We start from the raw sequence: 118350 nt of genomic DNA on the forward strand, positions 1-118350 counted from the left end.
AACAGCGACGCATGAACCAGAGGGCACAAGTGAAAACTACATGGGAGGTATTTTCAAACTGAGGAGAGTGGGTCAAACTACATTTGGTAGCCATGTCATTAAATCTACAATACCCTGGCTTTTTTCAATAATAGATACAGTACTTGTATTCAAAAGAGCGATATGGGGCAAATGACTTGTTTATAGCCTTATGTTCTTTCTCTTAGCAGGCAAACCTTTTTTTAAAAAAAATCCAATCAAATTCCTCATGTACTTGCAACAATAACACAGGATCGATCTATATTTACAATGCTTTTCCCCCTTTTTTAGGTCATTCCAATTAAATACATTTGTACTGTAAGAATGTATGGAATTTTCTCTATTGAGTTATAAAATGCACTTAGTTTAATTGACAGTAATTATTGCTAATAAGGTTCTTTAAGAACCCAGTTTTAAAAATTAATGATGATTTATGATGTCTTTTTCAATTATTGCAAGATTATTTTAGTGCCAGTAATAACTGCTTCCATTCTCTTCCTGGTGTGCAACACCTCAGCAGCCCCTGCTTCCAGTTTCTGATTGAGGGACTTAAGTGCACAATTCGCCCTCGGTCTGGCTGTGCCAGCCCCCCAATCTTAGTCCAAGGTGCAGTTAGCCGGCCTCTCTCCTGGCCTTCGCTCTTGGGTCTGTAACACCTTCAGTGTTGACCCCATTTCCTCGGGGGGTTCTGCGCTGTTCATGACTCCTATCAGTAGTTCTAATTATTAATCTCTTCATTTAACCAATAAGTCTCTTAACTTACATGTACATTCATCTGGCAGACTTTTATCCACAGCAACTTAGAATCAAGTTGGGTACAGATTTAAAGGGTGCACATAACAGTAGTTTTTTTTACCCTTTTATCATTACATTATTTTCAGTTCCTAAAATGCTGTGAATATTAAGTAGAAAAATGGGACCATGACTGAAAAATGCTACAATTTACCCTTCCATCCATTTTCTAACTGCTTCATCTAATTCAGGGTTGCAAGGCAGAAGGAGCCCATCTCAGCAAGCAACAGGCACAAAGCAGGGTACACCCTGGATGGGATGCCAGTCCATTGCAGGACACAGACATACACAAATTAACACACCAGGGTTAATGTTCCCAGAAACCAGTTAACCTAAAAGGTTCTTTTTGGACTGTGGGAGGAAACTGGAGCACCTGGAGGAAACCCATGAGGACATATGAACTCCACACAGGTAGCACTCAAGTGCTGGCCTTGATGTCCAACACCAGGGCTGACCACAGTAATTGGCAGAAAGAAGCTGAAACTAAAACATTAAAGAACAAATGGGAAAAACTCCAAGACATATCAAATATCCCAAATGATATCCTTAGAAAATGCTCCCAATGTAAGTTCGAAACATTCATGTCTGTGAAGTAATGTTTTAAACCATCGAAAGGATATGTTTTCAGTACCTTGCATTCAAGATATCAAAAAGTAATCTCCACAAGATTCCATGTAAGTGCCCATAAAAACAAAGGTCATCAAACTTAACAACTCGAAGAAAACTGGAAAAACATAAAAAGTGTTTTTTCAGCAGCATAACTAAACATAAAACTAATATTATTTTAAGCTGAAACTGTCAATAGCATAAATAGAATGAATTAAAATCAATGCATTGTTTTGCTTCTTTTGCAAAAGGGCAGTCTTAAATACACCATTAATTTATTAATTCCATGTAAAGTTTGAAAAAAAATAATTTAATTGTATTAATTTAATATTACATTTAATTTCATAAAATGTATTAATGAAAAAAACAACAAAATCATTACATTTTGCACCACATTTTTAAACTCCAGGTTAAAGGATGATGAATTACATGGGTAACAGCCTCCTACCCCCAAGGAAAAAAAAACATCAAAACAAACTTGTTTCTAACAGGAAAGAGTTTATTTTAAACTTTTTAAATTTCATAATCAAAAATTGTGTTGTTGTATTGTAATATTACTGAAAGAGGACACCACAACACCCCACCAACAACAAAAGGAATTCCTATCTCAAATGAAAAACCATGAAACCATCTCCATATTGCATAGATTAAATCTAAACTTAAGCTAGCATAACTAATACCCAATAACTATAAAATAAATACAATAACACTTTGTTAATAAACTTTCAGTCACATTGTGTCTAACTTTGTGTCTGCATTTTTCACCACAATGTTCCAGCTTTAAAAGCTACAGAAAAAAGTAACACCAGTTAACAAATCTTTAACACAATACAGCAGAAAATGAACAAATATCAAACCTCTCTTGTGTGAGTGCACATTTCTGCCTCTATGGTTGTGTATGTTAGGTGTGTGCAGTATATTGGAGAAAGCACAAATCATGCCCCTTACCTGTCCAGCCTAGTGACAAAGTTCAGGAGAACCTCTAGGGGCTTTATTTCAGTTGATAAGAGAAATCTAGGAATTCTGTTAAATGAGGGATTTGATAGAAAAGAGGACGATAACCTACTGAGAATTCTTAGAGGAAAATCAACAATAAAAAGTCACACCCCTCAGTTTGATTCAGTAAATGAACACCTGTATACAGTACTGCATGTTATAGAACTCAAGTCCTTTTTTTTTCAGAGCAATCATTTTTGGTATACAGATGTGGTGGCAATGAAACCCAGATAAAATGATTCACAGAACATCTCAGACCATTCATGAGTACAGACTTGCCGCTAAAATCAGTAAGTTTACTAAATTAATTTAAACTGGAAATATTTTTTTACACAGTCTTATTGTACTGTGATTCAACAGGAAATCAAATTCATCTAGCCACATATGTATATTTGTGTACAAGTATCTCCTCTCAGTAGTTACAATTTAAATCTACCTCAATCGCGTTGAATTTGTGTAATGGCTTTTTTTAATTCAAGAAAATGTAGAAACATATGTTGTCTTGTAGTGTTTCGAAACTATTGTTGGAAAATTATAATCACAGATTACAAAGGCAGTGATTCACCAAATATCCTTAAAATTGGTTTTGAAAGTTTAGTCCTATCTGTGTTTACTTTTTCAAATGAAGTGTCTTTTACTTTGATTTCCGTCCACTGATACATGTTCATTTCTCCCCACAGTCTGTGAGGTGCTACTCTCTATGCCCTGCCTGTAAAAATTCATAACCACTGTGTTGGTTTGCAAACAAATAAGATGGCTTTAAGCAAGGCAAAGTTCTTTTTAAAATAATTGACTTAAAAGTAAAACAACTCAATAATAAAATAAAAACATAAATCATGAGCTCAGTGGTGGTACCTGTTGCTGGATGAGAAGAATCACAGTAAGTTCACTCACAAATGAATTTCTACTCTTTGTTCAGCTGTGTACTGTTCCAGTTTATACAGCTTCTGTGCCTTATTTTTGGATTCTGCATTCATCACTAACTCAGCAGGTCTTCAGAAGAGAGGACAGTCCTCTATGATGATCTTTGCTAGTCTGTGGCCTGCCAGGCATGAATAATGGTTTCCAGGCACTCTATACAAGTCGATCCGCCACCTAGTTACCAAAAATGAGTCCCTTTTCATTTTTTTAAATCTTAACGTATAAAACTCTGTTTAACAGCTGAATCCTTTGGTCCAATAAATCCAGTCTATTTCATTGGTAATCAAGTAGGGCACAAAGGTTAATACCACCATGTTTGCACTATGGCCAGTATGGCATTACCCTCTGGGTAATGAGGAAAAGACAGTTTCAGTAGCTAATAGCATCTTACTTGTCAATAAAACATTTTCCTTTTTCAAAACTTTTCAATTTTTTAATGGGATTTTTAATAAAGGGAAAACATCTGAAAATACTTAAAAGAATATTATAAATAAAAAACTTTACATTTCCCCAGCTGTACACAATGAAGCTTCATATTTAGAAAATATGCACAAGATGTGATTTGGTTTACCAAATAGGGGCTCCTGTTCTGCTCGGGTAATACTCTTGTGCAAAACCTATGCTTTAGACAAAGGCATCTTTTCCTTCTCCTGACTGAAAACAGGTCTCACCATTATTTAAAAAAAATAAAAATAAAAAAAGAAAACAACCACCTTTGTCCTTCAGGGGGGAAAAAAGGCATGTAGAGCAGTCCTTTCAGGAGCTCTGCTTCTTTTCTGAGGCCTTCAGTACCTGCTCGTAGGATGGTGGGGGCTGGTTGCAGTAGGATGGAGGAGGTGGATAGGGTGGGATAAGGTGAGGTGAGTTAGGCTGGACTTGCAGAGCTGGAGCAATGGGGTTCATCACCAGTCCTCCAGGGTCACCATAGTGCTGCGTGCCAGGCTGCTGCGATCCTGTGAGATCAGCAGAGAGTAAAATACAGCTGACAAAAATCTCAAATGCATGAAAATCTTAGCACTAACGGAGAACTTTAGAATTATAACCATGATGACTAAGCCCTCAGGCTACTGTATAGGAGCAATAACACCTGTCTGAGCTTCACACTCACCCCAAGTGGCAGAGTACAACAACCAAATACTACAAAATAAAAAGGGGATCCAACCCACAGCTGTGTAGGACATTGTGTACTGGAGATAGTATTAAATCATTGTACAGGGATAGTTTGCCTCCAGCAAACACGTCGAAAACCTGGATATATAAGGTAAAGCCTTGCTTTAAGAGTGGTCCAACAAATATGAAAAGCTCAAATAATTTGCTTTCTTTGACAGAATGTGCAATATGGTTGATGTGGGATTTAGCACAGTTAACTATTATGTCTGATCCTCCCATTCTGTGTGAACACTAGACAAAATTCTAAAACATTTTGTAAAGCCAGCGTTTATCTTAAAAGTCAAGGATGAGAGGTACAGGACTCATGCACTCAAAATATTAAGTGAAATATTATTGCAGAGCTAAGAGACAAAGCTGTTACGAATGGATTCTCCATCTAGGAATTAATACTATTTTAATTGTTAGTACTGATTTAAAGTGAAGTACAATTTTAAAGTTGAACACTGTTGCTGGAAAACTGTTTTCATTTTGATATCATGTTAATGCTTTGGTGTGTTCCATCTCAAGAAAACAAACGGCAGTGCACAGCTTGTACAAGCCGGACTTTCCAGCGAACACACCACTCTCCATTAGCCTCTGCCTGTCACCCAAGAGATGACTGGATGAGTGATCCAAGTTCATCTGGACTCAGATGCTGTGCTTATTTCTGCTTCTCTAAAGAGAAATAACCCATAACCCTGACTGCATGTATTGTTGGCTTGACACATCTTGGAATTCATTTGGCTCTAAAAAATCTCCCTTACACAAACAAAAAATAAAAGACAGAGCTATCATGCCAAGTTGATGGCTTCTCATTTCCAAAAAGGACAGGCTGAATCATGCACTAACTGAAATTTGATTAAAGCAATGCCATGTACTTAGGACAACAGTGAGGCCAGTCTCTCTGTAATTAGCTTCCTTCAACATCAGGGAATCATGGTTAACATACACTTCATAAATAATTCAGTCTCACAAAGATAAACATGAAAAGATGGCTTGACAATCTAAGTGGCTAGGTCAGTTCAGAGAATACTGAACATGCTGCATTCATAACTGGTTTAGAAGCTACTAAGACTGAGAATCTCCAAGTGACAGGACGTAAATGGGTTTGGGATGTAGGGTTGGGTGGGCTCAGTTTACCAATACAGCACTACCTTTGGTTTGCCAGGCACCTGTGTGCTTGCAGTGTATTGGCAACAGCACCTTCAGCTGTCAGTCTGATGCCCTTGATCTGCCATTAATGCAGTGAGCTTATAGTGTGAGCAGAGGTAGATGGCAAGTCTGTGATGTTGTCTTTATCACGGTTTGAGTGTGAACACCAAGATTAAACTGCCAAATCCATACTAAAGAGCATGGAAGACAAATAATTGGAGATCCTTTAAAAAATAAATCAAGCGATTCTAATGTTGTCATCAAAGCACAGAATCATATATTTACAAAGCTGGTTTTCCTTGAGAAAGAAAGGGAAATACAAAAAATAACATCATACTGTACTGTAAATAGTTTGAAGCCCTTGTTTAACAGCTCCTCTAAGCTACGGTATAAGCAGTGCAATCTTTAAGCAAAATAAAGATAATAATGAATGTTATTCATGTTAATATAATGTATTTAAACAAAGGAAAAAAAATCTAAACACCTGAGTAAATCAGAGGCACCAGTTATATTGAAAGCAAGAAAACACAGGTTTTAAGCATTAAGCAATATTGACCCAGCGTGCGTAGAATCATGTATAAAATGCTAGACAGACCTGGTTCCCAATAATTATGGCTAGCATGATGCTGAAAGAGGGATGGACATGACCATATGCTGATGTCAACATGGAACTCCAAGGGAAAAACCTCATGAGGGCGACAGTGGACAGAAGCATTTGAAGTGCAAGGCAAAACAGTTGAGCAACTGCAGATCAAGTTTCCTCCAATTTCAAACTGTGTGCTAGGAGCAAGATGACCAGAATTTGCAAATCCAGAGGTGCAAAGAGCACAGGCAATGGACTACCATTTAGTGCAGAAATGTGATAGGGTCAGTTGAATTATCCTTCCCCATTCTAAACAACAAACTGATGAGGGCTCTAACCTAAAAAACTCTACAGCCCGGAGTGCTTGGTTCCAAAAGAGAACCAAGGATTCTGGAGGCTTTGTACTGTTTCAGGGTGTGTTTTTCTGGTATGGTTTGGGTGAATTAATTCTCCTAAAAAGCAAGGTCTATGCTAACTGTTGATCTTCACCTACAGTATCTTGCTGCATATGCATCTTTCCTGCTGGGCATGATGTCTTCCAGGATGTCAATGGCATTGTTACATTGTTTTTTTTTTCATGTTTTGTCCAGTACCTGTAAATGGCTCCAGCCGAGGGAAAATTAAACAGATGGGGGAGCAGAGAAGAGCAACTAATTGTTCCCTTGGTTACATAGATACAGTCTTCTTCATAAACCTCCTGTGAAAATACCCCTAGACTGGCAAAGACTTTACTGGGGACCTCTTGGGAAGGGTGGCATACCAAGTCCCTCAAGACTGTTCCATTTGTGCTTTTTTTTTACTGGAGAGTATGGAGATTATAATAGTTTCTTACCAGAAATATATTTAAGATGAATTTTATTATTGGCACTAAAAGTAAACCACAAAAGGACAGGCGAAATTAAATGTCTTGACATTGGAACTCTAGAGGCCAACATCATCAAATTATTGTACTTCCCATAACTCAGTGTTGTCGTACAGCTATGTCTAGAGAGTATTTATCAGCTCTTCCATTGCTCATCTTTCTGACAGTCTTCAGGCTGCTTCCCAATAACACTCATTTCATGCCTGGCACCACAGAGAGATGCCTCTGCAGATTCCGTTACAGAGCCACTCCACTCTAAGTTGTTGCTTCCTGATTATGTTAAGTATAAGTTGGTTACTTATTTTCCACAATGCTTAGTGTTTGACTGCCATCTGTTTCTCATCAGCATTCTCAGACAGGTTTCTTAAACCAAGCAAGCTATAGCTCTGGTCTCCCTGTCAGGTGGAGGTTTTCTGCTGCACAACGCAGGAAAGAGAGGCACACACTGACAATTGTTGTTGGCACATATTTTGAGCGGCACTGAGTGGGCATTAAAATTAAACACTCAGGGGAGAGCCTGGAATAGGCAATAGATGAGAATCTGACTTGACAAAGGCATTTCTTCCTGTGAACACACAGACTCGAAGACCTTCAGCCATAGCCAAAAAGTGTGAAGAGACCAGAACAAGGAAAATATTAAAGTCAGGAGAGGCTCAAGTACATAATTACAATATCATCAACACACTCATTGCAAATAATTCAGTCTCACAATAAGGGTAGCCTGCCATTCTTACCCTCATCTATGAAAACACCATTCATTCTTGCTTTTTCTCACTGTTTTTTATGTAACTTCATGATCATACTCATTGCTGTAGCCTCAGACCTACATACCCCCAAATCAGAGGGACTCCTGGGTAGTAAAATAAGTCAAGGCTCCTAAACATAGTCCGTTTCAACCATGATTTTAAGGTCACTTAATTGGTCATATACAATTTCTTGCATTATGAATTTGTCATTTCGCATACCACAACTTGCTCTCAATGAGACACACAGACAGGGAGAGAAGCTTGGGGTCAGAGCACAGGGTGAGCCATTTATACAGCACCCCTGGAACAGTTGGGGTTAAGGGCCTTGCTCAGGGGCCCAGCACAGTAGGATTTCTCTGCCAGCTGCGGGATACGATCCAGCAACCTTCCAGTCACAGGTGCAGATCCTGAGCCACAGAGCTACTGAACTGCCGCACTGCATTTTGCAGCTGATGGGGTAAAAATTACTTGTGATGTTATTAGTGTTCATTACAATGTGAAATGAAACACTTGGGAGAGACTGGAATGGGCAGCAAATGAGTAATATGAGTATGAGAGTCGTGAACTGTGAGGGGTGAGCTTGTTGGTCAAGAAAGGGTCAAGAATGTGGAGCTCACCTCACATTAGTGCATGTAGTGTAAATCATGCTGGTTGTAAAAATAATATGATTGACATTAAGCACTAAGAAGAAAACCATCAGGTAAAATAAGTCACCATCTTTATTCCTTTATAATCAGTGAATTTCTGGTTATTCCTGCAGAAGGTTTTTCTGTTTTTCTCTGTATTGTACTGCACTATTCTGGTTCATCTTGGAACATTTGCAATCTGGTTTCTATGTTTAAGCAATGAGCATTATGTTGCTTAGAAGCAAATAGAAGAAGGATCTTTTATATTAAAAGAAGGCTTCGAATGGTGTTGAGCATTAATTCTACAGCTCTAGGGAGACAAAGTTTTGTTGTGCTCACTCTATGAATTTAAACTACTGATTTAGACTTACCTGTACTTTGGATGATTTTTTTGCCATTTTCAGAAAGAATCCTTGGGACTCTTCTGAGTCAGAAAATAGTTGGGTTTTTTTCTGGAAAAATCTGGTGTACTTCAGTGTCACTTACGCACCAGGCTCCACAGGCACTACCAGTAAAACGGGGTCTATGACAACTTTTTTCCACATTTCACATTGCAAAATGTTCTTGAATTTCAACCTTCTTGTTTTTCTTTCACTGCTCATATGCAGTTAGTTCGATGCATAACATATCAATGTGGTCATTTTACGGTTAATCCATTTATTGATTCCCCCAAACTTATGATCTAAAATTAATAAAATGTCATGTCCTCTTAGCAACATTTTGCTATTGCCTGTAGAGAATTTCATCACATTCACAGTTTCCACACACAAAATAAAAGCTATTATGGAATTCACCACCTACTTTGTATACAGAAAACTGCCTGGACATGCTGTTATGTCCTCATGATTTTTTTTCATTTTAACACCTGTCTTTCCCAGCAATGAATTAACAAATTTCTGATGTCTTCACTATGTTGAATAATGGATTTAGCAGATTTTATTTCAAACATAGTTTCATTTAAATTCATAATTCCTCAAAAGACAAGAAATCTTCCATTATCTCTTAAATGCCCTTAAATCAAATCAGTGGCTATACAGTACCTGCATGACTTTCCTTCTGTCATTTTTTACAGTTTTTTATGTTGGACACAAAGTAAATGAGTAAATATAAATGTCTATCACAGATACCTCACAGTTTCTGTACACTTTGAAGTGAGCGTTGGTTCTGATGGATAAGTCTGAACACTGTGCAGTGTCATCAAAGTGATATCACTCACTCACAGCAGGGACTTTTATGAACCCACTAAAGGCTTTGAATGTTATTATATTTCTAGATCAAAAAAGGGAATGTGACAAAACAAGTTGCTACATATATTAGTACTAATAAGGAAATGCAAAAGACAGTGTCAATATTAAGTTCTACAACACAGTCCTCATTAGCCTTTAAGATTATGTGAAACACAGAGAAAAAGAACTAAAAACTGGAGATAGCACAGTTTGTATCTAGGGTACGGTGAATCAATACAGGTTTTCCATGTGGCTGTGGGTGGCCTTGAGCTCATGATATTTCTGACATGCCATGTGGGAGTGAACCCTGTGACTGCAGGGTTTTTGAGGGAGCTGCAAAGCTGTAGAGGTGGCAGTCTGTCATACCACATGAGCTCAGCTCAAGTTCAAGTTTAAGTTTATTGTCAGTATACTCATACAGTATACAGGTATACGGTATAACGAAATGCTATTTAGCTAGCTCTCAGATGGTAAGAAGTCCAAAAAAAACAACAACAATACAATTGTATAAGAAGAGAAAGACAGAGACAACAGGCAGTGTGGAAAACAACAACAGGTAATGTGCAAAACAACAACAGGTAACAAGTAATGTGCAAAACAACATCAGATGTGCAAAAACATACACAGGATCAAAGGGATAGAAAATTATGGGGAGTGAGCTTCTTGACATTTGAGGTAGAGGTAGATATCAATGTGTGTTTGAGTTTTGGTAAGAGAGAAGGCACTGTGAGGTTCAGGTCATAGGTGAGAGAGGCTGGGAGTTTAATAGCTGATTAGAACCTCCTGAATTTGAAATGCAACAAGCATATCATTTGGATAATTGATTAATATAAAAGCCATGGAACTTCACCAATTCTTTTTATATGACAATATTCAGCTATCAAATGTTAAAAACAAAAGCAAAGATACATGACAGAGAACAAGCCTGCTGTCATACTCAACCTCACTGCTACTCTGTGGGGTTGAGTATGATACTCTAGCATTGGTGTGGCAGCTGGCCACTGCTCCACCCACCTGTCACTCAGCACCAGTTGTCATGGACACCGATTTGACAGGGGACCTGGATCACCTGGAAGCAAATAACTACTTTGCCTGCTTCAAGTGATTTTTCATTGATATTTAAGGGGTGCTCTGTCTCAGCTCAGGGCTCTGTTATACTATAATTATCCTGCTGCTTGGTTACACCAGCAGTGGATCGTGAGGCATAATCTGGAAACACTAGCTGGACAAAAGATGGAATCGACAATGACCTTGAACTGCAACGATTCCATGGATCCCTAGACTGCAGCAGCACCCAGACTACTTGCCTGCACCACCGCTGTGCTCTCCTGTCAATGTGCTGCCTGCAGTTCCCCTAAAGGGTTTCATCTGTCCTTGGTCCACTTGTGGGTTCAGCTTATGCCTCACGATGTGCTGCCAGTCTTACTGAGCAGCAGGATCATTACACCCACAGGTTGGTTGTCTACATGACAGAATGTTTCTGGGATAACTAAACACTTATTTTACTTGCAACAGTGTTAAGGTTTGTAAAGTTTTAAAGGTTGTAAAAAGGTTAGCAAACCAGCTTTAAAATGTCATCTTCAAATTACTGGGGCTAAACATATTGGTAAAAGTCACAGACTGCCTGAAGCACTTTTTTGTTTAACTTTTTTGTTTAATAATAAGAATGTATTCTTATTATTCTTAAAAGTAAGGTTACCTTATTTTTAATAATGATAGCATCAGTGTAAGTACTGTATTCTACATACTGTATACTGTACTGTATAAATATATATATTTTATTTCTGAAAACAATACACCTTGAATTGTAACAGTTATAACTATAGCAGGTAATTAATAATAATAATAATTGCTTACACTTATATAGTGCTTTTCTGGACACACCACTCAAAGCGCTTTAAAGGTAATGGGGACTCCCTTCCACCATCCACCTCTAATTAACCTCTAAGATGACTGCACAATTTCTCGAACATTTTGGTTTGAACAAAAATAGTAAATATGCAGAAGTAATCCCATAGTGTTGTTTCAAAAAATCACTGTGCAGCTGACTCAGGCAATTGAAAAATGTCCATAGACATTAGCAATGGCATTCATCTAGTATGTGTTTGCTTACTATTAATGTACTATAGAAGCAGTATTACCAAGATCAAGATAATGTGAAAGACTTTGAAAAGACTATTAGAATTACTATTACAAAAAGAAAATAAAAAAGAAAGAGGTGCAATTATACAAGTAATGCCAAACCCTGATATGGTTTCTGATATATATCTAAAATGTTCCCCCTTTCCAATAGGAATGAACTTTCCTACATCTGCTGCTTCAAAGTTTCAGTACAGATGAAGTCACTTCAGTGAGGCTGAAAGGCCTCCACAACCTCTGAAACTCCTGGTAATTGGCAGTGGAGGGAACGCCAGATGGACTGACAGGTTGCCTGTAGCTTTTTCAAGGAGTATCCTGCCATGTTATGTGGCTGAAAACTGGTGCCCATCTTACCCACCTGCATCTCTGAGAAAAATAACTGAGATCAAAGGCAAAAACAGCTGAAACCCAACAGCGCCCTTGTAGGTGATTTCCCAGGATATAATTTCACACTTTCTAGAAAGATCTTTATGGTTAAACCAAATTATTGACTGCATGGTTTACTCCCTATTAAAAAAGCTAGTAATATATATTGCATTACAATGTTTTTATAAAGTGACAGTATATGCCTGAAGGCACTGGCATCTACTGTGTGCAATACGATGAAGAATAATTTAATAATACAGTAGTTATCTAGTGCTCCCCAGCTGTATATAAGCACCTATTTCTTTATTAAACTTATTGAATAAGCAGTTATCCCATAAGATGTAGGGAATGAGCTAATGTTTCTGCTTATGAAAATCTGAAAACTGCAGGTCACAGTGAAATGAAGTATTGGGCCAATGTGTATGTACAATTGTTGAAGAATACTTAATTCAGATGCAGGAGGTTCAATAAACTTTAGATAGAGTCCTTCATAAAATGTTAATCTTCAAAATCAAAATTTGATAAGACGTGCTCATGGGCTGACAAACTGGTTAACAAACAGGAAACAAAAATTTATTTTTAAGGTGCTGATATACAGTAAGTTGTGGTGTACCATAAGGTTCCATTTTAGGTGTGTTACTCTTCCCATCCTCTATATTAATCTCCAGATTTAGATTCTGTTTAATTGCAAAGTGATCCCCACAGAAGGCAAAAACTATGTACCGTATATCACAGGAGTGGTACTGAACAGCAAGAATCTATGTACTGTAGGTAAGAATGAAAAAAGTAACAGAATGCTTGAGTATATACTGTAGCTAAGAAGTTTACTTTAATTTAATGCCTTACAAGAACAATTTCATTTTGAATACTGTTTTCAGTTTTGGTCACCATACCACACAAAAGGATATCCTAGTCCTTTAATGGTTAACAGCCGTGCGTACTAATCAAGGCTGGGGGTAGAAAGCAATAGAGGCTGAAGCAGTAGGTAGCAGTCCATGAAGCAGGTACGCGAAAGAAAGGAAACATCCCCCTGTTTATGTAGGGGGAGAGAAATGAAATAATGAGCAATTAAAAATACTTTAAAACCCTGTAATATATTATAGCATACACTTAAAAATATAGAGTAAATTTTTCAAAGAGAACTTTTAACCTTTTAATGAATCTATAAATACCATACATTTCATTACCTTACACTGTACACTTCCTTTATATAGAGCACTGTAAATAATGAAATCACTTACGGGGCTTCCCTGACATACAGCTTACTCACAGTAGTCAATGAAAAAGCACAATATAATAGGCACATGTTATCCCCCCTGCATTAAATCAATGAAATGTACTGTACAACGCACTATTCCTTCTCAGAAGGACATTGCAGCACTACTTGCTTTTTATGTGCATAACAAAAACCTACAAAATTTTGTTATGGGACACACAGGTGGTTTTACATTAAGGTTGAAATTGCGTACATAGAGCCTTGCACAACCCAAGGGAGAAGGTGTACAGTATATAATTCTAAATTACATTATTATAGTGCACTGTAAAGCTGTACTTTCATTTAAATAAAATATTTCAAAGAGAGATATAAAATGTTATATATGTATAATAATTTGAAATTAAATCCTGAAAGAAGAGCAACAGGAAATTATTCATGAGCTCAGGGGATTGTTGTGTCATGACAGGTCTAAGGAAACGTTCAATCTGAAACAAAGGAAGTTGGTTGGAGACTTGATCTGAAAAGAAAAAGTATAAGACATACAGTATGGAGAGGGTCTACACAGGAGTTGAGGACAGAGGACAGAAGCAATTCTTTCCACAGTTATAGGGTATCTGAGTTGTGAACGCCTGGAACAGCCAGGTAGCTCAGGCCCAGACTCTAGAGCGTGAGAAAACACAGGATGAAATTTTAGATTCAGTTAGCTAGTAAACTACAAAAGAGCAACTCTCTGAGGTTTATTTACAAAAGCTGCTAAAATACAAAAAATGAAAAAGAATGAGAAAGACAGAAAACTGAAATCAGAAGAGCAACATTTCTCATTTGTCTCCTGTGAAAAATACACCAATTGCCAGCTAGAAAACCTCACAGAATAAAAAATAGCCCCTTTGTTATGGTTGACATGCCTCCCCTTGAGGGTGCTCCATTTTACTCCTGTCAATAGTTCCCTGTGATCGTTTATATCTGTTCCAGGTGTGCCTTGTGTCTCCCCCTCTTTATTCTTATCTCCTCCAGGGCTCAGGGCTCAACATAAGGGTAAGGAAGTCACGAGGCCCACCTAGCACCGGGGTGCCCTACGTCCGTCTCCTGAGGGCATACAGTATGCCTCATCCCCGACACATCCTGTGTTCTGAGCATGGGGTCAGGAGGATCTCGCCCAGCTATCCCAGGATCTCCATGTTGGTTGTCTGTTCGTGTTTTCCCCATTCCCGGGGATTTTAACCTCATCACGTCTCAGGATGGATCTCTTGCTAATGGACTCTTGGACTGTGCCCTGACCCTCCTTCGGACCTGCTCGGATTTGGACGCCACTCTTTGTCTCCCCAGCTCAGTGTCTCACGGACTGTCACCGTTATTTTGTGCACTATTAAACCCCTGTGTGTTTTCCCATACCACACCTCCTGCTTCCTCCAGCTCTTACCCCATCGCATAGGGTCTACTACAGAACCCGACACGGATGGCAGACCCTGTCCGCAACACCCTTATCCTCACCCAAAAAATCACTAGAATGTTAGAAATTGTATTTACTTGTTTACTGAAGCAAACCAAAACACGCTCTGACAAGGAAAAAATGCCTACAGTATAAGGCATTTTTTATATAAGACAAAGAAAAAGCTCACATAAATAAATTGTTTAAATGTCATGTTTTTGTGTTGTTCCACACAACAGCTTGTACAAAAAAATAAATTAAAAACGTAACATTACTTTTGGATGTATGTCTTTACTAGCAGCAGTTAAAATGCCAACATCAAAGTCAGGACACAGTCCAGTGTTTGCTCAAAGTGGGAAACAACATGGCAGCTTCACACAAGCCCACCACTGCTACGGAACGGTATGTATTTTTCCATACTAGTGACTCTCTCCCTTGAGCCATAGAACAATCACGTGGAATGGAAGGATATTCTATCTAATTAATCTCTAACAATTATATCTGCCTGAATGGCTCAGCATACTTTTGGGATATCATGTGAACTTATTTTATAAATCTCTAAGGCTTGGAAACCTAGTGACCTGTTTTGTAGACTAAATAGAGAAGTATTATATAGACACTTTACACATGATTTAGCTTTCAGACTAAAAACAATTGTTACTTAACAGTTTAGTGAAATCACACTGCATGAAATCTCTGATGGTTTCTTTCAAAGAGGTACAACAGTACATTTCCACTATAATGGGGGGAAGGCAATGTCTACAACATCCAGCAGAAGAGAGAATATGAGAAGTGTATTTTCCTCAAGGTGATTAAACCTGTGGAAATTATACAGATACAGCTCACTTTCTGCATAAAGTCTGAGACTTGAAAGACAAAGACAAAATCAGAATTAATTGGAACACATTCAATTTTACATAACAGCTTGATTTACAGAATCATGGCAATTCAAATTGTTTTTGTTTTCTGTGAGTACACACTGACCACACATACTCAATCCTACAACTAAAAAAGCTGTACCCCTAGGATAAGACAAAAATGAGTTAGAATGGAACCCCAAGGTTAGGGTGTTGTAATTTTATTAAGGCTGTGGCTGTCATAGGGTTATAGAAATAATATAATAAGACAAAGACCTTGTGCAGAAACTCTGAAAATATGCTCTTATTGTTATTCCTTTGTGAGCTCAAGAGCGTTCCCATGTAACAAAAAATTTTGGGAAACAGTCCACCTCATCAATAGCCCTGTTGTTTCCCATGTTTTAAGTGACACATGGCTCAGGCACCAGCTTTCTCGATAAACTTGAAAGCATTAATTGAATGCCAGCAAGTTCCCAGTAGAAATCACAAAGAACCTTTTAGAAATAAACAGCAGGTGTTGATTGCAGGAACCAAACAGCTAAAAATAATTTTATTACAGTTGCTTACACTGCTGTGAAGAGCATTTACCACACATACTGTATATAGTTGCAATGTATATATATGCAATGTATTAAGGACACCTCACCAGAACACAAAATGGGAAAAGAAACCAGGCTGGAGCACTATCGTCTTCAATTTCTTCAAAATAAAATGTACTGCTTTATTTTAGTTGGCATTATACAATCATTCTACCAATTTACTCAGCTGTTTCACAATCTTTCAAAATGTACAAAAACTATTCAAACAGTTTTAACCCTTCCCTCCCTAGTTTAATCCTTAACCTGCGCCATTCTACTTTACTGTTTTAGTTCTTAGTTATTTTTTAAAACCACTAGCGGATCCATCAACCGTCAGGGTATTTTAAGTAGCCTGTTTTTGATTAACAGACTTTACCAGTCTCTATGATAATCTAACTTATTGTCTCACCAGAGATGTTACCATATCGCTCTTGGAGTAGATGCTCTCTGTCTTGTTCAGTTCTCTTTTGTACTGAGAGAAATCAGTGCACTGGGGGTGGTGCTGATTTCTCTTATTAGCACTTATAGAATCCGCACTGATCATTTCCTTTGTTTCTGGAGTGCTTATGAACTGCTGTCAATAGTATGAGCTAAGCTCATCACTCCAGATTCTTTTACTATGTCAAAATAAGCACTAAGACCCTAAGACCCATCAAAATAAGCACTTTGAAAAATTCAACATGGCGCTGGAGAGTTGCGACTTGTTGCTCGTTGTCTGTAAGTCTTTGTTTCGTATTGTCGGCTTTTTGTATCCAGACTGTCTTTCCAAAAATTATTTATGACCAATAAGTGCTTGTGGACATTGGATCGATAATCGTCGATTTAAACACAGATATATCCTACTTGAATACAAATCAACTATCTCTGGTGCCTCTGCGTTCGGACCCCCCACCTGACTCAGAGCTGAGCCGGCGGTAAACGGGGAGGACTTCAAGCAAGAGTGAAGCGCCGGGGCTACCGGACCTCACTCCCGAGTGTCCTCCTGGCCAACGTGCAGTCCGTGGAGAACAAGATGGACGAGCTAAGGGGAAGGTTAAGCCACCAGAGGGACATCAGGGATTGCTATATTCTCTGTCTCACCGGGACCTGGCTGACCCCAAATCAACCTGACTCAGCCGTTCAGCTTGATGGATTTTCCAACTATCGCATGGTTTGGCTGGTAAGAAAAAAGGCGGTGGTGTATGTCTAATGACAAACAACTCTTGGCGTTCAGACATGAAAATTCTGAAGCGATTTGGCTCTCCGGAAAATGTCGTCCTTTCTACCTACCTAAAGAATTTTCATCTGTCATTATGTGTGCGATATGTATTCCATTTGGTCGGACGTGAAAACAGAACTCAGTGAATTATATGCCACCACTAACAGCTATGAAACTGCTTACCCTGATGCTGTATGTGTTGTTGCGGGGGACATTAATCAGGCCAACCTGCGGAAAGTTCTTCCGAAATATGACCAGCATGTCTCCTGTCCAACAAGGGGTGCAAATACTCTTGATCACTGCTGCACAGCTATCAAGGACACCAAATGCTCTATCCATCACCCGCATTTCGGACAATCGGCTCATCAGCTGAAGCAGGAGAATGTGTCCACAAGAACAGTACAACACTGGACGTAGGAGACAGATGAAGTGCTGCAGGGCTGCTTTGAATCTGTGGACTGGGCAGTGTTTAAAAGTTGTACTCAAGCCATGCATGAGTACACTACAGTTGTCACCGAATTTATTTGTGTGCCCACAAAAACAGTTTACTTTTTCCCCAACCAGAAACCATGGTTTAACATTGACATCCAAAATAAGCTGTAGGCACTATCGAAGGCCTTTAATTCTGGCAATTTGGACCTTTATAAGAATGCAAGGTATGACCTATGGAGAGCTATCAGGGACCCCAAAGGGCAATACTCTAACAAGATAGAAATACAAGCTGCCTCTGCCGATGTGCGTCAAATGTTGCACAGTATTCGGACAATAACAAACCATAAAGCCAAAATAAGCAGTGTTGCAGTACATCCACTGAAACTCATTTCTCTCTCCCGGATGAGCTGAACACCTATTACGCTCGCTTTGAGAAGGGAATCACAGAACCGCTGGCGCCCGTGCTCGCAGCCGCTGATGATACAGCCATGTATTTCACGGAGGCTGAAGTCAGGGCAACCTTCAGATGGGTTCAGATGGGTTTTTCCCTAGACAAGTCCTTAAACACTGTGTGGACCTCAATCCCATAAAAAACCTGTGGAATTACCTAAAGAGGGCTGTGCACAGGAGGTGCCCTGGCAGTTTGAAGGAGCTTGAACTTTTTTGCAAGGAAGAGTGGGATAAAATTGCAAAGTCCAAGTGTGCAAAGCTGATAAGAGACTTTTCACAAAGACTTACTGCTGTAATAAATGCAAAAGGTGCAAAAACCTGCGAGCAATATTCCTTCGCCCTGGGTCTTGGATACATTTTAGCTACTGTAAACAGATGGGTTTGCCTTTTGAAATTCTGTACTCTTTAATATCTTTCCTTTCTTAAGATGAAAAGAAGACAGGGATAAATATAACATTTTTTTTTCAGAATTGCAATAAAATGGGCAATTTGGAGTCAGGTTTTTTTTCAATCAGTCTGTCTTTAACTCTATGTCTTTAGCTACACTGTTTCTTGGAGCCCAGATTAGGATTAATAAAGATGCTGCATAAAAGAAAGTGTCTACATAAACCCCACAAAAATAACATTTTATTTTGTGGGATTCCCTTGTTTATATTCCAAAGAAAAAAAATGATAATAGACTCAATAAGAAGTCTATACACTATCTCTGAGAATTCTAAATTACAGGAAACCATAATGTCTTAAAATAAACAGGAAAGCAACCTCTCTAAAATAATGTTCAGATTACTTAGCCAAAATCTGGTCTCCGAGACTAATCAGGACAAGGCTCTCTTGCATGAGATCGCAAAATCATAGAGAAAGCAAAGGGTGAAAGTTATGCTCCGTCTTATCTCGATGTTCTCTCTGTTTCTCCTCTCTCTGTCTCCCTGCTTTGCTCCCTGTTTTTGTTCTCCTGTCTCACCTTATGTGTTCTATATTTGAAGGCTCGAATGGTTTGCCATGAAGTTTACCAGAGAAAACCACAGGAAATAGCCTTTGATCATGCGTGTTTTACATGCCTCTATAACAAAATAGTTGTTTTCTACTTCTAATCTTATAGAATCATTCAAGATGGTGCTTGAAAGTTGACATTTTATTTAAACAAAAAAGGTAAGTACAGATAACAAGGTGTCATCTGCTAACTGCCAAGCCTCATGAAAAAAAACCCAAAAAACACAGAACTAACCAATTTTGTTGGAGGCTGGACAGGTAAGCTTATCAGCAGTAGAGACATGTCCTCTTTAGCAATGAATCAAGGACATGAGCAAGTGTGGCACAGATGGATGATCATAAACTAATTGTTATGTGCAATAGATCAATCAATTTGGAGATCGAGGCAGGAGCGTTTAGTTGCCCCACGTCATTTGTTGTACATACAGTAGTGCTACACTGATCATATTCTTGGACCTCAGCCACTGCCCTTCTTGTGTGCTTTTCCTGATGTGATAGCATTCTAGCAGAACAATGCTAGATGAGAGTTATGCTAAGGAATCTCTAGTCACCAAACGTAAGCTCCATCAAACATCTGTTAATGTGTGTTATTTAAAGTTCAGCGACCAGTTTATAGGCACTTGTGGAATGAGACAGAATGTCACAAAACAGTTGTAAAGTGACCTTCAGTGGTCACACATCCTACTAGTCTGATACTTTCATAGGCGAAACACCCTCTTAATTATTCCTCTTAATGACAAATGTACATGAACTTAATAAAATTCACCTATGTAGTATCTATTTAATAAAATGTCAGTACATTGGCTGCAAAATGATTATCAATTTTCATACAGATTTCTTAAGAATTTTCTTAAATTACAGTAACACCTATATGAATTTGTTGCAATTAAATTAATGAATTTTTCAATGCTTGACAGACTCAGTCTTCTGCTTCTTTATTTAGTGTATATAAAGTCAAATTTAGCACCCCTAGAAAGCCATTTCACTCTTATTGGAAATAATTAGAGACATTAACGTCATTTTAATCAGTGAAATGGGATTATATATGCAACTTACTAGGAACATGGTGATCTTTAAGGAGTCTTTTAACAGTTACAGTGCTTCTCTGATGATTATCAGTGTGGTGGACAGCTGTCTGGTGCTGCTAACTTTGACTATACAGTATATGCAAAAAGCATAAGTAGAATTCAGTTTGTTGTCAGTTCTGCCAACATAAGATCCTCTTTAATTGTGATTTCTTTTAATACAATGTCATTGTTCAGCTTTATACTTTCTTATATAAGAATGCAATCATCCCCACCAGGCGCCTTCCCCTGCAACAGAACTCGCTGTATCACCTGCAAATAAATATCTAACAACACGCTCATTCAGGGCCCCTCAGGTCAATTCTGGATCACCCAGACCACATCCTGTACCTCCAGCAACCTTATCTATTGTATCTCCTGCAAAAAATGCTCAGCTACCTACGTTGGGAAAACCGGAAGGAGACTAGGAGACTGCTTCAGAGAACATGTTAGGGCTGTGAAGATTAAAGATTTCTCCAAGCCCATCGTTTCTCATTTCACCTCAGATGGCCATGAACACACTGATCTCTCTGTCTCCATTCTCAAAGAAGGGTTTCTCAACTCCCATAGCAGAAAGACTACAGAAACAAAACTCATCCTGAAACTAGGTTCAAACCTTCCCCCTTCTCTCAATGACCGTTTTATTTTCGTGTAATCTTCTCTATTCTCATGCCAGTTTTGACTTCACACCTTTCCTCACCCCTCTCCACTTTGTACTTCCTGAGTGGCCTCTCTGCCTCTCTCCCCCTCCTGCCTCCTCCCCTCTCCCAGCTTTTGTTCTTCTGTGCTATTTAATCTTTGCTGTCTGCCCTGTCTTTCTCACACCTGAAGAAGGCTTCACAGCCAAAACGTGTTTTCTCTCTTCTCTTTTCAGCATGGAATAAACCTATTACTTGTTCCTTTGCAGATTACACATGCTGACGCAGCTACCCACCTGAACTACACAAAACATAAATATTTGTTTCTTTAAAAACATGACCATAACCTGTCCGATTTGTGGAGAAACCCATTGTTTTACTTAATCAAAAATGATATATGCCTTATACTGTAGGTTAGGATTGCAAAATATTGAAAAAACACCAAGAATCTGTTAAATCAAAAATGTTTAGTGTTCTTTACATTTAATTTATTCCACAAACCCCCACGTCAAAGAGCCATTCATACAATCTGGATAACAGTTCAGGACATAAATGTATAAAACATAAAACTTGCTACTATTCTATATATTCTATTCTATATTCTATATGAGTCTTCTGAATTTAAGAGTGAGCTGAGTATATTAGTGCAAACTTGCAATGTAATGGTTGGCAAAGGTTGTTTAGGTGTTTTGCAAATTCCACCTTACCTGGTGTGGTGCTGACAGGCTGTCTTGTGAAGGACACATTGAAAGCAGGCTCATCGTTGAGAGGGGAGGGGTACATTCGTCTGCGAATGAAGAAACCTGCTCCACAACAAAACAGCACCCCCATCATCAACAAAAGCCTAAAGAGAAAATAAGAGAGAACAAATCAAACAATATAAAAGGGTAGAGTGAAATTTTGTTTTCTTTGATAGTCAAACTTAAAGTCTTAATACTCCTGAAAAATCATATAAATACATGCTTGCTTTATCAGTTGGGGCAGAACATTTAGTTAAAAACATTTAAAACTATGCTTTTGACTGTGGTTAGTTAGTTGGTTGTACTAATATGGATTATGATATTAACCATCTGTACCATTTAACAAAGTTAGCAATCCTCATTTACCAATCTAAGCACAGGCCAGTAAATGACAGAAGTAGGTGGAAACATCAATGGAATATGCCCCAAAACTAATATAATAACAAACTAAAAAGTGAGAGGTATCAAATGTTAGTGTCAGCCACAACTTTTTCTCTAAAGCAGAAGAAGCAAGAAACTGTAAGATTTTTATTTTTTAATTAAACATTTAAAATATTTGAATTTCATAAAAGATGTACTGATTTAATACCTCTTGATAGTAATATTAATATGGAGTCGTGTAACTAAGCAGCTTTAATATCACAAGGGACATTTTGGAAACATTTTACATTAGTTTCTAAGAATGTATATATTATTGTCCTTATAGTGGTAATAGGCAATGGACTGTCACGTAGCACTCTGCACCCAGGCGGTTCAAAGCCCTATCAGAGAATTACTTTGTTTCTTAAATAGCTGAATATATAAAAATAGTCCACTATTATAGCTTGTTGTTGGCTATGGCGTGAGTGTGTGTATCTGGATGAATTATTATAAGTGATGGTTTCGTGATTTAGGATTTCTTCACAGAATTCTTTAAGTTAAAGGAGGGAAAAGGGTTATATTTACACATTGTGTATCGCCTCTTCTTATATTTGTAAAAACATTCCAATTTAAATGCAATACGGAATATATTTTTAATAAGATTATAACAAATTCAGGTTTTTGGGCTTGTCCTCTCACTGCTCCTGTCCCGGTTCATCCTGCACCACATGGGCTCGAACCCAGGTCTCCTCGGTCGCTCAACAGAGGTTATGGAGGCTGAGCTACAGAAGACTTTTCTCAGCCTATGCAGCCAACATCCCTGTTATGCGCAGAGGAGTAGAGGGCTTTAATGTCAGCGTGCTGCAATCAGTTTTTACCATCTGTATGCCTGCCGTTCGTTACAATATTAATAATGAATGACCATGGACCATAGACCATAACTGTAGAGTTAGAGAAGACATGTTAAGTCTTGTCTTTTCAGCCTGGAATTTAACCTTTACATAGATCCTTTTGGCTACATTTTTACATAGCTGGGTGAGTAAAAATAGATTGGATTAATAACTGGAGTAAGAAAAGTTATTTCACACATACTTTGAAACCATACAATTCAATTAAATTCAATTTAATTTTATATAGCACCTTTCACAACAAGGTTGCCCCAAGGCACTTAACAAAGCAAGTGACCATACATGTTGTGAATACAGAACATAAAAGACCAGAAGACAATGGAGGAGAGGAATAAAAACTTCTTAGTAAGGAGAAAAAAAACCTCTAAGGGGCCAAGGTCAACTGGCTGCCCAACCCCCTTGGGCATGCTAACATTATACAATTAAAAAAAGGAATAAATGAATAAGGGTATTAATCCATCCATCATTTCTTCTGTATGTCAATACTCCAAGCAGATCTCTGTAGACCAGCAAAATCCTCCTAAACAATAACTATATCCACGATGTCCCTCTTGGATCCATGATGCAGCATCCAACTCAGATGGTGCCCAGCCCAGGCGCCATCTGGCCATGTGGGGAGGAGAATAGGATAGTTTGGTCAGAACAGAGGTATCTTCTTGGTGGGCCAATACAGAGACACACAATGGCATGTACAGCAGCACCAGCAGCCATGGTTGTAAGGTGTGAGTAGGCTAGGCTGAAGTAAAAGGTTTTGAAACCATATGGCTTTGGAACAGCAGGAGGCAAGACCTGGCTGGGAGCGGGGGGGGTATTTTGATTTTCTTGCACGAACCATATTCGCTACAATACTATAATGAGTCCCTGAGGCATATCATTTACATTTTGGAATTAGTTGTAAAATTCCATATTAGTATTCAATATTAAGCGTATTTAAACTTGCACAGTAAAGAGATTAAATGAAGCAATTGTTTCACTAATAACCAATGCACCACGAGTGCCGCTTGTCGGACATTTTGGCCAGCCAATCACGCACTGCGGTATAACGCGCTAAAAAGCAGATAATTTAGATGTATTTAACATTTTGAATGGCTGCATTTGATCTTTTCCATTACATAAATCTTCACAACATTGATCCACTGTTCCTGTGTTGGGGGATCTTTAGTGAACCATTTTTTCGTGTTAATTTTCTTACTAGCAGGTGAAAGAATTCCTAGTGTACATACAGTATCTATCTTTTAGTTCCATGCAGTCAAAGGTAAAATTTCCCAAATACATACAGAGAATTCAAATGGTATGTCTAGGTTTACTACATTAGTAAGAGCAAAATTTATGAATTTCCAATATTGTTGTATTTTCGGGCATGATCAGAATGTGTAAATTAGTTGCTATTTGTTAGCAATTAGCAACTCCAACAATGGACAACATAACCTCCAACAATGTGAACTACTTCCTTTTGTTTTGCTTGAATTTTGGGATTAAGAAGTCACATTTTTCAGAAACAGAACATTTCTCCAAACTTGTGAATTCAAAAGTGATCATGTTGTAGTTTCCCAGTATTATTCTTTCGTCTACCTTTGTTAGTCTACGTTGGTTACTTGAACAGATACTGTAGGACCAATGCAAACACTTTCCCTTATTGATGGGTAAGAAAGAAGACATTCATCATATGAACTATTCAGTCTCAGTGAGGACGAATGTAATGCAATAATATCCAATAATTATGATTGTCTGGATTATGTTATCTGTAGCAGACTCATTTCACTATACTGTACCTCTTGTTGCTTTGTTTTTCAGTGTGATTGCTAAAGATTGAAAAGAACTAGTACTAGTAGTATTTCACCACCTCTTTCATTTTGCCTTTCTCTTCTGAATATTATATATCCAGTAATATTAAACTCATGTCTAGCCTAAAAACTCATGTCTAACTCCTAAAATTAACATAATTGCTTAGTAATATTGTTACTCTTGAGTCCAATATATTTTTTCTATTCCTCTAAAGTAGGACATTGAGAGGTTTGTTCTTGTACAATATCTTTCAAAGTATGCAATTACATTGTTATGTATCTATAATAATAATAATAATAATAATAATAATAATAATAATAATAATATGATCTTTTAGATTCAATGTTACAATTTTAAATCATGAAAAAAATTAAAAAGTATTTTGGAAGAATACAGAAGATTCCTCCACATCCTGAATTTACACTCTTTTGTTCAGAGGCAATACTCAGACTAACAAAAAGGTAGAACAATCAGCACTGATGTTCGAAAAGATTGTGGCTAAAAAAGTTTTCTTAAAGAATGGCAAACTGTTTCAAGAGCTGTCTCAATGAGATGGGCACCACAGTTCCCACGGGGAGGGTTTGTTTCTATGGGACAGACACCCAGAGTAAATAATCACGTTTCGCTAGAACATTCCATACATAAAGAAATGTTATAATCTTTTCCAGATATAAGCTTTTTTAAAACCTTTGGAATGGATTGTTTTAAAAGCTTCTTGCCTTCATGGTTGAATATTTGCTTTAAACCTTACCAAGACAGGTGTGTTTATTCCGGATCCCTAATAATAACAAATGGAATTAATTCAACTACTTTTGTGATTTGTCAGAGTGGTTTTGGCATCTGAACTCATTTAGGTTTGGGTGAATATGCAATTAACATTTTAGTTTCTCGTTTTTCTATACTGGCTTGCTGACATTTAATGTCCTTCACCCATGTGTTCAGTTTGAGATTTTATATTTTGATTCAAATATTCACTTAAAAATGGATACATCATTTGTCATAAAACAAAAGACATTACTGAGGGAGAATACTTTTTCAGTGTATTAACTCAATTCAGAAAATCAGGATTAGAAATTCTGCTCTGCAGAAAAAAAGCTTTTAAACTCATTCTGGAAGTGAGCTTCAGCCAAGATAAAACTTATATTGCTAGCTGAATGCCAATTCATGTATTGCAGAGTTAGCATTACCTTGGGCAATGCTGTATCACTCTGGGCATCCTGCCAAGACATCACTTTTAGCATACAACCCCATTAAAACCTGAATACAAAATGTTGTGTTTAGTCAGTGCCACTAAACTGATGTTTTTTTCCTTCAGATATAATCTTTTTTAAAATTTAAAACCTGAATGCTCAAACTGAAGAGTAAGAATGGTAAGATAAATTACAGTAAATGTCAGCAAAAACTAAAAGAACAATCTAAAATATGTTGATTGCATTAAGTATTCAAACACAAACTCAATATTTGGCAACAATTACAGCTACTGTACAAGTCTTTTTATAGTCGGTCTCTATAAAACCTTACACACCACTAAGTACAATTTTTGCTCATTTAGGCAGATTTGCTAAAACTTCCTCAAGTTTTTTAGGGATTGCTTATGGACAGCAGTTTTCCACTCTTCCACAGACTCTCAATAGGATTCACAAGTCAGGACTTTGACTGCACTACTCAAAGACAGTCACTTTCTTTTTCTTAAGTTATTCCAGTGTAGCTTAACGCCTTTTGCTCTGGATGAATGCCTTGCTGAATGGTACATTTTTGCCATAGTTTCAAGTCTTTAGTATTGCCTTTACTTTATTCTATTGTTTTTTCCTTCATTCTAACATGCTTTCCAGATGGTGAAGAGGAGAAGTATGTGTCCATAGATTTTTAAGATAAGATCACTTTATTGGCCATATACAATTTCTTGCATTAGGAATTTGTTTTTTCACATACCTCAACTTGCTCTCCATGAGACACACAGACAGGGAGAGAGAAGGTTGGGGTCAGAGTGCAGGGTCAGCCATTTATATAGCAACCCTGGAGCAGCTGGGGTTAAGGGCCTTACTCAGGGGTCCAACAGAGTAGAATTCCTCTGCCGACTGCAGGATTTGAACCGGCAACCTTCCAGCCACAGGTGCAGATCCTTAGCTACAGTGCCACCGCTCTGCCCATAGCTACCACCACCATGCTTGACTATAGGGATGGTGTTGACTGGAAGGGTTGTGCTCTGTTGGGTCTACATTAAATGTTATGCTTGGCATATAGACCAAGAAGTTCCAATTTGGTCTTATCTGACCATGACAGCTTTAACACCTTTTGCAACAGCGCTGTGGTGCTTTATTGCAAACTCCCTGCAGGCCATTTTTCCATGTGCCCTGTTTTTCATAATGGCTTCCTTCTTGCCACTCTCCATACAGGCAAGCTTTGTGAAGTGCTCTGGATATGGTTGTTTGTTGCACATTATCTTTCATCTCAGCCATCAAATTCTGTAGCTTTTTCCAAATTGTTAGTTTCACAGTAGCATCCTTCAGCAGTTTCCTAATTATCCAACTTCTCCGTTTGGTGGAATGGCCATGAGGCCATTAGGCAGTATCTAGGTAGTATGACGCACCTTCCATTTCATGATGATTGAGTAGACTTTACTCACAGGGATATTCAAAGACTTTAATATTTCCTTGTATCCTTTTCCTGCTATGTACTGTACATTTCAATTACTTTGCCCCTGACTTTCTTTGAAAGCTCCTTAGCTTTAAGCATTGAATATTTGCTTGAGATTTACCCAATGAATGACCAAAAAACTTCACAGAGATAGGCATTTTTATTCTGCAATTATTAGAATTACCATCATTACACAGAGAGAGAACCCTTTAAAACATTCTCACGTGATTTCCCTTGTGTTTGCCTCAGAACGTGAGACAGCGGATGTCTGTATTAATTCGCGATCAGCTCCAAAGAGTCTCTCCTTATTAGTCTCTCGCTTGAGGGTTGAAAGAAACGCATCTCAGAGACTACGCATCGGCTCTCTACTTCTATCAGAAGTATCAATCCTCCGCCGGCAAAAAGCAGCCCGAAAACCCACTCCGTCACATTTGGCGCCATATGGCGCCACCATGCACAAAATATTTTTAAAACATTTTAATGATCATAGAAAGCTGCACTATGAACACATATATTGTCCTTGTTGTTTACACTGTTTTTATTGTCTAGACTTTTTTTTAGTTGTTGTCTAGAAAATATGAGATGAGCATATGAAGAGAAAAAGTTCTTGGTGATTTTCACTAAAATATTTTTTCTAGATGTCAGACATTTTGCAAAGTAAATGTATCTGTTGTATCGGAACAACAGAATTGATCAATAGGGTGAGAACTGAATGTCAGAGTGAATTTTTCAAAGCAGGGTTTCAATTTTGGCAGGAAAAATTCAGAAACAGCTTTTGACATTTATTTAAAAGAATTCTACAGTATTACTTCTACAAAAGCAAACCAGATTGCAAGCTATTCTCAATAGTGAATAGTGGAGTAGAAATAGTAGTACGATGAATAGTAAGAGGTCTGGACTGCACTTTGAAGCAAAGAACGTCTTGTTTATACACATCAAAGAATATAAAAGAATATGTATCCAGGTCCCAGGTCCAAGACCTTCAGGTTTTAAATTACAGGATCTTCACATTTTTTATTTATATAACACTACTCTGTGTACCTCAATGTCAGAGCGCCTTTCCTTTGGTGTTTCGGGAACTAAATAAGGAAAGTAAGTGAATGGTTAATTGGATGTCTGGGTGTCTGATTTGTAGGGGGATGTACACACCAAAGACAGCCCAAGCTTGTTCTGAAAACCCTGGGACGAATGTAATCACCTGTAGGAGTGTTGCGGTTTCCCAGGGCAACCGTGGGCTGCAAGCCGCTCCAGGCCTAGGTGTGACCAACACTCCGCAAATTCTGGTACACCTACATGAATGAAGAGTTCATATGGAAAACCTGTACTGTGTGCAGTCAAAATCGTGGCTTAAAGATGTGCTCTTCAGCTAGTCCTTTTACTGTATATATGAGACAGTTATGGAGATTTACAAGTGCACTTTGTACTGATCTGTTTTTATCTGAACTGAGAATTGTAGGAGGAGGCATGCATAAATTAAGGAATTGTAAGTTACAAAATTTGAATTGATTCCAGTACCCTGGAGCTGTGAGGCAGCAGTGCTATCTACATGTTATCATGCAAGCCCATAAAAGCTGTGTAGAATACATAAAAGAGCTAGGGCCGCAGGAGGAAATTAAATGCTTCAGTGATAGCTCCTCATTTACAAAAGTTATAGTTTATTTTATTCCAATTTAACAGTTTTGTGTACAGTAGGAACAGAATCTATTTCTTTAAAAAGTAAACCTTAATTATATACCCTATCAAATATGGTACATATTTAAACTAGTTTTTTACATTGCTTTTGTTATATTCAACTGTGTAGTTCCTAAAGATATCTGTATGCTTAATGCAAGTGTAGCACCAAATTCTTTCCAGTAGCAAAACATGTCTTGTGTAACTAGGTGTTGTCATTTTATGGACTATGCTAAAGTGTTGGGAAAGATGACAAGTGATTTGTCAGCCTAAGCACGATATAGATAATACAAGTAAAGATATTCATCTGCTATTCAAAGTAGACTTCAATCTTCCTATGTATTCCATTTTTATTCTTCCTTTCTGTGAGTATTGTTTTAATCTAGCAATGTGGCTTCAAAATACGTTTCCAGGTCTCTTGAATCTTTCATTACAATTAACCTTTGCTGTAAAGGAGGCCTTACCTTCCCAGGGTTGAAGGCACATGCATTGTCCAACAGTGAACAGTAATCATTCATCTTTCCATTTTCTAACTGTTTTATCCAATTCAGGATTGTGGCGGAGAACTGTAAGCTATGGGGATGTAGGGACAAGGCCTATTATTTAACTTAAGATTAAGTGTTATTAAAAAGATTTCTCATATTCTTTGTGTGCCTGGACCAAAAAACCTGTTGCCTGTCACAGGAGTAAAGCCAAAGAGGCTTATCTTTTGGAAAAGGACGTATCCCAGGACAGTCCAGACCTAGTTTAAATGCAAGCTAAGATGGATGCCCACTGCTTGGATGTCTATCAATTAGGCTTTGACATTTTGACATAATCTTAAAAGTCACAGGCCATGGCCAATCCTCCAAAAAGATCAGGGATCTGCAGGGTGTGGGAACCCATTCCACCGGGTGACTCAATAAACCATATTTTCCCCAGTTAAAAAGCATTGTGGATCGCCTCTAACACTGCCTTTCTCCGCCAAACCAACTTAGCTGACTGACAACTGACACATGCCTACCACACTTTCAGTTACAGTGTGAGCCTGTATGTAAAGACAGAAATCTGCTGACCTGCTGCAAGACCTTGCAACCAGCTAGCTACCACTAGCTACCACTGTGCACTTGATCACGGCTGGACTTTCTCTGACAAACCTGAATATACTGTAGTATTCTTTAGCAGTAGGTACTATGCAGGTAGAAAACCGAGTTTTTCCCCTTTTCGTGTGACTTGCACCGACTAAGCAGTAACCACCCTGAGTGCAGACTTTGTCCCAGGTCAGCTCAGCACTAACCCAGACAACTCACGTGAGAGAACTGACCTCCAGCTCCAACCTCCAGCTGCCTATAGTGGCATAGAGCCAGCACAGCATGGACTGGACAGCGCTGCGATGGACACAGTCAACTGCTCCGCCATCCCTCTGTGCAGGAGTTAAGAAACCATGGCTGTGGATGAGTATAATTCAATATCCATCATTACTGCCCTTGAGAAGTCAATTTTTTTAACACGTCGATATCAATTAAATTTATCTAAGGAGCACCTGAATGTTGATTATGTTAATGAGACTGCTAAGAACGTTAGTGTAACCGATGGTATACTCAATGTATTATTCTTGTTTTTATGTATGTCTTCTGTATGCACACTGTAGCTTGATACAGTAATTCTCATGTGACAAGCTGCCATCTGTATCCAGGCAGACTCTCATGTATTTACCCTGAATGCTTTTATATACACATTGTCTTATGTATCAGTAAATGTATTCTGTGTGAATCCTCGTGAAGACTCCTTGTTGTTCTGCTGATTGACTCCTAATAGCCAAAGTAAACAAATTAAACATTGTGGCAGTAATTTCACTCAAACCCCTACAGGGTGTGTTGTAAGGCTCCCCCTGAGGTCTAGAGATCAAGTCCCAGCCAAAAACATAACTGTGAAATTAATTGTAATTATGTTTTTGGTTTTAAAAAATAAATTCTCTGGAATTATTGAATGATTGATATTGTTATGTTTATTATTTAAATGAAGAATTTATTATAAACAATGACCAAAGGCACTCTCAATGTAGGTTCTCAAACATAAATTGTATATCTTTATTTTGTAATGTAAAAATGAACACTACAGTGTACCATTGCATCTGTAAAAAAGTACAAACCAAATTTAAATCTAATTGTTTCTGTAAAATAATTAATGTAGGTTCTCAAACATAAATTGTATATCTTTATTTTGTAATGTAAAAATGAACACTACAGTGTACCATTGCATCTGTAAAAAAGTACAAACCAAATTTAAATCTAATTGTTTCTGTAAAATAATTAAAATGGTTAATTTTAATTTAATTTAACACTAGGTAGTTAATATTTCTACCTAGGTTTTGAAATCAATAAAAATACACAGATATTATAAATAGCAATAATGTCTTCAGGGGGATTTTTGACTTTAAATTTAGTAGTATTTTTTTCTTTTGTATCCAAAAGCTTTGTTTTTTTTAATTGATGTTGGTCATTGTGGCAAATCCAGCTATACACACATAAGTGCTTTCAAATACTGTCGTTTTTTAACCGCATTTAGATATGTGTGGAAAGTCACTTGTTGTGAAGAGATATTATGATGCATATAAATTATTTCCAGCTGCACAGCACTTTTGTTTCCTCTTGATAGCTGCATCTTTGTAGCTACAAAAAATAGTCCAAAAAAGAAGCAGAGGACTTAAAGGCCAAATGTCTTTAAAATGAGTGGACAAATATCAAACCCAACATCTTCTCTAATAATGTGTAAAACCATTACAAACACTACATTACATGACTTACGATAACATTACATTACGATTTGCACAGCCTTAAAAAGTGCTGGAAAAATGTGTGTAAAATTTGATTTTTGTAATTGGCTGATAGACAGGTCCAGCTTATCTTAAAACACAGCAATTTCCTTCATTAATGCGGATGGGATGCCACTCTTGCTATTTTGAATTTAACATGTTGAGATGGTGAGTGATCTTGCCAAAGCCTTCCCTCTGTTTAGCCACTGAACATCAGTATGAAGAATCACATCACCGTAATTGCTTTCATAATCTTCTGTCTTTAACTGCCTGTGGTTTGAGAAATTGAGTGCACATAAAAATCACAATTTTCACAAATCCATGACAAATTTAAGTTAATCGTCTTTTCATTTTGAGCAAAGGGCTTTCTTGTGAATAATGCAATGGTAGGCTTGGAAATCTGGGAAATATTTATCAGCTCGAAACCAATAAGATCCACTTTCCTTCCCAGTATTGCTGGTGCACCATCTGTAGTGGCTGAAGTAAGTCATTCCTCAACAAATAGTCCTTGAGTGCTCTGTATATGTCTTTGCCCCGAGATGTATTTCTGAGGGGCAACAGTGCCAAAAGTTCTTCTTTGAATTAATCTCTCACATCAAATCTAACACGGACAATAAATGGTTCTGTGTTGGCAACATCACACAATTCATCCAATGTTAGACTAAAACCAGATGCATTCTTCAAATCATTGAATGATTAAATAATCTTTGGATAGCAATTCAACATATAGTATCTTGCCACAGTCTGGTAAGAAACCTGAAATCTGTTTCTTGGTCAAACTTTTTGTTTTGAAACTCAGCAAACAAAGAAGTACCACTTTTGTAAAGACTTCTAAATGGTTTAGCCATCTGTTTTTTGGCTAAAACCCAGATCATCTTTAGGGATGCTTAGGTAACAGTCACTTATACTCATTAGTCTCTGAAAAATATGTTACTGGACATTAAGAGAACTGAATGGATAATTCTTCTTGAAATTGCTATGCACGGACATGTAGTGTCTCTGTACATTGGCCTTTTTCAAAACAGATATAGAATTGTGGCAAAGAAAAAACAGACTTATCTCTAGGTATTATAAACAAAAATGCAAGTTCCCAAGATGAATTAAACACACATAGATATGAATAATTAAAATTTCTACATGTATCTTAGTTTACTTATTAAATTCTGCAGTACAGTATTTCAGTTGGAGTTGTGGTGGCAAAGTGGTAACAGCATCCTGTCTGAACAATGTAATTATTCTATTAATTGAAATTGCTGTTAGTACAGGATGCATACAGTATGACAAGTGCTTAATAAAAATTTAACACTGTACTTTTTTTGTCTGACAACACAGCTTTAAGTATTCACAATGCCAACTGGCAATTTTACAACCCTGCATTAGATTATTCAAAAAATAAAAATGCCACAATGTGCTGCTGTCCATGATACTGCAGTGCCTACAGTGGTATACTGAGTGACGCGTGTCATATTCTTGATAGCTGCATCTGTACCTCACTTCTAACTCTGCATGAGGGTCCCATAACCTCAAATTTACTGTGGCTAAAAACTTTCACCACGCTTAATTCTTGGGTGTCAATATACCTATTGAGCATTTATTTAGTAATCATATTCTTATACCCAGGCATGTGAAAGCTTGCAGCCCCTGTCCTCCCATAATGTATAATTCCAAAATACATAAGCCCTCCCTTTTCCACAGTCAGAAGTTCTGTCATTGAGCTTCCTGCTTGCATATGGATGTTCCCCATGCATGAATCAGCCTGCCAGTGAAGCTTTCAGCACTCCACCCGAATCATTCTGACTCCATGATCCAGATCTCAAGACAAAATCTAAGAGCCAGCCCGATCCCCGTATGTCTCCTAGTTGCTACATGTCCATGGGCAGCTTCCTTGGGAAACAACCAGATCTTCTTTGTTAATCTACTTCCCTGTTCTGTTCTGCCCAGCTACACTGCACAGTCTCCATTCTGTTTGTCTTCTGTCTGCCTGACCAGCTCATTTCCTGTTCTGCTGGTCAGCCCAGAGCATTTCCAGCTCTTGTCTGTCAGCTTGCTTCTAAGGTCAGGGCCCCGTTATAACAGACATCTTCATTCTCAACCAACTTACAAAGAGCAGACCTTCTGGGCTCAAAAGATGTGTTGGTCAGTTCCCTGTCTGCCTCCATTTGTTATTAAAAATATTTTCTTCTTTCAGAATAACTCACATGCACACTCCAAGCTGTAGTCTTGCCATGCCATCCTCTACTATGCTTTGGGTTACTACAGGTCTTACCAGGAATAGTAGCTTGCTAATGAATAGACAGATGGAACTCTGTGCAATTCCAATTTCCTTTCATTAGAAATTAATTTTCACATTCGGTCATCACACATGTGCTGAGGTTAGTAAATTCTACTTTACATCTATCCTGAAGATCCTGTTTTTAATAAAATGATGCCCAAGGTCACCTTCTTACACGGCACCACATCATGTAGAATATTCTCTGTCACTTTGTATTCTGGCAATTTGTTCTCACTGACAACTTTAATCAGCTACATGGACCTGCGAATTAGCTCTTTCCAGCAGGAGGACTTTACTTTTACTACACCACAGATAGGATTTTCAAGCACAGTCTTAATTGTGTGTGAACTAAGCACTCTGCTTTCTTTCAGTAACTCTCCTATATTTTCCATTCTTTTACCCTATAGATGTGACTAACTGGTTAGAAGGATTAGTGTAAGAATAGAAGAGCAATGGAATAACAGGCAAGGAAGAGCTTTATCACCTTGTCTTGCTTATTCATTTTTTAATAGTTAAACCACCTCAAATATCAGGGGTTTCTTGAAGTAGACTTAATTTGGCTTCAGCATGGCAGGGCAGTGTGATCCAGATCCCTACTTTTTCTTTGTAAAGAAGTGACTCCTATTTCCAATCCAAAAAATGCTTTTTAGTCCCACTTTTTTCAATTAGTAAAATATAGGTTGTAGATAGTTTTGTTATATATAAAAGGTCTAATGTTTTTAGCACATGGGAGTTGGCATAATAAATTGAGGTTTATTTACAAAAATGTGAGTTATATACAGCAATTTGTTGAGGCCATGCATCAAAAACTGAATTTATGCACAAGAACATAACCTAGGGTGGTGCAGTGGCTCTGGGGCTAAGGATCTGCACCTGTGGCTAGAAGGTTGCCGGTTCATATCTTGTGGCCAGGGGAGGAATCCTACTCCGTTGGGCCCCTGAGCAAGGCCCTTAACCCCAACTGCTCCTGGGGTGCCATATAAATGGCTGACCCTGCACTCTTGCTTGAAGCTTCTATCCCTGTGAAACTAACAGCTGACATTCTGAATATCCAAGCTTATTCAGTAAAAAGCTATAGCTGGGATGAACTGAGTTTCTTCTGACTTTCTTATTTGTGTATGGACCCAAGTGTGCACAAAGTGTTTTCAAGATTGGCAAGTTCGGCAAAGATGTTGAACTGGAGAGCTGTCTTCAGAAAAAAAACTAAGGAAAAGCTCCCCCCCTCTCTGCACTGGGATACACCTGGAACAGAGCTACATGAAATTGGACAATGAAAATACAGCCTAGCTCTGTCTTCAGTGGGAAATTCAAAACTCATCAAGAAATGTTTGACTTTTAAGTGTAAAACATCTATATTCACATTATTATTCTCAAGAATTAAACTATTATTCCAAACACGTGTTTGATAAAGTTTAGTTGACAATACTTCTGTAAGTGTTGTTGTTTCTACTCTGTAATTAATGTCCCTACTTTGACTCCTCGCCTGGTTGGAACCATCAGCCTCCGTAAAACTGGACTCCAGTGGTTTATGGACTTGCCACTGGTCAGGGTGTTTGACAAGCCTTCAGGTGACTGCAGGATTGAGTAGTTTCTTATAGAGTACAAACTGATGGATATCCATCTGCCTTTGTCCAGAAACACCTATCTAAAGCAGGAGACAAAAAAAAGAGTCAGTATGATGTCAAGCAGGCTGGAAGAGCCTTTGCTGCTGAGTAGCTGGTGTGGGTCTAAAACCCTCAGCGGAATAAGGGAAGTTCCCCGCAACTCTCAAATGCCTGTGAGGCCCCTGTACGGTCCTTGGGCAGATGTGGTTTATCAGGTGAGACTCGGGTACTGTCGCAGGTTGGTGGTGCTATAGCAGGTCCGTCTGACCCCTTATCAAAGATGCAAGGACAATGAGCCAGAGAGAGACTGAGGCCCAGGCAGGCCAGAGGAAGCTGGCCCAAGTTGTCCCCCATGGGTCCTTCCAAATGATGTACACTCAGTACCTGCTAAGGCCTCACTGGAACATCCCACACATACCAGAAGGCCCCCAACTCGCTTCAGTGGATTTTGTTTACAACCTGCCTAAGGCCTTAGGTGGGGGTGTTGTTTGTTAAATCAGGGGTAATTATTCTACCTTGTGGTCCTCCTGAATGGTGTTTTTTCCCCTGAGCAAAAAATCAATTTTTGGTAAACCCACAGCACTTTTAAGTGCTACAGAATATTACAAAGACTATGCGATTGATATAAAGAAATCCTCACATAGACTCTAAAATAAACAATAACATGTTTTTAAAAGATAAAGTACTGTTTAGCATCTAAGAGATAAAATTCAGAATCATTAAGATTGTGACAGGTATCGGCAGAAAGTAGGGAAGGGAATAGGATGGGAATATGCTGATGTATTAAACAGATAATTCACTCAGGTATACATGAAGGAAAGAATAGACATGCCTCAGGCTGAGGAAAGAAAGTTCTGTATCACAAAAATATAAGCATAGAAGAGGGAGAAGTGCTACAGGTACTTAAAAGCACTTGAACAAATCTCCAGAGCCTGATGGTATTCTATCAATTGCACTTAATGAAATAAGAGATGTTATGCATAGGCCATTAACAAATTTCTTGTCTACAAACAGAATATGTATATTATTGTGACAGACCCCACCCTTGGTTAGGGACATACAAAAACCTGTGATGGATATTGAAGTAAAGTATTGCAGAGCTTTTCCAAGTTTTTTTAACAAACAAGATTGCTCAGGTTTTTCAGTTTTCTCCATACCACCCACCTATAGCATCATGCATTCTATATATATTACCAACCAAACCCATGTAAGATTATTGGTGATATCTCAAATGCACAATCCAATTAACAAAGAGACTCCCAGTGAATCTACTTACAGATCAGAGGCCCTTTGGCATTGTCTAGTGGCAGACCAGTTTATTACAGTCATTAAATAGGATGGGCGGACATATCTCTACATCAGCTGGAACCCACAGAGACAGAATGTGTAAAGCTACTACAGCAGGCTGGAGGGATACAGGTTACATAGCCACCCGGCCTAGATTAAATGCCCTACCTTGTGACCCTTTTACCTGGCAATTGCTGGAGGCTACACTGCCTGAAGGAAGTTAGCAGGTCATCTGTGCCATGACAAGATCATCCCCCAAGGACAGGGGGGACCCCTAGACAGGATTATTCTCAGCCTCATCTGAGTTTGTGGAAAAGGATTTGCTCTAACAACCCCTCTCTTTCCTTTTCTATCCATTGGGCAGACGTCATGGTTATGTCCTTTCCATCGATTTATTTTAAGCCTTTTTAGCATTGAATATGGAACACTATGATGTGACCTTACCGAAAATCCTCAAATTAAGTGACAAAGGGAACTCTTCAAATAGTGTGCGGACTTCTTCAAAATTATCAAAGAATGAAGCAAAGGAGGAAAGAGGAAAGTGCAATTAAAAGGTCAGGCAGCACTTGTTCATGCAAAGGGTTGTGGGAATATGGAACAAACCAGTTTTTGTAGCTAATACCTTGGCTTCCTTCAATTAATGGCTAGATGAGATCTTTGATTAATTAACTGCAGAAAAAAACAAATGGTACTGTACTGTATGAGCCAAGTGGCCCTGTGTCATTTCTAAGCTTTCTACTACTCTGTATATAAATCCAATAAGAATACACATTTTACTAGGATAAAAATAATTCCAGGCAATGCTAAGCATAATTTGCATCACAAATGATTTACATGCTATTAAAACTGCAAGAACTGATGATTCCACCTTTTAAGATACATTTTGAAAAATAAGAGTAAGTACGTATACAGCATATGCATAACCTGTGTGACAGATACCACCCAGATGGCAGCAAAGCAGGGCGGTTGGCACAGGAAAACCAGCCCAAATCAGGGGAAGATTAACTGCCCACAGGGAACCATTCTGATGCTACTCTTGCTTCCTTATAGTGTTAATAACGGTTTGTTCTAATACTATCTCTAACCCACAGAAGTGGAATCCGATTGGCCCAGTACGCTCATTAACCAACATCCTTATTACCGCTGTGGAATGCAGAAAGCAATCGAGGCTGCTACAAACGCTGACAAGGAGTATTTCGATTTATAATACAACTCTCCTAAACAATCTCTCCCTGAGATATTTAATGCTCACTGTCCCAGATAACCATGAGAGTCTCACTAGACAAACTCTGTCCCCTTAGTCAATGCTTATATACTGTAGGGCTCTGGCAACCCCAGGTGCAGCCAGTTCACTGATTTCTTCATGTTTGTTGCAGTGCCACCTTCTGGCAGCTCAAGCCTGTTTATACCATCCAGATCTGTCCCTTCAGCTACAACCTGTAAATAACAGTCAAGTAAATAACAAAACTTTTAAGACCAATGTAACATTTTTTCTGCATTCTTAACTCATAGTGTTTTCTAATGTTGTGTTTTTTTCTAATGTTCGTCTTGCTGCTTTAGAATATGTTTGACATTCTTGCACTGTTGTGTAAGGCAGGAAGGTGAATGTGCACAGTTACTGCCTAGCTGCTCCATCTCGGTGATGATCAAGCATAAGAAACAATAAAAATCAGTGTAGGATGAAAAGTGATTGGCTTTAGATGTTCAGGGGTATAATAAAATAGCTCTTGAGTTACAAAAGGGCAGCTGCATTTGAGAATGTTACACCGTGCACCCTGCCTATTACATTTTCACATTAGGAGAATTCATTATTTCTAATAGCCATCTCTTCAAACCAAGAGGAAATTCCAAGGGAAGCTATACATTCCTTAAAATGACAAATGGACAGTGGAATCACTGGTTGAGTGGAGCTTATGAGTAGCAGTAGGCACCCATGCAGACTGTTTTTGCCTTTCATTTTTAACACAGCCAAAGACTCCAGGAAGTGAAATGGAACTTGAAATGTGTACAGCATCCACATAATGGCCAACTGAATTTATTTTATTTTTAACCAGATATATTGTCGAGAACTGCTAGCTTGCCTCTTAAGCAGCTTAATTCCATAGGTTTTGTTTATCATTATAAGCGTTTATATTACCACTATTTTATTTTTGTCAGCTTTTAGTCTTCATTGAATAAAATTGATTCTGGTTACAGTGAGATGCACTTGTTGTTATCCCTGCCAAACTTCAGTTAATAACTTCCATTTCATCATGCCCATGTTTAGAACCATATTAGAAGTGTATATGTCAAATTTGACAAGTAGAACTCCCCATTTGCTAGTTCATAGCAAATGGCTTTTGCCAACACATTATTATGAACTGCAATTATCTTCAGGTTTTTTTTCACATGTTGTAAAAACTACAAAGAGATCTGGAAACAAAACTGTATGATTACAGTATAAACTGCAATTAAGCATGTAGACTCCACTGCAGTACAGTGGCAAATCAATTTGCTTTTGTTTAGAAAATGCTAGTTTGAAAAATAAATACTGTAAATAGCCACATCAGGAAAGTGCATTGGAAAGCATGCTGACTCAGAAGGCAAGATTGTTCTCTGTCTACTCTGTCTATTATTGATTACAGTTTTTGTCAAAGTGATGGCTAACGCAGACACATGAAATAGGTAGAATAAGGAATGCAAGACTATGGAATTAAACTTAAACATCGATTTGATTTCCCTTTTTATTTCTTCATTTTGTAAATTGCCAGCTTGCTAATGCAGCCCGTTTGTTACGGAAGAGTGATTTGTTTCTGTCTGCCAGAAGAAGGTTTCAATTTATTGCTCAGGCTGTCATGATAATTTCTGCTTGGCTACAGAGATGCAAACATATACTTACAGTATACTCATTGGACTTGTGAGTAAGAGGGGTTTAAATGAATAAAGGCCATGCAGCCCATCTTACTGGTGTAGTATTTTAAGAGCTAAGCAAATCACACATTTTGTCCAACTGTTTTTGAAGGAGTCCAGATACAGGACTTGCTGTGTCTGAAATGACTCATTTTAATTTAAAACTGTGACCCAGTTTAATAGTTTCACTTTTGATTGTGAAAGTCTCCTATAGCTCTTAAGGATTAGATATTCTAGGATCAAATCTCCTTTAAATCTCCTTTGTTCAAGACTATCAGTAGATAGTAGTGAGACACGAAGAAGTGTTGTGAGATAGATTTCTTTATATTATGAAACTATCATTTTAATTCAGGGAATTTGTATAAATTTCCTTAAAAAAATCTTTGGTCCCCAGGACCATCTGTCATCTTTGTTGAACCATTTTGATTATTTACACTTCTTGTGAGCCATTAATTATATATCTTTTAAACAAATTCATGCTTGAGTTTTTACAGTAGTATTCTTGTGTGCACTTGGGTGCTGATATGACTTACGTCTAGCTTGCTTTTTAAATTAATCGTCACTAATTTGTGTCCCTTACTTTGGAAACTAAAAAAACTAAAAAATATGCCAGTATTATACGGTAAAATGTTTTAAAACATTTTAAAAAGTCACTGATTTAAAAGTAATTTATAATCAATAACCAGGTACCTCTTTGGATATACAGTAACAGCTAAACTGAATAAGAGCAATTGGTCCTAAAATGATAAAAATCTAGTTATCAGCTATTTAAAAAAAAAGTATTCATTGTGGTGAATGCTGACCCCTGGGCTACAACTTGTAACCCATCTTTAAAGCGAAGCTACAGTATACATTCCTTGTCTTCCCCGGAAACATACTGGCGCACCTTACAGGCTTAGCCCTCGGCGCCCAGTTTCCAACTATAATCAGCCTTACTCAACAACTCTACAGAGATTATGGAGAATTCAAATTAAATCGAGTAACACGTAGAAAGACAAATCACTAAATTCACTCTGGAACTATCATTCATCAGCTAACTCCACTCCATAATAAAATAGTTACAAGTGTTCTCCATTAAATCCTAATTGCTGATCCTGTGGAATGGATTCATTCACATGAACCCCTTTTTCACCTGTGGAGGCTGTACCCAAGACTCACCTGGCATCAGCACAAACATGCTTCCACAGAACATTCTGCTCATCTTATGACAAAGACACACTACAAAGGGTTGTGGCAATGGCACATGGGATTATAGGATGTGACTTACCACGAATCAATGGGATTCGCACCATCCTCTGTCACAATAAAGTTCTGAGGCATTGCTTAAAAGCTAACAGCAATGCCTCAGAACTCAATGCACCTCTGCACTATGAACTTTTTGTGTGGACTAGCATGTTTTTTTTTCACTATGACATATTTATTGTTCTCTACAACATATTTATAGTTCTGGTTGTTACTATTTATTATGTAACATTTTGTAATCTACATTGTGTGGTGTTGTCAGTTGTACTGTGTATGCCCTGAGGGATCAGCGCGAATAAGAATTCCAATGTTACAATGTAACAATAAACTCCTCTACTCTCTCTCTACTAAACTCTTCTACTTTACACGCTCTACTTTTCTTCCATTATTTAATTTTAATGTGCACAAAACATACAGAGGGGAACATAAACTTCAGCTTGTTTTAATGGGTTAATACTATTATCATAGGCAGCAGCCATGTCACCCTGCAACTCATTACCTGGCAACCCACTAAAGCTAAGCAGGTGTGAGCCTGGCCACTACCTGGATGGGAGATTTCTTGGGAAAAACTGAGGTTGCTGCTGGAAGATGTGTTAGTGGGGCCAGCAGGGGGTGTTCACCCTGTGGTCTATGTGGGTCCTATTTCCCTAGTATAGTGACGGGGACACTATACTGTAAAAATGGTGCCATCCTTCAAATTAGTTGTAAAACCAAGGTCCCGATTCTCCGTGGTCATTAAAAATCCCAGGGGGCGTTTCTCCAAAAGAGTAGGGGTGTAACGCTGGTGTCCTGGCCAAATTTCCCATTGGCCCTTACCACATCTTACCCCCATCAATGAATTGGCTTCATCGCTCTGTTCTCCTCCCCACTGATAGCTGATGTGTGGTGAGAGTTACACTATGGTACACTATGGCTGCCGTCGTATCCTCCAGGTGGATGCTGCACATCGGTGGTGGTGGAGTCTACACATTAACTGTAAAGTGCTTTGAGTGGAGTGTCCAGAAAAGCGCTATATAAGTGTAAACAATTATTATTATTATTAATGGTGCTTCTAAAGCCTAAAGATAATGTACACCCACTGGATTCACCCCTCCAGCAACGATGAGGGATGACTCTCTATAAAAAACTATGCTGTAAAAGGCTACTTCAGTTCATAGTTTGATTGCATTCCAAGCATTTTTTTCACAGTGCAAGAACCGCAATAAATCACAGAAAAATTGTAAAAAAATGTCTTAATGAATCAAAAATGAAGTAGTTAATGCAAAGAAACAAAGAAAAGTTATGAGACGCCTCATACAGAAATTATTGTTTCTGCTGCTTTCTATCAAGTGATAAGAATGGGATGAATAGTCAAGAGGTAAATGGTATTCTAACTTCTTAATTTGTTGAAAATAAAAACAAAAGGATACATCCCCCACTGTCTGTTACATGTATAACCCACACAATTACTTAATGTATATCAAAATGGGTTAATTTGGTCTTGCAGTACCTGCTGTGTTTTTATTCAAGGCATCTTATTCAATTAGGTTATTCATGGGGAAAATGATAATGAAAGACTATAATGAAAATACATTGAAACCATACTGTATTTTATCATCTACAACATACATTCACAGTCACACAGTCTAGATATACTCTAATACAAAGAAAGATCTCTCTGTGCCAACTAATGATTTGTAATATTCTATTTTAGGGATCAGCTGTAGGGTTGCTCACTGACAACAGAAGCAATTATCACCATCGACAGCATGCTGTATTTAATTTTGGAGCACCTGAGTGACACAAGCCCTTAGAAAATATGGTCATGTTCAGCAATACATTTCTGTAATGAGGGAAGAGTGTCAACAGACTCACAAGTGTAGCAAAAATCCAGACTAAGTACACTTTGATGAAAGCATGTGTGACTGATACTCCATGAGACCAGAGGAAGCAAACACACTGTTCTTAAAAACAAGATCGAAAGTGTGAAGGATAAAATCTGTACTGTATGAAGTATGAAGAACAAAAGACACAACAGTAGTTAAAATGAAGAAGCAGTGAGATCTGGCAGACTGGATGGGAGCGGGGGGCAAAAACTTTACTGGAACACAGAACTTATACTACATGGTTTTGGAAAGGAAATATGATTTTTAGCAAATAAAACAAAAGTCCACACAACATCTCCATATCTTAAGTATCAGAATCTCCAGAACCTTTTAAAACATGAATTTGACTGGGGAATACAAAAAAAGAGATGATGTTGGACTCCTCACAGCCAACATGTACTGTCCTATGAAATTACATTTATTAAACCATATCTGACAATAAAGGTCACATAGAAATAGAAATAAGACAATAGAAAATGTAATTCACATACCAGAAATATTTCTACAAAACTCAGACCTACAATATGCTAGACTTTTAGATATTCTAGCTATATTCTAGTTAAAAGAAAACTAGAGCATAAAGAACAGGAAATAAATGACATTGACAAACGTCTCGAAAAACTTCAAGAAAAAAATATTAATTATTATTAGTCCCTTTATACGTATAAGGCCCCAGGTATTCTAAAAATAGGTGTATACATACTGTACATAATCTGAAATCCCCATCCCAACCTCTAAACAGTGCAGTTAAAAAAGACAGGCTGTCGGTACAACTAGAGTGGACATACATCATCAGACAGATACTAAATAGAGCTCTTATTTAAAGTGAGGCTGTCTGGAATAGCTCTGTCAGTTATCTACAGTAGCAAAATAATGTTTCATATTACATCACATACTCATCTTAAATTACAATTATGATAATATTATTACTTACTGTAAATAACAGGAATTTAAAGTTGCTACAACAAACTAAGTTTGTGATTTGCACTTGGTAGATAACTTAAAACTTTATTTTTAATCTGGAGGATGAACTTTTATTCATTCCATCCTCACTTTCCTGTTAGTGTTACAGAGTTTATGGATTAGATAGTAAGAGCCAGGAGTGCCATTAAAAGAACACATGACAAGTCAGCGGTGTAGTGTGTTCATCAATATCAATAAGGCAATGATACATCATTAAATAACTTTACTGCCTTCAAATATCTACTTATTGAATGCTGTACACAATGTTTTAATACAACTCAATATAACATGTGTACAACTGAACTGGACTGAAAAAGGATAGTCTGCGCAGCTATGATCGTGAAACTTCATATACAGTAAGAGACCTTTGCTTACCAGAAGTACCATAGTCTCTGGAATGACAGGGCCCTCACACAGCAGCGTGTGCCACAGCAGTCTTCATAAGAACGGCATCTGGAATGGGCACAGATACAGCAGGCTTAGGCAAAGGGATACTGGTATCCACATACTGTACATCACATTACACAGGATCTCAGAAGACACAAGCATTTTAATATACAACTTATACAGGAACTCCTTTAGCAGCTGATTAATAATATACCTTTCTTTCTTTTTGGAATGTTCATGTTTTGTATTTTTTATTACTTTATTTTTTATTTATACTGTTGAAGATGAAAGAGGTTTTACTTTCAGGCACTAAATGGGTATTTAATAGTAAGAACATTACACAGACTTTCAAAAGACAGACACACTTTTAAAATGTACTAGAACTGGTATCCTAGTCTCCCCCGTCATGCAGTACTGAAGACATAAAAGGCACAATGGTATAGTATGAGCAGAGAACAAAGACATCATTATCACACAGCACCAAATTTCAGTTCAGCTACACAAAACTGTTACAAATTCAGGCAGTCATTCTTTTTCCTACAGTACCTCTTCACACGCTATTCACAAAGGCTGTACTGTTTACCCATGTGTCTTATGAATGTTACAGGAGCCTTTTCACATGGGGATTGAGTAAATTTGCCTAATTTCCTTATGTTGCCTATTTATTCCCTAAAACAGGTTCCTGAATTTGCATATGATCACCCATAGGCTTCACGTAAGACAGCTGCAGCTGGAAATACAGATAGTGTACATAGATCTGTTTGACTGACAAAAAGGACAGTTGTTTCCTAGAAAATTGTTGTAGAAGTGTTACTCTGGGTGGTGTCAGAGTAAAAAGAAAAAGTGTTAGATTTCAGACAAAATCCTTTATGAATTATATTATAACGACGATATCTGTAAAGGAATAGGAGGTGATTAGAAAGCCTGGTCTTGGAACAGATCGCTGTGAGGAGAAGGAATGCTGGTTTAGTAAGAGAGAGGGTGCAAGTAGCCCAGGGAGGAAGAGAAGGAACGACAAAGAGATCTAGAAAAAGATTAAGAAGAAGGCATAGTGGGTCGCAGGAGAAGTAGGCTGAAGAAGTTCAGGTGGGTAGCTGCGTCAGCATGCGTAGGCTGCAAAGGAACAAGTAATAGGTTTATTCCATGCTGAAAAGGGAAGAAAGAAAACACAACGTTTCGGCTGTGGACCCTTACACCCGAAGAAGGAATTAATTTAAATAAGCAATTAAACCAAAGACAATTGAACCATTTTAGCAAGGCTTTCCTCTCTTTGGTTCTGTCACATTTTCACAATCACTTGGACAGTTGAATCTCTCATTCAGCAGTAAAGGAGAAATGATTCATGCTGTAATGCATTAGCATGTATTCAATCACATTTCTTCATTCACAAAGGATGAAGGGAGGCTTTTGGAAAAGATGGCCCACACATTTCAATAAAAGCATCCTCAATCATGTTTGTTAGAAAATTTAAAAACTCTTCTTTTGTTCTGAGCAATTTTGTTCTTTCAGATGTTTTACTTAATGCACTTCATCTTCTAATCATTTAGTCCACTGAGCATAACATGACAAATCTGTCAAAATGCTTTGCTAAATTAACTTTCATACTACATATCAGAAAGGAGGTGGTAAGTTTATAGTCTTCATTTTGTCATAATTACATTCTGGAAAGCAAGTACTGTACATGTGCTTTTGGATATTTTATAATTTGCAGATCAATCAGATCTCTGAAATATTATGGGTCTTTCAGCTTTGTTCAGATTAAACTCAAGATTAATTTAATTAAAAATAATCAAATTTAAAAAGCAATGCAAGAACACAATATCTGAGTGAAGTCTCTGGTTTTTATCTTGCTAATTATGACTATAAATCTTGATTTCTTTTGCTCACAGCCCCACAGCTGCAGAAATGAAAGAATACATAAAGCTCAACAAAGGCCTGGCTTGCAAGTGTGAAAATCCAGTAACATGTCTTCCTCCTTGTAGAAGAAAGGTACACTGTTCGTTCATTTGTAAAATAAAATTTTTCAATTAAAAAGAACATTTAGAAGCAGCTTACAGATACAGATTTAAGCCTTATTTATCTCCATTGCACTAAGCAAGAAGCTCTGTTTAGATTTGTAAAGATACAGTACCACTCCACTGACAGTGAGAAAAGTAAAACAAGTATTTCTTTTTGACTCTTTTTTACTCACACTTCTCATTTATGCCCATTTTGTTATTCCTGAATAGATAAATCAACATTTTACAGATACACTCTAAAGACGAGGTGTCCATCTTTTACAATGAAACCCAATCTTCATCTGCCTGCCTGTACTTCACATTTGTACAGGGTACATGTTTCATCTGAGCCATTGAGTACATAATCATACATTTTTGAATTCTAAGAAAAGAGAAAAGCATTTTATAGGAAAAACATATTTGCATATTTTAGTAGTTTAGCCTGATTTACTGTATGTATATTACAATGGATAATAGTTATAGTATGTCTTAAAGCTAATGCCTCTCCCAAGCAAACAGAAAAATTGGACAGGATAGCATTTCTTTTTAACACCTTCAAACTAATTTGAATGCAGGACAGCCAAGACTGGGTCAATATTCAGTGTCTTATGCCATCATAGCTAACGACTTCTCAAGAATATTCTAGCAGGACATGTTCTCTCTGGAAACGGCAGTTTATTGAAAGTATCAACCAACATGATTTATTGACAGCTGGTGTCATTAGAACTCATTGGCTGGCAGTTGTCATATAAGATATTAAAATGATTACTGTTATATTACTGTTTCTAAATATATACTGTATAGTAGGGTCTTAAGTTGTGCAAATTTGATGATTTGGTCTGGCTGACGGGGTCTTGGATGAAAAAAGAGCAGAGCGAGATGAAACCGAGCCAAAGGTTGTTAACCACAACTTTCAAATTAGTGTTGCAACAGACTAGCATTGTGAGACAAATCTAACTAGTGAGCCTCTCTCTGCCCTGTGCCCAAGTACCAGCTACCCAGCAGTCACATCTCAACCTGGTAATGAACACTCCCAGTTCTGTGTCAGCGGTGTGGAGCATGACAGGCTAGAGACGAGTTTACAGGCTCACTGACAGTTTTTTGCCTTTTTCATTACAGTAGGGTGTGCTAATCACAGAGGCAGAGAGAGAGTGCAGTAATCCACTGGATGCAGAGAAAGAATTTGTGTAATTTATTCTAGCTGATTACTATAAGTTTATGATAACTGTTGTTTGTTTTAGTTGATTGATTTTATTTAAATTTACTTAAAACCAATGTCTTTTAATCATGCACATGTATATACTGTTGCAAATAATGCAATGGTATAGAGGTGTCTTTCCATGGTATGTTATTTTACAAAGTACTACTCTTTTTGTAACCAACACAAATGTCAAACTCAGTGACAGAAGAATACGTACACAAAACAAATTACATACTGTATATATTGTGAGTATTTTCTGAAATATCTGTTCCTAAGAGATAAAGGAGCAATTTCCCTATAAAAATCTCTGTATAGAAGTGAATGCTGTCATTATCTTCCAATGTTACTTCCAAATTTAGTTCTGCTACAAATTAATATACTGTATGTTCTGTGCATGAAGGCTATTACTGGAGCAAAAATGAGTGGCTATGTCTTATGATTAAAATTGTGATTCAAAGAAATTCAAAGAAAAACTGATAAAAACGTCTGACTCTTGAGGCTAGAGAACACTGTAGGAGATTTGGGAAATCAAAGGACATTGTGTACTTTCTCTTCATCAAAAATTCTATGACAGCATGAAGTGTGTGATTTTGATTTTCTGCACCTGTGGCGTATCTCTAAGAAATGGAGTGTAGACAGGCTACAGTAAAATACCAGATGGTTCTTTCAGTTTGCTCTGCTTTTGCAGTCAGTAGCTATAAGATCTAAAATGCCTGACATTTCTTTCTATATGACGCTTAGAACACACTTGTACTTGAAAAGATTATTTTTTAATTTTTTATTCCTTCGACTGAATTACAGTACATATATTAAATCCACAATGTCCCAATTAATATTGTGGCGCCCTCGTCTGGTGTTGCAGCTGAAGAGTGCCTGGCTAATGTGTGTGGCGAAGGGCAGGCCGGGAGCAGTAGCCAGGGCGGGGATTAAGGGTCACTGGCCAGTGCAGCTGACCATGCGGTGTGATATACATAGCTGTCAGAACTGTCAATCAGGGTGTTAATAGTTATTCCTGGTTTGTACCCCTTTGTTCCTGTACCCACCTTCCATCCTATATTCATGTACCTGTACCCCGAAAGACCCAAGTGTGCAGTAGACAAGGTTGGGTTCTGTTCCTGCTGCTGCTGTTGTGCTGGAGGCAGTCTGATAGTCTGCGCTTGTACTGTTAATGAATAAAAATTCTTTTTATTCATTACCGCTGAAACTGCTGTGTTACAATATTTATCTTTCTTGAATAATACTTACAATATGATTGTTAACCACAAATCTGCCTCTTAGTGATACACATTTTGCAACCATTTTTTTTCATTTCCAGGAGATGCTGTTCTTTCCTAGCTCTTCTGTATTACGTGTTGATTGTAGGTGTTTCTGTGCTCATAATCATTCACTGACATCTGCCAGTCAATTTGCATCACGATTAGCAATGCAAAACCTAAAAACATTTGACACTGTGTTGATCATCTACATGCTTAATATTAGAATATACGTTTGTATTTGCAACCATGTGCTAACAGCTTATGGCCAGGTAAATGAGCTTGTTTCTTTCCCTGCAGATATTTCAGAGCTTAGGCCATTTTTGTATGTTATTTTTTTCTGTTCACAAATAACACAACTGTCTTTTACTATATACCAATCCAGTTGGCTTTATCCTGTTTTACCTGTTTTTAAAAATTGGTAATACCTATAAGTTACTAATGAATTACTCAAGTAATATCTTTAAGAGAGAACTGGGGCTTGAGGGCTGAAGGGTACTCAGATTCTGCTCCCAGAAATTACTCAATTTAAAATATACAGTATGTGCTTACACGATGACAATGAACTGTTTTTCTATTTGACGAATTGAGTGCAGCTCTCCTGGACCACATTTGGAGCAAGAGCACACATTGGACACAATATGGGGTACACCCTGGATGGTATGGCAGTTTATCACAGGGCAGATTGTGATAAACACAAACACACACATACTCACACCAGGATCAATTTTCCCAAAAGCCAACTGACTTACCAGTATGTTATTGGACTGTGGGAGGAAACCAGAGCAGCTGGAAAAACCCCACATGAGCACAGGGAGAACATACAAAGTGCACGTAGACACTACCCCAGGTCTGTAAATGAACCCAGAGCCCTAGAGCTGCAAGGCAACAATGCTCACCATGCAACCTGCTGAGACAAGCTCATTTACTAAACCTACAAAGACACAATATAAGACATAATATTAAATCCCCCAATTCATTTTATGTAGTAATTAATTGGTTACATCCACATTATTGAAAGACATATGAAATATTGAAATATTACACTTGTAAGCGTTTTTCTTTATTTTGTACCTCCAGAATGTTCCTTGTCCAGCTATAAGTTTTGTTCTTTTTGAGGAGAAAAGTTTTTTGTTGTTTTTTTCTTGGACTTTATTTGTGGCCACCATACATACTGTTTGAAATACTAACCATCTAAGGAGTTTAAACAGAAAACGTTGAGAAAAAGTTTGTGAACCTTTTGGAATCATCTGTATTCCTTCATTAATTGCTACTAGTGTGATATGATCTTCATCTAAGTCATAATAATAGATAAACACAATCCACTTAAACAAATAACACACAAACAATTGTACATTTTGTTATCTATATTGAACACATTGTTTAAACATTCACTGTCTATGTTGCAAAAAAGTAAGTGAACCTCTAGGATAATGACCTCTATTAAGGGGGAGTAGAGGACTCAGGAGTTCCAATCAATGAGATGACATTCAGGTATGAGTTTGAGGTGCCCTGCCCTATAAAAAAACCCACAAAGTTTGGTTATGAACAGTCTGCTCTTCACAACACAGATTTCTCTAAGTGCACTTCCCAATCAAAATAGGTTTCAGAGAACCTCAGAAGAAGAGTTGAAGGGGTTATAAAGGCATTTCTAAATACAGTACTTATAAATGCAAATGAAAGAAATTCAGTACCATTGCTACTGTCCCAAAGAGACTATAAAAGCTTAATAAGGTGGCAAAGAACCCTAGGCTATGAGCTAAGAATCTGCAGGCATCTCTTGCACTGGCTTAAGTCTGTGTTCTTGAGTCCACAAAAACAAAAACACTGAACAAGAGTGATGGCATGGGACGAGACCACGGAGGAAACCACTGCTCTCCAAAAAACCCACTGCAGCCAAAGACCACCTAGTTGTTCCACAATGTTAGTATAACAATGTTTTCTGGACAAATGAGACAAAAGTGGGACTTTTTTGCATAAATACGCAATGTTATGTTTGGAGGAAAAAACAAGACACTGTACTAACACAAAAAATTCACCTCAACCGTAAAGCATGGTGGAAGGAGCATCATGGTTGGGGGCTGCTTTGCTGCCTCAGGGCCCAGAAGTCTTGCAATCATTGAGAGAAGAATGAATTCCAAATTTTACCAGCAAATTCTACAGGAGAATGTCAGGTTATCTGTCCATGATCTGAAGCTTAAAAAAGTTAGTTAATGCAGCATGATAATGATCTTAAACACAGGAGTAAATTTACAACAGAACGGCTTAAACAGGGGAAATGTTGCAATTTTGGAATGGCCATGTCAGAGCCCTGACCTTAACCCAACTGAAATACTGCAGCATGACCTGATGCATGCCATTCATGCAAAACATCCCAAAAATATAAATGAATTGAAACAGTTCTGTAAAGAGAAATGGGCCAAAATACCCCCAGATCGATGTGCAGGACTGATCAGCAGCTACAGGAACATCTGGTTGAGGTCATTACTGCGGAGGTTCCACCAGTTATTAAATCTAAAGGTTCAAATACTTTTTCCACCATACACAGAGAATGTTTAAACAATGTGTTCAATATAGACAAGAAAAAGTACAATTGTTTGTGTTATTTGTTTAATCAGATTTTATTTATCTATTATTATAACAGAGATGAAGATATGAGCACATTTTAGGAGCAATTACTGCAAGAATACAGATAATTCCAAAGGGTTCACAATGTTTTTCTCACCAGTGTAGGAGGAATTTAGTTTGACATCACTCATTACATATTAGTAGTGGGATTATCAGATCTTTGTTTCTGTTCTTGAATATTCTACCTCAGTGGTTCTCAAACTTTTTGAACCAAGTACCACCCCTGATCAAACCAAAGCATCCAAGTACCACCTACAAGTCATCTTTACCCAGTCTGTGCAGTGCAGAAGCATTCCATTGAAAGGCTCCCTATTTTGTTTTCCTACCCTCAAACACAATGCCAAAGCAAAAGTGTAAATTCACAGCAGAACTAAAATATTAATTTTTGTGTTTTCGAAGTGGCAGAGAAGACTGGGAAGCTGAATGTTTGGTGTGTAAGTCTGGTACTTTTGTGTCAAATAAAGGTGTACTTGATTTGCAAGCTCATGTTGACAAACACAAAAAGGCAATTCGAGGAGAGAGTTTCTCAACCAAATTAACAGATTCTTTTGTAAAACCTGGCACCAAAACAGAGGATACTGTTATTATATATTATACTGTTATATAGGAGTAATTATTCACTTTGGCAACAAATCAGATCAGAAACTGTACAGAAACACTGAGGATGAAAATGTGGAATCAAAAAGTTGGTTGGGAAATTATTTGTAAATGTGAGCATCCTTGAAGTTTGAATTCATGTTTTTTAATTTTCTGATAATATTTTGTTTTTTCTCCTTGCCTCCAGTACTCACTGAAAACTAATTCGGAAAGTTAATGAACATGTAGCATTCTCAATGAGTCCCTAATCCATTTGGTTTCGGTTGAAAGGACTTCATTTGTTTTATCTCATGACGCAGGTGAGGAGGTTCTGGGAAATGACAGGTTTTTTGGATTTGCGTATGAAACAGTGAAATAATTTCAGCATTTGACTAACTTGCTCTAGGGCAGCACTTCATACCAGAGTTGCCTTTTAAAAGAAAGAAAAAACTTAAAGAAGAAACAGCCAAGTAAAGACATTTCTGCTAAGCTGCCAAAAGTGACTTACACATGACTTAAACTACAGTGAACATTTTTTAGATTCATCAGATTCCTTGCTCCTTAATTGTTAAACGTGACTATTATTGCAAGTGTCGTAATTCCAATGAATGTCTACAGGGAGGAAGACTTCAATAGTGTGCAGTAGTGTACATTAAATGCACTGTTACGCATTCCACACGCTTTCCTAAACGGTCTCACATTCTCATACACACTGTGTTAAACAAACACTCACGCCACAACTAAGTTTCCTGTCACAGTTCACTCCCGTCACTATATCAGTTCCCCTCTTTTCTCACTTCCCTGCTCACTATTGCGGATTCTCTTCTCAAGCTCCCTAGTGCATGTTCTTAACTTTACTTGACTTTACTTCTTGAGGATGCTCAGGTCCTTCAATGTATGTAGTAAGATGCTACATATGTTCTATCAGTCGGTTGTGGCGAGCGCCATTTTCTATGTGGTTGTATGCTGGGGCACTGGGATTAGAGCAAGTGATTCTAACAGGCTGAACAAGCTCACCAGAAGAGCAAGCTCTGTTATTGGGTCTGACCTGGACCCCCAGGAGGTAGTGGCTGAGAGGAGAATGGTGTCCAAACTAGAGGCCATCATGGACAATGTCTCCCATCTCTATGACATGCTTGTGAAAATGAAGAGCATGTTCAGCAATAGGTGGACCCAAACACGGTGCAACTGGGAGCGCTACAGGAGCTCATTCTTGCCTTCTGCCATAAGATTGTACAATGCTTCCACTTTGTGTCTGGGCAGGGGTAACACTGACAATGACCTGTTTTTGGACTAAACAGTAAACTCTCTGCTACATCTGGCTTTCCCGTTTACAACCGTTTTTGTGCAATATATGCCAGGAACCTGTGCAATACATTTATATTTATATTTTGTGCAATACAACTTTTTGTGTACTGTTCTGGTTTGTTCTTTGTATGTTCTGGACTGTGAGTAACTTCTCACTGACTGTACTGATTGTATTGTATGTATTTTATTGTATTATTATTGTTTAATTTCATTACACTGTGCTGTGTTGACTGTGTTAAGCTGCTGTTGCAATGCAATTTCCCTCATGGGATCAATAAAGTATCTATCTTCTTTTCTCCTTCATTTGTTCACTGCCTTACTTCCTAGCTCATTCTCTTGTTTACAACTTTTGTCTTTATGATTTGGATTGGTAACTCACGGTTAAAATAGCCCTTTTGTTTAGCTTTGTTTTTACGGATCCACCTAAGGCTTTCTTTTTGAGCCCTGCACGGGGTCTATATTCCCTTCTCTTCTGTTACTTACAGAATAGTGAGCCAGCATCATGGACCTAGTAGGCCAGAATGACCCATTTGCCATTCTTCAACAGCAACCCCAGGCTCTTGGACAGCTGACCGCAGCGGTTTAACGATTAGCGGACCAAGTTGCCGTCTAACACCACCTCAACAAGTCGCACCCATGCCAGTTCCACCTCTCGCCAGCGCCTGTAGCCCCTTACTCCTTCCTATCCCAGAAAAATTTGATGGAGTACCTGCTAAATTCCAAAACTTTCTAACCCAGTGTTGGATGGCTTACCACCTTTGCCCAAACTGTTTTCCCACAGAGACAAAATAGCCTTTATGGTCTCCAACCTCTTTGGGCGAGCCTTTTTGGACGTTTCCGGACTTGCTTACACCTGGAACATTCCACTTCTCCCTGTCTCACCCCCTATTCATCTACTTACCCTTGATGGATCCCCTCTTTGTCGGGTGGAATGGCAGACGGTACCCCTTACTCCCCGCATCGGTGCAACTCACACAGAAAACATCCAATTTCTCCTTCTCCACTCTCTTTCACATCCTCTGGTTTTAATAATAATAATAATAATAATAATTGCTCACACTTATATAGCAGTTTTCTGGACACTCCACTCAAAGCGCTTTACAGGTAATGGGGACTCCCCTCTACCACCACCAATGTGCAGCCCTACCTGGATAATGCGACGGCAGCCATAGTGCGCCAGAACGCTCACCACACATCAGCTATTAGTGGGGAGGAGAGCAGAGTAATGAAGCCAATTCATAGATGGGATTCATAGATTCATTTTGAGATATCCATGGTTACAAAAGCAAAACCCCCACATTTCCTGGTCCAATGCCGAACTTCTTGCTTGGGGACCTCAATGTCTCAATCAGTACTGTCAGCTACCTCTAAGACTTTCTGTCACCCACGTGACAGAAGAAGCCATTAAGATCCCTTCCCCCTACTCTGACCTTCACCTGGCATTCCAAAAAGCAATTTCTTTACCACCACACCGCCCCTACGATTGTGCCAATGGTTTACTACCAGGAACCCTGCCCCCGAAAGGGAAAATCTACTCTCTATCCCTAAAAGAATCTGACACCTTGGAAACTTACATCCAGGAATCCTTTGAGCCCAATTTTATTTGTTTTTCCTGCCTGCGCTGGATTTTTTTTTGTTGAAAAAATGGATGGATGAAATCACGATCAAGAACCACTATCCCTTTCCCCTCATCTCCTCGGCACTAGTATCACTTCAGGGTGCCACCATTTTTACCAAACTCGAGGTTTGGGGTGCCTACAACCTGATCCGCATTTGTGAGAGGGACAAGTGGAGGATGGCCTTCATCACCATCTTTGGCCACTACGAATACCAGGTGATGTCTTTTGGTTTGGTTAATGCTCCTGCCGTATTCAGAATTTAATGAACGATATATTTAGGGACATCATTCAAAAATATGTGCTTGCCTAACTGGATGATATTTTAATTTTTTCCCCATAACTTACAAGACCATATTCTTCACGTCCGCAAAGTCCTGACTCAACTAATCCACAATAAATTATTTGCCAAATTGGAGAAATCCACCTTTCATGCTTCCAGGACCCACTTTTTGGGTTAGATAATCTCATCACTTGGGGTTGAGATGGACCCTGTCTGGGACTGCCCACCCCCAAGAACCTGAAACAAGTACAGCGGCTTTGCTCATTTTTACTGCTGTTTCATCAGAAATTTTAGCTCTGTTGTGGCACCCATCACTGCTCTGACCCATAAAGGCCCAAGTCAAGACAAGTGGACCCCTAAAGCAGACAAGGCAACACCGTCTCAAGCAACACCTCCACAGCACCTGTCCTCCATTACCCAGATCCTACTCTTCCCTTTGTACTCAAAGTCGATGCCTCAGCCCTTCGAATCGGTGCCATCTTGTCCCACTGCCATGGAGCGAAAGGTACCCTCTATCCATGTGCCTTCTTTTCAAGAAAACTATCCCCGGTGGAGATGAACTACAACGTCGGGAACAGAGAGCTTTTGGCCACTCCTTGAGAAGTGGAGGCACTGGCTGGAGGGTGCCAAACATCCATTTACTATCCTCACCGATCACAAAAACTTGGCCTACTTGCAATCAGCTAAACACCTCAACCCTCACCAGGCAAGATGGGCTTTGTTCTTTTTCCAGATTCTACTTTTTCACAACCTATATCCCAGGCTCCAGGAACATCAAGGCTGATGCCCTTTCCCACCTTCATGATACCTCTGAAACCAAAGATTCCCCCGAACCCATCATACCACCTGCTGAAATTCTCGCAGCTGTGCGTTGGGACATTGAATACCAGGTGAGACATGCGCTTAAAGACCACATAGTTCCCCCCCAATGCCCTCCGGACAAACTATTTGTACCCCACTCCGTACGTTCTGCTGTTCTTCAGTGGGGTCACGACTTTCGCTTTGCCGGCCACCTGGGTACTAGGACATTAATTGAATTCATCTACAGAAACTTCTGGTGGCCCTCTCTGATGTCCGACGTACCTGTAGCTGAATACGTACTGGCATGTCCCACCTGTGCCAGAAAATGTTGCCACATTTCCTAGAAGCCTTTCTAGTATCACAATCTGTGCTTGATTTCTTTTACATACAGCATCCTGGAGCTTTAAAGGAACAGTGTGGCTTCACATAACTAAATAGGCACAGACAGTTAACCAGTTAATTCTTTATACACTACAGAACAGGATTATAGGCCTGACCTGTCATGAAATAACAAGACCTTGAATAAAGCAGCATAAAGTACCAACTTACAAACTAAAAAATTCTTAAAATTATAGTAAGTATATTAATGCTATAATCTACCCAATGAAATCAAACCAGATGAAACTACATGGAAATGCATTTAAAAATGAAAACAGAAGATACCGTTTTACAAAAATAGATGTGGGGGTCTGGAACAAGCTATCAGGTCATGTTATTTCAGCCTGAAACCTTAGCTGGGCCTCCTCTCATCTGTAACCTTTCTTGTGTTCCAACGGCAAAGCAATATATCTTTTCAGTCTCAAACAAGAAAAGTCAAACACCAGTGCCAGAACAAACCAGACTCTTAGTGTCTGTCCAATGCTGAGTGCATCACTTACAAATCATGGCCCAGCATCGCCCCCCTATTAATTCTGTCTGAAACTAATTACAGCTCCATCTAACAGTTTGCGCTGTAGAGTATTTTGAAAAAATAGGAGGAACAAATAACATTCATTTTCCTCTAGTGAAGGTCAGATTGGCAGTAGTTTCTGGTGTCAGTAAATATACTTACATGCACAAGGAGAGAAAATATTTTGCACTAATTTGCTCCAAATTCAGATTGTACCACAGAATGTAAATTACCGTAGGTTGGCATTAGGAAGCCTTAGAAAGCAAAAGTGCAACTTCAAAAATAAATTCCAATTCTAACAACCTTATCCATTTTCTAGTCATACTTAACTTGTATTTAAGTGCTATTATCTCTTGTGGGATTTTATTGTAGCTAATACTAGTAAAACTGTGCTATGAAATTGCTTTACAGTGTCTCCAGTCAGGGTCATAACCCTTCCTTATACCTTATAATAAACAGTGTCAGTTTTAGATGCTCTTCCATGTAGTTTCCACTGTTGTCCTCTGGTTTGCATTTCACTGTTAATTCTGAAGAAGTCCAAAGGGTTATCCTTGTTGATGCCTTTAAGAATTTTAAATTCTTGAATCGAGTCCCCTTCTAGTTCTCTCTGTTCCAGACTAAAAAGGTCAATTTGCAGTCTGTTTACACATTTATACATTTACAGTACAGTAAATGTATGGCATTTGAGCAAATGTGCTTCAGGTTACTCTTCAATGAGCCAACATATATTTCCTATTTTGTTGAACAAAAGTACTCTAAAATTTAGGGTCCTCTAAATTTTAAATAAAATGTAAAAGAGATGACAACAAACATTCCCTCTTTTGTCTCAGCTGCCCTAAAGTGTAATCATCCTGAAAACTATAAATACCATAAGTAAGCTTTTGTTCCTCACCTTTGCTTTATGCATCCCTCCTGCATTCTGTCCCCCCATCTGCAGCTACCCCTTGGTTAAATCTTCACTCTGAATTTTAGTCCTAATTTCCTCGGCCTATGGCCAGGAAGTTGGCCTTCAGCCGTACAGGTTAAGCCAAATCTACCTATGCCCATACACTCCCATAAACCATTAAACATTCCCAAACACATTTAATTCCTGATTTTTAGAGAATTGGTCTTTATTTACCTGGTTCATTACTGTTACCCTTTTTCAAGGAAGTCATTAGAAATTTTCCCATCAGTGGGCATTACCTTTATCTTCAGAGACTGCTGGAAGAATTTTGTGAATGGACTATGAATGGCATCTCTTGTTTTGTCAAGTAAAATTGGTTGAATATTATCAGGACTTAGACTTAGATTTGACAATCTTAAGTGCTTAATTGTGTTATTTCTAAGGTAAAATAATGAATCTCGAATTTTGTCTTTTCTCAGAGGAGTCATGTCGTCTATTTCTTTGATGAAAGTGAAATATTCATTTAATATGCTAGCCATTCTTCTTTAATTATCTAGAAGTTTATCTTTATAATCACTGAGAAATTTGACTGTTCTTTTGCTGTAGTAATAGTGAAAAATCATTTATAATTTATTTCAATCTCCATTGTAATACTCCTTTCTAATGTCTAATATTCTGTTACTATTCTTTTTTTCTAATTCATTGTACTTATATTCTTAAACTACATCATCATCTTTTTGACTATTTTATAAAACATTTTTCTCCCTGTATGTTATTTATTTATTAAACCATTTGTTCCACTGCTTTCTACCCTTTGGTTTGCTTACTCTTGAGATGAATCTCTTCTGTGCTTCAGGCAGAATTTCTTTAAACTGTTCCCATCCATTTCTAAACGCTTTACATATCCACACTGTCCTATTCTACTTATCATAAGTTCTGTCTCATTCTATCATTCTCTGCTTTCCTGACATTGTAAACCTTTTTTGCACTGTACTTGTAATGATCAGTAAAGTACACTATATTCTGTTCATAGTCCACTGATGGTTCCATCACTTCGGTTGCCCTTGCTCAGTCTAGATTCTGCTAGATCAATACAATCATTTCCTTGCTCCAGCAGGAGTAAGAACGTAGTCATTAGTCATGTGTACCATTTCAGTTTCTGTTGCTAATATTCCTATGGGCTTTTAAGTGAGGAAAGTTAAAATCTACCATGTAAACCACTCTGTCCTTTATACTTATATTTCTAATTTCATTACAAAACATAGAATTATATACGACAATGGTAGTCTGTAGCATACTACTAACAATATAATCAAAATCTTTGATTTAAAAGTAACATTTAATGTATAGCTAAATTATACATTTATTAATGATAATAATATTTAATACAATTATTACTATGTGTTAGAAAGTAATAACACCGAAAATCTGTCCTCAAAATTTTCCCACAGGGTTTATTTTAATCAATTTTTAAAGAAATCTGAGTAATTTTCAGAAATGTCTGGATAGCCTAATTTTGCTAACGTCACACCTCATTCTCACTATGTGACACAGTCAATATCATATAAAGAGGTGTTCTTGGGCCCATAAAGGAGCACTCACCCTACGGTCTGTGCGGGTCCTAATGTTTGGTCCTTGTACCCACTGGGTCATGTATAACTGTTTACTGTTTATTTCATTTGACTTTATCATGTTCTGTATCTTACTTTGATATGAAACTACTGTTTTAAGCTCTTCTCTTATTACCATACATTCTGAATGTATTTTATGGTAAAATTTACTTTTTCTCGAAAAGCTTTCTTTTTTGTCCAAATCTAACCCAAGCAGTAAGCAGATAAACAGTTTGTCAAACTTTTGACTGGTGCCACCCCCCCATTCCAAAGACCACATTTGGGAGTGCGCCCAGCTCCCTCCCCTATGCCATAGATGGACGATGCACATGCGCGTTTGCTGCTGCAGGAGGTGTGACGTCCCTGGACATGTTGCTGCTTGAGTTCCAGCGGGTCTTTTATGATCCTCAGGTAGCGGGAAGCTGTGTGCAGTGTGCGGGGCACGAGGTGCATGAGTGGCTGTCTGAGCAGTACACTTACACAGTGCACAAACTAGCCTGGGGAGGACTAGTGTTAGAGGCAAAAATAAAGAGGACTGAGTGCCTCACGGGTTTGAATCCGGCGTCAGAGTCAGAGAGGAATATCAAACTTAAAAATTGTATGTAGTGCTTTGTACTCTAAAACCAGGTTTAAATGGGGAGAGCCGGCCACGCACATGTTCACAAGCACACATTCTGAGAAAGAACGCTCACGAGACAACAGAAATAAAATTTGATCTTTTATTTATTTATGGGAAATTGATCATTTCACAGTGACAAATGAATCTCTGTGATACAATTCAAAAACAGTTACAAAGTACACAAGAGCTCTGAACACTCCATGACCACGCTTTTAAATGTTGGTGCGGGAAATTCATTCGTTAAAGGTAACCACTATTCTGACACCTGTCAAAAATTCTGCAGTGTCCTTCAGACGCAGCGTTCTTTTTGATCTCCAGCTCTATATCTGTATGGAAGCCTGTTTCTGCCAGGGAGTAAAAAAAAAACACGCTATGGTATCTCGCAATTGCGACTTCGTATCTCAGAATTGCGAGTTATAAACTCAGAATTGCGACTTCATATCTCAGAATTCCAACTTAAAAAAACTCAGAATTACGACTTTAAGACCTGAGTTCGAGCCAATGCAGCGAGGCACGAACTAGGGTGTTAGCGGCGAGGGCACAGGCCCTAGAACCCGAATCCGTTACAATAACAAAAGGACAGACAATGAAATGTGGGCTATTTCGAAGTTGCAAATGTGAGATATAAAGTCGCAATTGCGAGATATAAAGTTGGAATTCTGAGATACAAAGTCATAATTGCGAGATACCATAGCGCGTTTTTTTTTACTCCCTGGCGGAAACGGGCTTCCATAATATCTGTAAACAGAGCTGTGCGATTCTGTCTAGCAGCATTAAGAAATTAGCCTGAGTAATCAGGGGTATGGTGTTGCCGCAAATTCTGTTGTATTTTGCTAATCCAGCGACAGAGCCGGACTTCATTTTCTGATCTGAAAAGAGCAGATTTGTAATGATGCCATTCAAGCTCTCTAAATACACCTCAATCTGTTTTTTAAATTTAAGCACATCTGCATTATTTTTCATTCAATTGAAAAAAAAAACAGAGAAAAGAAAAGCTTATCTAAGTCATACGTTACACTAGCTGTTCCACATGGTTAAAAAAGGCATAATTACCATTTGCAGTTGGTCGGTTGGCTGAGCTATAGTGGAGCCTGTAAGGGAACTGCTCTTGTTGCTGCATTCCTTGGTGTCCAAAGAACAGCTGTCTCCATCCATATCGCAGGGTGAAGTAGCAGGGGTCGGCATGTCAGTCTCCAGAAGCTGGGTAGAGGAAAAGACAACAGGGCCGAGCGTGTTATTCATTTGTCGTGTTAATTGTTAGTTAGCAAAATGTATTCAAAACACTGTTACTCACCTCAAGGTCTAGAGAAGGCAAAATTTCAATATTTTCTTAGGCGTCTGGCTCGTCTGTTCTTCACAAAGTGACTGAGGATCGCTGGGAGCAGACATGATTCAACCGTGGAGGAGGAAGCACTCAGAATCCAGGGTCCTGATTCAGACCGTAGTAGCTATTGGGCCTCTAGCTCCTCACAGGCACGCTTCCCTTGTACGGTCACTAAGGCTACCGGCTGACAACAGGCCACATTATAGGCACGCAACCTTCCTCCCTGCAGTGTGTCTCTCTCACCTCTCTGACTGAAAAAAAATTATCCTGTTGAAATCCTACTATGAAAGAAAATATAAAACCGTATCATGATAATTTAATCAAATCATTGCTTATCGCTAATGGACTGAAGTGTTAGGGAACACAATTCCATATTTAGAAAATAAAGAATTTTGAACATTCCCATTATAACCTAAATGCAGTTTTCGTATCAGTCTGAATATTTAGTAAATAAAGTCAAATTCTGAGTGCCAACATGGATGTAAATAAGCGAGCTCTGGACACTTTCTAGCTACAGAGAAAAAATGGCTAGTCACGAGTCGTGCAAAATTGTTGAAGAAGACTTCAACTGGATTGACGATTTTCAACCTCCTATGGGTATGTATAATTTCACTTTTTTAACAGAGTCTCTCCCTTGGCCAGGGAGCGTGATGCTTACCACATTACCTCCACCCCCAGTGTCGGATGGTCAAGAAAAATGGTGGCCCTTTCGCTCTGGGCCTTTATGGCCTGAAAAGGGACCTACCTACTGTACCTACCGACTGCCACGTGATTAACTGTATGCTTTACAGTGTGGACTTTACCAGCGGCTGACTCAAACACCATTGTGAATGGCGCTGGGAACAAAAGGATGCATTCTGCACTCAGTAAGGATAATGGTAAGTTTCACAATCATTTCTAAGTATTGTTTTTTTTTGTATGGCGTGGGTGTTTAAAATGTGGTCTGCTTTGTGTTTTATAATATATATATATTCGTTAAGGATCTGATGCTAACCAGCTACAGTACTGTCCGTCTCCTTTTCAATATTCAAAATCAGTGCAGAACCAAGGCTATAGTTCATAGGGACGTGACAGAACACAACTCTCCCACAAACGGTTAGTCTTTTTATTTAGTTTTCGGAGCGTTTCACAAATTGAAGACAGTTTTATAGCGTTAATTACTGTATTACTGAGCATTGTTGATCTCGCATCAAGTCAAGAGCCAAGTTTATGGAGTGGTACTCTGAAAACAGAGGCAGCCTTTTCATTTTAAAGGATGAGCTTAAACGTTACAGTAAGCAGGACGTTGTGTCAGGTGATAAAAATGACCAGATAGGTACAGTACATGTTTCACAATTGGGAGGTCTTCATCTACACCTTTCAGTTTATTACAATCTCTGGTGTAGGCATGGCCATGTTCAGGTTTCTGTTTTTGAAGAAAGACACGATTGTACTAGTTCCCCAAGATAATTGGGGAACATCAACAAAAGCGATTTTCCACAACCAGCATTCAGTGGTTCATGTACATCGAGCACAAGGACGGTGTCTTGTTTCAACACTCTCTTAGAACCAGAGGTGAATCAGGTAGGCCCGTATTATCTCGATAGGTATGCGGTTGTTGACGGGGTCCAGACTGCTTTTGAATTCAATGGATGCTTTTTTTCAGGTCTTGTTACTGTGAAAATGACTATAATCCAGTGACAAACTCTACATTCGGGTGGCTCTACAGAAAGACAATGGTCAAGATGAATTTTTTCCAGGTGAGGTTTCCAGGTGCATGTGATGTGGGAGCACAAGTGGAAGGACATGCTCGCTGCCGATGCAGACTTGTTTCTCAGCAGAGCTTGTCTACCTCAGCCTCCGGAACCTGTTTGGAGGGCAAACGCCATTTGTCTGTGTTACAAACCGAAACCTGGTGAGTAAATTCATTACTACGATTTCACTAGTCTACCCTTTTGTTAACAAAACTAAAAAACATCTAGTGGGTCATTTCAAGGTGAAAGTTTACCCTCCCAGGCATCTCTATTTTCCAATTTTACTGACCAGAGTTGACAAAAAATTGTATTTCACTCATTGTCATATGTGTGCCGAAACAAAGCAGAGGACTCCCTGCACACATAGCGACGACGACAGGGCACTGACCGGAGTGTGGTGCATCCTGGAGCTACAAGTGGCCATGGAAAAGGGATACAGAATCGCTGAGGTTTACAAAGTCTCGAATTTTGAGAGATCTTCGTAAGTCTTTTTTCGGATTACATTAAACTGCCCCTTAAGGGTAAACAAGAAGCCTTGGGTATACATATGACGAGAAACAACAGTGCTATATTGTCGAGTATTATGAAAAGGAGCTTAGACTCGGACAACATTAAAAAGAACCCCGCAAAGAGACAGCTCTCAAAAATTGCCCTCAGTTTACCGCAGACTGCTATCGTGAGAAGCCCTGACGAGCTGTTTGGCTACTTATTTGCCCCTTATTATGAAGTGTCGTCTTTTATCGATGATCAGTGCGCTTCTGTTATTTGGTTACACCAGTCAAGGCAACACCAACACAGCTTCACCACCGCCTACGCCCAGTTAGAGGATTGCTGGAGCATTGTCTGTACCACGACACCGACTGTCATCTTTGTTAGCTGGGAGGGAGAGTGGAATTCCGAGCTGGGTGATTATCTAGGCGAGCTTCCACCTGACCAGCACATCACAGAGTTTGTGTCCACGGAATCGTACAGTTAAAAATTATCCAGAGGGAAAGCCTGTTTAAAAGTGAAGGGTATTACTCTTAACGTCAGTAATTGTGAAAATATTAATTTTGAAAGTCTTAAGGAGCTGGTTTTTCACTTTGCTGATAACCCTTGCGCGTTGGACAGAGAATTTAAACAAATTTCAATTCAACAACAGGGGACAGTGTGGCTGAAAAAGGATTGGTGCATCAAAACCCGGACGCTAAGGAAAATGCAAAAAGTGGTATATGACAAAGTGGTGTTTGACTGAAAATTTTTACTCGTTACTGTACAGATATTAGAGACAATGGATATTAGACTGCAACATCCGTTTTCATGTATTTTGTTGGGGCCTTCAAACTGCGGAAAAAGCTTCTTTATAAAGCGACTCTTGGAGAGCATCAATTCTGTCATGACTCAGAAACCCGAAAATATCATGTGGTGTTATACAGTAGCTGCTGGCAACCTCTTTACGACGAATTAGTTCGGAGGTTCCCTTTCATTCGGTTTAAGGTATACCCAATACATTTAACGACGATCAATTACTACTATTGTTTAAATCTAAATAATCTTCTCCGCTGCCAGCGATGAAAATTCCAAAGGCACATTTTCTATGATGGCTGTGAGGGGTGGCACTTCTATGTAAAAGTTTTTTTCGATGCTGGTTTGGGTGGGGGCTAATTGGAATATATCCAGCTCCAACTTTGCGCATTCCGCAGACCCACAGTGAAAAAGGCCATGATTAAAATATATCTCAATGGGTCACATGCCCCGTGGTCCTCTTCTTATCCGTCCTGCATCTTTTATGAGCCAACTTGACTCTCTTAGCTCTATTTTTAGCAACCGTCAGAGGCCCTAGGAGCTGAATGGGTGACGACTTTCTTTTCCACTTGCCGGTGCTTTTGAGGTATACCAGACCCGAACCTTTCTGCTGTGGCGCAACTTTAGACGCCACGGCTCTAGTAATGTTACTCACGATGTCTTTGGCGATATTTTTAGCTGCGGATGCCATGTGCGGCTTAGCGAAGAAGAGGAACTGCTTTTCTAAAAAGGGCTCTGAATATCTCTCCAATACCCATGCCATATTGGACTGGAAGTCCAAACAAATCCAGGTAAACCGTACCCCGCTTGGTACTTGTAGTAGTTTGTGTACAAAGAACGGTCTCTGTAACTTTTAATAACCGTCATCCTTTTGAATGTTGGCGGGTTTCACGCATCGAAAAGGCAACTTGATGATAACCTTGCCAAATGCGAATGACACGTGTTAGTTTAGATCCGACTTAATCTCTATGGTGATGGTGTTGAAGTGCTCGATGCTCACTAGTAAGTAATGAGGTTTGTCGTAGAGAGCTGTGATAAATTCGCCATCTACACATTTCAGCAGTACCCAGCACATCAGCTCCTATGAGCTGATGAGATTTTAGAATATCTTTATATACAGTACGTACAGGGTGTTGAACCCACCCATTAGATAGACGAGGTGAGGCGGTTTTCCACTCCCTTTACTGTGTCTAAACCCCAGGATGCTCAACAGGCGACTGTGTGTGAACATGATCAGGTGCGTACCCCCACAATCTTTACGGATCTGCTAATGGGGTTGTATTTCAAATTGACGTTACTGAGATTGGCTCTCTTCATAGCGCACCTCATTTCCACTCTCAGCTGTTCAATGTTTGCGTAGTAACCCCTGGGTAAGGTGCAGGTCCATGCTTTTTCAGTATCTTCGTTGAAAAGGACAAATTGTTCCTCCCTGTTAAACATGTTAAGCATCTCCACCAGTCCCACTTCCCAGTTCCCCTCCAGGTCGATGGGTTTTGCTAAATGCTCTGTAAAGCATGAACTTGTATTCTTTGGAAACACCTTTGAGGATGAATTACTAGCCAGTGTCACGTAAAATCCGTTGGGATTCATTTTTTAAAACACCCTCTATATATCTTTCACCTCGGAGGCTTTTACACAACTATTAAATTTATCATTCCACCCCTGGCACTTTACCAAAAGCTGTTTATTTTTTCCACGGCCCCTCACAGCCAAAATGTTTTGTATCCGGGTTGACCTTCTGTAGCTCTTCGGTGTAAAAGGAACCTTAAATAACGTCACCGGCATAATCCTCTAGTTTGTACGAAGGTATCGGAGCAGGGGTCCGCTCTTTCACAATGAAAATTTCATCCGGGAAGGTTTGTTCACAACCCTTTTCAAACCTTGCTTGTGTTTTGGACACCCTCATGTGATCCCCTTTTTAAACAAGCCCTTTGACGGGGTCATTTTCAAATGCTCACCATAGACGGTTTGCCACATGGCTAGCGAATTAGCAGGGGTGACCGAAGCAAGTGAGGGCTTAATCGTTCTGTGGTAAATGTGACTGTAAGAGTAAATGGGATCCTGCAGGATATTTATATACCGAAATGTGTTTTTATGTGTAAAGTACCTCCAAAATTTTGTTTTAAGAGTTCCATTGAACCTTTCTACAACGCTAGCCTTTACATCGCTGGAGGTCACAAAGTGCTCAATGTTTTCACGTTTCAGAAAAGTTTGGAAAGGTCTGTTGAGACATTCTTTACCCTTGTCTGTCTGGAGTTTTCTGGGTAAACGACCCTCACTGAGTATGTTTCGAAAAGCCCTAGTCGCAGCTTCTCCGGACTTGGATTTTAATGCCACAGCCCAAGCGTACTTGGACAAGGTGTCTATATATTTTAAAATGTAACTAAACCCATCGTTAAACTCTGAATACTGGCGCATGTCCACTAAATCAGCCTGCCACTGCCAGTCAATGTCTGGGACCAGCGTTTCTATTTCTCTTCCATTTCACCCAGGCTGGTTTAAACGCAGGCTGGTGCAGCGTTTAAGTGTACTGCTCAGACAGCCACTCACACGCCCCTGCGCCCTGCACCCTGCACCAGTCCCTGCACTCCGCCGTAGCTCCCCGCCACCTTAGGACTGTAATAGACCTGTCTGAACTCAAGCGTCGACATGTCCAGGCCTGTCACTCCTCCTGCGGCAGCAAACGCGCATGTGCACCGTCCATCTATGGCGTAGGGGATGGGGCCAGGCGGACTCCCAGATATGGCCTTTGGAATGGGGGCATGGCACCTGTCAAAAGTTTGACGAACGGTGTATCTGCTCACTACTAACCCATACCCTATATTCCACAAGTATTGTTTATTATTGCATAATATATTGTTGAGAGGATCTCTGTGAAATCTGTACATACTTTTTCTGCTGACGCTAAAGTATTTTATAAGGTGGACATACAGAACTGATTTGAACTGGAATGGAAGAATGCTGGATACAAGGGCTACTATGTAATTCTTACTGTGTTATACATAGGAATGCGTAATACGAAACTAAGTAACCAATTGTGGTAAAAGAAGTTATCTTCTTCTTTGGCAAATAGGGAAGAGGAAGATGAGTGTGATCTTGGAATGCTGCCAATCTGATCAGCACAAGGAATCATGAGAGAAAAATACACCAAGCATCTCCCATGCGCATGAAAACTTCTTTTAACTTCTGAGACAGACTCCTAACTGTTTTTTAAGGGGAAGCGGAAAATTTTCTCCACCACTATAACATAATATAGTTTATTATAAAAATAATTATTTTATAGCAAATACTCTGGTTTATATGAATTCTAATTCATCAGAAGGATGAGATAAATAACCATATCAATCTAAGAGGCCAAGATTGCAACAATTTTAATTTCATTTAAACATGAAACTTCACCTTGCTGAAACGAGAATATGTCTGGGTTAACATGGTCTCCCTGTCATTTATAAACCAAACCTTGCCAATTCAAAGTCATTAATAAAGAAGGGTATATTTCCCATGCATTTTATTATGGTCTGTTTCTTAGAGTGCATAACCAAACTGTGAAAAGGGTAGTATTACAAATCATATTACAAAACAAGCAGTTTCCATATTGATAAGAGTACTTTCCATATTGCAGTTAGTGGCTCAAGGCAAGTAAATTTGTTCTGTATACTGTACATCTGTTCCCTATTATTCAGAGCATTTCCAACTCATAATTACTGTATAACTGTTTCTGTTCTGTGAAATGTAGCCTCTTTCAGTTTCCATGAATCAATAGAGAAAATTCCAAACATGGGTGGAGTGGTGGCGCAGTTGCTACCTTGCAGCGCAGGGGCCCTGGCTTCAATTCTGAAACTGGGGTACTAGCTGCTTGGAGTATGTTCCCCTGTGTTTGTGTGGGTTTCCTCTTGGTGCTTCAGTTTCCTCCAGCAGTCCAAAGACATACTGGAAGGTTAACTGGCTTCTGGGAAACTTGGCCCTACTGTGAATGTATGCATGTCTGTGCGACTCCTGTGATGAACCGGCATTCCATCCGGGATGTACTGTACCTCGCCTTGCGCACATTGATTCCTGAGAGGCTCTGGCTCCTCTGCAACCCTGAATTGAGTGAAGTAGTTAGAAGATGGATGGATTGAAGTTAAAAAATTATGAATATGAAGTGTGACATGTTTCATAAACCAGGTTAATTTTGTATTATTTGTAGTATGGCTCAACATCCAATTTATGATCACAATATGTGGTATTCCTGCAACCTCTTCATATGAATGTTATACTCGTAAGTATGTCTGAAAAGCTTAGAAAGTCATAATATAATAGCCCCTACCTGACAGTGTATCAAGGGGCAAAGGTCAGCAGGGAGGGGTCTCTATGCATTTGTTGTGCTACTGAGAGGCCAGAAGAAAAAGCGTCAAGCTGAAGGACAGATTGTAGGAAGAACTGGCAGGTGTCAGGTGTCAAGGCTTTATACTGTGGCTGTTTTTTCATATCAGTATATGGATATTAAGAGATATTAAAAGACTTTTGTTAGAGCTTCAATCACAGAGCTATGCTTTCTGTTCAGTGTGGTCTGTGTGTAAATGCACCTTTACCAGGGCTGAAATGCTTCTCAAGTGTCAAAGGGATTCTTTCTAGAGAGTGAATGTTGAGGTTAGCACCTCAAGTTGCAATACTGTACATTTAATTTTCTTTGTTATGCATGTACAAAATAGACATTTTAAGATACCGAAAACAAATTGACAAAATACCTATATTTTATCAGAGGTACTCATTTCATCAGAAGAACTTTCATTTACTTTAAGAGAGTAATAACTTTTAGTTATTCAATTACATGCAGGTGATTGGTCCAACTAAACCAGTAAACAGCTGACTCAGATTTTAAGTGCAGAACTAGAACAGACATGAGCCTTCCAGGACATGATCTGAACACCCCTGTGCTACAATTTTAGAACATTCTTTGTTTTTGTGTCATTTTCACAACTAGTCCAAGCAGGTTCCTGAGAAGCTAAACTTATGAACATGTTTGGACCTATTGGCCATCAACATAATTCCCCAAACAATGACATACAATGGACAGAGCCCTGTCAGGGTTGAGTGGAGTGGAGCTCACCTGGGCTTGCTTCACAACAGTGACTCCTGTGACTTTTTGTGCACCTGTGTTGTTGGAGACACCTGGGAGCTCCAATGTGAAAATACAGTAGCAGGTTGCTCTGAAGCTGCATGTTTTCAAGGATTTGTGACTCAGGCCCATTTGTCTCTGAGCTCTCTGTTTAATTGTGTCCCTGACCTAACCACTGATGCATAACATAACTGCATCTAATGTTCTCCTCAGTAGTAGGAAAATGTACATACCTCATTTACTGTACCTCCTCTTAGTCTATCTCAGAAAGTTTAACTGTTAAATTGTCTTCATTGTGACAGGTAATGTGAAGTTGGATCTAATTCTCCCTCAAAAGACATTCTTTATCACTGGACAGACAAGGCTGAGGTGGTATGAATTCTGCTCCAATCACTGGGCAAAACCCATGAAAATGGCTAATGAGGCTTTTGTAGAGAAACCTTCCTAGAATCCCCTTCACATAGGTAGCTGCATCAGCATGTATAAGCTGCAAAGGAACAAGTAAAGGTTTACTGCATGCTGAAAAGTGAAGAAAAGAAACAAAACATTTTGGCTGTGGAGCCTTATTCAGGTGTCAGTTGTGCTGTGGCGTGGCAATGAAGAGCAATTAAAGAAAAGCATGCAGAAGAATTTAACAGGAAAAATGATATTGTGTTGTAATTTACTTTACTTGAACAATTATTATTTTTTAAAAATACAAAACTTTATTTTCATCTTCATCCATGGGTGGTTGTGGTTTGGGAAGTTTTGAAAGGATGGGCTCCTGATTTGTGAAAGTTTTAGGATGTCCGTAAAAGTCGGGTTTTGGATTTTTCCAAGTTGTTTCTAGTATAGTACTCATCATTCCCACAGACTCCTGACCACATGGAAGTGGTAACAACAAAATTTGCTGAAGGGTCACGTTTTATGATCGTGCAAACTAGTGTTAAATGATTCCAGCTTTACTAGTGTACAATTACATTGAAACAATTGCTTTTTTCACCCACTACTATGGCATGTTTTTGTCACACCTAGGCTGGAAGTGACTGGCAGTCTGCAGTTGCCACGAAAAACCGCAGCATTCCCAAGAGCACTTGCATACCACCCTAGCTCATGAGAATGAAGTCAGTCCTCCTGTCCATTCAACCAGCACCTTTCCAATCAGGGAGCCAATTACTCGAATTCCCTTTTTAATTCCTGAAAAGCCACTGGAAAGACGCTCTGACATTGAATGTACTTGAGGTAGTGAACCACTTAGTGCAGCTTCACAGAACACGTCAATGCGATGAAATCCAGAAAAACCTCAAGGTCCTGGATATGGAACCTGGATTGCTAAACTTTCCTGTTTTCCAGACTGAAGCACCATTACAATGGTGTCTTCTCCTGCCTGCTTCGGAGAGCTTGAATCCTGTCTTCTACTCTGAACCCTAGCAGCTGGATTTCAGCCTGTCATTTCAGCGCGGCTGCCTGCAGTTCACAGCCGAGACATAACAGTTTTGACTTGAGGCAGACCTTAGGCAGATTAGTTTTACCTTCCTAATGCTGCGTTGTTGCAAGGTACACACATCTGTGACATGTGCTTGACTGAGGAACTTACAGTACAGTGCAAAAATATCAAGCATTGTAATGCAGCTTATATAAATCATATACGGGTCAGTGTTGAAAGTTTGTACAGGAGGCAAAGAAAAGAAAATTCTTTATGTTCATCTTCATATGGTACTATTCGATATGTCTATGGCGGCATAGAGGAGAATTCTTGTCACCTGTTCTTTCTCCAAGTTCTTTAGTGAAGCCCAAGACCAGATACTTTCCATTAGCAGAATGAAGTAGGGGACTGGTTACTATGGTTTACTCTTAATCAGCGTTTCTATACCTGTAATGCTAGAATCCATGATACCTGTTTGAAAAAACTGAACAAAAGCACATAGCATGTACAGTAGGCCTAATCATTAAAGCACCAAAGAGACACAAACACGTCACAATGTTTCAAGAGATTCAATCACAAAGTATTTAAAAAAAACACAAGAGCTCATTTATAGGTCAAGCCCACATTTTGTCATCCTTTGTTTGAAATTCAAATGTTTCAAGTTCAAATTATATCTTTCTACACTAAAGGGAAGTTAGGAATTAATTCTTTATCTAACCAGATACGTTCAGGACAAATTCTCATTCAAAGTGATAACCTAGTGACACACTTACTGTATATACCAAGGCTTTTGCTAAGTACTGTGATTGCAGTACTCTGATCACAGATAGAGCAACAGCATCACCCCACCACGAACCTGCAACACTCCAGTCAGGAATCCTGAGCCCTAAACACTACTCCACACTACTGCTGAATGACAGATATCAATACAAAAAGTACAAAAAAAGAAGAAGCATTTTATGTGTACTTACATAAAGTATATAGGATAACCTCCTTCAAAATACCAACAGTACTTCTTGGCTTCGATGCACTGCAAAGAAAGATAATGTAGTCATTCTCTGCAATTGTTATCTCTCAAAATTACATTTAGCTTACAGGACAAAGTGTGCAGTTTGGATCTTGCAGGAGGTAGAAGTACTTCAATTAATTTAAACCTTTGGTTTCCACATCTCCTGTAGACCAGTGTCTGCAGAACGACCCTTTAATTGCTGTGAGATAATGACTTTGTAACAAGAGAGCTCCAGTGTTTCTCAGAGCTAGTGGGACAAGGGAAAGGTTGAAAATGGCTTGCTCCACTGATCTACAGTATATTTGTCCCACAAACCAACAGGACAACATTTTTGCAACTCCAAAGGTATGATGATGTAAATGTTAAAAATACATAAATAAAAAACTTCAGGTTCTTCCATTATTTTCCCTATGAGTCTTATAGTCTTAGTAAAATAAGTAAATTATTTATTTATAATCATATTACAGTGTGACTTTCTATAGCAAATAACCGCACAGTTTCCCTCGCTACGTATTACGCACAATAAGCTGCAAACCCTTTTGATACGACATGCTTTGGGGAAATTAACTTCCTTTGTTCACAATAGTAGCTACAGTGTACATGCCTCCCAATAGGAATTCACAAAGAATGTTGCAGCACTAGCCATGATATTACAAGAAAAATGTTTTTTTAAAATTGAAAAGAACTGAGGACCCAGGAGATCCGTAGTTTTACCCAAAAAGAAGCAATTACACTACATGACATTCCAGATGTATTTTTTCAATGCCTCCTGCTATTTTGGTCTTACAATAAGTGTTCTACTGTTTTAAAGGCTCTACACCTGCATGTATTATTTACAGTTCAGCTAAAAATAGAGAAGTAGATGGTATACCGATGTAAGAGATTTAAATAACTTCAATGTGAATCACTAGCATTATGGGGCTGTTCTATCCCATGTTAAACATTCTCAAATTAATAGAATACATACTGTATGTATTCTTATAGAGCACTCATTGCCAGAGTTAAATTGCAAAAAACAAACCACATATAAAAATCGCTTACAAAGAGAACACAAATCAATTACAAAGAGAACACCAAAGAAGATGCTTCTTTTGTGTGCTTTAAAACAATCTAATGACAATCTCAGAGTTTCAGAAAGGATTTGGGAGGGAGGTTTGAAAACAGGAAAAGCTAAAAACTAAGTAATCTAAAGTGCGCATTCCTTTATTAAAGAAGGAAGATGAAAAACTGAGAGAGACATCTAATATAAGAAGTAAACGGATATGGAGTTACAAGCAAAGAAAGGAGCAAGACAGGCTGTATGGAACCTTATCTGTAATCTTACTGATGTTCTAAAAACGCAGCAGACAGAGAAAAAACATTCCTTTAGGTTTAAAGCAGGGGTTTTCAGAAAGAACATGAAATGCACAATTTTCTCCTAGATTCTTGTAAAAAAGCAATTTATTTCAATAATGGAGTGTCAAGAAATTAACAACCAAAATGCATTATAAAAAGGTCAAAAGATTCTAACCGATATTGTTGCTACTTTGTATGACTTTCAGTCACTTGAAAAATTACTTCAAGTGTCTGTTTATATTTTGTACTCGTTTAGTAAGCTTCCTTCCTTTGGGAAGCTTGTTTATTTTTATTTATGTTGTAACTTTTTCAAATATCTTAATAACTACCAGAGCAACCAGTTTTGTATAGCACTCCTAGAGAGCCCAGCTCTTAACTATTTTTTTCAAATCTCCCCAACTCTAAATCCTTGGGAGTAAAATGGGCAACAAAATTGACCTTAAAATTGTTCCTCCTCAGAAATGTACAGTTACTTCCATAATAACAAATGTGTCTGGACATTGATGGCTTTACAGATGAAGGAGTCATTTACTGTACATCTTTAAAATGTCATGAAACAGTTCAATGACATGCCATCATGTGCCTTGACTGGGGAAGCAGCACCAAACCCTGGATGATTCATGAGACTAACTTATCCTTCCTGTCTCACTGGAGATACTAGCTAATGTCTAACTGTTTCTACCCAATAGCCCACAGTCCTTCATCAAAGGTTTAAAACAGTTTAAGAGAAGTAGAATGGGATAGGATGTGATATTTGTTTGAGACAAGCCTTGCACTGTTCTTTGATTCCCCCTCCTGATACAAACATCTATATGGACATTATATCCTGGGTATAGGTAACATGGAAATGAAACGGTAGGTGTTACTTTACCGACAGAATATTAGAACTCTTAGAATTAACAATTGTTTGATCAAAAATAGTATGGGACACACAAAGCATATTGTATGGTGCATTAAGATTTTCAGAAGGCTTTTGAGAAAGTTAAACCCATAAGATTAATCCTCACATTACAGGCAGAAGACATCCACAGAAATCTGTGCAATTGGATTGAGAACTGATTAATAAATAGGAAACAAAGTGTACAAGGGTAAATGTAAGGTACAAGGGTTAAAGTGAGGATGATGTAATTAGGAGCACCAGAAGTATCTCTTGGATGAAACGAGGAATGTGCCAGTATGCTCACCACACATTAGCTATCAGTAGGGAGGAGAACCCAGTAAAGAAACCAGTTCATAGATGGGGACTATTAGGAGGCCAAGATTCGTAAAGGCCAGGGGGAAATTTGACCAAGACGCCAGGGCAACACCCCTACTCTTTTCAAGACACACCCTAGGATTTTTAATGACCAAAGAGAATCAGGACCTCTGTTTTATGTCTCATCCAAAGGATGGTGCTTTTTATAATGTCCCCATCACTATACTGGGGCATTACATACACACAGACTGAAGGGTGAGCGCTCTCTACTTGTCCCACAAACACCTCTTTCAGGAGCAGCCTTATCTTCTCCAGGACATCTCCCATCCAGGTACTATCCAGGTTCACTCCTGTTTAGCTCCAGTGGGTTACCAGTTGTGAGTTGCAGGGTGATATAATTGCTAGCTATTTAATGTAGACAAGTGCAGGGTTTTGCATATTGGTTTAAAATAAAGACAAAATGGAAAAGGCTGAGCTAGAAGAGGATTTGTATGAAAAGACTTGAGTGTTAATGTTGACCCACCATTTACATCGTCCAGACAATGCAGGGGAGTAACAAAAAGGCAAACAAAATGTTAGGTTATACAGTTAAAGGCACAGAATTCAAATCAAGGGATGCTATGTTAAAATTAAACTAATCAGGCCTCATTTAAAATACTGCACACAATTTTAGTCACCACTTTACAAAAAAATATATTATCAGTCCAGAGAAGAGCAACTAGGTGCATTCTGAGACTTCAAGGAAAGTCATACACTGACAGGCTGAAAAAACTGACCCTCATTAGTTCTGAAGAGAGAAGATTACATGGGTACCTGATACACGTCTTTAAAATTCTCAAAAGCCTTGTCAAAGTCAAGTCAGAGACCTTCAAAATGAACAGTGAAACATTAACCAGAGGACACAAGTGGAAACTACACTGATGGGGATTTGAATGCAAGAATAAGAGGCACTTCTTTACCTTAAGGGTTATGGGAGTAAGGAACAAGCTATCCAGCCATGTGATTGAAAACAATACTGAATTGGAATAATTAACTACTAAATACCAAATTTGTAACCATTTTTATAATCTTAAACTGCTTGCTTAAAAGACTCAGTAATGCTATTTTTAACTCTACCAGTCAACAGTCTCCAATTTCTCTAATATTATTGCATTTTATGTTAGACAGCCATTGCCTTTGTCCAGACATTCTGCACATCTTAGCATATTTTCCTGAGAGTGCTATGGATGTCTCCATCTCTTCTAATGACTCTTTTCAGTATGAGTTCACCTCGCCCTCCAAAACTACAAAATGTAAGGCTATATAGTCAAAGGCACAGTTTATATAGTTATGAGAGTTCTCAAGAAAACTTAAGGGAATGCCAGGTGCTTCTCAAATTTTACATGAACTGCAATTGTTAAATTACATTAACTTCAGACAACTTCAAAACAAATCAATAGCATTTAAGAATGTACTTGTATCTAATTATGCCACATATTGTATATAAAATACCCTCATATATCTGATTATGTTTTGATAAAACTAATGCCACTAGATGAATACTCATCCATGCAATTCCTGACGTGATTTTCAGCAAATACTGAATATGGTATTGAATATGATTTGTGAAAGCAAACTTTTTTTCCACACTGACACAATAACATACACAACAGCCCAAAAATCATTATGCAGGTGTATAGATTTGTTTTGCCATGGCTTTCAGTATCACTAGGATCATTTGAACATATTTGTTTTTAAAAAAAGAACTTCACAAAACTATATCACAACAGCTCAGAGTGAACTAGCACCCAACATGAAGTGTTGTAGTAGCCAATTGTCACATTTACCATTTGAATCTAATTGACTGTCAGATGATCCTCATCACTAACATTACATACTCCACTCTATACATCCATAAAGCTATAAGCCTACATTTGGTACTAAAAAATACAAATCTATTTGGATTATCTGTTGAAAATGGCAAAATTCTCAGTAGATTGTATGGAATTGTGCTTCAGCATAGAAAAGAAAACAAACTGGATGAAAGAAGTCAAATAATGAAAAATGTCTACAGTATATACAGTATGAGCACTTTTATGATTTAGAAGCATCTCAGTAAGTTGTGGGTACCTGCTATCAGAATGTAAACAGTTACATCTCTATACTGTTATATTTTCTTTTTTCTCATTTAATATTGCCCTACTATTTAAATATCTCAATGCCTGTTAAAAATAAAATTTCAAAATACTTTTTATTGGTACAAAGAGTCAACAGATTCTGCAGAAGTTAACTACTGTACACTTAATACTTTATAATAAGATTGACACTTTATTTAACAATACAAATACAAAAACCTCTCTTAGTCCTCACAGACTTTTACTACTGCTAAAAAAGACCCACAAGGACCAAACTACAGTTTTACTACATTGAACAGAACATCCTAATTAAGGACTCTAAGGAAAAACATCTAGCACAAAAAATGCAGCAAAAAAATCTAACACAAATCGAACATCTTGAGTTGCATTACATTATAAATAGGAAAAAAAATCTGTAACAAAGATAGCAAAAAGTTCACAGTCACAGCATATGCAATTATGCAGTTATTACTGAATGCTGGTAAGGATTATTTTTACTCTCTTACTGGTGAGGAGAAAAAATGTTTTAGCAACACAGAGGAAAAATTGATCTGTTTCTCCCTCAAGGCAAATTTGCTGTGTGAACATACTTCATTTTTGTGTTCAGTTTTGTGCAAACTAGCAGAACGAAATTAAAATTACATGGAATAAAAGATGGGGGGAAAAAAAAGATGAATTTACTTTTATGTGTGAGTGTGCTTGAGGTGGGGTAATGGCAGAATAAATGACATTCAGATGGAGTGGAGTTTAAATGAGGTAAGAAATCTTCGGCTTCCTAAATGACCTTTCTCTTGTCAAACTCTTTCAAGCTCTGGAGGGGGGCTACATCTGCTGTAGGCAGCACCAGATTGGCAGATAAATTGACACCCATGATTAGAGAAGACTCTTCAGTTTCCTGCATTAGTCTGCTGTAGATTAATAGTTCCCCTTGGGGATGATCGTTAGAATTGGCTCATGAGACATGTAGTTTCACATACCTTTTCTTTTCTGGTTCCCACTGTGCTTCCTATGAGACACTCAGAGCTTGTGATTTATTTCTCAGTTGGTTATCAGGTTGTTTGTTTGTGCCATAGCAGGAAGCATTGCAGGCAATTAGTTGCACTCTGGCATCTCCCGGGGGGACAGGGAACTGACCACAGCCATCAGATTTTGTTATCTGTTCCACCAATCTCAGAGGCTGCCTGTCACATTTCACGGGGGTGAAAGAAAAATATGGGCTGTATAAAAAGTCAGTGCAGTGGTTCAGCACGTAAGAGACCTCACTGTCATAGCATGGGCAGGTTATTTCACTGCTGGAATACAGGTGGATCAATACCAGTGTGAAATCAATGTAAAAGTGTCTGGAATCCGGACTGATTCTTTTTGGCATGCAAAAAGCACTTCAAGGAGCTGTCACTGCAAAAAGGTGTTTTTCACTTTTCATTGAATTTACTGATGAGGGGAGAAGACTCAGACACAAAAGAGGACAGGGTTTCATCCTGAAATCAATCCAATATGTTTCTTTATCTTTGCATATACAGTAGCATTCTGCCAAAACAGTCCCAGTGAACAACTAAAATGTGAATAATGTGCAGATGATGAGCCGAAAGCCTGGTGTTTAATTTATTTTTTGTGAAGGAGTACAATGAACAGCATTTCTCTTTTACAGGAAATTTCTCATAACACAACAGAAGCAAGTCTAAATAGGAGACCAAATAAGTAGGGGTGTTTACCTACAGTAGGTGTCCAAAACCCAGTTCCTCTTTTGGCATTTACAATCTGTCCTTACTAAAGTTTCCCTTAGTTAATTCAGAATCTGCTGCTTCCAATTTCTGTACATGATCTGCAGTGCAGTGGGGCATTAAGGATGCCATGTGCGTTACCCAGTTGACTGCTGCACTGAAATGGTGGTTGGAATAGGTCTCCTCTTTTATGTAAATGATTCTGCTTCAGAACCTGCGTATGTAGTTATAACGTTACTATTATTTTAAAAAGAAATTCTCAGACGGGCTACTATTTGTGCCATGCTATTGAATGTTAAGTACTGAACATACTGTATACTGTACATAAAAAGATCAGCTATTTAATTGGTTAAATCAGCTCGTTATTGGCAACTGTGCACAGTGGAATAGTGACATGGGCATGGTTGTTATCACTGCTGCCTCACAGCCCTTGGGTCCTGGGTTCAATTAATCACTGGAGTGTTCTGGGTGGAGTTTGCATGTTCTCCTCTCCTATGTCACATTGCCTGCTGGAATTGTATGTGGCTCACTGCAACACTGCACTGAACTAAGCAGCTATTAAAAATAAATGGTAATTGTTCTGTGAAATATGGAAGATTTTATTTGCTAGCAACTGTATGTTTTAATTTAAATATACTTCCTGTGACTAACATCAGGCAGAAGTATATTTACTATCACCTCCAAATTACATTCATGTTTATACAGCACAGTTTATTTCTTTACAATCTGTGAACATTTTATTTCTGCATGGTTTCACCCACAGCTGCAGAAAATCAGGCACAAGCTTGACTAATGACCTCCAAGAAGATTCCCCTAGGCAAGCCGCAGGACTTCTTTCAAACAGAAGACCATTACTCAATGTGACAGGATGGAGATCTCCATGGTGCTACAATGTGACCATGAAAATTAGATATGATTGAATTGGCCACCCCCACCTCTCATTTTACCTCTGGAAAAAAGAAACACATACAGACACACAGTTCCCTAAACTGAAAAAAATCTGTTTTGATTGCAGAGAAGCAGATGCCATTTGGGAAATAACCAGAAGTCTTACGCAGATCAGCTTAAACCCAGCTTAAAGCACTGTATTAATATGTGATATTTTACAACTGAACACAGAACTGACCTGTAAAATAGAGAATGTTTCAATGAGGGTCTACGGTGGGCAGCACTAGCTGCGCTAACATGCATAGAGTGGAGAATATTTAAAATAATAAACATACACATAAACTGCCCAACCTTAAAGGTAATTTCAATAGCTTTTACATTCTCCTATTCTTCCACTTCACATTCTGCTATGTAAATACCCGTTCTTGCGAACATGCACACAAAATACACCTTTTACAGTTTTATTTTTACTTTTCTACATATACAGTACATAATAAAAGCTCTTTATTGTTCATGAAAGTTTATTATAGGGACAGTAATCCCAATGATTTATCTGGGGAAAAAAAACATCTAAACTAGGAATGAAGACAACAGCAAAACAGAATCACTCTCCACATGGGTGACAGTGAGGGACTAATGTGTCAGTGGTAACAGGGAGAAGCCCAGGAGCCTGGCCAGTCCTGCTCCAGCTGCAGGACTGGACAGGACTGGTATTTGAAATATATTTGGTCGTGAGTTTCACAGTGGGGGAATGCAAGTCCTGTTTAATTAAAACAAAACCCTGTAAGGTGACTGTGTGATCTTGAATCCTCCTACAGTCACTACAGCAGTTCAGCCATGAGTACACAATGTTTGAAATAGGGAAAATAACAGAAGATTCTAAATAAATGCTTGCAAGGAGCAGAGATAGAGTAGGCATACTTGATTATTTAGACTTGCATCTCATGGATCCAAGTGGTCTGTGGTCATACTGTAGCTTTGGAGATCTCAGTCAATAAATGTAATGATATGAACAAAGGATTTTGCAACTGGAACTCTTACACAACTATGATGGACTATGTGGAAAAGAGTTGGAAAAGACTGAAATGACAAACCTATGAAGAATATTAGAAGTTATATAACAAAGCTGTTATAAAACGAATCATGATAACAAAATACATACTTTCAAATCCAGGCCTACTAATTATCTGTTAAGGTGTGGATTTGGCACTCAGCGCCCACTGCATATTTCCTTTGTTGTACTGTAAGCCAAAGAAAACTGCAAGTGGCTTTTTCAAGCTCATGTAGTTAAATGACAATAGGTCACAACTGTGTAGAGGAAACATCATTACTGAAGTAATGAAAAATAACTCTCAAACACACCTGACATGAGCGAGGAAACAGATTAACTCCAGGCTTATTTTGCACACACAACCACATCACAGAGAGAGTGAATGAATCAATATCATATCAACACCAGGAGGGTGAACTCCATTAGCGGACACAAGCAAATATAAAGATGATTCAGAAGTGCTGCCACTCATGCCTTTAAACGAACGAGTCAGTTATAATCTACAACTGACTGCAATTTACTTTGCATCATGTGTCTATGTAACTACGTATCTTCCTTTAGGTTTTCAGCACTTAGCTCAAAGATCAAAAAGATAAAAAATGGAAATTAAGTCCTAGTACTGAGATTTCACAGGACCAGGACCTACTGTAATAACACAATTTCACATTTTTGAGTATAAACAGAACACCGTTAAATTGAGCGCGTAAATGTAATTTAACCTTATTTAAAACGTTTTAGAAACACCCAGAATTTGAAAATAATGTTGTGTTTAGAGCGATGAACAACATTTTTAAGTATTACATTCATTTAAATATTTAACTGAACAATTTAAAGATTTTGACTTGGTGAACCACATACGTGTACTACAGTACATGCAAAGGTGAAAGCAACACTAAAATACTTTAACTTTTATGTAATTTATAAATTATATTATTATTAATGTACTACATAAAGTTGTATTACACACTGTCTATTAAACCCTACAACTATCTCAGCTGATCAGCAGAGCTTCGTAAACAGTTTAGGATAATTAATGTAAGGCAAAGGCAAAAGACCAGACAAGGAGTTTGGAAGAGTACAATCTTTTGAGTTATGCAGTTATGTGACATTTTTAATTTGCGTTTTAACTTCCACTTTCTGTGGAAGAAATCTACTATTTCCATTCCAAAAACTTCCAGGCTAACAACCATCATCTTACAGAAACTCTCAAAGAACTACAAATTAAACCGTAACTTGATAAGATCAGTCCTAGACTTCTTAATCCACAGGTCTCAACAGGTCTGACATTCACTACACTTGCATTGGATCACCACTGGGCTGTGTCTTGTCCCCCCTACAGTACGTTTTGTACACTAATAAGTATTAGAGCAAACATAAATATCTCAATAAGTATGTTGATGACACAGCCCTGATCAGCTAATTAAAATATCATGGTCCCAATGATTTTAATAAATGATGTATAGTAAGGAGCTCTCTTTGAACTAAAAAAGAGTACACAAACAAAAACAAAACAAAAATAAATGCACTAACAAAAAAGAGTGCACAAATAAAAATGTGTTCAAAATGGAAATAGATTCTCACAACAGACAAGACATCTGGTGTTAGGCGAGAGGGCAGAACTGAGTGGAGTGCACGTGTTGAGTTCTTGGTGAGACATTTTTGTGAATTTTCTAAAATCGTAAAAACACCATAACAGTAGGATGTTCTGTTCGTTTTGTGGAGGGCAGCTTTGTGAAAACCATCCAGTTTGCCCACATTACGGGAAATACACAGGATTTCTTCTTGTTAATCTTGAAGGGGCTTCAGGGAGCAATCAAGCGTTTTTTAGATCATTGTTGGTGGTCCGGTATAATCTGCAGTGTTACAGTATGTACTGAAATAAAGTACAAAAATAGTGTGGAAAAAGTATTTAATTTCCCAACCTCTTTTTTTTCTGATAGATCAAGGGTAAACCTCTACATTTTCCAAGTTCATACATTTCAGAGACTAAAAGCAACAGGAAAGATGTCAGTGATATTCCATTTATTTTTATATAGGGCCTTTCACAACAAGGTTGCCCCAAGGCACTTAACAAAGCAAGTGACCATACATGTTGTGAATACAGAACAAAAAAGACCAGAAGACAATGGAGGAAAGGAACCAAAACTCTTTAGTAAGGAGAAAAAAAACCTCTAGGGGTCCAAGGTCAACTGGCTGCCTGACCCTTTTGGGCATGTTAACATTATACAGTTAAAAAAAGGAATAAATGAATAAGGGTATTAATCCATCCATCATGTCTTCTGTATGTCAGTACTATATGCAGATCTCTGTAGACCAGCAAAATCCACCTAAACAATAGCTATATCCATGATGTCCCTCTTGGATCCATGGCAGTGATGCAGCATCCAACTCAGATGGTGCCAACCCTGGGCGCCATCCAGACATGTGGGGAGGAGAATAGGATAGTTTGGTCAGAACAGATGTATCTACCTGGTGGGCCAACACAGAGACACACAATGGCATGTACAGCAGCACCAGCAGCCATGGATGCAGCAGGCTAAAATGTAAGGTGTGAGTAGGCTAGGCTAAAGTAATAGGTTTTCAGTCTGGCTTTGAATACTGAGATTGACTCGGCATCCCGAACATGGGGGTCCTGTAACTAAAGGCTTTACCTCCAACTGTTTTTTTATTTATGCGTGGAATATGAAGAAGACCTGCATTTGTGATCTAATCGGGCGACTTGGACTGTATACATTAATAAGTTCTATTAGATAGACAGATGCCTGACCTCTGAGAGATTTATAAGTAAGTAGAAGGATTTTGAAGACGGCACTGTACCTGACAGGAAGCCAATGAAGAGAGCTAAGTATGGGGGTTATATGATATACAGTACATTCAACAGGAAAAGCATTAAATCTAATGTGTAGGCAAGTCTGATAAAACATTTCTACTAAATTTGCAATGCATACAATACATCATTGTAGCAGATTTTTACTTTAAGACAGCAGCCATATCACCCTGCAACTCACAATTGGCAGACCACTGAAGCTAAGAAGGTGTGAGCCTGGTCAGTACCTGGATGGGAGCCTCCTGGGCTAAGAAAAACTAAGGTTGCTGCTAGAAGAGGTGTTAGTAGGGGGGTCTAGCAGGAGGAGCTCACCCTGTGGTCCGTGTGGGTTCTAATGCCCCAATATAGTGACGGAGACACTATATTGTAAAAAGGTGCTGTCCTTCGGATGACACATAAACCTGACTCTCTGTGGTCATTAAAAATCCCAGGGCGTTTCTCAAAAAAGAGTAGGGGTTACACCCTGGCGTCCTGGCCAAATTTCCCCCTGGCCTTTACCAGTCATGGCCTCCTAATAATCCCCATCTATGAACTGGCTGAAGTGGCTTAATCACTCCGTTCTACCCACTGATAGCTGATGTGTGTTGAGCGTACTGGTGCGCTATAGCCGACGTCGCAACATCCAAGTAGTAAACAGTTGGGTCATTTTGATCACTATAATATATTTTATCAGACTTGCCTGCACATTTGATTTAACGCTTTTCCTATTGGATGTAGGCCACTGACATCTTCCTTGTCGCTTTTGGTCTATGAAATGTGTAGGGGCTTTGTGCATTTACTGGGAAAATTATTAATTGTAGCAGCAAGTCACAAAATTATTCTTTGATGGCTATTAGAAAACCGAACTTGCGGGACAACTCAGCAACGCACACACACGGATACTAATACATGACAATGCATTTATTAATACATAAAATGTGCATATAAACATAACAGATCTTATAGTGAGGGTTAGCAGAATACAAAAGGTATATATTCAATCACGAAGAGTTACAAACCAAGAGGGACATACATTCAGTATACCATTCATTTATACCGTTTCATAAATGAACTTAGATTACACCTTCTACACTAGATACTCGCAAGCAAGTATGTCACTCATAGCAAGTATGTCACTTATATCACTCATATAAACTGGTGTTGAGGTAACAATTGAATTCTCGAGCTCTAATGCAGAACGTTGAATACTCATCCAATCTGTGTGGATTCCGATCTCCCGTGCACACAAGGGAACAGCGGCAGGCTGTTGCTAAGTCCAATCGTTGTCCTCTGGCCCGGTGCCAGCCTGTCCTGTTGCGGCTGGAGATGTGGGAGAAGGAGGGAGAGATTTCTGCTGCGGCGCGCTAGCTGTGGGCTCTCTGAAGACCGGCTAGTTAGTCCTGGCTTACTAGCAGAGGTTGTGCACATGGTAAGTGACTGCGGGTCCAAGCAGGTCACACTCTTTAGATGGGAAGAAGACCGGTTCGTTCCCGATGTAGCACTAGTCCTGAATACTGATATTCAGCTGTTGACAGTTCCGACCATAGTTCACTCGTTGATCAGGCGAACATTCACGATGGATTACCGGCGGTTCAAGAGGCTTGCTGCTGGGCTAACCTCGGGCGGATCCTTTGGTTATGCGCGGCGACCTCCGTTCTCGACTTAGAACAAAGTAAAGTCCTGACACTCGGACACACTGGCTGTCACGTGATTGTCTGAGTCTGAGAATGTCATGGAGGAGCCCTTTCTGGGCCCTGTGCTGCCTGTTTTATCCGAAGGAACTACGGTCGTTCATTGGTTTAAAGTTTTCGCGGTCATTCGAGACCCACGTGGGGTTACCCTGCCCTACCAGTTCCTGATTGGTTGATCGAAGTGGAGGATGAGTAACAATGCACTCTGACCTTAGGGTTGTAAACCTTGGGATGCGACTCTCCCAAGGAATCTCCCACACAGTAAGGTGCCAGAGATGACCATTGATTAGGGTGGCTGGTGAATCTCAGCTTTGGGAGCTGTTCCTTATCAGGAATTCTATCAGCTAGAAAAACACCTTAAATGTGAACCAAATGGAATGGCCTCTCTGTATCCAGCACCACTGAGATGAAGGAGAGAGAGACTGGCAAGGGAGCAGCAAACTTAATTCCTGTATTTTTAATAAGCCTTGCCACTACAAATGTATGAACTAGGAAAGTGTAGAGGTTTTTCCGTTGATTAAGCATAAAATACTTCTTCCACACTATTTTTGTACAGTATTTCAATAGATAATGCTGCACAACAGCCTAAAATCACTTGATTGCTCTCTGAAGCCCCTTCAAGGTTTTCATGATGAATAAATCCTACTTATTTCCCATAATGTGGGCAAAACAACTGGTTTTCACAAAGCTGAAGGGAAAGAACATCCTACTGTCGTGGTGTTTTGTGCACTCTTTTTGTTTTTGTGTTTTGCACTTCCAGGTCACTGTAGATATGTCTCCAAACCCCTCTGTAATTATTGGTCAGACTATAGAAATTGTCAGCTTGGGACTGGATTCATAGACATAAACCTAAAACGTGACAAATGCTCTGAGACTGTTTATAAAGAAAGTCAACAGACATTTTTATCTTAACAAACTCTGCTATTTTAAGAATTATTTTCACATTTTTCTGCAAGTTAGGTACTGAAAGTGTCGTTAACATATTGTCTCACTTGCGGGTTTAACAACATCAGTATTGTTAATTATAATAGGGTGGGAAAATTAGTGAAAATAAGTAAATCATAAAGTCATGGTAACAGCAGAAAGGACAGCTACTTCTTACTTTCTAATACTTGATTACCAATAAGAGATGATACTTTTGTACTTGTACGTGAGAAGTTTTCTCAAATGGAATATTTTATTGAATTAGTTATTTTTTGAAGTAACAGTACTTTTACTCAGGTAATATATTTGAGTAGTTTAAAGCCCTGCTTATTGGATTATTTCAATAGCAATTTTGAATCATACTCTAACATGTACAGTATAACAGGTAAATCATACACTATAAACAAAATACAAGAGCCACATGGTCTACTGAATCCCACTTGCTTGAGACAATAGTGATCATATAGTGCAGTGCAGTGGCTCTGTGGCTAAGGATCTGTGCCTGTGGCTGGAAGGTTTCCGGTTTGTAGCCCACGGACTGCTGGCAGAGGAATCCTACTTCTTTGGGCCTCTGACCAAGGCCCTTAACCCCAGCTGCTCTAGGGGTGCCGTATAAATGGCAGACCCTGCGCTCTGACCCCAAGCTTCTCTATCTGAAGATAGATATGAGTCTGTGTGTCTCATGGAGTTGAGGTATGCAAAAAGATAAATTCCTAATACAAGAAATTGTACAGTATATGGCCAATAAAGTGATCTTATCTCTTAGTGATTACAGCATGCCAGTCCACTGCAGTAAACACACAGACAAAAACACACACACATACACCAATACTAATACTAATTTTGCCAGAAGCCAGTTAACCTACGAGTATATTTTTGGACTGTTGGGGAAACAGGAACACCAAGAGGTACTGTAATGTACGCCAACACTGGGAGAACATAAAGGTACACACTCTAAACAGATAGCATTCCAGGTCAGAAACTGAAACTGGGGCCCTCACTCTGCGAGTCAGCAATGCTAACCATTATGCCACTGTGTTGCCCTGTGAAATATATGTTGAGTTAAAATATTTAGATCTTTCTCCAAAGTACCACTGAACAAGAGTGGTAGAAAGTGCAAGTCCGTGTGACCCAGGTGGGTATTATGAAAAACTAAACTGAACTGGCCATGTGTACCTGAGTTGCAGGAGAACTCCAGTGGCCACCAGGCTTGACCAGGCTGGCCAGCTCAGCTCTAGCTGGGAAGTGGCAGTAGAGACAGGGCCTAAGCAGATGAAGCAGCAGTGCTATTCTTTGTGGTTTCCTCCTTTATGTTCTTTGAATCACCTCTATGAGTGTAAGTACCTGTGTATACAGTACGATGGTGGAACCAACAGGAAATTATACTGAAGTCCTGAGGAAAAAAGGAAATAATACTTAATCACTAATTTGAGTATTTTATCTGTTACAAGTTACAGAAACAAGTGGCAATACGATGGCACTTAACACAGTGTTGCTGATGAAGTGCACTGTACAGGAAAATGCAATACATTTTACAAGGACTCAAAATGTTAAAGGGTAACGGCTAATTCAATCCCCTTGGAGAGCACTCTTTAAATCTAATGAGATTCATGCATTTTTGGATTGATAGAAATCCAAGTTAATAAGATTTGCCAAAGGAATCAATACTTCCTGGTCATTAAGCTTCACAGAACGCTGCTGAGGGCACTTCATCAACTCAGGACTTTAATTACTGTGACAAGGAATACAGTACCACATGCCTACAGATCAGGATCTCATTTCTTCATGGCTCCACAGCATACAGGTACTGTATGTATTACAGTGTGTAGTCAAGCATTATGGATCATGTTAAATTGTATTTACTGATAACCTGAAGGAACAGTTTTTATATTTGTCTTTATATTTGCTTTGACTGTTTTCATCCCTGTGTGGGATGCCCACTAACTAGACAGCTTCTCAAGCAGAATACATTCACATTCATACTTTAGATAAATTATACATATAAATTATAAAAATGTATTTCTAAAGCAACATATAATTAATCTTAAGTATTTACAATAAGGGCAAAGAACACAATGGAAAAAGTACTTTATGATTCCATTCTTAAACATTAAAAGCCAAGTTCAAGGTCAAATACCCTTGGGAAAAGTGAAAGAAAAGACTTCAGAAAATATGAAGAGAAGAAATTGGGCCATTTGTCTAGTTACTTGCTTTTAACTGATCCAAAGAACACCATTTGTTGTTCTATAGTGAAAACTAAATTATCATGTACAGTACATTCACTAAATGGTCTCAGGTGAAATGTGCCAATGAAAAAGAAAAACAAGGTAAAAGTCAAGAATCTAGTTAATACTGAAGACTGGAAACCCTTTTAAAGCACTGCCTAAAGAACTGAGGCTTGGTAATCCTAACCCAGGTTTGTTTTTTAAAAAAAGATATTAGAAGAGTACTGTATTTTTTGTTATTTAAATTAACAAAGATCCAGAGATACAGATGGCATTTGTGCACAAAAACAAGACACTAATCTACTGAACTGATTTCAATAATCTGCAATAAGGACAGAAGAGGAAAGCCACAGTTTTCAATGTCTTTCATATGTCTGGGTCAAGCTACAAGCTCTTAAAGAAGTTTAAAAAAAGCCAGGCTGAATAACATTTAGTAGTGGAGATGGCCAGGGTGCCTAACTTAATATTAGATAAAATGTGATTATGAGGGACACCAAAAATACCTATAAGAAAAAAGTGCACAAGAGTCACATCTAAAATTTTGAAAGAGATCCAAATGTAGACGTCCAAAATGATTCCAGTGCCGAACAAGACCAGTACATGTGGAAGAGAGTAGCAGGGGCCTGCAAGACTGCTTCCACTGAAAGCAAGCTTTTTAACATGTTTTTTATAAAATATTGAGCTTTTTTTAACTCAAGCTTATATAAAATTCAATTTTCAAAAGTAAATCAATCTTCCAGCTAAAATTCAAGGAATATTTCTAATGTCTGGATGTTTCTTGTATGTAAATTGGAATGGTCTTTTTTCTTTTTTGATTTGTGCTCATGATCTAGGCTGAGCTGGAGTAGCTAGGTGAGGGTATTGCAAGACGCTAACCTGGTCATTTTTAAAAAAAAATCTTTAATATGTGTACTGATATAATTTCATTATTAAAATTAATGATAAAATGATATATTTAAACCAAAATAAGACCCCTCGTCAGACATTGAATCTGAATCTTCAAAAGAATCTAGTGAACACACACAAAGATTAAACAGAAAAAGTAAATTAACCAATTAGATTTCCTTGGGATATCCCATGAAGAGAAGAAATTTTCAAATGTTATTGTTCTTTTCACATAGTCTCTCTATTCCATTCATTACAAAAAAGCTGTTGTTTTTGATACAGGTCAAAGCACCCTTGAACCTATCCCAGAGACATAGGGAATAATACACCCTGGATACAACACCAGCCCATCACAGGACACACGCATGAGAACGTAAGAAACGTTACAAATGTGACATACAGATTCTGTCCAGATAGCTTGTTTAATACTTTGTAGTAAATTAATTCAAGGATCTCTCATTTCCTTCCTGATAGTATTGCTGGCTGGTTTGTTCCATACTCCCACAACCCTTTAGATAAACACTTGCATTCTATTTTAGGTTTTAAATGCACATCCATTTACTTTCTACTCATGTCCCCTGGTTCATGTTTCACTGTTCATTCTGAACAAAGAACTGCCTTTGTCTGTGCCTTTGAGGATATTGAGTACTAGGTCCCCTCTTAATATTCTCTGTTTGAGACTGAGAAGCTTCAGTTCCTTCGGTTTGCCAGTGTAGCACATTACCTTAAGTACAAGAATGCGTACTTAAGGTCTCTCTTCTGTGGAGTCAGTCCAGAACAGTAATAGCTTTTCTATACTGTGGAGGCCAAAAGTGTACACAATATTCCAAATGTCTTACTAATGTGTATTACATTAATTGCAAAACCCCTTAGTTTAAATTTTATGCTTTAAACTATACTGTACAGTATACTCTAACATTTTGTTTACCTTTTTATTGCTACCTTTCTTCCTTGATAGTCTAGATGTAAAAGTATTGTAAACATAAAATCTAAGTCTTTTCTACAGTATGTTCTTCTAGCTCACCGTTTCCCATTTTGTATTACATTTTATGTTCTTAATACTTGCATGACAAGGTCTGCACTTGTCTATATTAAACTTCATTTGCTAGGTTTTTGGGTGTTTGCAAAGTGTTGGATTTTATCTACTTTTTTGTTATTTCTAACCCTCCTAATATCTGCATGACATAAATTAGAGATGAACAGTGGTCCTAGCAGAGATCCCTGTGGTACTCCACTAATTTAATCACCGCTATCGGGATTTTCAATCCTTATCTGTACTTTCTATTTTCTATTTATTAAACAGTTCTCAATCTACACACTCATGTTTTCCCAAATGTGTACTACAGTACCGTACCTGCACTTTAATTAGGAACTTTATCAAAAGTTTGGACCAATTTACAGACACTAATTAATTTTGCTAGCACATCACATCAAGGTGAAAAGAAACCACATCACCTAAAGAAAACCAGCACAAACACAGGGAGAACATGCGTTTCTACACAGAAGGCACTCTGAACCAGGACAGAACCCAGGATGACAAAAGTGCAATACACTATGCCACACATGTGCAATTCATACAATTACTATAATTACAGGTTGCTGTTTTAAAGATTTTTTTTATTTTTTCTGGCATAAATTTAAAAACAATACAGACTAGAGCTACTGAATTATTCATTTAATCAAAAATCACTTAATATTACACCACATAACAGTATCAAAACTAAACACAAATTACATGAATGGCAGAAAATTATGATTGCCACACATTCACAGATGTATTTAATAAACTGGGGGGAACGCAAACTTTGAAAATCAACCTCCTGCACAGCCTGATACACATTCATGAGGATCTGTGAACAGAAACTGGGAAAGCCCTAAGCTTTTGAGACAAGATTGATGTTAAAACTTTAGTTTTAAGGTGATTAGCATCTAAACTTAAATGGATAAAATAATCATTTATATGAATTTGTGCATTCACAACATTCATTATGTTAATATTTTATTCTAGTTAACTAATTCATGTTTTATTCCAGTTAGCAATTAAAAAACCTAAAAACCTATTGTGCTAATTGACATTATTAATGAGATTATATATGAAATTATAATTCCATTTTAGAATGAAGTATACTTTAATGTGTATTTTAACGTTGAGTTTCATTAGACGTCTTTAAATACTTCTAATTCTCAACATTTAATAATAGAAACACCTTTAATTTAAATACTGCATTTTGTGGGGTTTTTTTAAATTGTGTATTCATTTAGAAACAGAACAGCATTGTGCATTGTATTTTGTATTTTATTATATATTCCAAATATTCTTTCTCCAGTCATCATTACAAGTATTAGCATGGGTTCCCTGTGCCAGTTTATTTTTCAGAATACTGGAATCTCCCAGAAGTGCTGTAACGGTAGCTTTGGGAAGAAATGTCATGCTTAATATGTCCCATTTCTTCCTATTTTTTTCCAGCCATGCTTACTTCATGTGAGATGGATGCTAATCTTTATTTGTTACAGACTGATGTAAAACCATCGGAAATACAACAGAAAATATTGGAGTAAATACATTAAAATGCACTGTATTTGACGTATACAATAACAGGATGTTTATCCCAAACCTGATGAAGCGTTTTTTGGTGAGTTTGCTGATTTACTTTCATTTTTATGCCTCAGATTTAAGAGGATCCTTATTCTTGGGGACTTTAATGTCTATCTCTTTTTCTCGATCCACCCCCTGGTACACTGACCCTCTGCAATCTATGAAGGCAGTCTCCCAGAAACTTGAGCGTAGGTGGTGTCTTTCTGGCCTAAACGTACGTTATCAGGCTTGGAAAGATTACTTGTCTGAAAATAATAATAATAATAATAACTGCTTACACTTTCTGGACACTCCACTCAAAGCACTTTACAGGTAATGGGGACTCCCCTCCACCACCACCAATGCGCAACATCCACCTGGATGATATAAGGATATGATAGAGTCTACTAGATCCATCTACTTCCTACTGCTCTCACATCATTGAAAACCATAACAACCCCAGGCATCTTTTCTCCACCATCAACAGACTGCTAAAGCCTAACTGCCCCACCACATTACTTCCCTCATCACAATTTTGCAACACATTTTTAGATTTCTTTAGCTCCAAGATCGACAACATCTGGCATCACATTCTCTCCACAACGCATATCATTCCCACACCTCCTCCCTGCTTGTCGTACTTTTCTGGTTCCCTTCACTTCAACTTCTCTCTTCTCGACTCTGCATCCCTCAGTAAACTAGTTTCACACATTAAATCCACCACCTCTATATTAGATCCCATTCCCACCACTTTATTTCAGTCCTGTTTCACTTCTCTCTGCCCCATTGGCCTCAATATAATAAACGAATCCTTGAGCATCAGTGTTGTACCAACGGTCCTCAAAACTGCTGCCATTACCCCCTTGCCAAAAAAGCCTAACATGGCTCTGGACAATCTAACCAATTTTCGCCCCATCTCCAACTTACCCTTTCTTGCAAAAATTCTAGAATGTGCTGTCTCATTTCAATTACATAACCACCTCATTGTAAATAACCTTTTCGAACCCTTCAAATCTGGCTTTTGTCAACTTCACAGCACAGAAACCGCCCTGGTCAAAGTCACTAACGATCTTCTAAGAGCTTCTGATTCTAGTTCTCTCTCTATCCTCATTCTTCTTGATGTCAATGCTAATTTTGACACTGGTAACCATGACATCTTACTTTTTTGTCTTGAGACTGTGTTTGGGGTTTCTGACACTGCTCTCAAATGGTTCAAGTCTCACCCCACTGATCGCTGTCACTTTGTCTCTCTTTGCATATTTAGATCTGAAATTGGTCTCGTTGAATCTGGTGTTCCTCAGGGCTCGATACTGGGTCCCCTACTTTTCAGCATTTACATGTTTCCACTTGGTCAGCTTTTAAAATCACATGGGCTCAACTATCATTTCTATGCTGATGATAATCAAATATACATCCATACCAAACCTGATACTGATGTGGCTGTCTCTGTTCTATCTAATTGCATCTCTGACAGAAAAACTTGGATGACTCAAAATCTCCTTAACTATGACAAGACTGAAGTCATGCTTATTGGCACCCCCCATCAACCTCGTAAAGCCAGTCCTGTAACCCTATCTGTGGATGGTACTGTACTCGAGCTTCAGTCTAAATTGAAAAACCTTGCGGTGATATTTGATTCAAAGTTAACATTTGACCCACATGTGCAGCATATTGTTAAAACATCTTTCTTTCACCTCAGAAACATCGCTAGACTACGCCCTATGTTATCAACAACTGTGGCTGAAAAGCTGATCAACACATTTGTCTTCTCCCCAATTGACTACTGTAATGCTCTACTCGCTGGGGTATCTAAATCCACATTGAACAAACTCCAGTATGATCAAAATTCGGCAGCTAGAATCTTGACCAGGTCTATTGCAAGTGATCACATTACTCCTATTCTGCAGTCCTTGCACTGGCTTTCTGTCAAGTTTCATGTTGACTTCAAAATCCTCATGCTCACCTATAAGGCTCTGCATGGCTTGGCACCTCAGTACCTGTCTGATCTATTATTGCCCCACTCCCCACCTCGCAACCTTCGCTCTTCTAATTCTGTTCTCCTAACTGTCCTCCAAGCCCGTCTACATTGTATGGGTGACAGGACCTTCTCCTGTTATGCCCCCAAGCTCTGGAACTCTCCCCCCAAGGATATCAGAGAGTCACCTTCTCTAAACTCCTTCAAATCCAGACTCAAAACCCTCTTCTTTAGAAGAGCCTTTACTTAACTGGTTCCATTCTTTACCCCTCTGCTCCTACTGTATTTAGTACCACCATCTACTGTCTCCTCTGCATATTGTCATTGTGTTTTTCTTGTGTATTTTTTATTTTTATTTTTAATTGTTGTTGTTGCTGTTGTCATTCTGTAAAGCACTTTGAGAAGCTACTTTGAAAGGTGGTATATAAAATAACGTTTATTATTATTATTATCCAGTCCTGTAATCACAAGTCTAATTGACCCAAGCCGTGGCTTACAATGGCTGAACCACTCCAAAGGCTGCTGTCTGGTCAAGTGAGAGTCACCTGGTTCTTCCCATCAATGCTAACTAATCTGACAAGTGTACATTTCATGTAATAATAAATGTATCTTAACTACCCTACCTGTGATGTGATATCTTATTAACTTCACTTAGACTGCTTAAGTCGAATGTTGTATTAATGAGTACAAATGTAAGTTTATATAAAATCATCTACTCAAAAAAGTAAGAATATAAACATATTATGAAAGCAGCATATGAAGAAAAAATAAATGTTTTTGAAATTTTAACTTCTGCAAGAACTTGTGTACTGTATATCTCCATCATTGTTAAAGATGCAGTAGTTTCAGCTGTAATTACCATCTGCTGCAAGCTACAACTATATAACAGTCTGATTTACAACAAAGTGACACAGCAATATTTTTTAGATACAGAAAAATAATGCTTTCACAACAATGTACATTGTTCAATGACTTTTAGAGTGTATTCTGTAACAATGATAAAAATAAAGACCAATCAGCTTGAAATATGCCAGGTAAATTTTTCTGAGGTTTGTGAAATGTGTATCAAATGTGACTTTAATTGCTTCTAATTTAAGTTAAGGTCATTTAGAAAAATAAAAGCATTCCAATTGATTGACAGGAACACATTTTTGCATCATTTCAGAAGTGCAGGGCATGACTTTAATTATCAGCAGTATGCCTGGTGACACACAGCCCACAGACCACTGCCTCACTTACTGTAGCACACGAATGCTTGAGTAAATAGTATTTTGTTTCACTCCATCAAGAACTTCATCTAGTTACTAAAAATTCTTCACCTATCCTTCATGAATGTTTCCAATAATAAATCGGCAGTTTTCCAATGCTAACAACAGGGATGGGACTAATAATAATTTATCTTGCATTGCTATGATTGCCTGAAGTCGGTCTTATGCTTTACCCTACCTCTGTCATGCTTTGACTGTGATTGTGCTACCACACCTGTTATGGTGTGGATGGCATCATATTTGCCACTAAGGTTTGTTTCAAAGATTATTAAAAACAAACCTAATGTGATCAGTGAGAGAGGAGGGATAGTGCTCATTTTTTTACTGATCTTAATGTCCCTTTATCCCTGTTGTTTTCTTTGGATGTCTGCGTAGACTGCTGGAAGATTACATATCTAGCAAGAAACATCTTCAGTGTGACAAGGAGGACGCCACACATTCCCATTTTCTAATTTTACCTTCATGGTATTGATTTAGTTTATTTTCTTCCAAAAGGGGTGGCTAATTGACTCCTCCTCAAAAGTAAGAAAACCCTGATGTGAATTCTCAATTTTATATGGTCAGTAGAGGGAATGTTAAAAAAAATCAGAAATCATTCAACTTTTAAAAGGTGTTTCAGAAGTAGGCGAATCGTTTTTTTATAAGGCTTAATGAAGGATAAAATTAGAAATTAATTGGACCCTAGGACCCTCACTGGAACCTAGGCTCAATGTTTTGAAAGTCCACAGAATCAATACGATAGAAAGACATGATAACAACAACCAGAAACCCCAGGAGACACTAGCTGTAATGCACCTTGGAGGTGGGAAACGTACAAAACCAATGATAATCAAAGACACTTATTTCCAGACACACAAATGGTATCCTGCAGCACTTAATTTCAGAGTCGTGTAGCAGAAGGCTGTGGAAGTCAAGAGTTCACAAAAAATACAATAGAAACTCAGTCTTTTGTGAATTTGCAGGTTGTCTATCCATCTTTAAAAGCTTAATGTGGAAAAAAAAATAACAGTACAACAGTTCAATTACCCAGTTAACAAGAAACAGTAAGGCTACTAGATTCGGCATTGATTCACGTGTTTATTATTGTTGGGGGGTCTGTGGTCATCTTCTCACTGGCAGTCTTTCAAACAGTCATTCATGTTGATCAAAATCAGCAGTGTGCATCAAGGGTAGTGAGACAGACAGGATGGTATTATTAACTCCGAAATAGCTTCAGGCCTACTCCATTTAAAAGAAGGAGGTTCAGCAGCAGTTTAACCACTAAAAGCACTGTTATTCACAAGGGTCTGAACCTATGTCATTCCCTCAAAAAATACAGAAAAGTTACACTAGTTACTTTAAACACACTTTATATAATAGTTTAAACAAATCCTTTGCCATTGGCCAGCATTTACAACCCTATCCTGGTCTCGCTTTAAGTGCGTGAAACACTCTCAATGTGACCATTGCTCTAACAATTCCACCCACCGCTCAATTGATTCATACAGTAATTTAAGGACATTGAATTTGTTTGCTCTTTTAAAAGTGATGCATTCCATTTGTGACAGGTGTCAAGTGCAATCAACATGAACAAATGTCACTGCAATTTGAAAGAAGCTTTAAGGTGTTATTCCCTTTTATTTGGCTCTGTTCTATTACACGCCCCACTAAAGGAAGGTACTTTGTCAAGAGTATTTCAATAAAAATAGAAAGGTTATTGTTTGAAAACACAACTAATCTGCATATCCCATAGTAATAAAGAACAATAACAATATAATATGGGCTCTGGGCCACCATGACCCTGAATTGAATAAGCAGTTATTGAAGGTGATGTGATGTGAACAATACAATAAAAACTTCTATTAGCAATCTTAAACTGACAGTTTGAATCTTAGAACATTACATGTGAGAAATTAGACTGAAGATCCTTTCCATTTTCACAATTACAAGATTTCCTTCCATTTAGCAAGAAACATAATTTCTTACAAGCCTTTCTCTGTTTCGTGTTTGAGCCTTACAGGGTTACATGGCAAGACAAGACTAGTTAGGAAATCTCCTGATTTTAGAAAGAAACAGTGTAGCTGACATCATCTTTGCATCTTCTTCCTACTAAGTGTTGTCTTGCACACTCAGCTAATGGATGGAAGCAGACTGATTTAAACTACATTGCACAATGACTGCCTCCTCATTACTTTTTTTCAGCTCACACAGCTGTGGTAGTATTGAGCTGCATTTGAACCACTAAACTAAAACATACACTCACTGAAAGATTAATTAAATTGGTGAATGACTTACTTGAGTAAAACGTACTGTGAACATACTATATTCAAGTTTCCAAGTTTATAGTAATTGTATCACACATCTATGTCTACACATTTAAATTTTTGATCTTACAAACATTAAAATACATTTTTTGGTCTATCATGTCATTAGTAAATCTAAAACAAATTTTAACATTTGGGCAAATATTTTCTTGAATCAGGATATACTGTAAGTAATCTAGTTTTCCTTCTTCCTGTGTACTAACAAGGATCAGGTGCTCCCTAGTTGATATCTGTCCAATCAAAACTCAGAAAAAAGGATCTGTCTGACTATGAGGTAACTGAGCAGTTTGGAAAGATCTTACTTTGAAAGCCCTTATTCCACTGCAGCCTTAATTAATATCAGTGCCCCGGAAGCAGAATTTGGAATAAGTCAATACCTGATTTCTATAGCAAGTTTTCCATATAAAACTTAATACAATGATTTCAGTATAAAAAACAGACAGCATATGCATATGACAGCATTGGCATTTTCGTCACTGCCCAGTGTATTGTAGCTACAGGATTTTTTGTTTAAATATAATGAGTAAAACTCAGCCAAGTTCTTTATTTATGCATTAAGGTTAAAGTTGTGCAAACAGACCTTTTCCTAATATTGACCTGACAACAGTTAGGTTGCTGCTTCTCATATACCTCAGATTCCTCTGTCAGTTCTTCCCTGTTCCTGCCTGTTCTCTCCCCTAGGTTGCTGCAGATCACAGCCACAACACATTATGACTGAAGGAAGTGCTGAAGGAAGGGCAAACTCATACTGGGCTCCAGTGTGAATAAGGCTCTTGCTTTCTCAGACTCTCTCCAGTTCTTTATAGTATCCATGTCTTTCTTGCTTTTTTACAGACATACAGATACATGCAGTATATACTGTATTCATATATTCGGGTTCCTTAGAGTGTAGTATGAATAATACCTGCTTCCTGGTACAACACTGTGGACAAAGTGAAACCCCCGCAGGTACACAGGGCCTGAGGGCAGTGTCAACACCAGCTGTTTTGCTAGCTGGCATCAGAGGAACTTTTTAATCATTCCCTGATGCGATAACAAGAAATGATAAAATAAATAACAGTCTGTTTAGTGTCCCCAGGTGATTTACTAATCCGGAAATCTAAATAAGAATTCCAGACTAACATCTGATACTTTTTCAATGATATAAATGACACACTTCACCCCAGCTGCTGCAGCTAACAACTAAATCCTGAATGTTCTGATTTAGAAAATACAAACAGTGCTCAGGAGATCCCTGGAAGGAACCAATCTGAAGCTTGTACAGTATCTATCGTGAACTAGCATTGAGACTTCAAATAAATACTGAACAATACACATTTCAATCCATTTTTTAAGATGGAATTCAAATTTAACTTGATTTTAACCGTCTTTAATTTTCTGGTTTCATTTACAGCATTCTTTTGCTGAATGTCTCTTCAGTAGTTCAGTAAGATCCTAATGAAAGATGAATATGCATAATGTATTTGGTAAGGCTCACCTATCCAAGGCTGGATAAGATGCCCAAACCCCCCTCACTATTGTGATGGTGAGCTGCAAAGGTGTAAATGGGCAAGTGGGCGTGATTTAGGAGGATCTGTAGAATTTTGTTTTCACTTGACATTATAGAGTGTTTTGTGTGGCTCAAAAGCGGAAAATCCCAATTAAATACATTATGAATCCTTACAGTAACAATAACAATGTGAAAATTCCAAGGAGAGTAAACACTTTTGATAGCCACTGTTTCAAAAATATTTTTTGTATCACATAGTAAAACTCTATCACATACAGTAGGTGGATAGAAGTATGCAAGATTAGGATCTAATTATCCTTCTGAACTTCTCTTATAAACTCCATTATGTAAACTTTAAGAAACAACAATGAAAGTGTAAGTAAATAAATAAAGAGAATTTGTAAATTACATGCTTCATGCTTCATATGGAAATCTTCCATCTTCCAAAACTGTATACTTCTGCCACTGCTTCAGAGGTTAGGACTATTTTCTAAAATAAAATGTCGCTATTCCCAAAGCTATTCCAGAAACACCATTTGGACCTCACTACTATCACTGAAGGCCCGATAAGCAGAGATTCCTTTCATTTGGTACAATAAATTAATATTCAAGAACTGTCACCAAATTCAAACAATTAGGATGATAACAATATTCAATATTCAGACAATATTCTGGGACCAGAAGATCAAGATGTTAGTGGTATCTTCTTTGAGGTGTACTACGGAACATTAGCAAAATGCACTGCTCAGAACCTCAGGGCACTTACTACCAGTCTCTTTCTGCTACAAGACACCAAGTGATCACTTAGTGAGGCCTACAGTGCAGCACATTGAGAAGCTGGCTTTATACACTATTGGACTTGTGCACCAACTGCAATGTACTCAGTGACATATCCAAATAGTTTTAATCTTAAAATAGAATAATCTGACACCAACAGTAAGGTTCACACAAACAAGAAATCACAAAAAAATGTATGGTCAGTTCCAATTCCTAATCTCATACTTGAAAAAAATATTGATGAAAATCCTTACAAATTAAGACTCAGATACCTTCTTCCATAATATCACCTTTTTAAAATGAAGTAGAGAATTAGTTCAAAAGGCATTTCTCCATTTTTGATAATTGATTCTTGTACTTGACTTTGAACTAACTGCCCAAATCACTGACATTGACACTTTTCACCCCGTTCAGGCTTTTGAAAACAAACATGAACTCTTCCTCTATTTTTCCAATTAATATCAGTTTCGTAGTCTTCTGTAGTCTACAAAGAACTTTCTCTAGCAGATACATTTGAGAAACGTCCATTGTGAAAATAAGTAGCCATTTTAATAGACGTTTCCAAATACATTTTTGTTAATTAAAACTTTAACCTTAAATCTAATGTCATGCATATTTTAAAGCCGCACATTTCAATGAAACGATTAGGTCATTAAGACACAGCTTTACTACAGCAATTTATAACAGCAAATGGAGAACATTCCTTTGGGAGCTGGAATGAAGCAGTAATTGGTACATAAAGGCCAACTTCCTGTGCAGACTTACTGTACATGCATTTTATTTTTCAAAATAATAATTCACAAGGTTATGTGAATTAGTGAGTATATAAATTAACAAAATGTATTTCACCACTCACTATGTATAATTTCAAGTGTAAAGCTTGAAAGTAAAGTAAAGTTTATCGAGTTGCAGACATTCATACAACCAGTTTATGTTGGGTAAGCTTTTAGGTATGCAGTCTCGGAAATAAATGAAAGTGCAAACATGTAACCTGATGCTATCCCCCCAAAAACTGCGTTTTGGAAACGACAAATATTTCCATTTTGTTCTTTCCAAAGAATCAGTAAACGAAGTGAAAAACTAAATCCCAGAGATCTTTGACACTAGAAATGTAAGATACATCAAAGTATCCCACATAGGTGTATTTCTGATTATTTGCTGTAGTTCAGCTTCTCTTCTCAATTTCAAGCAAGAACGCTAATGCTCTAACATGAGCAATAAGATACATCATCTTCCCTTTTGAAACATTAAAAGAACAAAAAGTATAAAACATTGTGCTGCCAGTTTACTGTATATGGATGTGTGTAACTGTATACAACAAGAATATCATGCATAGTATTCCTCTTGCATATATTAAATGGCCATTGAAAGGGATCAAAAGACTAAACTTCCTAGTTACACATAAAATACTGCCGAAATTACGATTTTTTCTTTACTTGTAAAAAGACCAGTGTTACGCTCATTCAGTTCAATTTGGAACCTGTATCCCAACAGTGTTTCTAATTTGTAGCTCCAGACAAGTATTGCCCCAATAAAACTATTCATATAAAGCTCTTCGCTGCCAGAACCCCGCTTTCTATACCCAAAGATTACAGTTAAAAAAAACCGCAAGCTTGTCAGAATACAAAAACACTTGCATAACACGTTATAATTATCGCTTCCTATTATTTAAAATGTGATTTAGGTTTCCCGTTTCCTTCTGCTACAGCGTATAATCTTTTATAGTTTTGTTTGGGCACCTTTCAGATTTTTATTACTAATTATTTTCCTTCCGATAAAATGAAGGGTGGTAGCATTGAGTTACGGGGTTCCTGTAAACAAAACGACGTAACGGACAGACGTTACTCACCTCTAAAAATATCCAGATTATCAAAATAACACCAGAGTGACGTTTCTTCATTTCTGTTTTGTAAAATAGCAGCTCCAATTATAAGAAAACCAAAGAGGAAGAAAGAGCGAAGTATGCTGTCCTTATCACAAAACGACTTTCATACCGCGAAAGACATACAGAATATTTACAAAGCGGCTCCTTGCAATTGCCATCAGATCAGCTGTTACTTAAGGAAAACGCTCAAGGGAGACACCACGTATGTTCCACGCTGTCAGTGTAGAGCACCGACCGCAATGTTCGTATTTACGCGAAATATTTAATTTTACTTCGGTTAACTTTGAAGAAAAACACGTTTCATTTACCCGAAATGTGGTAAAGTATAGAGTCCATTTCGTTTTGGTTATATAGTATTAAAAACACGACGATGATGATAAAAATCCACACAAAGAAAGCAAGCTGTATTATTTCAGCAACCCACGCCCCTTGTCTGGGAATAATCTCCAAAAATGGAAAACAGCAGCAACGAGATCAGAGACTGATCGAAGCCGGAAGAGGTGAACTCCAGGGGAGCCCGATCTGTCTAGTGTAACCACATTTGAACAGAGTCTTTTCACCTTGGTCACACACACAGCTAGCGGAAAGGGGATGAAAACACGACGACTTCAAGGAACCAGCGATTAATTTCTGCAATGACAGCGAGCAACGACCTTCAGTGTCAAAACAAGAACCAAGAACATTGTGCAAATTACTGTTCAGATGACAGAATTTTTAAAGGAGATTTTTAGGGAACTACTAGATGTACTACAAGTAATGATGATGATCACACACGATGATGACAACGAGGGAAACTCGTTTATAAATAGAAAAAGGCAGTTGTTTCGCGACTGTAAATGAGCAGCACAGCCAGATGCTCAACATCAAACAGATGTATCAATTAAGTGCAACTTCTCTTAGCGCCCCGAGAACACGAGTATCGGAATGGGGCGAGAAGTACTGTACTACATCTTAATTTGTAAACCTGCTGGGGGAACAAGTCCTCTGTTCATGCTTTACGCACTACGTGCAGGTATAGTTGGACAAAACGTGAGACTAAAAAGAAAAGGGATTTGGCAAGACAATGAACCAGATTCGTTCTTTCTCTCCATGGTGCCACAGACAAACGACAAATTCATTGTTTTCTCAAATCATCTCAATTTCGAATATCAGAAGATGTCTTGTTTGGCATTCAGCACGGGAGGGGGCAAATAGCAAGTAACGTGTTCAGGAATTTGAAAACGCAAAAAATAATGATAACTCTTTGCTATAGGAGTAATAGAAAAGTAGCCCCGAAAACAATTATTTTTATTAGTGACGTCAGTAAACCATGACTACTAACAACTGGCGTTGCGGCCGAACAGCGCCCGGCTGGGGTGCGCGGTGAGGGGCAGGATGGCGGTAGTAGTGGTGGCCGCTGTAGTAGGAGAGCCGCTGGCCGGTGCGGCTGACCAATGGTGTACACAGACGCGAGATCGCCCGGACTCATGGGTATACATGTACCCAATTACCACACCATACCTTTGTAACTGTACCCGAATTGATCCCAGTGTGTTGTAGCTCGTTATCTCTCCCTTTCTGTTGTGGTTGCTGTGCCGGACGCACGTCCGATTAATAAAGAGAGCCTTGTTTTCAGTTAGCAAGAGCCCGAGTCCCTGTCTCTATCCTCACCAAACCAGGATGGTATAGTTAAAGTAGCATCATTTCTGCAAAATCATTTGCTGTATTAAAAATAATCTGTTGTTTTTTAGCTGTAGTGTGGGCAGCAAGACTGAAGGCAGTTGTTTTGAGTATTGTACTGAATCTGAACATTTTAATATTTAGAAATAGAATTGTACTGTACATGTGTCACAACCTGAATCTTGCAGCAGAGAGATAGGGAGTTTGGGAAGACTGCAATAATTATTTGGAAGATCAGTTGTTGGAGAAATATAATCTCTCTGAGACAGGAAATAAAAGTTTTTAAAAAGTTAAACATTATTACATAACTACCAAAATTACTAATGTTGCTAAGAGAAAAATTACATTAAAAAAAAGAAGTGCTAAAGAATTTTGGGTGTCATGTTTTTGGTAGTAGTCTTCGCTTTCAGTTCCACTGAGAAACCATACGGCCAATGATAAAGATAACATCTGTATCATTTGGCCTATAAACACAATATCTGCCAGGTGTGACTGTGTGCAATGTGTGACTGTGTGTACAATTTGTGTGCTTCTGTTTTACATGCTTGGCTTATACAGTAACACTAATGTAACTGAAATTACAGAAAGACTACAGAGAAGTAACGGAGAGGAGTATTATAGAGATGAGCCACTCTCCAGCAGTGTAATAAGCTGGAGGAGACTTTCCTAAGCTCACAAGGGAAGCTTTATTGCCCTTTTATTTACAAAAAATGCAATAGAGAAAAATTGGATTCCTCCCTGCTTTTATCGGGTAAAAAGGAAGGAAGGGCTGAGCCTAAGGGGAAAGAGGATGAGTCACTGGAACAGGCCATTCTGGGGGGTTAAGTGCTACACTATTGTATTAGGGTGAACTCCGTGTCTCAGAAACACAGAAAAGGTGGAAGAGGTGAAAGATTAGCCTAGACATCTAAAAAGAGCATTCAGACACATGAAACCAAACTCTATCAATCAAGGGTCTCAGACATTATGTGTCAGACCACTACATTTAGATATCAGTCATAATAAAGCTTTGTGTAATGTCATCAGGTGCTGTATGCACATATAAAGGAACATGGTTATTGTGGGTAATTCAAGATTTCCATAAATTGGAAAAAGCCATCAGAGGTGTTAGAAGCTGAAACTGATATAGTCTAAGAACAGCTTTGTCAGAGCACATAAAGAGGCAGGTGTAGCCAACTCAGGTCCTGGAGACCCACAGTCCAGCAAGTCTCCTTTAAAATAACATTTTGTTAAGACATAGAATTTATGAGTTATGTTGAATTAACTGAATTGGTTTATTTAAGTACAGAACAGTTATACTGGTATTTGAGATCTGCAAGTAATATGGACATCTTCAATTCAAGTGATCACTAAATTACTTAATTGCAAAAAAACATCTTCCTCAATGGTTAGAAGGAAATTGTTGCAAGTCATTACAAACAGATGATTTAAAGGTAATCCATAAAAACTGCTGGACTGTGCCATTCTGGAATCACCGCTGGCCATCTTCAAGTTCAAATTCAAGTTTATTGTCATTATACTCATGTACAGGTATATGGTATAATGAAATGCTATTTATTTTTAATGCTAATCTTAATAGTATCAGGAATGTCTGCATTGATTTACAGTATGCAAGAAAAAAAATTAAGATAACATTGAAATATCACATTTCCTAAATTTCATTTGTGTCCTTAAACATAGCCGTGCCATCAAACATTCTCTACGTTTTGTAGGAATCTTAACCCTAACCCTAGCTAAGGGTTTGAGTGGGTTAGTTTTAGGATTCAGACTTTCTTCAACTAATTAATGCAACCTTCCAGTAATTTGGGAGGAAAATATACTTCTCTGAATGACAATGTTAGTCTAAAAATGACTCATCACTCTTGTCACAATAAAGAGAATGTATTGTTACAGCTTTGGGTGACTTGAGAAGTGTCTCTTAGATTTTAGATAAAGTTTGTGACACTAGGAAGAGTAAACACTTTTAGCTTCAAAGCAGTGAGGATATTTGCTGAGGTCTGGGGGTCCCTGTGAGCAGAAACAATAGTAAAGTTTATCTTAGTATACTTAGGCAAGTTGTGGATTAATGATTGCAAAGGAGCAGGACAGAAAGACACAGTATCAGTTCACCTCAAGAGAAGGGGAGAAAGAGGCAAGAGGAAGAAGAAGAGGAGAAGCAGGAGGAAAAGGAAGAAACAAGGAGAGCAAGGCAAGGAGAGGAGAGAGAAGTCCAGAGGAGATGGGTCTTGAAGCTTGCGCCAGGCGAGAGCTCCTACTTCATGATCATCCAAACAAAACCTGACTGAAGCTAAGTATTCAAACTTTGTTAGAGAGAGCATGCTATTCTGTTTTTTCAGGGAACCTGGGTTGCCAGAGTAAAAGATACCTCAGTTAAAAATGTCTTTCCTGATTAGGGTGCATTTTATGGATAAGGATATACAGTAGGCTCCCATTTATTTGGTGGCATCCAGGGTGCAGAGAGAGAGATCTAACTGCACGTTGCTTTGTATTCAGTTAGAAGTCAGCTCATCTCTTGTGTGGCCTCTGTAGGCATATTAAGAGTTTAGTGCTTAGTAGCAGTTCGGGGCTTCCTGGGTGACCAGAATGTTAGGCCTCTGAAACGCCTTTTCTGTAAATACTGTATATAATGTAACTTTATTTGTTTTTTTGTGTGTTGTGTCATTGTTTTAAAATATCTGTCCAGCCCCATTTGTAACAATATAATGTAAATTGCTGCATTGTATGTTTTGTGTCTTGCGTAGTTTATTATAATAAATATTTGTTTTAGCCAAGTATGCCTGGATTATTACTCCTCTCAACAAAGCTATGCCAGAGAATAAAAATTCACATTCCTCTAATTATACCAGCCGCTCGGGTATATAGTTAGAAATCACATACAAGTTGGGGGTCATGAATAATGATTTCACTGATTGACTAAACTGCTTGGTCAATTGCTAATTTTTACCAGTTTCGTAACCCCCCATTTGTAACAGTATCAACAATGGTAAAATTCGGTTCTTCGACAAGTATTCTGTTATTGGAATCTTCATGGTGAATGCTGCTGTCAAATGAACATGGTTTCATGGTTAAATACGGTGGGAGTCAGGAATACCAAATAAATTTTGTCTTAATATTTAAGAGAGATCACTTTATTGGCCATATACAATTTCTTGTATTAGGAATTTGTCTTTGCATACCCCAACTTGCTCTCCGTGATGTCACGGATGTTGGAAAGCATGCCGTGGAATGGCCAGGAGAGCAATAAAGACCTTATGCGTAGCGGCAAAACGGTGGTTAGCCTGGGCTCAGCAGGTCAGACGATGTCGATAAAGAAACCTATGCCCTAAGGCCATGGACATGGGGTGACCTGGTAATAGGCAGGTCTCGGGACATCTGTACCCTCAATGCCGAGCGAGGAGCAAAGGGTGAACTGGAAATATATAGCCCCACACAAAGACACACCGGAAGGACAAGCAAAGCACAGGAAAACTAGGAACAGGACAGAGTAGGAGCGCCCTCTATCTGTAGAGGGTGCGACACATGAGACGCACAGACAGGGAGAGAAGCTTGGGGTCAGAGCGCACAGTTAGCCATTTATATGGCGCCCCTGGAGCAGCTGGAGTTAAGGGCCTTGCTCAGGGGCCCAATGGAGTAGGATTCCTCTGCCAGCCACGGGATACAAACCGGCAACCTTCCAGCCGCAGGCACAGATCCTTAGCCACCGAATGCCAAATGCAAGAATTTCAAATTTATAATCACATTCCTTCAAATTATTGCTTTTAGAGCAGTTTACAATACAGAGCCTGTTAAGGCAATGCTGTGTATAGACCCATATATACAAAAAATGAAGATAACATTGAAATATAACATTTCCTAAATTCCATTTCTGTTCTAAACCACAGCCATACCATCAAACATTCTCTACGTTTTGTAGAAATCTTATCTCTAACCCTAGCCAAGGTTTTGGGTAGGTTAGGGTTAGGGTTCAGACAGTCTTCAAATAATTAATGCAACCTTCCACTCATTTGGGAGGAACATATACAGTACTTCAATGAATGACAATATTTGTCTGAAATGTCTAAATACCTTTGCCACAATAAAGATAATGTATCGACAATGGTAAAATTATATTCTTTGACAAGTATTCTGTTATTGGAATCTTCATGGTGAATGCTGCTGTCTAATGAGTATGATTTCATGGTTAAATAGGTTAGGAATCGGGAATACCAAATACATTTTGTCTAAAGCTTTTAATATGCCAGTGTAACCAATGTGACATGCAAGACATTTTAAGTTTGTAATCACTTTCCTTCAAACTATTGTTTTAAGATGAGCGTACATAACATAGCCTGTTAGGGCAATACTTTGTAAAGGCCCATATGTAGCGGCAATGCTCATTAATAAAACAGAATTAAGTGATGCTGTGCCTTTCCCAGTGAGGCCCCCCTCTCTCTCTCTCTCTCTCAATTCAATTCAAGGTGCTTTATTAGCATGACCAATGGGCACAATCAGTGTTGCCAAAGCAAATAAAATAATAAAAAACTAACATAAAAAAATAAAAGTAAAATAAAATCTACAGACATATTACAGACATTTAAAACAAAGACATATTATAAAATATTTACATTTACTGTATACAGAAGGAGCATTATTGGGAGACAAACTCACTGTTCCTCAGGCTGTGACAGGAGATCACATACTGGGTGAGTCAATTCAATTCAAGGTGCTTTATTAGCATGACCGATGGGTACAATCAGTGTTGCCAAAGCAAATGAAAGTAATGATATTTACATTAAACAAAACAAAAAATAAAAGTAAAATAAAATCTACAGACATATTACAGACATTTACAACAAAGACATATTATAAAATATTGACATATACTGTAGGCGGCTGGAGCATTATTGGGAGACAGACTCACTGTTCCTCAGGCTGTGACAGGAGATCACATACTGGGCTGCCAGTTCAACTGAGTTCCCTCCTCCCTCTCCCAGTAGGATTGGGACCCGTTGTGATTCTGGCAGGTGTGAAAACTCTGGGATTAGATTTCTAAATTTCGGGAAGAATGTTTCTCTAATCCCAGAGTATCTGTCACAGTGCAGTAGGAAGTGCACCTCTGTCTCTATTTCTCCCCCCTGGTAGTGGGAGCACAGCCTGTCCTCTCTGGGCAGCCAGGTCTGCCTGTGTCACCCAGTTTCTATGGCTAGGGTGTGGTCACTGAGCCTGTACTTTGTCAGGGTCTGTTTCTGTTTGTTGTTTCTTATCTTGGTCAAATATTCAGCTAGTGTGTATTGTCTGTTTAGGGTTCTGTAGCATTCCAGTTTATGTTGTGTTTGTGTGTGTGTGTCCCAGTGTGTGAGATATTGCTGTTTGATCTGTGCTGTGATGTGGTTGAGTCTGGGTTGTGGTGCTCTAGCAGTGCTGTCCTGAGGCTGGTTAGTGTCGGTGTGGCTCGGGTCAGTGAGCCTCAGGACCAGCTGGCTCAGGGGGCTCTGTTTTGGGCTCAGCTCTTGGCCCAGCAGGGCTTTGTGGTGGTAGGAATTTTGGTCGCTGTTTTTTAGGTGTAGCCAATACTTGAATATTCTTTTCTGTATGTTTATCAATAGTGGGTACTGGCCTAATTCGGCCCTGCACCCGTTGTTAGGTGTTTTTCTCTGCACATGGAGGATGTTTCTACAGATCTCCATGTGCAGAGTTTCTGTGGGGTGTTTGTCCCATTGAGTGTAATCCGGGTCTGTGAGGGGATACTCACCCAGTATCACATACTGGGTGAGTCTCTCTCTCTCTTGTCTCTGTTGTCCAAGCCACAGAGTAGCCATTCATACCGCTCACTGAGTTAGGAATGTTTGTCCTCCTGATAAGGAACAGCTTCCAGGATTGCAATGTAACCAGTGCTATGATGATGGACGCCCATTCTTGGTGCCTGGGTGTCTAGTAAGACTGGTAAGCACATCTGGATTGCAGTCCTAGAGTCAGAGATCATGGTCAATCACTCGTACAGTTGACCAACCAATCTGGGACCTGCAGGGCGTGGACACTCCCACGTCTCCGTCAACCTTTTGACCAATCACCACTCGTATTGTTCTCTGTTAAAAGGCGATGCACAGACTTTAGATCTACTCCTCTGTTCACTCTAGCGCTCTCTCCGACTTAATCACGTTGACTGCCAGCACTGTCATCTGAGTGTGGGACTTGCAACGTTGTTCGAAGCACTGAGCTAGAGGAAGCCCGTATGTAAAGACAGAATTCTGCCCGGGGTCAAGCCTGCAGCACAGACCACCATAGACACCCACCTGATCAACGGAGCATACGGTTGGACCCTTGTCGACATCTGAATAGTTTATTCAGAAGTAGCTGCTACATCTGAAGCAAAGCAAGTTTATTCGCCCCTAAAGAGTGACTCAACACAGTCACTCCATATGCACAGAGAGTTCCTAGTTCAGCTCAAGGTTAACTAGCAGGTCCTTGGAGAGTAACCAGAAAGTTCTCCTTTCCATCTCCCCACGACTCCGAGCACCAGGACTGGTTGGCCCCCGAGCCAGCGGAGCACCGATTGAATCGACCGAGCCAGTCAGCTGTTCTTCGCTATTCGTGCCGGGAGGTATACAGTAGGCACTCAAACAAGTTTCCCTAGGCAGTGTCTTCGGTGGCCCCTAGTGGCCGTGTTATGGTCATTAGACATTCTGGTTAACTGAAAAAGCAGTAAATAGGCAAAGCGGAATGTCAGGATATACAGTGTAATTATAAGTGAGTATCTCAAATGAAGGGACTTTATGTTTAATTTGCACTACTCCTCATTTAGAATACTGTTCACAGTTTTGGTTAGCACATCAAAAAATATTCTTTCTGAAGTCAGCTGAAGGCAACAAAGTTTACGACACTGACACTCTAAGAAACTGAACCTCTTCAGTTTTGAACAGAGAGGACCATGAAGGGACTAGATTAAAGAATTTAAAATCCACTAGACTAAAAAAATTAAGTCCACAAAGGTAGTGATAAAGGCAATCCAGTATATTTCTTCAGAATCTACACTGAAATGTGAACTAGAGGACGCAAGTAAAAGTGCATTAAAAATTGAGAACGGGAAATGCATTTCACACAAAGGATTGTAAGAGTCTAGAACAAGCTACCCAGCTACGTTGTTGAAGATTATATCATTGGCTTTATTTAAGAAATGTGTGCATGAAAATCTCAGATATATTAGCTATTTAGCAAACTTTCATTTGGTGATTCCTTCTTATGTTCCTATGTAGAGTCTGTGTAGAGTGTATACCAAGAGGTTATTTTTATGTAAAATTACTTGTTGCCCACAAATACTGTATATGTCCTAGGTTGTCTGCTGTATGACAGATCAAAAACCTCCCAGTGTTAGCAACATCATGCCTGAATATAGATCTCAAGGCTTTTTAATTTTTAAATAATCCAAATATGCAATGCAAGGAAAACTGAAATTCCATGAAGCTGGATGAATTCGTTTAGATTGTACTAAGCAGTTTCCAAGAACAACTGGAACGTTGCTGCCATTTTTTTCTTGGACAGACAGATACATTAATCAGTGAGTTTTGCAACAAGAAAGGGCCTCCTAAAGTTGAGCCACTTTTGATTAAACCAGTCAGAAAAATAAATCTTCGGTATGTAATTGGAAACCTCTCATAACATGCAGCAGCTTTTAAGGACCAGAGTTATCACTGCCTAAATTGCTGAAAAAAATATCCACCTCTGTTGTAGGTTGCATTTTATAGGTTGCTGTATAAATCTTGCTGGACTACAGCCCTCTACATTAATGGCAGGTCACCTCTGAATTCAGTGGTCTGATAAGACTTCAGTATTGGGGTGAGGTAGTGTGTGACTCAGCAAGCCTCATGTACCCAGTTCATTACCTGCCCATGAGAGGCTATGATGCCTCTCTGTTCTACGAACTGAACCAATTATGGAAGCATACTGGCATTCTGTATATTATTAATCAGAAAGACAGGAGACACACTTTTGTATTTGCTTTTGATTGTTTTTATAGAACTAAGAATACAGGTTTTATTTTAGACTGTTCTTTTTATATAAGCTGCCTTCAATTATGACATCAAGTAGTCATTTATGCAAGAGTTATGTAACAGTTGAGTGTGTTCCAATGTTGGCAGCAAGTAAAGGAGAGACATGTTAAACTACCTGTTAACAGCCATTTTTGTCTCTGAGAATAACTACCAAAACATGATGCCGGCTTTTGTAAATAAATATTCCTCATTATCAACAAAAATGCTGGAGTTAATTGAAATATATTTTTCTGATTATATGTTGATCAAAGTTCATTCATATCTATATTTACAGTATATCCCTGCAATAGTGAGACAAATTATAGGGAAACCAAGAAAGATTTATATGAATCATTTCCTCAAATATATCAATGTTCTCGTAAGAAAATACTGAAGAGGATTTAAGATTTTATGTCCATTTTTCATACAACTTTAATTTTGCCAACTGGTATGTGAGCATTTTTATAGATCCCTGTATTATTTTCAACTTTGTATCTTGCTTCAAACCTTCTAGTTATGTTTGTGAGCTGAAAAGACTATTACTAGATTATTACATTATTCTACTATTGCAGTAGAAAATAGTGGTGTAAACTGAGAACATTTCCACTGCAGAAAACCTACCCACCTCTTTCTTTTATGCGTTATGATCTTATGAATTAAGATCGCAAAACATAGTCTGACAGGGTGTGGGACATTATCTTTCATTTTCCCTGATTACTTTTTTGTACCAAATATCACAATTTTTCTCTTACTGTTTACACCAGATTAATATTACTGTGCATTCCTTTAGTTTTAACTGAGGTGTTTTCATGCTTTACCACACTTTGACCATAATATGATTTACTTCATTAAATGCTTATACATACGTTGTATTTCAGTCTTTTATTCAATCCAACAAAAAAACTTTTCTTCTGTGTACTGTCCTTGCAGAACCAAATTTGTGACAGGATATGGTTTCATTGTAGATGATTAAAGCTTCTTGGACAAACATAGGTTTCCATTTTCACTATTAACAAAAAGTCACGATCGTCATCCCTCCTCTAGAGAGCTCTCCTACCCTTTTTCGATGTGTTCCCAGCTTTATTTGTCCCAGCTGTGTCCTTTCCCCCTTTCCCTACTTAAGCCCAGCGTCTCCATAGCTCTAGGCTCAGCTTTGGAAGACGGATGCCCGGAAACCCGCCTACCACCGGGCACAGGAGCGCCTTGTCCCGTCAAGCTTTTAATTATCCGTGTTCCTAGTTCCCTGTTCCCAAGTTTGTCTTGGATGGATCTCCCGGCACCTGGACCTTGGACTGCGCCCTGATTTTCCCCATTGGACTTCCTTTGGACTTGTTCGCCTGCGCTCCCCCCATGCACCAGTTCACTGCCGTCACCACCCCCAGTGTTTCTACCCGGCCTGATCCTGCTGTGTCTTCACTGATGTCCTCCTCCAGTCACTTCCTGATTATACTGTCTCGCAGAGGGTCTTAAAACAACACATTTCACAGGAGTCAGAACTGGCTCCCATGACACAAAATAGCTGTGGTGTGGTTCTGAAAAACATAAAGCAAAAATAATTATCTTCAATCTGATGTAACTGTGTAGGAAATTCTGTGCAGTAGATCAGAGTCAATCATACTAGGATCTCTGAAATGGCAGCCACGCCACACTTGATCTTATTCTCACTCTTAAATCTAGTATCTCTTCCCTTTGACATGACTTACTGTATATATATCCTTTGCTCCACACCTGTGCTTGTTATCTGAGCTTCTCCCTCTGAGGCAGACATCACACTGCTACAACTGGAGCTCCGTGGCATCAGACCCAGGGGACAACACCTTTCGTGACTCTTTCATGCAAGACAGCCTCATGTCAGAGCGTTACACATTAATGAGCATCAGGCAGCTTGGAAGAGATTATTTCTGCTTTTCATAGCTTTCTTTCCTGTCATTTGTAGATTTTGAAAAATATGGACAGTGCTTTAATAAAGATGTGATATCAGGAAGCAATTTAAGCCCTATTGAAAAGTGATTTCTAAAAGGTGTCATTTATTTCAATGTTATATACTTATATCTTACCTGTGAGGATTAGAGCTGTCAAATTCACCATTCTGCTGCCGTTTTACTGTATGAGTTATGTGATATGATGAATTCATATTCACCCAACTGTCATTTGGAAACTGTATTGTTGTGAACAGAGATCAGCTCATGATCTGATTTCCTCGGACACTTGCACCACAGAAAATGGTGCCAACTTCATGGATTTCTTTGAAAGAACAAAAATCAATCTAGCAAGTAGCAAAGTCATGCAACAATCCCTAATGTCTTATTTGCAGAAACTGGGATGACGCTTTGCTCTTAAGATTGAATGTGATAAATCATGAATTATGGGAAGTGTCAAAACACAGACAGATGGTATATAATGATGTTCATGCTTATTGCCTGGTACTGTAAGTACCATTGTCCTGGTCTACAAACTACTGTACAGGTAGAATGTAATGGAATGGAAATAAGATCTTCAATTGTTAGCAGGCACCTTTACATGACCGTGGATTTCCCACTGATACTACAGTAGCTGCAACTGTATGGTTTCCATTGATAACCTGAACCTTGCTCTCTGTACTATGAAAGAATCTGTCATTCACAGGCTTTTCACAGCACTCTAATGTGACTCCATATAGAATTTACACCCACTTCATGTCTTTAGACAAAGCAGGTGAACATGAAGCACAGTTTTACGAACCAGAGAAAAGGCTTATAAGGCTGTATCCATCTAAGGATTTAGGGTTATCCATGAAAGTGATAAAAACATAATTTACTATTCAGGTTTTTATTTTAAAGCAGTCTTCCAGCAGCATAATTATTCGGTAATTATTTTAATGCACTAGGAGACAGTGCCTTATTGCTTTCATATCCTATCAATCATCTATTAGCTTTTTATGGTCCTTAATGTACAGTAAGTTCTTTCCATTTTAGCTGTTATCTGTTTCCCAAGACTAAGCATCTTTTCTGGTGGATGATATTTTGTTCAGGCAGTGTGCTGGTATTGACCTAACATACTCAGCCACAATAGACATTTCAAATGTGACCCTTTATAGGAGGTCTTGTAATAAAAGTGTTTAATGGTCTAAAACTTCAATTCACCTGAGGCTGCACTTCAGGGGAGTTTTTTTCAATTGATTCTGAGCTCAAAGAATCAGAAGCAGTGGGATTCTAGCTCATGTAACATACAGTAACACTACAGTGCATCTCACTCTGCTGCTCCAGGCAGGTGTTGACTATAAAACTTCTTCACATCATCTTTCCTTCCTTCACATTAGGGTGTTGTACAGTATATCTTCCCCAAACTAGTCTTTTAGCTTCCATTCCAACAGAGCTGCACATAATTTAATTATTAATTGATGGTTTATCTTTTTCTGTATTTTTATTTTCAGGAAATCATAAAAGTCCATCTTTAATTTGAAATTGAGACAACAAAGTCTAATTCAGTTGTTACCAAGCAGTGGTCCATGAAGCCTTGGGGAGCCACAAAGCTACTATAGGGCTGTGCAGAAAAGACAAATGTGATGTGGAATCAGGTTTAATGTTAAAACTGACATCACTCCATCCTGACATCCTGACTTTGAAGTCAGCAAAACAGTTGTGAATTAGGTTACTAAATTTAAATATGTTCACGCACATGCCTTCTTATGCTGCAAAGGTAGAGGATGGTGGCCGAGTAGGTTCAGGTTGCTGAGTTAGCAAGCGGTCCGATTTGCGCTCCTGTATGCGAAAGTCCAGTTCCTGCACTTGGGAGATAGTCATTTAACGTTTAGAAGTCAAGAATTAGCGGTGCCAGATGGTCCTTCAATTCTTCAGACAGACCTCTGCGAAACTGGAAAATTAGGGCTTCATTGCAAGTCAGTTGCATATTCCTGGAGAGATCAGTTTCCTTGGTGCAGGGAGGCTAAGCGAGATGCTACGTGGTGGTGGAAGTGGGTGTGACCAAAAACTGATTAAAATTTTTCCTGGAATAGATTGTAGTTGGCTGTTTCAGGAGCCTGTTTAACTAGGAGCACAGCCGCCCAGTCCAGTGCTTGTCCAGTCAAAAGGGAAACCACAAAAACTATTCTTTTTCCCAAGGAGGAGAAATGCTCAGGGTGAAGTTGGAAGGTAATCCAGCACCTAAAGATGTTAGACAAAGACATTTTATGGAGAGCGGAAGCCGGGTGTACTTAGCCGAGTCGCACTGCCAAAAGTCGTGGTCAGGAGGATGTCTAGAAGCCGGGTTTTCTCAAGATTATGGTTTTCTCAGATGAGGAGTTTATAATGAAGGGGAACTCTGTAAGTACGAATTTAGTACTGAGCAAAGAGGTGCAGGCGAGGAGCGAGGGTGGTCGGAAGGTGTGGTGAAGGACTAGGGATGTGGTTGTATAATTAGAATGTGTGTCGGCGTCTGTGGGAAGAAGCAGGGGCTTGTGTCTGATTAGTGGAGGCCGTGACAGCAAGTTCTTAAGTTTAAAAAGGGCTGCCAGGCAGAATTTAATTTTGCAGTTGAGTCACAGAGGGAAAACCTAATTTTTTCAAGGTGGAAAAAGTAGATCACATCCCTTACCCAGTGAGTGAAGGTGTGTGCAACCGGTTGTTTCCTATGGAGCAAAATCAAACATCTCACTAGTAAAGTGGAGAAGGCCAGGGTGCCTAACTTAATATTAGATAAAATGTGATTATGAGGGACACCAAAATACCTATAAGAGAAAAGGGCGCGAGGGTCTCATCTAGAATTGTTTAAAGAGATTCAAATGTAGACTTCTAAAATAATTCCAGTGCCAAACAAGACCAGCACATGTGAAAGAGAGTAGCAGGAGCCTGCTTGCACTTTTCACACTTACAGTATGATCGATGTTTGGGAAACTTTTAGCAGGCGGAGAACTATTTGAACTGTATTTAACCAAGCCTTGCACATATAGATGAGGAATGTATTAGAGATGGACTAGTTTCCCATAATTCTTCAGAAAGTTAAAATTTTAAATCCTGTTCCCATAGGAATTTCACAGCAGCCAATGTAGCGCAATCCAGAGACAGTATAGTGGAATACATTTGGGAAAAGACCCCTCCAGCATGGAGTTAACATAAGCATAAAATCAATAGATGAGTCTGGAGGGAGAGTTGGGAAATTTGGCACTTGGTTTCAGATAAAGTGTCGAATCTGAAGGTAACGAAAAAAGTGTGATTTGGGTAACTTAAATCATGGTTTTAATTAAGTGAGAGCACTTCTAGAATGTGCTGGGAAACCCTGTGATGGAGACTGCACCTCTTTCACAAACACAGGACTGATCATCATAGAAAAGAATTAGAATAGTGGAAAGGCATCCCAACCAGAGTCTATCCTTCCTCATTCCCATTGCTCGAGATTCAGTTGCTCCGGTTCCTCCACGACCCTGTATTCTTCTGTTGGATAAAGTGGATGGATAGGCAACATGGTAGTGCAGTGGCACAGTGGTTCGCAATTGTGCCTCACAGCGCTGGGGCCCTGGGTTCGATTCTGGACCCGAGGTCCTATCTGCATGCAGTCTGTGCTGTAAATTCTCCCTGTTTTCACATGAGTTTCCTCTGAGTGCTTCTTCCCACTGTCCCAAGATGTACTCATTGGTTAAATGGTTTCGGGAAAACTTGCACTGGTGGTGTGAGTTTGTGTCCATGTGTTGTCTGTCATAGACTAATGTCTTGTTCAGGGTATATCCTGCCTTGCGCCTGTTGCTTGCTTCTTCCAGCTACCCTGTCATCCTGCATTGGGTGAAGCGTTTAAAAAATGGACGGATGGTTCCTGACTCTGGTCTTGTACAGTATCCATTTGAGTTCTAATCCATTGATGCTAGGCAGATCCTTGAATTGATTCACTTCCTTGTTTGTACTTTGTATTTTCTCTATTATGAGACAACTCTCACAGTGGGTCAGTGTTTTTTTTCTACTAAACGTCCAGTTGGTTATGTTTCTGCTAGCACACTTGGAGTCCTGAGACTCTCTAATTAGCACAGGGTTCAATTTTTTAAGATCTCAATGCGTTTTAAAAAAGTTTGCAAATAAATAAATTAAATAAATTACCCTGTGATTAAGTGCTTGGCTGGAGAAAAAAAAAGTGACCTTTGGCTAGCAAACAATGTAGCACAGCCTGATAGCTCTACTTGCACCAAACATATGCATTCACATATCATGGACTACATATTTGAATTAAAGTCTCTGTAGCTCTCGAGTGGTAGTTTGTACTGTATTTTGTTCTCATGTATGGATCAGACCATATCACAATGCTCACCGCTGATGCGGTGGAGTGTAAGTTGCTAAATTGTCCTGTGAAACTGTAATTAGTCCTCGGTTATGAACATAACGAGGAAGTCTATTAACTGATTAACTGATGAAGACCATAAAATGGTGTTTTGAAGTGAAAAGTGATCTATGTGAAAATGGCATTTAAGCATCTAGCAGATATTCAATTGCATTTTGATTTTGATAACATATAAAAACACTGGAACAAGAAGCCAGACCATTTCACTCTTGAACAATCCCCAAAAGATAAAGGGTTCGCAGGCAAGATGAATTCAGAGTGAAATATCTTGGTTGTCATAGCAATAAAATAGGAGAAAAACAACACTTCAGGACTTCAGGAGTTGGTCTAGATAGATCATGTTATTGTTGCAAACCGGACTATAAATGGAAAGAAATGGAATTAAAGTGAAAGTAATTTTTAGCCAAGGCACAGAAAATAATTGTGTTAAGGATTGTTATTTTTTTCTATAATATTTAGTTTATAGCTCTGATTGGTTACTTTCAAAGGTGGAAAAAAAAGGTGGAAACCCTGCCTGGTTTGAATCTGCAGTTTGAATTAAACAGATCTCATCCTTTTTACTTGGCCCTCTTTACATGCTGAAGGAGTTCTCATGAGCTACCAGGCTATTCTTATTATGCTAATAGGCCAAATCATGTGTTGATTTGTCTTTGTTACCCTGTCAAAAATCCAAGATTACCTGCAACAAATGCTATGCTATCTAGCAATTAATAACAACAAAATCCCTGGTACACTATACATTATGTACAGTATTAAAACTAATTTACTATAGAGAAATGTTTTACATTTGGATATGAAGAGCTCATTTAGAAAAAAACCCAACAAAAATAACTGGTGATTATCTGATAGTTGATTATACAATATACTATTACTACTACTACTAATAATAATTCCTAAGATTCATATAGCCCTTTTCTGGACACTCCATTCAAAGCGCTTTACAGGTAATGGGGACTCTACTCCACCACCACCACCACTGTGCAGCATCCACCTGGATGATGTGACGACAGCCATAGTGCGCCACAACACTCACCACACATCAGCTATCAGTGGGGAGGAGAGCAGAGTAATGAAGCCAATTCATAGATGGAGATTATTAGGAGGCCATGATTGGCAAGGGCCAATGGGAAATTTGGCCAGGACACCAGGGTTACACCCCTACTCTTTTTGAGAAACACCCTGGGATTTTTAATGACCATAGAGAGTCAGGACCTCGGTTTTACGTTTCATCCAAAGGACGGCGCCTGTTTACAGTATAGTGTCCCCGTCACTATACTGGGGCATTAGGACCCACATGGACTGCAGGGTGAGCACCCC

The 118350-nt window shown here is 38.6% G+C and overlaps 1 protein-coding gene across 1 annotated transcript; it reads right to left on the minus strand.

Moving 5' to 3' along the window:
* Nucleotides 1-1897: 1897 nt before the first annotated feature.
* Nucleotides 1898-101698, minus strand: vopp1b (VOPP1 WW domain binding protein b). The gene is made up of 5 exons (XM_088919590.1): nt 101033-101698; nt 71924-71982; nt 44427-44504; nt 21742-21878; nt 1898-4286 (listed from the first exon to the last, which is right to left on the minus strand). Exons 1-5 carry the CDS (start codon nt 101081-101083, stop codon nt 4090-4092), a joined length of 522 nt encoding a protein of 173 aa, XP_088775716.1. The 5' UTR covers nt 101084-101698; the 3' UTR covers nt 1898-4089.
* Between the last annotated feature and the right edge of the window lie 16652 nt (nt 101699-118350).

Source organism: Atractosteus spatula, chromosome 6, assembly GCF_055471065.1.
Source record: "Atractosteus spatula isolate fAtrSpa1 chromosome 6, fAtrSpa1.hap1, whole genome shotgun sequence".
Taxonomy (NCBI): domain Eukaryota; kingdom Metazoa; phylum Chordata; class Actinopteri; order Semionotiformes; family Lepisosteidae; genus Atractosteus; species Atractosteus spatula.

Bases quoted from the DNA above. Each gene is read 5' to 3' on its own strand.
- vopp1b (XM_088919590.1), bottom strand. From the start codon at position 101,083: ATGAAGAAACGTCACTCTGGTGTTATTTTGATAATCTGGATATTTTTA. The intron at 44,505-71,923 runs GTAAGTACACAT...TGCCCATTCCAG, and splicing joins GGTTATCCTATATACTTTAT to ATGCCGTTCTTATGAAGACT. The intron at 4,287-21,741 runs GTAAGGTGGAAT...CTGATCTCACAG, and splicing joins GCCTGTCAGCACCACACCAG to GATCGCAGCAGCCTGGCACG.